Source organism: Diadema antillarum, unplaced genomic scaffold, assembly GCF_040938485.1.
Source record: "Diadema antillarum isolate AM-2024a unplaced genomic scaffold, OU_Dant_1.0 seq00000250_RagTag, whole genome shotgun sequence".
NCBI lineage: Eukaryota > Metazoa > Echinodermata > Echinoidea > Diadematoida > Diadematidae > Diadema > Diadema antillarum.
Genome location: NW_027271294.1, coordinates 68,136 through 196,620, shown reverse-complemented (window position 1 = coordinate 196,620; position 128,485 = coordinate 68,136). Strand labels below are relative to the sequence as shown.

General features: G+C 38.6%; 2 protein-coding genes across 2 annotated transcripts; one reads left to right on the top strand and one right to left on the bottom strand.

Moving 5' to 3' along the window:
• Positions 1-12,856: 12,856 nt before the first annotated feature.
• On the bottom strand, positions 12,857-48,796 carry LOC139729708 (ras-related protein Rab-35-like). Its single transcript, XM_071640638.1, has 6 exons — positions 48,648-48,796; positions 24,591-24,641; positions 22,596-22,719; positions 20,277-20,401; positions 17,601-17,725; positions 12,857-14,523 (listed from the first exon to the last, which is right to left on the bottom strand). The coding sequence occupies exons 1-6, from the start codon at positions 48,697-48,699 to the stop codon at positions 14,386-14,388; spliced, it is 615 nt and encodes a 204-aa protein (XP_071496739.1). The 5' UTR covers positions 48,700-48,796; the 3' UTR covers positions 12,857-14,385.
• A 12,298-nt stretch (positions 48,797-61,094) lies between these two features.
• Positions 61,095-71,165, top strand: LOC139729695 (sn-1-specific diacylglycerol lipase ABHD11-like). The gene is given in 6 exon segments (XM_071640625.1): positions 61,095-61,228; positions 63,941-64,091; positions 65,071-65,247; positions 66,315-66,503; positions 67,307-67,491; positions 71,024-71,165. Coding segments are annotated over 6 exon segments (978 nt in total).
• Positions 71,166-128,485: the final 57,320 nt, after the last annotated feature.

Sequence of the window (128,485 nt, the reverse complement as noted above, 5' to 3'; positions counted from 1 at the left end):
TTTAAAGCTGTACGAGACTGCAGGATATATTAATTGGAAGATGAAGATGTTGAGAACTTGCCTGCATAAGGCTACGTAAGTTGCAGGGGGGTGGGGGTAGAGGAGTGATGTAGTCTCTTCTCTACGACTTACTTATAAAATCAAGATTCACTTTCAAACAGGTAAGTTCTCATTTAATCTTCCTATTTTATTAAGTAAGTCTCCGATTGAGACTACATATCTGATAGGGTGTAAAATGAGATTTCAAAGCCCTGTCTCCTATCCAGAGGGTGTGCATTTAGTGTTACTTTGAATCCTGTATTCCCAGACTTGTTTTGTCTCAGTGTATTCTCAAAAGAAATCTCAACAGATGATTTTTTCCACCTCATCCTGTCCAGGTGGATAACATGAAGAGACTGCACCCTTTGTGCAGAAACAAGTGCTATCAGCATAGTCGATTTCTGAGTAAGTTGCTTCAGATTAAGTGCCTTGGCTGGAGATAGCTTTCTGACGTAGTCCGAGACCACTTTAACATCCCAGATAGAAGAGTAACAAGGGGCAGGCGGCTTTAAGTGAAAAACTCCTTTCATAAACCTATTTAGAAGTGGATGTGACCCAAGAGGCTGTCATACATCATCAACTATGAGAAATGTGGAAAGGGCACTCCTGGCTGTATTCAGCCTACTGTATCCAACTTTTGCTTTGTCCAACATATTTTGTAAGGAATGCAAGGACATCACAAACTTGGGCTTGCAAATAATTGATGTCTCTCTGCGCAAAATCGTTTCCATTTTCCAATGTACACCTGGTACTGTGCTTTAGTGGATCCTTTACATGAAGCCGCTTTGATGTCTGTTGTTCTTCGTGTGAGGCCTTGCTCTACCTAAAGTCCCTTCCAAGCCTGCGACATAATAGTGATAGGTGATTATTCAAAGGATGTTGGGTGCCTGAAACTGGTTGACATAATAATGTCTTACTCTTTCGAATTAACGGTCCTGTCTACCTTTGGGAGCAGTGATTTTAAAAAATGTTCGAGATATCACATTTGATGCATATGTGTAGGTCAGTTGTAACGCAAAACATCATATCATGTAAGAATTTTGCATTAGAACCTAAAATATAAGGAGATATCGCTATGTTTCTCGTTAAACCATAACTGTAGATGGTTTAGTCTGGAAACATTTTTATTATAACTGTTGTTCACATTTTGTATATTTAACACTACTTAACATCAGTTATACTGGTTCAGATCTTTATATTGGTTGTTTCTATCCTAACTCACATTTTAGAACTATTTTGAAGCTCTAGTGCTGGGATTTTGTTTCATCTGCAAATGGTAAATTATGCCTTTAAGATGGGTTCCTCCAGCAGCATACTGCTAAGAATAGGGTACCAAACCTGTATTGGCCAACTGGGCACCACAAAAATCCCACATGCCTATCCGTTTGAATTTTCTGCAAGCACATTGGCACTTGATTGAATGGGGGAAAGGCATGAAAATCCCATTGGCTCCAATCAACTGTGAAGGCATCTACTGCCCAGGCCTCCAGTTCAGGCCTCCAAGAAATATATCGGTCTACCTGCTTATTTAGGCGGGAGGCAAACATGTCAATTTCAGGCACACCGAATCTCCTGATTATTCGTGCCATGTCATAATCTGCACTAGAAGTTGAAGCAGAGGCTGAATCACTTCGACTGCGATCAAGATGTCGGTCTGGCTGTGCATGTCCCATGCCTGCCTGCCTGCCACCCCATCCCTTTTACTGGGAAGGGCCTCCATGAATTGACAGAGCAAGCCTTTGATTCTATCAAGCCGACTGTTACTGTCCCAAAGTTTTCATTTTTCAACTTTGATGAGCTGAATTTTGTAGTAATCCGAGGCCACCGAGTGGTCGGCAGCCTCCAGCATCGCCGGTACTCCCCGGCCACGATCCATGTTGGCAGCCATCCCTGTCGCTGCCGTTGCGCAGTCAGCTTCGCTAACTCTCACCGCCTGATGTGACTTCGTTGTTTTTTTTTCGCCCGAAGATTCTGCTGCCACATGGTCAGTTTCTTCTCTTTATTCTCCTTTTCCGCAGCCACACCAGCAGATCATCTATCCTTCTGTTCTTTCATAATTATGATATACACTTGTAAGTCTGAAAGGAAGAATTTCCATGAAATTCTTGAAAGTATCGGAGGTTGTGAAAATCCTTTTCACACTCAACACAATACACTGCTATGAATTGCCATGCACGTGACCAGCGGGATCTCATTTTACACCCTATCAGACATGCAGTCTCGATCGGAGACTTACGTAATGAAAAGTGCAAAAAATGAACTTTATAACAGTGTTCTTTAAAATGTTTGATGGCCTTACAAGAAGGAGGATGGTATTGGTCATCCAGCCTTGTAAGAAACTGGGTATTATATCCATGGTGTTATTTATGTACAAATCATTTTCTCTCGCGTATTAAATGTAAACCCTGTACGTGCAATCACTAAGATTGTGTATGTCCTAGGCCAGGTGAACATGTAAATGATTTGAGAGAGAAGTCATGGCACTGCAACGTTGCAGAGAATTTGTTTGATATGCTATGGAAAGGTGGTAAATAGCAGTAATGGAAGTCCTGTTATATTCCTAGTTTATGACATGTATACCACAAACATTCACAGTGGCACACAAGTGAGCTTTTGTCATGTGAAATTACGCTGTACAATCATGAAATTTTTCTGTTTGCATGCTCATGTTAAAACGTAGATACAAGTACCTCTGCTTACACACTGAATATTGCAACAGATGTCATACACGTGTCAACATCTTTTGTTGATGTTTGCCTGGTAGGGCAAAATACTTTAATGATCAGCAAATTTATTATTCCGAGCAAATCGTTTTTAATCCTTCTTAATCATTTTTAATAGTTCTTAATAGACCTTATAATGGTCCAAACTCAGGGAGCAAGCCAATAGGTAATGTAGATTGTTTGCTTTCTTGTCGCCAAATTCTGAAGTGTAGCATATCACACTAACTCATGTACAGTATGTCCCCCCAAAAAATTACAACGGGACCCTTCGCAATGATATCTTTAAAAATAGTGTATCAATCTAATTACAAATTTAGGGTATGAAATGAATGGGGTTTTCTGCAAAATACAGCGAAGATGTTATATTCTAGGACCCTGAAGTCGCACTTAGACAGGTCGATCATATTGGGTGTTATCAGTTCGAAAATCTGATTGTAATTTTGGGGGACATACTGCAGTATGTCCTTCAAAAAATTACAATCAGATTTTCGCATTGATAACACCCAATTTGATTAAATTTTTTGAATGCTACTTCAGGGTCTTAAAATGTAACATTTTAGCTCTATTTTGCAGAAATCCCCATTAGATTTGGTTAAGCAGTCACAGAGAAATGTGGATTGTTGCAAAGCATGTCATGAGTCTGGTTCTTCCAAGGTTAGCACTTCGATGATCTTGTGTGTGAATAATAGACAGAACTTGGAGGGAAGAGATTCCCGACATCCTTTACAAAATTCCTCATTTCTCTTTGACCACCAAAGCAAATTGAATGGGGTTTTCTGTAAGATGTGGGCAATGAGTTATAGTTTCATACCCTCAATTTGTATTTAGATTGACGCTATATTTTTAAAGATATCACTGCGGAGGGCCCCGTTGTAATTTTTTTTTGGACATACGGTAATGTAGTTGAATATACTTCAAAGAAGAGGGATTCTCAAGTAAATTGTACAGCATAGTATTGAAATAATTGAAAAGGACATTTCTGATAGCCTTATGTTAATAGAGCACTGATTTTGTTGTACATTTTGAGCCAACTTCAACTGTCTGTGACAGTTTTGACATTCCTCGGTTTCCAATATAAAGTGACTATGTACTGTGCATTGTAAATGTTTACCAGATACTTTGTATATGGATTTTCTAGTAAAACCAAGAGCGCACCTTGTCACAATTCTTAAACACTAGTGCATTTAGCAATCTTGTATTTCATAAACATGTATGTGTGAGTGATAAATGATGAATTTGTACTGATTAGAATGACTACTGGGTTGTTCAGAATTTGTGATATGCTGATACATAAAACAAAGTCCAGAGTGATTTTGTCTGTATGTATATTCAGAAGGCTTATAAATGTTGCATCATCATTCAATGTGCAGATTTGTAAGTTTGTGGAGAGTAAGTACTGGGTAATTTAAATGTACATCAATTGAAACTGTGTGGCAATAAAATAACTCTACATTGCATTAACAGAAAATTCTTGTATAAATGTGGTCTATGTTGTCACATTCATATTCACTGCAGACATTTTACCAGTGGTGTATCCTTCACATGTGTAATTTCTTGGAATCCAATTTTTGTCCAGTATAAGTAGCAGCTCTCATGCACTGACTGACTGGCCAGCATGTTGCTATGTATGTACATGTATGTAAATGGAATCCTCTGTCTAAAACAAGAAGAAATCAACACAAGGTATTCACATTTTGGAAGTATTATTCATATTTATTTTCACAAGGCAAGTACAGTCGAAATGAACTACAATAACAGAGAGAAATATGACACTGTACACATGTTAACTTTGCACATAAGAATAATGAAATAGTATAATCTATTAGGCAAACCTCTCTACACCCAAGGCAAATTTCCAATTCATAGATTTGACACGAGATTGCTTTCATGTAATAAACCTTGGACAAGGTAACTTAAACTTGTAACACAGAGATTGTGGGGGTCACCATTCTGCTTACAACCACAGCATCTGCAGAATTAGATGGAACAGGAAAATGTTTGATGTCATGGACAGAATATAGATTAGTTTCAATTTGAATCACTCTGAAATGACAGAGTGAAGAGGAAACAGAATATCAATGTGGGTCCTTTTGAGTATCCAAATCAGTGGTAGTGATACCAATCAATGGACGATCCTATGCCGTAATTTAAGATTGCCACCCTGAGAACTTCTATGCATTGTGTGAATACAGGCCATTTGTGTACATCATCCTTGCCTTGTCTACCCACAATCAATGCAAGAAGCTCACAAGATTATTGCAACACATCCTAAACCATCCATGGCTGGTTTCATAACTCAGCTTCTGTTCTCAGTACTACCAAGACACAAGATGAAAATTAATTTATTAAATAAAAATGATGATAGCATTCCATTTCACTGCCTTGGTGACAGAAAAATAGTAAATTCTTCTATAAACATAGTATGTGTCAGCAATAGAATCTCCATGTCATATTTTCTGCCTTCATGCAAACAGAGGTATTTCCCTCTGAACTTTCAATGTCACTGCTGTGTTTTCATAAATAGAACAAAAAATGAAATATTAAAGAAAAAATAACATTCTATACTTTTTTTAAACACATCAATTTAACTTTTGTTGTCTTTTTTGTTGGACGCTAACAGCATATTCAAATCACATTCATCCTGCATTTCCCAAATCATAAAGTGCATTCTCAAAAAGGTATGACAATGCTCTTTCAATATATTGCAGGACATGTACAGTACATCTTCCTTCTGACATTGACAGTTCCTACCAACTTTCACTTTTACAATGTCACACAATCAAAAAGTATGCCCTGCATAAAACTGCCTTCTAGCAATGTTCCAATCAGTGATTTGTGAGGATCTTCACATGTATCACGAGAATCCTGTCTGCTTTCACGCTGAATGCATCACAGTAGCATTCATTCTATGTTTGGTGATATCAGTGGGCAGAAAAGACATCATGGGATTGTCGTACGTGGGTGATCACATTTTTACTCCACTTATTCACTGAAGTAGCTTTCCTTTCTCGACACGCTCTTCTAAAATTGTATTCTTCATCACCAAAATGTGAATACAATGTAAAGTGGAATTTTCATAGTCTTATCAGTGAGTTGGGAGAGTACCAATATACTTTATAGTTATCTCAGCTAATGGATGGATCAGAAAGAGATTGAAATGCACAAGAGCACAATTATTGATATTCCGAATCTTCCTTTATTAACATTCCTATGTAACTTGCACAAGTCATTCAAGAATTGTGACAAGACTTCAAATTAATGAATTCTTGCATCATTTTTCTTTTTTTTTAATGACAACTGACAGTCAAATTGTCCTACATTGTACATTGATGTAAATTATAATGGTGATGTACGGCAATTTGTCAATCAGTTGCAATAGCAGAAAGCTGGTTTTAGTAATATAATTTGCTAGAACTGCATTTCACTTTTCTGTCTTTGTACTTGCAGATCAAGCCCAAACCATTGTCTACATAAAAAACACCACTGTTCCCTCACAATACTGTACCTAGGAAATCAGAAATGAGTTAGTGGTAACTTCTGTCCGCACTTGTGATGGACAATGTAAATTCATAACACACAATGTCAATACATAACCTCAACGATTACATTCTTGCCACAAGTCTGAAAGCTCAAAAAATATTTTGAAAACATTGCCATATGCATAAGAACTAAAGGAAAACACTGTGAAAGTGAGTGACAAAAATACACCAAAGAGTATCTAAACTTTCCAAATCAATTGCAGTGAGGGTGAATTCATCGGGACTGTACAAAGTCACATACAGCAATTACAGTCTGTCAAAATGTTCACATCTAGTCCTATGATACAGTTGACCCTGCCCCGTCATTTTTTTATTTTCTGTACAGCATAAAAAATATGTCTACCATACCAAAGATGGCAATCACGATACACCATATTCTGTACATGGAACACACAGAAAAATCAAGTGGGAAATGAATGTGATATGCAGGTGTCTCAATACAAGGAAATATCTCGACTATAGATTACCAATTTACATGTGAATTTTACCACACTTTGTGTGTAAAGGAGTTGATTGAATGACAAAAATAAAACAAAAACAAAAAATTAGGAAGTAAATTGTTTCAAATTCCAGGCATCAGATAAATCATCACCACCACCATCAGTAATCCAGACAAGGCCAGAAATAGTTTGAACTGCAAGTTTACCAGTGATTTGTCACAAGAAAACTACTTGTGGACCAAGTACATGCTGATGAGGCTGACGAGTGTGGATGCAAACTGACAACTATCAGTGCAGGAGAGAGTTTGGAGTAAAATACAAAGAAAATTCTCCATTCTAATTCCAGTGCATCATATTTATCTGTTTGGAAATTGACAAAACAGATGATCATGTTATCTGTAATTTATTCAAACACTAGTGACGTTGGCTGGTCATCATGAATTCTGGAGACGAAAAATAGCATGCAATATTTAGATACAGAAATTCATTTCATGGGCACAATTGCCTCGTCAATGTCTGGTGGTACAGACTACAAGTCCTGGCGTGAGATCTTGTGCAGTGTTTTCTCAGAATTTTGTGCCAGGCCAGAGATGCAATGACATTGGGGATCATGTTCTCATTGAGAATGTCATAATGCAGATACATCATTCAGCCTCAGGTGGGAAATTACAGGTGGCCGTGGCTCACACTGTGTGGGCCTGTATGCAGCACAAATACACATAAAATGTCTGCATAATCTATTCTTTCAAAAACGAAACAAAGGTAGGCTATCTGCAAGTGATGTCAAGCAAGGATTTTTCATAGAACCTAAAAGACAGTGTGAAACATTCTGGCCTACAGTCTGCAGGTAAGACTACGTTGTAGGTGCTAGACTTGATTCAATGCTTTCCCACTTTCTGTGCAGCTGTCATACACCAAGTGTCGGTGTATAAATGAGTGATCTAGGCAGAGGCTACATCGTGAGGTGCGTACCCACTGATCTCTATAGGAAGTATCTGGATATCTCATTTGCCGATTTATGCTGTACAAACAACTGATGTTGCTGCGCCGCCATATTACTGATAATACTAAGCACACTATGTGGAGATGCACACATTTTCCAGCAGAGACTGTCACTATAGGATCTTGTGATATCGTGAGCTACATGCACACACACAAAAGTGCAACATGTATGGTCAATATGTCGGTGGTAAGATGGCAGCACAGTGGCTTCAAAGTGATTGGTCAATGAGATATCTAGATACATCCTATAGAGATCATTGGGTGGTACCATGTCTGGATACATTCAACATCTTTTTGTGACAGACCAACTTCGGCAAACTAAATCTATAATCTCTTTCTAAACAAAAACGGGGGCTGATGTCTCAAGCTATATAAATGCATTTTAGTATAAAATGATGAATCAAACATTGTTCTTTCTCAACTTCCAACATAATATATATCATACACTTGTAATATATATATAAACACTTATTGTACATTTACAAAGTATCAAATGGCATCTATTGTGCATTGTACAAATTCAGAATTACTTGCAAAATACTCTCTTTATTATTTTTGTTTAGTTTTCCACTCCTGTCTCAAAACATGATTATCACAGTGACATTCCATTCACAAGCAGACTTGTTGTTCCAATGATAAATCTTACAAAATATCTTGTCAGATAATACACACAGTAATCCTACATAATACATACATCATTACTACATACGAGATACATGTATACAGCAGATGTGATACCGTAAGAAGTTGAAACACACAGTGGGAAACTCAATAAGGGTCTACATACACTCAAACACACACATAAACTAAACAATCATCATGGTAATGAAGCACAAATATAATCTAACAAACATCTGGCTCCACAATGCTGTTGAACTACGAGCATGGCGTGAATCTGCATTAAACATTTCTCGTAGTATAGTCTTTGACCTGGTAGAATACAGATTTCAAGAGTTCCCATGGAAACAATGAACTTTAGATGGTGTGAATTTGACAATTCCCATTCAGAGCCTTCACATGCACAAGAACATCAAAGGCTAGGTCTTGTCATTTACAGTCTTCACACTTTGCATAAAAAACCCCCAAATTTTGTCATTCATTTTGAGGTCAAACTGCCATACCATCTGTGCAACTATAATTTCACTGCTTATTTTATGCGAAGCAACTCTTCAGTATATTAATCATTCAACTAATACAGACCTAGCCCTAACTTTATTAAAGTCCTAACCATACATTAGTGATTACTTATGTGTCAAGAATAAATCATAGCACAGCATAGCATAGGAAGCCCGCAATATAAAAACACACACACATACACAGAAAAAAAAATGCCAGAGAGCCAGCTGAAAACCACTGTGTCAGTTAACTAACACAGAAATCAATATGTGGGACAGCGAATTTCAAGAAATTATATTCTACATATAATATGTATTTAAATCATTCAGTGATTTGAGCAAAAGTAATGTTTAAAACAGTAGCCTTGACACAATTTATATTTGATGTCTCCTGTACGAACAACAAAAAGCAACTGGGAAATCTGAAGCATTTTGGTGTAATTTTGAATTCTTTGAAGTGGGCTCTTGCTCTCGGCTCCCAGAAAAATGTGCTAAAATTCAGGAAAAAGGCATTGCAAGTTCTTTATTGTAGTGGAACACTTTTTGCACATTTTAAAACCTCACAGAAAAAAAGACCTTGTCCTAAATGGTTGTGTTATCTCTAGTTTTTATTGATTTGCATATTTCTTTTGCTATCACGATAATCATGCCACCTTAATTGCTAATCCCTTCCTGTATTTTCACCTAAAACTTGATGTAAATGATTCTCTGTTCAGAGAAATATCAAACAATAATTTAATACCTTTGACTCAAAATCACTGCTGAAAGTTCACAATGTATGTTGAATACAACCACAGGATACATGACAGTATTCCATGACACATGTACCATTTAAATGTGCATACAAAAAGAGAAAAAAATGCAGATGGTGCATGATGACTATGTACTCTCTACAAGGGTCAAGCATAGGAACCAATTACTCGCGAGGCCAACACAAAATGGCCATGAAATAAATACCCAAGTTAAAACAAACATATACACATATGAGCCGCAATTAGTACTTACAATGTCATTGGAGAGCACTACAAACAAGCATGATAGACGAAGGGTTTGATGGCATGGGGGGGAGCAGAAGATCAGCTAAAAACATTTTCCAGGTTAATGGTATAAGGGAAAGGTTTTTATCTGCCGGATTCAGTCATCATTAGACTAATATAAAGATACTTCTGCAACATCCCTCTCTATCTTCACTGTCAAATAGCATTTAAGGACACTTCCTGTGATAAAAAATATGATGTGTAGTGTTTGCATCACCTCAAGAAGTCCATCACATCCACAATGTTGTGTGATGATATAAGATTATGAAAAATATTCCTGGATTAGTTTTCTGTGTCACAAAGCCTTCAATCAGACAAGCACAGCAAGTGATTCAATTCTGAATGATATCTAACACTAAGTCAATGTAATCACATTGGAATCTGACATAACATTGATAGTACATTCTATGTGATTACAAACATGCCACAAATCACATTGATGGCATAATAAGCAGTGGCTGGTAAGTGAAGAATTGCATAAAAACAGCAAAGAACAATTTATACAACCCTGTGGTTTGCCACTGCTTGGCAACACTTGCCCCACACGCCAGGTCATCCTTTATACATCTTGAAGTCTTGAATAAGTCAGGCAAAGCCTACAAAAAATTACACACTTGCTAGCCATTGTAGATGTAATGCAACTAGAGCTATTTGTTGTATTTCTCTGACCTGGACAAGACTTGAAATTCAAGACTGCATAATATAAAGGGAACAGGGGGAGCTGTGGCTAAATGAGCATGCAGAGGAATGATATCTTGTTGGTCCAAAAACTTACAGAACAGAATGTAGTATTGTTCACTGGCAACTAATCCAATGATTTGAGCATTTGTAGGAGGATTTTGCTTTTAATTCTCTCAAATTACATTGCAGTCCCCAGTCAAATATTACCAGCTTGATATTTGCTATCTGGTATCACATAATGATGAAAAGCACTTCTCAAAAAACTTTTTGATCTGATATTTTGTATTAATTTTATCCTTCCTTATGAATCACGTCATCATTTTGAAGAGGCAGTTGGCCTAAAATTGCTCTGTATATGAAGAGTGCATTTGGACATTCCTCAAATGGACCAATTTGTAAGACAATGGATGAAACATCTGTCGAGGGGAGTCTGTGAACTCTGACACTAGCGAAACACGTAACCAATTATACAAAGCCAGCCAACTATTAAGAATTGCTGGACACCTTTAATAGCAAAGGCTTGGTTTCTAAGCCCCACTATCTGTCTGATGCAAGAAGAACATGTGGGTCAAACCTCTCTACTGCTATGGAGCTTACCAAATGAATAGCAATGCTACATTGCATGTTTACTCCTACTGCAAATATTTGTTTAATAGCAGAAAACAGCAAATAAGACAAACTTTCCATCACAGTACTACAAGAAGGGCATTAGCAAATTAAACACCAATGTCATCAACAATCTTTCTGTTATAAAAAGATTCGTCGAGATTACACACTTGTATCATTTACAGTGACGCCTTTTTGCATGAAGTGCAATTATAGTTGACATGAATTCCCACTGTGTGTTTCTCGGAAATATATCTATATTACAAGATATACTGTACACTTTTACTGAGGTCATTGATGTTGATAATGCCACAGAAATTCCAACCATGTGCACTCTGTGATGACAAAAGAGGGTTTACCACAATCAAGAGCTTTCATAGAGTTCAGTTTCAATCCTTCACCTCAGGTCCAACTGGTCAATTTCAAACACAAGTCATCTCCTAGGTAGCATGGCACTAACTTTGTGGTCTTGCATTCACTCCCTCTTACTCTCACTATGGGTTACTTTTCTGAATCTCTTTCAATAATTGCAAGGCAAAGGGGTTTTGCAGACAGAATAGTAATTACCATATATACTATTAAAGGTGAAAATGGTAGTGACTTCATCCTACAATTGTAGCCCCCACCCCCCCCCCCCCTTCATTTGTAGCCTCAAGAAAGAAGTTATGAAACCATAACCCTGGGTCAGTAGGCCTACTTTGTCGCTCCCTGGTTATTGCGCATGTGATTGTAATAGAGAGACGCATGCTCACTTTTCATGGACACCAGAACAATATAAGTGCAAAGAACTGTGAATCCACTGCATTGTGATATGCCAGTGACAACAACAACAAAGAAAAGTCCCAAGATGTAATGTAAGTTATCAAACATATATAAAATCTGATTCCAAATGACCATAAAACTTGTTCTTCCTCTTAGATTAACACAGCTGATGTTCTTTGTTTTTGTCAAAGAAGAAGATTAGAGAGCACTATTATATTGGCACTGCCAGTCATGAACGCAATGATTGCAAGGGCAAAACATGTAAAATGGATTCGATTAATAAACAATGTACCTGAGCTCCCAAGTGTGACAAGATGATAGCCAATTTGTCAGAGAATAAGCTCAATGGAAATTTCATGTGACATTATCAACATCAGATCCACATCAAAGACTTAACACAGGAAGTGCTGAAACAGAGAGAGAAAGATACTGGTCAAGAAATATTGTAAACGCAGAAATTTTCGCGGTACATTAATTTTGTGGTATTACATTTGGCTAACGTGAACTCTAAAGCACGCAAAAATATCTTTCGACAATTTTGTCTGCACATTTTGAATAGGTTGACAATTGTGCAGCGTGAATTCAAGAACCCGCAAATATGTTTTTGAGCCGCTTATTAATCGTGCGAAAATATCAATGTTTACTGTAGATAGAGAGAGATGGACTGAGAGACCTAAGTGAGACAGGAAGAAAAAAAAAAGAAAACCTCTTCAACAATGGAACAGAACAAAAGAACAATGGAACATAATCTTCTCTTCACCTTGTTACTTTACTCTACTACCACTGTCATCTCACAGTGGATTGGATGAAAACATAAAAGGTTAGATCATTTACAGCAGGATTTTTTTTGCTTGCCTCCACCTTCTTTCTTAATCTTGAAACCCTCGCTGTCGTGCTGCGAGTTAATGCGGGCCACATTCGCTCGTTTCTGCTCCAGAACGTCTGCCGTGACAGCGTTGAACATCTGGTGCGGCAACGTTGGTGCAGCAGGGAAGATTGGGACGCAGAGCAGAAAGATTATTTTTGGTCTATCTATGTCTTCTACGGTACACATGAGGCTCTCACAATACTTATATCTGATCTGTACTTTGCTGCTATGTGGTGAAAACTTTGATAAGCAGGTATGCACCTTGCAGCATGCTTTATCCACAAATGTGTATTGTACCATTTTCTCACATGCATTCAAGTTTTGAACCAGATCTTCATAAAATCACTAGCAATCATTTCATGTCTTCAAAGGCATTGAAAACCAAGCCACTATATTCAAAATGTGAAATGTCCATGCAATAGAGGCTGTTGGATTCCCTTTGTAGCGATAAAAGAAACAGAAGTTCCTTTCATCAAGATCTAAATATTCAGCCAGAGCAACACCGCTCCTAACATTTCAAAATTACTGTACTACATGTATATCTCATTCACTTCAAATGCAAAGAAAATTGGAACATCACTTGAATGCATGGGATAACAAAGTGTTAATAGAAGCTTCTTTTTTTTTCGTTTTCTTTTGCATCAAGTTAAACTGAAATGATTTACATTGACAGAGTTGATGGAAATGTTACTGCAAAAGTGACTCATTTCATGTAAAACTGATATATCTGTTACTATGTAGATGGTAGTTAAAACTGTCTATGGCATGAATGAAGATCAGCTACATGAAGCATGGCAAAAAGTTATTGGTTACAAACGGTTAGTGTGTGTACATGTGCCATGGAGAGTATTTCCCACATTACAAAGATAGGTACCCTTCTACAGTCCCCGCACATTAACCAAGCTGCGATCGAAACAAAGTTATTAAATCTCAACACGGAAGCTAAGATATCCATGGCTGCAAGATCATAACAGAAAAACAAACAAAGACCACGCTTTTTGTGTCATCAGTGACTACAATCTGCCTTTTCCAATGGCAGCTATTAGGTGACAGAGCACAACTGTTTCTCATCACATTGTTGATAAGCACCAGTTCCAAACACTGGACAAATCCAATCTGTTTATTTCAACGCCCAGATGCCATTATTACTTCCTTGTCAGTAGCTGACCACTGCCGAGCATGTCACTCACTCCCAAGATACTAGAACGCTGTCTACACACTTTGGGCAGGACAGCCTTCCCTGCTGTGTTCTTCCTTCTTTTGCTCCCATCCTTGCGGCTAGCTCCAGCACTATACAATCAGCAGTCACATCATGAATGCTGCCCTCTGCAGGTGACAGACTTCCACGTTCGCGGTTTTTCTCCATGAATTGTTTGTGATTGCAACAAAAACAAAAACCGGTCATTCTGATTACTAGCGAAGTCTTTACATGCGGCCATTTTTAGTTCTCTTGACGTGGAGCATCTCATGGGCATGAAGGGACAACTCGATTGCATTCAAGCATTAAAAAAAAAAAGGAGAGAGAAAAAACGTAATCTGGATGACAGGGAAGATGAACTAGTCGGAGAGACAATCATTTACTGCAGCATTTTCCCTTCTTTCCCTTTCCTTTCTTTTCTAGATTGATCTTGCCGTTATCGTTGGGTGCGTTCAGCTTTGCTTGATTTTCGAGTTTTTGCTTTAGGACTAGTGCAGTGATCCCATTAAACATCTGGAGTATGGTGAGAAAGAGGAACGGGGGAGAAAAAATATGGGGTGGAGAAGTGGAGAGGAGGGAACAAATCCAGGATAAATGTCATAATTTCAATTAAAGTTTTCAAACATTTCTACAAGGCATTACTGGCAACAGGGAAACCCTTATTGGCAAACTTGATCTCCTTGACTTCATTCACTGCCTATAAATGTTTCTGTTGTTGCTTGAAGTTAAAAAACATGATAAACTCAAATCATACGATGCAAATGTGTTAGGAAAATTTAATGTTTTTTCAAGTTGAAACCTTTGGTTAAAGAGGCCAAGATATTTAATACCATATGTTTGTATGATATTGAGATTAATAATGATCAGTTTCTTGAATAAACATGAGCATGCAAATTAACAGATCCATAACAAGCATTTTGGATGAAAGTGATTTTACAAGATCCAGAAGCTATCAAAATAAAATGAAATGGTCATTGCCACATGGATTAACATTGCAATTTCAGCAGTAGCTGGAAGATGAAGAACACATAACACACTGTTATCAACAGTTGAGGATACATCTTTGCGTGTCACCATGAATAATTAAAATATCCCTCCGCAGATCACAACAAATAGACCATATTGCAGTGTATGGGACAAACACAGGCAAATTGATATAATCCCAAACATGTATTCGACTACAAACAAATCCTTTCTTCTTCTTATTTTGTGCACAGCACTGATGAAACTGAAAGTGCTGCAAAAGTAGGATATCCACCCAACAAGAACAAAAGTTAATAAAAACAAAAACAACCAAAAATAGCTCACCAGTTATTTCAAACTCTCTATACCTTCATCATTATATAGTCCTGTGTCATTGAGACTTGTTAATACTGAATAAATCACCCTGGCTGAAAGCAAAACTACGCAGAACACTACACCTGGATGACAAATGATCATCCTTTGAATACTTCAATATCACTAATGCTACCTTCTCTATATACTTGCTCCAGTAAAAGCCATAAATGTTCCGGCAATCTACATGAAACTATAAAAGGGATAATGATTTGTGAACCCTCCCTTATACAGTATAATAAACCGGAGACTATTCACAGACCCCACTATGGCACAATGCTATGGAATTCAGTAAGTGGTAACTTGCTATGCCTTGGTTTTGTATTTTCAGTTGTAAATACCAATAACCAAACAACATAAAAAGGTAAGAGCACTTCAGGATATACCATCACTTGCTTATTGGAAATTCTGCTTTATGATTATACACATCTAATGAGCCTGATATATACAACGGAAATTGTGTTTGTAAACTAATGGCACTGCACATAAGCAGGCTTATGTACATGAAACTGAAAACATACTTCTTCTATTATGCACCCAGTGTGTAAAGAAACAATTTTTTCCCTTTTCCCTTTCTTTTTACAGTATTCTTATCCTTCTCTGAGTGAAGATGAGGAATAATATGACAGGAACAAAAGCGACCTGATGTCTGCAAAAGAAACTGATGTCAGTGAATTTATACAAACATGTAAACAAACCCTCAAGCATCCCACACTCTGCAATATGGCCTACTTGGACTATCATACATGGACAGTGAAACCCACAGTAAGAAAATGGCAAACTACCTTGTATAAATTGATTGCTTCACAAAGAATACATCCCACCACATGACAAAGAAAGAGAGCACTAATAACCATTCAACATGTTTATATATGTTTGTAGCAAGCTAAATTGTACAGCACACAAATGGTATATATAATATTTTGAATCAACACTTTCTTTGAATGAAATTCATTTGATACTACATAATTTTCCCCTCCCAAAATTTGAAACTCAAGCTTTTCCTTCTTTGTTTTTCATTTTTCTCCCCCCAAAGTTAAAGCAAGTGATGCACGCTAAAGCTCAAACAAGTTTTATTTGAAATTTAAGGAAAAATGGAGCATGAAGTCACTGAGTATACAGCAGTCAATCTAAACAATTAAAGCATGTCCCTGAGAATTATGCTACTCAGTTGACGATGAACAGATTCTTCACTTGCTTTAGATCAATATGGGCCCTGATATACTGTATAAGCCGAATATTTCGCGAGGTTTTTATTATCGCGAATTTCGCGAGTCAGGTGCTATTCACAAAATTAAAGACATGCGAAAATATTGACTCTAATCAAGCTATGAATCAAAGACGCTTAACCGAAAAGACAGGAAAGTGCGTGCTAATCCTGTACAAAACAAATGGACAGCGTGCGGTCCTCAAGCGTATTACGCACATCACTTGAGATGCGCTGTCTTTGAAGTTGTTGTTTATCAAGTGTCTATGATTGTTTTTAGATCGTGTTGTTGCCAAATTTTTACCTCTGTGAAATAATCCTTATTACTTTAAAATCTCGTTCTTCAAAATAATCCCCTAAATCGAAAAAAAGCTCAGACTATAATTTCTAAATCTTTTTAAGATAATAGAAATACGACTACCTTTGGAAATGAATGATGTGTCTAGGCGTACTGAGTTTGTACTTAGCTCTCTTTTGTATCGTCATGTAGGGTAGCCATTTTGTTTTGTTTCCATTTTTATCACGCGCCTTCCTATCTTGTTAACTCTACTATCTTTGCTATGAATGTGACGTACGCGAAAACATTTCTCCATTCAGTACAGGACTCCACGATCACGAATTTAACCACTCGCGAAATCGTCGGGAAGTTCCGATTTGCGAAAATTTAGGCTCGCGAAATATATGGTGTATACAGTATCTACAGACATGGCATCCTGCCTTCCTATAGCAGTTCCATCCACTACCTTCATTTCTTTCAAAGTCAATTCCTTCCTTAGCACACATACCTGCTAGCAGGCTCTAGAGCATGCCTTGATAATGTTACGCCCTCTGGTATTATAAGTGTATAAATATATGTTCAAATGCCTACCATGAATAAAAAAAAAAAAAATCACCTTTACATTTCCCCTTTGTCTTCACAACAAAAGCAGTGCATCAACCATTCAAAGTAATACTAATCCCATACCTATACTACATAACTGTTTGAAATTGTGAATGTAAATACTCCCAAGGGTAAAAGACACAGAGTACAATGCAGTAGGATACTTACCTCTTCTACATTTATATTTTCTTTCGCGCTTGTCTCGTAGAGTTGAATACCCATTTGTTCTGCAAACTTTTGTGCATCATCTGTCTCCACCACCTTCCTCTCCGGTGAGTCGTTCTTGTTTCCCACTACACAAAGAAGCGAAGGGCAATCATGGTGAGTCTTTACAGAGACAAACAATGCCGTTTCATACAGGTGGAGTTTAATCTGTTCCTAGCAGATACCACTAGAATGAGGATTGGGGATGATCACAGCAGCTGATGAAAAAAAAAAGTGTTAAGTTGCACCTGTAGGACTACCACTAGATGATGAGGTATTGCATAGATGCATGTACTAGCAAAAGGGGAACAAAATGCATCCTAGATACATGTGTTCACAACCTTGCTGAACAATGATACTCTCCAAGATCTGAGGAAACAAATGTGAATATTTGGGGAAAATTATCATGAGAAAAAGGTTTGTGGTGTGTGTGTGTCTGACACAAAATTGTTTCATTGAACTATAGGGATTTAGGGATCTCTTTTCAACTACTTGTCAAATACAATCATATGAAACACATCTCGACATTATATAATGGGGTGCCGTTTTAAACGTTGTACAAGGGCATTTGGCTCAAACATGTTAAAGTACAAGCTGGCTGAGAACCAATTCTTCTTTGTGTGAACTGTGCCAAGAGCCATACTGCACATTTTGTATACTCATAGAAGTTGATAATATGCAATGAACACATCTTTAATTAGAATTTCCTGAACATTTTATTCAAAGCAAGCAGGCTCAACAAGTCATTGAGGACATAGTCTTTCAGGTAAAATCATCATAATGAATGCACGAGAAAGCTGTATGAGATGTTTCGCAGTACACACTGCCACCAAAAAGACAATTACTATTATACCAAGTATCACATTTCACGATAGAAAGTAAAAGTGAAATATTACTGGTAGAGCATGGCATGTGACTCTTAGTGTGTGGTGGCTGATTGTTGACCATCCCATCTAGCACTGGTTGGGTAAGAACACTATCAAAATGAAGTATTGATATCATTCCGGCTACTGGATGTCATTCATGCATGTGTGCATGGTAATTAATTCCAACTGTGTCTCAAAAGGACCTATGTACTAGGATTCAGGATACAATATACCTGAAGATGGTGGACCACACAGTAAACATTCAGAGAAGGCAACATTCATTTGCATATTAACTTAATACTTCATCATCGTCGTGAATGAATCCTAGTCCTTCTTTTCTTTCACTCTGTTTGTTTTCTCTCACTGTCTTTCTCTTTCACAAGAGAGCTTACTTGTGTTTGTATAAGGGTAATTCCATGAAGTTGGGGCACAAAGTGTTACATTTTAGCATAACTCAATACTAATTATGCTATACATATATTCTTTATAGGCTTTACATTTGTATTGAGACCATACATTTTCCTGGAAATTTTGTTTCATTCAGACTCAATTTTGATGAAGTTATTTAAAAAAAAAGTAACGGTGTCCTGTAGCATCGTGACGTGTCCATGTAGCATCGTGATAGTTAAAATCTGGTTTTAAAAGACAAATTAATGCGATAAGCTTGACCAAAATTTGATATAATATGCATAATTACTAGATTAGTCAGATAGCTAAACATCTTAACTCTCCTTTCCACAGTTTTACTTTTACAAGAAAATTACACAATGTGTCACTATGCTACACGGTGTCCACCAAATGTAACAAAAAAGGACACTGCGTAGCATCGTGATACATTTTGTAATTTTCTTTTAAAATTAAAACTGTGTACAGGAAATTTGGGATATTTAGCTATCTGACTAATCTAGTAAATATGCATATTGCATCAAATTTTGGTCAAGCTAATTGCCATAATTTGTCTCTAAGGACCAAATTTTAAAATTTCACGATGCTACATGGACACGTCACGATGCTACAGGACACCGTTACATATTGTTTAATAACTTCATCAAAATTGAGCCTGAATGGCACAAAATTTCCAGGAAAATGTGTGGCCTCAATGCAAATGTAAAGCCTACAAACAATAAATGTATAGCATAATTAATATTGAGCTATGCTGAAATGTATTTTTCAAATATCACGATGCTACATGGACACTGCCCCAACTTCATGGAATTACCCATAAGTATGTATGTGTGTGTGTGTGCTTTTTGTTGTTGTTTTACATATATCTAAGCAACTTGCTTCCCTGATGTTATTTTGTCCACGAGGAGACAGCAAAATACATGTTTTTATTTTCGCACTAGTTTCCAGTTGAGAGAAAAGTGCAATAATTTCAACACTGGAAAAATGTCCACTTTTGCAATACTTTCATTTTCATGAGAACACAAGAAAAGCTAAGATTTTGCAATGGTGTATCATATCTGACAATTGTACTTCCCAGGGGAAATGCATCAATGTTTGTGCTATTTTTTTGTCAAGGAGAGCATATTGTTTCAATAGTCCTTTGATAGCTGAACAGCATGCATGTCACAGATGAAGTAATTTATTTTTTTTTTTTTTGGGGGGGGGGGGGGGGAGGGGGGGGGGCACAGACAAAAGGCAGCTAAAATTCGACAAAGTATGACGAACATAACCAAACTGGTATACCACATGAGAAAGTTATTGTCAGATGTTGCATATGGGACCATTACGTACGAGGATAGAAACCTGGAAAGCTCTCTAGACTACTCACCTAATATCCTACTGACCACCTCACAGTTCTGTTCAATTTCATGCAGCCATCTCTTGACATTTACAAATGATTCTGCGCTTGTGACGTCATACACCACTATGACACCGTGCGTCCCTCTGTAATACCTGGACAGGAGCATAAAAACAAAACACAATCACTGTATTGTGGGATTATGCACTGCATTTGTACAAACTGGATTTTATCACAAGAACCCTGCAGACAAGAGACATATCAAGCACAGGAGAAATTTAGTGTAATGAAGATATTGTGGAAAGTTTCAGACTGAGAGAAGAGAAATAGTGACAATGAATTTAGTTGAAAACTTCCCTAAACTGATTTTACAACAGACAGACAAGATGAATAACCATCATGGATTTTTAATTTTAAAAAAAAATGAAATATCAATATCTGACATACAAGTTCCTTCTAGTTTACCATCTTATCAATTTCCTTGACTTCCATCCATACCTTTGTTCAAGACAAAATTATATAATAAACAGAATACATGTACAGCTGTACTGCATAATCTACAGTACGTACAATTATACACCCGAATGTTGTATTACCAAGTACGGTGTATGATGATACAAATCACCATTAATTGGTGGAACTACATTGTATGGGAGCACCAATGTCCAACTTTATCTCTCCATACAGCGTGTATGTCTCAGAACTCCCTGAGTTAGCCTACAAGTGTAGCATTCAGCAAGATCCACTAGCATGCCATGGAACACTTTAGACTCCATGGCTCCTGTCTATTAGTGTGAGATTTCTTTTCCTACCATCACTTGGAGTGAGGCACATGGCCTCACAGGTTCTCAAACTGGACACAAAATGATTTCTTGCATCCAACAAGTATATGCTGATTTACTGCCGTATTCCATCATTGTTATTCATGAATAGATTTCCTCGAAGGACTACAAGACAAGCTATCGAATCCACCATTACAACATTAGTGAATTTCAACACATGGAATCAGGTTTGCCTGCATTAGTTGTTGCTTTGTTACGCAGGAACCGAACAGACTTTCTGGTTATCAGGAACAAACTTGTTATAAAGGTTTGATGCAAAAAATTTGAATATCTTGTAATATGGTCAGTCGCATTGCATACACGTAGGCACCAAGTCTTACACAGTGTGTGGCCTCTCCATATTATGTCTTGGGGTGCGTTCGAGTGCTCTCCTAACGCGAACTGTACCGTACTGTACCCGTGCCAGAGGAGCGCTCGAACCCTCCTAAAGTGTACCATACCGTACCGTACTGTATCGAGTCAAAAGTGGACCACTTCCCGATGTGCTCCAAAAGCGCACCAAAAGCGTACCCAAAGTTCGCTGTAAAGCATGCGCGCATTATGCGCATACATCGTAATGCAAAGACATCATTCTCTTTGTTCGGGACAGCTGTTAGTAGTTCAAGCGCCAGGTGGATGACATTCTTGCAACAATAATGCATGACCTTTTCTAAAAATAACTCGTGAGGTTCGCTTTCTTGACCGAGCACTCGAACGCTTCAAATCTGGCACAGTTCGGTATGGTACGCTTTGGTTCACTGTAGAGCGCTCGAACGCACCTAAAGTCAATTCTGTCTTACAATGACTTGCTTTGGTATGGAGCCTTTAACAGCCCAATCTCACATCATATATATGAATATTAAATGTTGTTCTAAACACAAAATGCTTGCAAATGTTTTCCTGACATAGCAGCAAATAATGGATGTTTACTGGATTCCAAGTTTGGAAATGTATTAAGTAGTTTCAACTGTTCATTACTGGGTCATAACAGAAAATACACAAGTTGAATAAATCACAAATCTGGCCTTTTACAACATTTATATGAAAATAGATATTACGGCATGGATATTGAAGTCACAAATCAAGTGTGCCAGATGCTATACAAAGACAACAGATAAATACACGCTAAGTCTGCCTACCAGTAATTCACCTGCAATTCAAAAGTCTATATTGATACTGATTTCACTGGCAAGCATAAAATTTGTTTAAACATTTGTGTGGTTGCAAGACTGAGTCTGCATCACCTCTTTACAAAATAAATCATCATCACAGCAACTTATATCAACATCAATTTGAACTTCTTTGGGTCCCCGAGTATCTAAATTCTATTATAAAATTTGAGACACACACAAAAAAAAACCCATCACTTCATGCCTTCAAAAAAAAAGACAACTAAAACTCAGCAAACTATTGATCAAAATGATATGGTTTTCCCTCTATGTGAATCCTAAAATTTCCCAGCATTGGAATCTACAATCTCCCATTCACTCTCGTCTGACATGATGAAAGTAAGAAACTCTACACTTACGTTGATGTGATTGTTCTAAACCTCTCCTGGCCTGCTGTATCCCAGATCTGGAGCTTGACCTTTTCACCTTTGACATCAATAGTCCTGATTTTGAAATCTACACCAATTGTGGTAATGTAAGATCCTACAAGGAAGAATGCAGAAAGAAGGGGGGTGTAAAAACATAGCAAAGAAACAAGGAATATGTCAAAGTATCCAGCAATTTCTGTATGAGAAAATGAAACAGAAACCAAGGTATACACATAGGATCTCCAGACATCTCCTTCATACATACATTGCACTATACCATTGCATAAATCATGCTCATTTCTATACCCACTTGTAACGTACAAGTACCTACACACAAGCACACACACCATATAGATTTACAGCAACATACATATATTACCTTACTGTAAATATCATTGCACACTTTAATCATGAAGGATTCTTACATGTACCATTAGTGTTATTGACTTTTTAAGTCCCATGTGGTTTGGTGTTACATCATTTTGAAATGATTTCTACATTATTCATTGTCAGTGCTTCATAGGGTAGAACAATAGATTCTTTTATTTAAGCCTTTTGCTTTCATACATTGTTTGATTCAGTTGTAGAAGTGTCAAAAGTCTTCTCATTTTAAATTTATAGCTTATTCTTAATTGGCAAGTCATTTTGAAGACTAAAATACCCGCTTCTCTTTCAAACTGGCATTTTTTTTTTCATTTCTTTCCTCATTCTGTGCAGATGTAATCAATTTGACAAGATTTGTCTAATCTTTCTGCAATATAGGAAACACAGCGAAAGAGTTGTCCACTTAATGACAAGACTTTTTTTTTTTTTTGCAGCAATATTACCTCAGGATGTTACAGGTTTTGCAGCTTACAACTAAAATCTAGCCATACAGTGATTTCGAATGGCATTTTTCACAAAGCAATCATAATCAGGACACGGAACAGGACACGGAACATGGCACAGAAATTAGTCAGGGCGAATTATTATACAGCAACGGACTGATTCTTTCCTCATAAAGTCATTTTCTTTTCTTTCTTTTCTTTACCAGCATTTTCAATGTATTCAGAAAGACATTGGCAAAAAATTAAATTTTAGGCTACACGTACCTGAAATGTTTATTTTGTTTGGGAAAATCACAAATTACAGTGTTTTTTAACTTCCTTCACTAAGAGTCCTCAATATCAAGTTTAAATGAAAAACAACAACAAATGAATTAATAATGACAACAGAACATACAGATTTAGTATTGACCATCACTAAAATGTGGCCATATGCTGAACATCTGGTAAATACGCTTGTTGTATACCACCATGGATCTGGTGCATAGAACACCACCTTTACCTACAAGCATTTTATACACCTCATAATGCTTCCTAATGTCCATCACTGACTCTGATGAAATTTCACTTCCTGGTAGGCTCATGAAATTATGCAGATTCACAACTCAGTTATATTATAGTAGGAAATTGCATGAGACTATTAAACTGTGCATCCATTGTCAGATAGAGCACGCTAAACAAACGCCAGCTTTAGATTTTCTATTGTACTTGATACTAGCTGAATTCATTAAGTTTCAGAGTCACAGTGAATGTTTCAAGATATTAAAACTTTGGCAAAGTTTAAAATTGTAGTTTACCAATGGCATTAACTTCACATCAATAAAATTTCTCCAAAATAAGGCTTCGATATTTAAGAAGAAGACTATAATAGTTAATTTGCCACATCAATTCACATCATGACAAATGTTTCAACATCAGGGTTTGGAATGTTCTTTGATGAGGTTGTAAGTTCCTCAATAGCATTTCAAACCCTTACCATAAATCATTCAGTACGTTCCCTCCGATACTAGTCATCATCTGTATAATGTGTCCACTTCTCCTGTCTCATAAGCATGCTTTTACAGAGTTGTAAATTAATACATACACTATGCATATCACCAAGTATTTTACTGCATGCTGTAACAATGTACTGATGCTGCTGCAAAGTCTGCTAGAGTCTTACCTGAGAAAGTGTTGTCTGCGAACCTCAATAGAAGGCTACTCTTTCCTACACCTGTACAAAGAAATGAGACAAAGGGAAAATGAAACATAAACAGGAAGTGAATAACACAAGTACCCCTCCTCAATTGATTCTGTGCCCAGTAAAAGTAATGCAGTACAATTAATGTACATGTACAGCTGCACTGACCAATTTGAAGTAGAAATGTCATTTATACAACTGGGCTAATGTATTGTCATATCAATAATAAAGGCAATGTGCATTTACAGACTGTACACGTAGATAGTACATGATAAGTAAGATTTCAAAGATTTTTCAAATTGCTAACTGTCGCAGTAACTCAGAGATCATGCCAGATAAAGCTATTTCATCTATTTTATTTTGAGTTTAACATAAAGTGCTAACACAAGCAAGGAGCCTAAAATATGATGTAACTGTGCATTCATATTTGTATTGTACACTGTATGTGTGGTGACAATCACAGCTGCACTGTGTAGTGTACCAAAGACCTTCTTTATACGCTAGCCTCTACAGTCAGGGGCGGATCCAGGAATTCCGCAAAGGGGAGGCACCTTTGCAAAATTAAAGGAGAGCGCACATACACTACCTCCCCCCCCCCCCCCCCCCATTTTTCTTTTCTTTTGTTTTAACCAAAAAAATAAAGAGGGGGCGCGCCCCAGTGTGCCCCCCTCCGGATCTACCACTGACAATCTAAAAATACACAAACCCCCTTTCCTATTGCAGTTACTCTTATGACAGTCTGTACACACATGTACAATGTATATCAAATGGGATGCATTTTACAGACAGTGTACATTGTATCATATTGTAATCTTTTGCAAAAGAAAGCAAAAGATCAATGAGCAAATCAGACACACATGCAAAGAAACAAATGTATGGAAAATGTAATGCAAGTGAGACAGTTGTCTGCCACTACACTTGTACTTCTGTAGGAACTACATCAGTCTTACCAAAACGCAATTACTGGCACAGTGTAGACTTTTAAAATAATGCCTCAGAGTTTTTAGTTTCTCAAGAGTTTTTCTTGAGACTTTTCATGAGATTAACAGCACAATGCATGATCATGTCTCTTGCCCATCGATACACAAGGAAGCTACATGTAACTCTCATGTACAGGTTGTATCATAGGCCCTATGACTATTCCTGGTAATCAAGTATCAGTACGTATACCTTTTGTACTTTGTGTGCAAAGTACATTGTAACAGAGTCCCATGCTGGAGGTGTCACAGTAATGTGAAACAATCACAATATCTATTGATGTGCCTCCAGAATTCTGTTCTGTGAAGCAATCACAATATCTACTGATGTGCCCTCAGAATTCTTTTTATTCAGCATAAAGGCAATTTCAAATAGGGAGAGGGTTATCTTCAAATGTTTAAGTTCGTGTTACTGCAGTGTGACTGCAGAATAACTCTACTTAAACACATCTGTCTCAGCTATGGCAGCCTGTTTTAACACTTTCTTACTGCAATGACAAATTTATAAAACCACTAAAAACAAGACATCAAGTATTTCCTTTTGAAAGGTATTCTTTGAACTCACATTAACAATTGTACAACCCCATACGAGAATGACTAAACTTGTGCTTTTCTCTTCCCAACACATATCATGACTACAATAACATCTCCACTGAGGTGTTTCAAATAAAAATAGCAAATTTATCAAATGTTATACATTGTAATATTCTGTGCAGCTATGCCACTATACATTGATATCCATGTCACAGTGAACATGAAGTGATCAATATCTTACAGGTTTAATAATCCACTTACTAGACCTATGATTATTTTATGTCTTTTGTGGAATTATAGTAAAATGCAGAGTGAGGTGCAACTGCCACTGAGATCACTGATGTCGTGTGTGTGATGAACGCTGATCTTATGCAGCACTGCTATATCATTATCCTTTTTGCAACAAACTGATGTTGTTGTTTTTTCATAGAGCACCTGAAATAACTTATTTTTGGGTAACCCAGGATACAGCACTGACCCCCAGGGTACCGAAAAAAAAAAACCCGCATCATATATGTACATACTACTGTAAGTGTAAAAGTGGAAATTTTCGTGCATTACGTGTAACCACAAGCTAGCGTGAAAATAAAAGCACACAAATATTTTTGCATGCCATATATTCCAGTACATCGTTAACGTCCTGATTCCACGGAATTAAAGACAAGCGAAATCCACCTTACTCAGCCGAGCGCGAAAAAATGTGCGCGAAAATATCCACTTTTACAGTATGTTTTAATTTCCAGAAGATCAGCAATGGGATATGGTAGCATTTGTATAATTTCTTCAACCACAGGCATGTACATATGTACACAACACTGTAGACTCCCTTCCTTGATGAAAGGGTAAAACTGATGCATTTCTAGACTAGCTGCATCATGATCATGAATGGAATTTGTGACATTTAGGATGGTATGCCAACATGAGAAATCCCTTGGGCAAACAATGTCATGGGTCTCTTCAACAACTCACAAATCTTGAACATGGAAGCTATTACTGACAACCTACTACCAATGCCCTGCCGGTGGCATACAATAGATACAAAAGCCTGCAGATATTTGACATTCTGTCAAAAAGTGCAATCAGCTTAAACCAACATCCTCTATAAAAGATGACAGATGATGTAAAATTGAAGGAGCTATCATCAGTACATTATGCACTCTGTATTTAACTATTAAAATGTGATCTCAAAGGAAAATTCAACTAAATTAATTGACAGATGCAAAAGTGAGAGTCCCAATAGAGTCAGACATTGAAGGAAATGTACTGCACAGGCATTCCCAAAACAGTGATCGGATCACACTCAATTGATAAGCAAATAAAGATAATTGATGATGTCACTTTCGCTCTAGTCTGAGCTCTTCCCCTTGCTTGCATTGTAGTATGTACAACATGTAGGCCTATACAGAAATAGCATTAACAAGTTTCATATTACTCACCATTACTATGAAAACTCGTAATTGCTACCCATTGCAACTGGAGAAGAATTTGATGCTAAGAATATAAACAGTACCCTTTCTCAAAGTAATGTCTTCAAAAAGAAAATTTGGTTACGATTAATGTGAAACTAAAAATGAATGGGAGCAATGGGTAGCCATGATATCATCACCAAAACTACTGTACATGTACAATGTTGTACTTCAATACAACACATCCATGTCATGTGACTGTGACAGATGGCATTTTGTCAAAACATGAGAAAACATACAGTTCTCAAACTTCAAATGAGTTTATTTTCAGTTTGACTTCACTGAAAGTCTCGCAGTTCATTTGCTTGAACATGGATTTTGTTTTCAATCTGTAAGTGCACTGTGCACATGTGTACATGTGTACACTGTACAGGTCAATCAAATTCCTACATTTGTATAATGTGTAAATGGTACTCTCACGTTGCCTTCCCTCCTCTGGATGCCTACAACTTTAAACTGTACAAGACAAATCATTATATAATAATATATTGTTTAGTATCTGATTTTACAACTGTATCAGTGTGCATTAAAGACATACATTGTACACACTACACTTTAGTAAAATTGTAGTCTTCACACATAAAATTACAAGGTTTATATTCTGACAATGAGTACACACATATCACAGAGAAGTCCAATTCACACTACAATGTAGATCTACTGTACAAGTACATGTACATTGTAGGTTGTTTTCACACATACTGAAAGTGTGTAATTCGAGTTGCGATTCTAGTGATGCATCACTAGAATCCAATTCAAATGATGCATTCTAGCCATGTGTATGCAAACTGGAATTGTGGTGGGTAATTCAAACTGAGATTCATAATGTATTATGATGGTCCAGACGTGTTTTCCAGTGATGATTCTCCAGAATTACGAAACAAAACAGTCATGTGTAGCGACCTCTAAATTGTGTCGTTTTTGTTTGTTTGTTTGTTTGTTGTTGTTGTTTTTTTTTTTGGGGGGGGCGAAACTTATAGTGACCTTTTACCCACTTTCACAGAAAAACTGCACTCCTTGTTGCTCAAGGGTGATTGATGAGAACTCAGAAAGAAGCCACACCTTCTCTCCTCGCTCTGACATTCAAAACCACAAAATCTGTGCATCCTTCCTCAGTCGTGTGTGCAGATGATAATTCGAATTGTACCATATTTGTAAATTTGTAATTCAGCATTACAGTTACATTGTACGTTTCCTGACCCGTGTGAAAATGGTCTTAGACTCTGCCAGAATATATTGCCTACATTGAAAGGGGCTGAATGGTTGAGGGGGAAAAAAAAATCATTAAATTCAAATCAAACACAACAGCGAAGAGCCAGCTCATATGTGGCAATTTCCTTTCCAATCTGGCAACAGACAGAGTATATTTATTACAGTGGTAAGCAATATGTACTCTGTTAGCAGAGCTCAAAACTCACTGCTGCTCATACAATTCCAAACTTGTGAAAGTTATTGGGCTGCTTTCTCTGGGGTCCTACAGCGTATAAACCTCACTAGTATTCTTTTTATACCCATCTATGGCCACTTCACACACATTGTCCCAAACTTTTGTATACAATTGCTTGGCATACAGAAACGTTCATCTGTCAGTTGTACAATGTATACACTCATATCTATTTTGTACATTGTACATAATGGGGGTGGGCACCTAATCTACAAGACGTTAGAGCATTATTTTTGCACTGGGTCAAACACCACTTTTGTGTGTGTTGTTGTTGCTGTTGTTTTTAGATCAAGATATTGTCATCATTAGTAGAAATCACTTCAAAAATGTACACATTTTTCTAAGTTATTTCATACTGAAAGCCAAAGTATTGCAGTTCATCTGTATCCTTGACGTATTTGTTTCATTGATTGTGCATTTCGTTCAGGGAAAAATTAACAAGTTGGAAATGAACTCAATGCAACTCAACAACTTTATACTACAATGTATAAAAACACTAACAAAGGGGGGTGAACCTTTTAATGATTGGATTTAAAAACTACTGAAGAGAGAATTGACCAATATCTCACATACTCTTCTTCCACTTTAAAAAAAAATGGTTGCCTTGACAAATATATAATTTTATTAATGTACAATTGTAGATCCCTGTACAGTGCATTGTTGAATGTTTGGGGTCTGCCAACATTATACTGTAGGCCCTAACTGTGAGTGAATGAAAAAATGTCAGTGAAAAAGATAAAGTCGCTCATATGAGCTACTATGAGAGTGTGTCTTATGAGCGAAAAGTCTCTAATAAGACTTTCATGAAACAGATCCCAGATGTGAAAATTTGGCTAAAGATAATTTCTAATGGTACCAGTACCCAAACAGTGGGAAATTTGCTACTTTACTATTAAAACACTAAAATGATTTCTAAGCTCAAATGTTTCAAGCCAGTTTCCAGCAAGGCAAAATCTGCTTTCTCTATTCCTTTTTATTTGGAGCAACTTATCCCTTCTGGGCACTTTCTACTACCATTCCAGATATCAATCTTACACGAGAGGAGTTACTGTACGGGAGGGGTACCATCAACAGATCACACTTTATTCCATCATTCAGGCATACCAGAAGTAACCTATAAATTATGATGTGGTTGGAGGAATTTTGACTAGTCTGATGTCCCAGGTCACCTTTTTTAAAAAGAGATAAATGTATTTCTTTCAGTCAGTTATTGTTTACGTATCAGGCTATCTATATGTAACATTATCTAGTGTATTTGTATTTGTACACACATTTGGTGAAACTCAGGTAAAATGTCCGTTATTGACACAGAACAAAACAGAAATGTAATGGGATGGGAAGGGAATATCCTTATTTTCACAATGTAGCTTTAGGTGGATGATGTATGGATGAAAAAAAAAAAAATGAGCAGAATTCATGCTCCCTGGTCTCCAAAATCTCTTAAAGGACAAGTTCACCTTCATAAACATAAGGATTGAGAGAATGTACAATGTAGCAGTATTAGTAGAACACATCATTGAAAGTTTGAGGAAAATCGGACAATCCGTTCAAAATTTATGAATTTTTGAAGTTTTTGTGCAGTAACCGCTGGATGAGAAGACTATTGCAGTGTGTGAATAACTTAGATGTCACATGCGTACAACAATATAAGGAAAATATAAAGAGAATTTCACAAAATTTCATCTCTTTAAAAAAGTACACATTCCCCCGACTCGTTACCTACAAATGTTATGGCTAATATTATTCCCCCTGCCTTTAGAAAGAGGCAAGTCAAGTGCTCTATTATTATGCGAAAAAAAGTGAAAATATGTTGAATTTTCTTTACATTTTCTTTATACTGTTGTACGCATATGACTCACAAGCTGTAGTAGTCTCCTCATCCAGCGGTTCCAACACAAAAATTTTAAAAATTCATAACTTTTGCATCGATTGTCCAATTTTCCTCAAACTTTCACTGATGTGTTTTACTAATATTGTTGCATTCTCTCAATCCTTATGTTTATGAAGGTGAACTTGTCCTTTAAAGTGCACCAATACCCTGGAAGTCCAATGTGTGTACAGCTAGAATACACAAAAACAACTATAATTCACTTGTGACAGCTCTGCCTCTGGTACATTATATGTATTTCGATAAATCAGATCATACAAAATTTTGTATATCTTAAAACAATTTGGCACTTGGGCTCTGCGGGTTTAACTTCTGCTCCGTAAGCGCCGGTACTGATATGTGCCCATACTAGCTATAATGGTATACGCATATGTTTTTATGAAATAATATCAAGATTCCATGTCAATTGGTTTAGTTGGAAGCGGGTACGCATTGCATATTACCATCGTTCAAGACGTACAATGTATTTGGGGGGAAAAAATATTCATAGCCTGATCGTTTGATCCAAAGAATCAGATGATCGACCAGTCTATTTCATGTTGTATTTTGTTTTTACTCTTTGATAAAATTTACATCTAAATCCAAATAAATAAAATCAGAGTGACAACAAATTCTAGTATTTTGCAGAGGGCAAATCTCAAGTACAATGTAGGCCTATACTCTACAAATATAGCAAACATAAACGTAATATTGAGGGTATTGGGACACTATAAGGCTTGGGCAATGCATACTTGTATACACAAAATCTCCATTCTAGATCTCTGTCATATCTATCATCACAGAAGTGAAAATAGTACTGCATAGTAGACAAGTCTAGCACAGGACAATATAAAGTGACTGGCGGCACTGGAGCAGGGAGGGTTGGCATTCATCGCATAACACACAGCCTACAATTTTTACTCTACGCCAAATGTCTCTGGGAGTTCGCTGGAGTGTGGGATAGTACTGGACAAACAAAATGTAGTAGCACTATTAGCAGCAAGTGCACAGGCCACAACCAGATGACTAATGATGAATAGCCTTCTCAATGACATACCGGTAGCCTACTCTGTGTACACGCCAACACACAGACACAACAGTCAGTCACTATGTTATGTGTCATGCAAACTAAACAGTACCGACACAAGTTGAGTTTGGTATCATCATTGACAACTTTTCTTGGTGCATTCCTGTATGCATTGGACTTTGACAACTGACATTACTAGTCAATTAATATTTTCACTGAAGCATACAAACGTGTACAACTTGTACAATTTGTACGCTTTATACAGGTACATTGATATCACAGCTCCGACCTACAGTTTACAAGCTGTAGTATAATGTATCATTCAGGCACACAGAAGGCAGTCATACTTAATAGACGTTAGAATTATAGACTTGCATTGTACAGAGTACCAGTGTACAATATCTCTAATTTCACTCATATCAAATAAAATCATGATGTCCTCTCCTTTTCAAGATGGCAAAATATCAAGTACTCTCTTCAAAGTACTATCAGCCTGCAATGAAATTTGTCATGTTTGACAACATCTGTGCCAAACCCCTTGCCAATACATTAGAGCACATTAGAGATACACATGGGTGTACATGTACTTGTACACATGTACAGTACAACATGTAGGCTACATAGTAGCCACCAAAATAACCACAGAAGTGCAACCACTATTTAACTATCCATTCCATAATGGCATGAAGATATTACTTGGCAAAGATTTTTGTGTTGTAATTTGGAATAAAACAGAAATTTTAGGAGTGGTACACCATTTATATTGCAAGGAGAAAATACCTTCAATCCTACATATTGTTATCACATCATAGCAGTTAGAAACAGCTTGAAAAACATCCTGGATTGGAAGTGTACAACAATTGCCATGATTGCATAATGGCACAAAGTATAATAAAATCTGACACAATTTTGTCCTAACTTCCATCGCAAATCATACCCTGCATCTCCCAAAATAATTTACATGTAATCATGAGCACTTGTGAACAATACGCATTTTGTGCACTTCTACATAACTATGCACAACCACACAAACATACATGTACAGCTGTAAGTCCCTCATCTCCAGTTTACAGTGTACGATACGCAGGCCTATTACTCTAAACTTCTCGGAAATGTGATGTGACAGTGTCACAAGCAACATGCTGTTTTTCCTCACTCCCAGAAGTCAACCAATTTGTTGAACCCACTCCACAGGGAGTACAGTGAGCCCTTTCAGACTGTCAAATGATCTGGATCTAAACTTCTAAAATGCAGTTTTAAACGTACAGTATGTATTTGGAAGTAGGACCTATGTATGTAATGAATACAAAATGTACAAGTTCAGACATATTTTTGTCTCCTCACTGTCTGCCCACTAAAAGCAGACAACATTCCATATGAAAGCTGTGTCAAAAACTACATTAACTGTCAAACACAAACTTTGTGCAAAACGCTCACTAATCACATGCAAATGTACGTACAGTTGTATGTAGTGGGGTAAACAAAATATGCGTGCCATACAATACTACAGTTGTTGTATTGTGGGAGTGAATAGGTCAAGCAGAGTGTCAATCCCTAACTGTGTTTGAGCAATCTATTCAGATACAATGTTTGTTACTATTCAGATACAGTACATGTATGTTTTGAGTAGCAAACATAAACACCAAAAACTAAGCAAGACTTTAAAGTAATCACTGCAGAATCTCGTCTGACCAAACTACAATTGAGAAGCTTATTTGGGGTTTCTAAACATGATTTGCCAGGTAAATTTGTGTGAAAATTTACTTGATACATGTAGCATGAAATGTGTTTCTACATATTAAGTGTGTTCACAAATGAGTTCTTTCGTAAGTGGGTAACTCCTCAGGTCGTGCCAGGAATCTCCCTCATTTCTGGCCCAGAGCGATACTCAATTAGGAGTAATCAGGAAATCACTGATAACACAGTGCTCAGGACCTCTTTCTTGCCTCCTCCTCCTCTGTAAGCTACAAAATACCATGAGTAACATAACCTTACAGAAATATATCCATCACTGTAATGAGACCATTTGGAGCTGTTTCAACAAGAAAAGGAAATGTAATTTACTTGTACAGACAAGTACAGTATGACAGAATGGTAACATGCACGTTTCACTTTGTAGCACTGATTTAATAACCAAGCATACAGCTCATGTTTAGTACAAATAATGCACAGGTGAGAGTGCAATAGTGGAAATGCAGCCCACTCGAGGGTTACCGTAAAGTTCTGTGTATAAGACGCACCCGTGTATAAGACGCACCCCTACTTTTGGACCTAAAATAAAAAATTAAAAAAAAACACGAAAATTTCCACACAAATATTGCGTGTGTCATACATATTATTTCAGCTCAAAATTTCCCTAGAATGCAGCATGTATTTGCTCTATTTTTCGTTTCCTTTTATGCTTTCTTTTAACGGTATTCATCGGACATCGGCAAAATATGGAAGACGCAAAATGCAAGACTTGTCTCGGTACTCACTTGCTATTGTTTCACCTTTCAATCGTGGTACCAGTACGTGTATCATATCGTACTCGAGTGTACAGTACGATCTTTGCTACAGCTGTAGCGGAGGGCGTCTCGCATATTGACGCATGTCAGACTGGAAGGTTCATTACGAAAAATAAGAAAAACATCAACAAGTGAAGCAGAGGGATCCTACGGCGAGACGTACGGTGTGTACGGTAATTACACTCACTGTCGTTTCGCCCGGAGGGATTACCAGTAACATGTGTGTCTCTTGTACCATGATTGTATGCACAGTGCTAGCCTTTTGCAAAAGGCAGCTCCCTATAATTTCAGCTCACGCACACAGAGAGCAATGGACTTGCACACACAGCGCGCAACGGGCAAGCGCGCTCCGATCCGATCGCTGTGTGCACGACGTGAGTCCATTGCAAGAGCCTCTCTGCAGCTGCTGCCTTTGCACAAGGCTTGCTAGCTAGCTAGCTAGCTAGCTACAGTGTAGCTATGCTATCCTACCTGGCCTCGTGAAGAGCATGCAAACGAATGCCATGGATATGCATGCATGCTTCACACATCGTTCATATTACGGTGACAATAGTGTCGATTCTACTCCGTATTTTACAGCTTTTGTCTATGGCCATATTGATACTAGTAATTGATAAGTTTTACGGTATCGGTAATTTAAATTGGGTGTACATGACAGATTTTTTTTCTGTGATTCGACTGTACCCGTGTATACGACGCACCCCCGATTTTCAATGTTTTCTGACGAAAAAATAGTGCGTCTTATACACGGAACTTTACGGTACTTAACCGGTGAAACATGCACGAGGCGCAGCGGAGTGCATGTTCCACGACACTGAATACAATGTACCTGTGTGTGAGCTGCATCTCCACTAATGTCACAAAATTAAACCAGTGCATTATTTGTTTAATACAAAGTGGGTCTCAGGGTGGTTGCATAAACTTTTTTTTCATTTACCTTTTGGAGATAATACCAGTCAGCTACATGTAGAACTTGCTCAAAAGCCAAGATGCTCAAAGAAAAGTTCTAATCATCTGTTACTACATGTACATGTACACCTGTACATGCTGCAACTGAAGACAGGCTTACATTGTACATACATGTACACGTACTATACATGTACAAAGTGTACAATTGTACTTCAAAATAAAATACACCTGTAAGTGGCTGTATGCAGCTACTGTACTAACATACATTGTATGTTGTAGTACTTGTTAAATTATACACACTGCCCATCAGAAACCTGTGATCTGATTTCATATACATTGTAAAGCAGGTCGGACGAACTGAGGACTTCAATGGATTCAATAATTAATGTCATGGAAACTCTCAGGGTCTGGCACTAACAACTACCCTCATCTATCATAACCACGACCAGGTGATAATCTGGACATGCGGTATCAACGAATGTGTACTTTAGCATACCTCACACGAAGTATCAATAAACTCTGGATATCTTGGGCATACCTTACATAACTCCTATCATTGCACATGCTGTAACCAAAGCTGTACAGTATAATACTATCAATCAGCTACTGGGACTCCGTATAAAGTGAGAAGGTTACTGATGTACAGCATGCCATCACCATATCCCATGCATTTTATTAGAAGAAGTAACACTTCATGATACTGGTACACACATGTAGGACCTAAATGTACATTGTACATCTGTGTATTTTATGAGCATCCCTACTACAAGGCTTCACTGTGTAATATCTGGACTCATAGACCCCGTTTACAGTGCGGGGCTGGGCCGAGCCGCGGCCGAGCCCAGCCTCAATTGCGGGGCCAAGCCCCGCAATTTTGTCCGTTTACACTGCCGGGTTCGGCCGCGCTTTTAATTCAAACCTTTCAATATTTTGTAGTAGTGGCGCTCTGCATGTAAACAAACACAATTTCGTATAGTCTGGTTTTCAGACCCTTTGTAAACTGGATTCCGTAGTGACGAAGTCGCCGTTTGGGTAAAGGCCTTTGCCGCAGGAAAAATCCCTTTGCAGGACAAAACCACCTTAAACTATCCTAGCTTTCGACGTTGAGGGGGTTAAAGAGACTGCACAGTACTGGTTGAGGTAGGGATTCATGTTTTGAACATTCCTAAGTGAGATAATGAAAAGCCTCTTATGAAATATGAAAGAGCATGTAATTTTAAGAAGGATTCAACGTTTATTTGATGAAAATTGGTTTTCAAATGGCTGAGAAATCAAAAAAAGTGCTAATAATAAAAGGCGACATGCCCCAACTTTATCAGTATCTCTTTGTTTCACCTTGTTTTTGGATATCTCAGCCATTTTTAAAACCGATTTTCATTGAATAAACTTTTGATACCCCTTAGAACTGCATGCTCTTTGACATCTCATAGAGTGGTTCCTGAATATCTCACAAAACGTTTCATAGCTAAATCTTCACCTCAACCAGAACTGTACACACCCTTTAATATCCTGAATAGCGAAATAGTACGGGCAGAGGGTTTGGAAGCCAGACTAAAACTGGCCGCGCATTTCGTCCAGTTTGCATTTACACTGAGAAAAGGCCGGGCTCGGCCGTGGCCAAGACCACCTCCAGAGCGAGGCCAAAAGCGAGGCCAATTTTGGCCCCGCATTTGGCCTTTTGCGTGTTTACACTGAAGCGGGGCTGGGCCGCGCCTCGCACTGTAAACGGGGTCTAACATTGTACGTAGTTGGACATCCGTTTCATTCTACGGTACTTGTGAATTATGAAAACTGCTGAGTGTCATCAGAGTTCAAGTTTGCACATGTGTACAGTACATGTTGCATCTCTGATGTACGTTTGTAGTGTACAGGTAATAGTGTACAGCTACTGTACACAAGGTGCATTTTCATATGGTACATGCTTGTACAGCTACAATTTTGTACCCTTGATAGTGGCTTGTATGAGGTGCACTACACATTGTACATGTACAAAATTGTATGTGCTGCTAACCAGCAAGGAGATACAATTAGTAATTACAATAGATACCTGCAAATGTATACTACATTGTACTATACAATGTACATACAATGCTAACAAGTTACAGTACATTTTATGTCATCAAACACAGCTACATTAGGGCCCCAGTGACATAAGAAAACTAGAGCACTCGCACAGAGGAGACCTGTTCGAGTACATGTGCATCCCCAAAACCCGTCTCCCATACCCCATCTGGATTACTTTTTAGGCCAGAATGTTGTATAATAATGCAACTGTCGCAGGATACAATAAAATCCAATGAGAAATGAGGCTTGTGTATAACAAGGAATATGACATGTCGTCCTATAAAAGTTTGAACACTGAGAGCGCTGGCAATGAAAACTTTTGTTACCTATTTAACTCCCTCCATAAACCTCAATAGCAAGTTCGAATAAAATATCCAACAAGAAATGTGGCTGATAGAGCATGCACAAGAAATGTGACTGGCATCCACGTTGGAGCACTGAGGGCACCACCATCACAAACTGTTGTGTCCTACAGTATACATGTACATACATTGTAATACTGTATACGCCGTTATTTTCGCGAGGGTTTAATTTTCGTGAATTTCGCGAATTGCAGTTGGATTGCGAATTTAACAACACGCGAAATTGTCTCCATGCGCTTTGTTGATAGAGCATTAACGTAAGCGTCGGCGTCAATTCGCGAAAACAACACCTCGCGAAAATGTCTATGACCTCGTCATTCGCGAAAATATCTGTACGCGAAAATAACGGCATATACAGTATGCAGAATGACCATCTATTCATCTATCCTTAGCAAGTCTGAATAAAATCCCATAAGAAATGAGGTTACATGTACTATACTTGTAGTACATACAAGAAATATGACATGGCATCCCTCAAAGTCGGAACAATGAGGGCGCTGTTAATGAAAAATTTTTGTTTCCTAGAATAACCCTCCACAAACCTCCATAGCAAGTTTGAATAAAATCCGACAAGAAATGTGGCTTATATTGTAGCAAGAAATGTGACATGCCCTCCAAGTCGGAACACTGAGGGCGCCGTCACCACAAAATGCTGTGTCCTTCATATAGAATGACCACCCATACACCTCCTTAGCAAGTCTGTGAATAAAATCCGTTGAGTAACAATCAAGTTATTGCATAAATAATCACTTTTGCAAATTTTGACATGATCAGGGTGACCTTTGACCCTGTAAAAGGTGGAACAATGAGGGCAGCATTATCAATAAGTATACGTGTATAGATTTGACAACGATACACATTTACAGTCTGTACATACCAAATTTGAAAAAAAAAAATTGGTCAAGAAACAAGGCCAGCGTTGCACACACAAGCATGAGGCAGACCCTGTTAAATTTACCTTTTCATGTATAAAGACGGAACGAGCGAGGGCGCCATCACTAAAAACAATAGGCGTCTTCGTTTTACCATAATACACCTTCATGCCAAATTTGAAGATGATCTAAGAAGAACTGCAGCCAGTAGAGCGCTCACAAGAAAATATCTGCGGCGGACGCAGCGGCAGCGCAACGAGGCCAAATCCACAGTATCCTCCGAACTCTGTTCGGGGGATGCAATAAATTAGAACATGCCTGTATAATATGTTTTTTTTTTTTTAAATCATTCCATCAATCAATCTTTCAAACTGTCATGTCAGCCAAAAGTTGATGTACAAATCAAATGAAAGAGTATTGACCAGTGATCACATGACCATGCTGCCTTTGGGGGATCCATAGGATGCCCCATTACCAGGTCGACAACGTTCAAACAGTTTTGGAATGTTTACTATTGTACTTCTTCAGTAGTACGTACTGTACACTGTACATTGTAGGCCCTACAGTATTGTTACTTATTATATTGTACAACTGTGTATCTGTTACTATTTACAGTGTATTTGTTCTTTAATGTCTTCTTTAAAAGAGCTTCATCAGCCTATTCTCCTCTTACCAGCAGATTGGCAGGATTGTACATTATGCCCGGAAATGTGGGCTTGGATGTGGTCATGACCTTTGTTCTACCCAGGTGACTCATTCATTGTGGTCTCGCCCACCCACTGTCTCTTTACACTGACTGTGGGGTCGCTATTGATTACTATTTACTAATGGCAGTATACCGTCTGTGACTACCGACACAGCTATTATAACAGAAAGTGGCGTGGAAATTACATGTACCGGTACTAAGAGTGTGTTACAGTGTGTGTACACGATGCATCTGCAGGTGCACCTAAGCTAAGCCCATATAATCACGAACAAATCTTGACAAAATCCCTACTGAATTCAAACCATCATGGTCATGTGCATTGTACAAGTACGTAAATCATTACACATCCTACAGTCCTACTGAACAATTTGTATATATCAGATACATGTATGGAGAACAGGGGGCACTTTCAATATCAGGTAACGTCAGTCAATTTCATTTACCATCGTACAAATTGTAGTTATATTTCTTTCCTCAAAAAGGCAAAATTGGTATTGCAGTATCTACACGTAGATACACTAAATACAAACAAAACTGAAGCTTGATGCTGAGAGGTCAGCCTTAAGGTAAATTATCCTTATTTTAATAGTCTTTTTACTTTTGTGATAACAGCCATATTTGATACTGTAAACCACTCTTTGCAAAGATAAAAGATGTTATAAAGGATAGCAGCTCTTGCTAGAATACAGACTGTAGCAACTTCCCGTAGCAACAACCAATCAGGAAGCTGGATTTTTGTTGTTACATTGACAATTGCCATTCCAGCAAGAGTTGCCATCATAGCAACTTTTTGAAGAAATGGGGCCCAGGTCATGCCCATTGTATACAAGTTGTATGCATGGACAGATTACAACTGTAGAAATACGCGTACAGTTATGCACATACAGTACATGCATGTACACTGAAGGTATACATTGTACTATGATCACTTGAGAAAAAACACATACACGCATACAGTACATTCAAGGTGCTACATTTACAGGCGCTTGCCTGATTGCCCAAGGCAAGTGCAACTAAAAGTCAGGCAAGTGTTTTGGAACAATGAGAAAAATGCTTGCCAAAATTGAGCAAGCACTCCCCTCCCCCCCCCCCCCCCCCCCCCCCCCCTTCAAATCCACAAAGTCAACCATACTTACACATTAGCCCAAAGATGATGACTGTTAAAATGATGAAATGCACTTTGATTTTATTCCAGTACCGGTAACTTTCCAACACATACAGTATGTGAAGAAACCCCAATGCAATGTAACACCAACACTTGATTGAACCAATTTTGTTACTCAAATGTGTTTACGCATGTGAATCAACGCATGCTGTCTATGCAAATTATTGTGTTTTATCAAGCACTATACTATACAACTGATTTTCTGTATCATTTTCTTATATTTTGGGACTTTCTTTTAGGGCAAGTAAACTTCATATTCGGTCAAGAGTTCTGCAACCACTTGAAAATCTGCTTGCCCTACCAGGCAAGTGGTAGAAAAAAAAAAAATTACGTACATGTACACTGTACAATGTACCATGATGACATTGTACATCATGTACAATGTATGTTTATCATGTCCATAAAATTCTATTTACGTAATGTACAATTGTACATGTACATACAAGTACAAATTGTATGTACATGTGTACAGTGTAGCGATATACAGTGTGTGTACTGTTAATCAAACTACTTACTGTACTGTACAGACTGTACTGTACAAGTACATGTACACTGTACAACATATGCATGCCTTTTTAATAGAAGTTTGAATACCGATACCAAGGCTCAATGGGTTACATAGTAGGAATAAAGGCAGCATGTTCATCACTAGTGCTCGCACACAGTACATTGTATTTCACCATGGACTAGCCCGACCAGACGCTGTAAGTACGCTGTGCGAATACAGCGTCTGACAGGCGAGGCATGCAGCTTCAAAGTGAGGAACCTCAACACAACTAAAAAACTTATGAAAATTTATACTTTTCACCTACCAACAGAATACGTTACTCACGCTAAATGCATGCTTGTATTACAGAAGAATTTTTCACCGTACCGGGTCCATAGAGAGCCCTTGCGATAAGTCCGTGGAACAAAAAAATGACAATTTCTGGCGCAATTCCTGACCGTCCAGAGTTTATCGTTGCAGAATTCAAAGTGGCGCCTTCCTCTCAGCGAATTATGCGCATGTAAAGCGAGCGCGGTGTATGCGTTGAGAACGTACTGTATTACAGAACCTACAGTACATCGTATTGCGTATGGCCTACTGCCTAACGTCGTCTGCTGCGGAGAGATCTTGTGCGTGTGTGTGGTGCGTGCTTGAGTGTAGCAGCACGGTCCATAGCATACAGCTCTATGGGGCATTCACGTCACGTACATATACATTATGTGTACATTCAAATTGGCCTGGCGTGAAAGACAATGTACCGTTTTGACATGCTGGATATAATCATAAATTTCAGTAAGTTTCATAACGTAAATTTGAATGCTGATATAGAGTCTTATTATTGAAGATTGTATTAGATGAGTTTGAGGTGACAAAAATGGTCTTAAATATCAAAATTCACAGCGATCGGAATCCGATTGCAGAGCTCTCTTCGTGATTGGTGGTCCCGCCTGTACAGCCCTGTCGTGACGTACCTATGTACAAGTGTACAGCGACTGGGCTGTGTATAGTTAACCATGGACATACAGTGCACACAAATCATTTCAGATTTCACAGGTGTACAGGATGAGTCAATTTCAGAAAATGAAACTGTGCCAAAAATGCAATACAACTTACAAACCCTTTATACTCCTCAATGTGTGCATATTGCTGTATCAAAGCCACGTACAACGTGCATTCGTACCAGTTACACAATATGAATCAGAAAAGAAATCATTTTCCATGCTTTCAAGGGGATGCTTCTGAATAACAAATCACCTACTGATAGTCCTACATTCGTAATCCAGAAACCACTACTAATAATGAGAACAGTCCACAGATTACACATACTGTACAATAACATGTTGGTTTGGGTATTTATACAAAGGTAGCAATGAGATTTTTGGCTTGAATAAATGTACAGTATTGAATAGCACCCTGGCTTCTACTCTGAAATGACTCTAGTGCAATCTATTGTACATGTACAGTTGTAGGTACAGCTGTACATGTACAGTAGGGCAAGTCCAAGATAACACGCACGTTACGTATTTGCATAATCATTTGCATAATCCCTAAATTTTTATACCAAGTTAAACTATTTGATGAACTTCTCATGTCCACATATTAATCAAATATCATTTGCTTTCCTTTGAATAGATATGAATTTTTATAAATGTCCCATACATACAATTGTACATAACGCTGTGTTTTACATTTATGCAAATGAAGCCCTTGAAATTTGCATAAATGTACATAATATCATTTTTTTCCTCCATGGAAATCAAAACTTCGACTCATAAGCTTCAAAATGATACCAAATATGTCAATATTGAGCAACGATGAAATTTTGCCTTCTGAGGGGACCTTATCTTGGACTTGCCCAGTAGTACATTGTAATAGTTGAACCTGTCTAAGCGGCCACCCGTCTACAGCAGGCCTTGAAATAGGATTTTGGAGGGGCAAGGCCATCTAGAAAAGGGCACTTTTTCTAAGAGGCCAGCCATTAAAGGGCACTTAGGTCAGTCAGAGGGGCACCAAGGCCACATTGGAAAGGGCATGTTGGGTGTTTATACGTGATGTGAATGCCCCATATCGACCGTGCTGCTACACTCCAGCAGCGCACGCACGCATTTACAAGATCTCTCTGCAGCAGACGACGTTAGGCAGTAGGCCATACGCAATACGATGTAGGTTCTGTAATACAGTACGTTCTCAACGCATACGCCGCGCTCGCTTTGGAGCACTTCCGGCGCCATTTTGCTTTGAGCATGTGGGCATGAATGCAGAGTGAGAGAGATAGCAATGCTCGCAGCTGTCCGACAGGCCTGGCATTTTTTAGCATGGCTTGCGACCACTTGCTCCGGCCCGCCGCTGCCTAGCTAGTAACTCTATAGCCACTGCGCTGCGGAGGCATTCGGGACGGTAAAAGCCGGTCGGGCGTACATGTACGTACACGTCGTCTCGTATCTCGGAAAGATACTTTGAGTTTGAATCAGATATATTGGGACGCGAGTGAACTGAAGGTATGATATTTGAGATCAGGAAAGTTGTTTAAGCTTACTAGTATTAAAGTGTAGACTTTGAGAAAGGGCGTATTATACGTCATAAATAATAACTTTTATTCTAAAAGGGCACCACGGCCACAAGAAAAAGGGCACAGTTTTTTTGGCCGTAACTTTGATCAAGGAAAAAAAGGCATTGCGGCCAACGAGAGGGGCACCACCGGCCATGGCTGTCGGTGGCCGTCGGTTAATTCAAGGCCTGCTACAGTGACCACCTGCTTATAGTGGCCACCTGCATGAAATTGCTGTATTATAGACCCTTTTATAATATATAGCGGCCAGCGGCCACTCATTTTGTACCCCATGGTGAATATCAAACTGCTTATAAATGGCGGCCACAAAAATTTAGCTCAATCGTTAAATCAGCCATGAATATGTTAGCTTTTACGTTCATTGCGTAAATTCTACCAAGTCCTATGAAAAGGACAGAAGTAGGCTAAAAGAAATGTAAAATAAGGTAAATTGTAAAAAAGAAAAAAAAATCCCCATATCAGAGCTGCTCACACAAACTGATTTGTTTGGGGGTTTTTTTAAGAATATCATGCAGTATTTTATGCTACATGTATCATACAATGCAAGTGTTGAAATTCAAAATGGCCACTGACCTGTCTATAGTGGTCACTTTTTCATTTCCCTAGGGTGGCCACTGTTGTATACTGTCAAGTTCATACATTGTGTAAACTGTCCTTAAACTGTATTCATCTACAATGTACATGTACATTGTACTGTATATTATCACTCAAATCAAAATTTAAGTAATGTTTGCGTACGTCTTTTCACAAACATTCAAACTACAATGAGCATTGTACTGTACACAATGTACATTGTACTCTACATTATAGCACTTTTCAGAAGTATATATATCAATTCAAGTCATGCATACAAATGTAGTACAAACTCACTATATCACGTCATTTATCTTAAATTCAACAAAAAACCCTGACAAATGCTGAATGAAAACTAATTCCAGAATATCAAATCATAACCCTACTGCACGCCTTAAAAAAAATAAATAAAAAATAAAAAATCCAAGGATCATGCTTTAGAAGACTCCCTGGTGGATTGGGAGGGGGGGGGGGGGGAGGGATGCTGCTGAATGTAAGAAATGTGTGTGTTAGGAGATAACAAAACTTATGAAAAAAGTGTTTAAACACAACAAAGTAGTAGCTCAAGCTGGTCATCTCTCTTCTCCCTTGTAATTTACTTTTGTACAATATTGTGAGTCAAATTACCCAATAATTTAAAAATCTTGGCATATAATGTAGAAAACCAAGTACAGTTCGACCTCGATTATCCGGCCTCCTTTTATCCGGATATCTCTATTATCCGGACACGTTCACGCAGTGAAGGACTTTTTTTTTCATCCAAAAATTGAGAAAAAACAGTGACTTTAAACTCAATTAAAATTTCTACAAAACTCACACGATTTACCTACAATATTCCCGACAGAACTAACATAAATTCACACCACATTATCATCGTAAAAGTAAGCAGTCATTACCACCGTTGCGGGGTACGCTACCTGCCTACAATTGTAGCTGCCAGTGCACTGGGACGGCAGCTTGGACGGCAGCTATACATTAACATTGTGTCTCCCATATCCGGCCAATTCGCTTATCCGGATGAGCGCCGGTCACGACATGGCCGGATAATCGAGGTCGAACTGTACAAAAAGGAAGAGCCACAAAACTGGTACCTGGTCTAAGATCTTCACCTTTGCCTTTTATGAACAGAGATTGATACACCTTGGACTCCAGCTTTGCTTTAATGCTGGTTGAGGGGTGATATCCTTGAAGCTTTCCTGCTCTTTCACAGATATCATCAAAATAAATGTACATGTACATGTAGTGTCTGACCTACATTGTAGGCCTGACAGATGAATACACACACATGAAGAAATGGTAAAAAAACAAATAACTTCACACTAATTACACTGGTCTATCAAGAGTAAAACCACCAGTTTTCTGACACTTAAGCTTTTCTGCAATATTTGTTGAACTCAAATATACAAAATCATATCTACCCCAATGTATGTTAAATATACCAAACTACTTTTTCTCAATGTTGTTTTTGTTAAACACATCAGAAAATTTCACAAAATCCCCAAATATTATCACCTTGATAATCCCCCAGAATCTGTCCAGCCTCTCCAGAATTTGGACGCACGCTTTGCGCGCTTAATGTCAATGTGTGTACAAGGCCGCTGAAAAATGCGCTGCGCCATACCTTGTTTGCACAAGGTTGCTTCTTCTTCTTCTTGGTTATTCTTCCTCCGGTATTCGGAGATCAGCGGTTACCCATGTCAAGCAGTGAGGTAGTGTCCAGGCGTACAAGGTGAATTTTAAGAATGTATCGGAGGCAGTGGGTCGTAATGTTGGTAAAATTGAAATTGAAATTGAAATTGATCAGGTTTATTGCCATCCAAAAAACACACAGACGGATGAAAAGTCCGAAGACTTATAATTCCCGTTTACAAAACAAATTATACATAAATACGTGAAGATATCTTATACAATGTACAATGCAAAGAATATTATTATCACTAAACAAAGATTAAAATAGTAAACAATGGGCAGTGGGTCGTAATGTTGGTAAAATTGAAATTGAAATTGAAATTGATCAGGTTTATTGCCATCCAAAAAACACACAGACGGATGAAAAGTCCGAAGACTTAAAATTCCCGTTTACAAAACAAATTATACATAAATACGTGAAGATATCTTATACAATGTACAATGCAAAGAATATTATTATCACTAAACAAAGATTAAAATAGTAAACAATCGTTACCAAAAATCTACGAACAAATAAATAGACACCCCAACGACCTCATACATTGTAGATTGCACTGTATAATACTCTTTATATGCATATATCTCCATCTATTTTTCCTTTGTTTATATTTCACATCAAAATCAGCCTCTCCTTTTAGTCAAATCCAAGGGGAATGGATAACATTCGGCGATTTACGTGTTGAAGCTTGTAGTTGAAGCTGGAGGTGCCAGAGAGGAGAGGGAGTAAATTGAGCTTGGCAAGGAGCTGCTTACAGTAAGGGATGGAGGGGGTGTTGTTTGCCAGTGCATGAAGGAGGATCATGTGTTCGAATCTGTCTGAGGGCAGTGTAACTGTGTAGTTGTCCTAAGGAGAGGATTTAACAAAGGAGATCAGCTTAATGGGAGAGAGGAAGGATGTCTGTCAAAAGGAAGACAGCTTCATTCACAGCACTTTTTGGGAGGCCAAGGAGTTTCTTGAAAGAAAGAGCCTGTGCAGAGTCAAGCTTTTCCTGCGATCATTTGCTGAGCTTCACTACTGCAATCCCATACAACATCCTGGGGATACATACAGTATGCGGACCACAGCTTTGCAATGACGGGAGGCCAAAAGTTGTTCCATGAGGCTGAACCGCCAATGAGGGAAAATAGGGTGTTATATCCCTTTGTGATGATGTTAGGAATCGGGTCTTGACGTTGCGTTGATTTGGTGATGCCTAGGTAAGGGTGTTGGTTAACTTCCTGAATTTGTTAATCGTTCAGATGCTACATACATATGTAGGTGCGTGTATTGTTGCATTTGTGGCAGAAGACTAAGATGGCACTCTTCGTTAGGTTGATCCTGTATTTCCAGGTAGTAGCATACATGTAGGTGTGGGTGATGCTGAGCATCCTTTGCAGCTCCTACATTGATGAAGCAATCGGGGCAACATCATCTGCCAAGACAATTACTCCAGCATACAGATTATGAAAGTGGCAGCCCAGGTCTTCAGCTCTCAGTATCTTTATAAGCCCATCTATGAAGATGTTGTAGAAGAGAGGGGAGAGGATTCCTCCTTGCCGAACTCCTTTCTGTAGTGGGAAAGTGGAGCTGACATCACCTTTCCACAAGACTCGACTAGCTGCTCCTTTGTAAATTTCCGCGAGAGTGCTTTGAGCTTCAGACGGGATTGGCGTGGTGGAGAGCTTCTACAGTGTAGGACATTGCGGCGCCCGTTGGTGTCCAAATTCTGGCTAGTTGGCACTTGCATTCAACCCCTCAAAGTCACTGCATCTGCACGTACAGAGATTGTTTTTCTTTTGTGTTTTTGAGGATACCATCACACTCTGAGCTTGTGATAAGCGAAACATCTCGCAGAAAATCTGTGTACTTCTCAATTTTTAGCGCTTTTTCGGCGACCCCGATTCTTAACACAAGACTTAATTCACGTATGCCGTACATCGTACGCTTTGGAAAAGTTGCGCCGATTCTGCATTTTTGACGGCGAAATTTGGGATTTTAGATGGATTTTTGGAGGTGACTAAGGAACTTTCCTGTTGTGAACAATAGTGCCAGTGCAGTGTGTGTGTGTGTATGATATGTATGTGTTGATGGTCTATACCGTATACAGTATTTCTTGAGCACTCACCACTAGAATCTAAAGTTAGATCTTCTTCTTCCATGAGAGTGACCGCAATCAACTTGCTGATTATTCTGTCACTTTCGGGGAGGTCTAAGTTATGCAAGTCTTCAAAGAGTTCAAGGGTCAAAGTAGTTGCAGTAAGTTATAATCATCATCCAAATGAATATAAGAATTTATAAATAAATAACCAATAAACTGACAAGTACATCAATAACAGTAATAATAACATCAATAATGATGAAAAATGAGTGCTAAGCAACTACTACTGGGCCGAGGCTCGTCACACAAATGTGTCGATGCCGATGGTATTGGCCTCGACCACCTACGGGGTCTGGGGTAATCTGTTCCAGTCAAGATCTACACCCACCCGGCACCCTTTTTATTTAGCTTTGGCCTTGCACCCTTTTGAATTTGAACAATAACATATTACATAAAATTACAATGTGCAACTTGTAGGTATGATTCTTTTTATGTATCATTTTAGTTGAACAAATATTGCAGAATAGCTCAAGTGTCCGAAAACTGGTGGTTTTACTCAGAATGAATGATCACGGCAACTATCCATCTCTATTTTATATCGGATCATGGATTTGATTACTAACACAATTTGTAACACCTGGGACTACAAGATGCCGGCCTACGCCTAGCTAACACACGATGACAGCCGTATTAATCTCACTCCGCTACTCATGATCATTTATCGTTCGTGTTTCACAACTTACCACTATCCCCTATGATTAGGAGTTTGAATAAGTGGTCATACTCCCTGGCCATTGTGTGGTTTATCCGTTTTATCCTTCCAAACTGTAATAAATTCGTGTATTTAGACCGTCCTGTCAACAAACTTGGTTCGACTCCGGAAACACGAACACACGAAATGATATGGAAAATCGCCCCTCCTAAAGCTATGACGTCACACGAATAACATGCCTAATCGTACGAATGCACACTTTTCATATGGGACGTGCGATGCGGGATTTGTGTGTGTGACATTCATAATATGTATGCATGTGTGGTGCACCAGGGAGGTTGTCTCACCTCCCTGGGTGCACGTACGGCGTGTGTGTGTGTGTGAGTGTGTTGTGTGTGTATGTGCGTTCACGTCTGTGACTTTGCATGCTCGGAGAGTTGGCGCAGCGCGCTAGCGCGGGTGGGTTTTCGATGGAGAAATGGGGAGAGACATTGCATAATGCATTTTCTACGTACAATAAGTACTTAACAGCGCGAGCGGAGCACTAGGCAGCGATGGTGGGATGGCTGCCGGTGCAGCTAGCTAGCAGTGGGCGCTGGCGAGACGTGCGTGGTAGTACGGTAGTAGGGCAGCACTTTAGTACGTTTATACAACTTACAAGCACAGCTAAGTTCAAAACGGAAGGTAGGTAAGCAAGCCTCACTATTTGTCAGCAAAATTCAATGTGTGTGGGTTGTGAGGGACTGATAGGGGATATTTTACCATTATTTTCATGATCACAAACGTCAAATCGAAATTCCTACAAAGTATATTCGTAGGCCTACTACTACTAGAATCTAGCTACTACTAGTAATGCCAAATGCCAAATCATTTTTGAAATGGCAATGCCAACTACATGTTACATGTAGTTCTAGGTGTCTAGACTATGCAACAATAAGTGCCACAATGGCAATAATAGCGACAGGGTAGAGCTGAGCTGTGTATGTACAACAATGTGTACCTACTGTATTAATTAGTCTAGGTCTATACTTATTTTCTTATAAGTTATCTGTTGTCATGTTTGAACATTTCTATCTTTTCAATTTTTTGAAGCGCCATGAGCACCACAAAGTGGACCTGTGCACTTTAGGGTAGCCACTAACTTATTGTTGTTATTAAAATATTATTATTGTTGTCATTAAAATATTACCATTATCATTATTATTGTCTCTATCTTCACAAGATATCTCTTGGAGATCAATATCGCGTCAAGTTCCATCCTGGAACCTTACACTTCTAGTACTTTTCTCAGGATTCGCGCCGTCCCCAGTAATACTGCTTTTGGAGCGTTTGCACTCAATCGGACACACCCACATCGTCCAAGTGCCGTCACAGCTGCTTTAGCGTTGTTCCGAGTGCTCCAACGAAAACAGGGATCACCTTCATTTTCATTATTATTATTATTATTATTATTATTATTATCTCTATCTTCACAAGATATCTCTTGGAGATCAATATCACGTCAAGTTCCATCCTGGAACCTTAGACTTCCCGTAAATTTACTTTTCTCAGGATTCACACTGTCCCCAGCAATGCTGCTTTTTGGAGCGTTTGCACTCAATTGGGCACACCTACATCGTCCAAGTGCTGATGCAGCTGCATTGGCGTTGTTCAAAGTGCTCCAACGACAATAGAGATCACCTTCGTTCTCATAGGAATTCCACAGGCGGCGAAGTTCTCTGGCAAGGTCTTGGTACTTTTCTATCTTTTTCTTCTCCTTCTCGGTCACCCTGCTATCTCCAGGAATCTCCTGGTACCATGACATCGACAATCGTGCACATCTGTCGAGCCCTTTCTACGACAATGATATCCAGACGCCTGTGCTGGATGACATTGTCAGTTTGAACATCAAAATCCCACAGGATTTTAACTTGGTCATTTTCAGAAACTTTCTGTGGTTTGTGCATATACCATTTGCTCTCAGTCTCACATGGTAGTTTATGTTTTCCACAAAGCTCCCAGTGAACGACTTGTGCCAGTTTGTCATGTCGTCTTTTGTACTCTTTTTGCGCCAGTTTACTACAGCCACATACGATATGTTGCACTGTCTCGTCTCTTTCTCGGCATATCCTGCATGCGGCATCCACATCTCTCTTCTGTACCTTGGCTTTTAGAGCATTCGTTGACAGTGCTTGCTCTTGGGCAGCGATGATCAGTCCTTCTGTCTCCTTCTTCAGTTCTCCTTTCTTCAGCCATAACCATGTGTTATTACTGCTGGTGTTCTCCATCTCTCTGCAGAACTGCCTGTGTAGCTGCTTTTCTCTCCACTTTGCGGATCTTTCTGATCGTTTCTGGCTTTTGAAAGTAAGTGGATCAATGGTGTTTACATTATTTCCACTTTCAACCAGAACGGCTCAAAGGAGTTTTTCCTCACTGCTGTTTATTGTTGTTGAGGCTGATTTGCTCCATTTCGACGCAATCTGATGCACTCACGAGCCCTCGGCCTCCTTCTTTCCTTGGCAGGTACAACCTGTCGACGTCTAGTTTGCAGGCACAAACCCTTGTTGGTCGTAAAGGAGTCTGCGCCAAGACTACTACATGCACCACTTTGGCACTGTCCCATAGGCCCTGTGTTGAAGCTTCTCCCAACAAGGGAGAGGCTGCAGTGTAGTGGTGCGTGTATTAGTCTTGGCGCATGCAGACTCCTATACGACCAACAAGCGTTTGTGCCTGCAAACTAGTCGATGTCAGCACTCATCTGGTGGGTTTTATTATTATTATTATTATTGTCTCTATCTTCACAAGATATCCCTTTGAGATCAATATCAGATCAAGTTCCATCCTGCAACCTTAGACTTCTAGTACCGGTACTTTTCTCAGGATTTGCGCCGTCCCCAGCAATGCTGCTTTTTGGAGCGTTTGCACTCTATCAGGCACACCAACATCGTCCAAGTGCCGTCGCAGCTGCTTTGGCATTGTTCCGATTGCTCCAACGACAATAAGCTAGTTCGAAGTTAGCTCATGGGCGCATTGGTACAAATGACCTTTCTCTTTTCTCAGTCGGTTAGGGGCACTTAACTCGTTTTAGAGCGACATAATGCATAAGCTTTACATAACAATTTATGGGATTCACAATCCTTTCAAACAAAGAATAGAGTTGCGTAGACCAGATGAGCAGAACGATCCGTCAATTTACACTTGGGAAAGCATCCATTTCATTATTTTGCATTGAATGTATTGACAATCTCTTTCTGTTGATATTGCCAAATACCACTTTTGCTGTCAGGTGGATGTGCTGGCAAGCAGCATTTATAAGTATCTCATGAATAATCATTACATTACAGATGCTTATCCCAGTGAATTTAAAAACCATTATGCCTGTTGATCTGAATGACCTTGTTTCTGCTCATGCGCAAAGTGGAACTACATTGTACGAACTGGCTTATAGGGATCACCTTCGTTTTCATATTCCACAGGTGGCGAAGTTCTCTGGCAAGGTCCTGGTACTTTTCTATCTTTTCCTTCTCCTTCTCAGCTACTCTGCTGTCTTATCATTATTATTGTTATTATTGTTATTATTATTATTATTATTATTATTATTATTATTATTATTATTCAGTACTTACAATTTAGGTGGCTTTAGGGTTTATGGTTAGCGTACGCAGGGTTAGTGTTAAAGATGTTAGGGGTAGGGTAACATTGATCACGGAGTCCAAGGGGGGGGGGGGGTGCAAGTCACAAGGAACTCTTTCCACTGGACCTACTGCTCAGCCACCACGTTTTGATTAATGTTACGACCAAAATCACTCTGAGAATGATCGCACAAAAGAAACAATCAACTGATGTTCAGGCGGTTTATTAACAGTGATATTGTGGGTACAGACTGGTAATCGGTTTCACATCAGTACAATATTAAATGATCAATAGAAATAAATATAAGTCAGTAATGGGATCACTTACGTACGCATTACACGCAATATCCCTGGAAATGTCCAAATACGATGCTCGATGCACAAACGAATGATCCGCGATGCACCGATGAATGATTCCTCTGACGTAACTCCAGAGGCACAGTTTACGATAGTCCACGGTATAAATCCGGGGTAAAATCCACGATATACATCCACGGCGAAACGTTCAGAGTCCAAATGTTGTGACGACCACGTCCAGTTGATGCGTTGAATGATGATTCACTTAATATTGTCCAGCTAGGAATCCAGCCCGTCACAGCTTTTCCGTAGCAATGTCCATTGACATAAAGATGGTGTCTATCCCCAATGAAGGCAAATTAATTATCTGCAGGCAAAATGTCTCCCAGGCCTTATCTCCACAAACATAACAGGTCAGCAGGTAACACAGGACTGACTATAACAAGTCACTTCAGAGCCAGAAGTGACGTAACTCTCAGAGCAGAGGTGTTGGGTACTCTGCCTACTGCAGAATTTCTCTGGCTTATATACTATCCATTCACCCCCTTCTAGCACATTCTATAACTCTCTCCAACCTACTAGCCAGTCTAAGTTCCAGGAAACTTGGATGACTCACTGCCTAACTATGTACAAAACATCATTGCCAAGAATAACTACCAATCACATTGGGCTACAGGGACAGTGCCTCACTCAGCCAAATATGTTAGCACTTCCCAGAACTTTCTGGAATGGGTGAAATCATTCTAGATTGAGTGAGCTATAATGTATTTCCTGCTACATGCATGTACTGTATAGCTACATTGTATACCACCTAGAAAATTCTCCACTTATCTGGTCAGCCTGTATGTACTATATCTATACCACATAGAATGTTCTCCATTAATCTGGTCAACCTGTGTACATACACATTAAAACAACCATGCATACAGTACATCATACATGTACATAACTACTAGTGTGTACATTTGTGACACCATCCCCCATGGGAAAAAGAAAGCCTTGCCGTAGCAAGGGTTTCTTTTACCTTCACAATTTCTCATTATTATTTACAATGAATGTGAGGTAAAATCCAAGTCAAGCTACAATAATCACATACTATCACATGTCTTTTGGATAGCTGTATTCATTCCATGTTCTCTTTTCATGGATACCATTTACAATGATATTGCTTGGATTCTTGGAGCTTATACAATCATATCAAACTGTTTTGCACACATTAATGAATATGCTTAACACATACACTGGAAATGATATGCGGTGAAAACTTTTCACCTTTAAATTCTCTTCATGTTACACTCTTGACAGAGCGTCGGCAATTACATTGTTTTTGCCTGCCACATGTTTGATTTTGAGTGCATATGGCTGCGTCATCATGCTCCATCTGAACAACCTGTTGTTCTTCATTTTGAACCGGTCTAAAAAGACCAAGGGGTTGTGGTCAGTATAGACCGTGATCTCCCCTTTGCTATTTGTCAAGTACACTTCGTATTGCTGGAGGGCAAGGATGAGACTGAGAGCCTCCTTCTCAATTGTGGAGTACTTCTTCTGGTATGCGTTCAATTTTTTTGAGAAGTAGCTAACTGGTCGTTCAGTGCCTTCTTCATCTTCTTGGAGCAAAACCGCTCCCACTCCTACATCGCTAGCATCTATTGCCACCTTGAATGGCTTTGCGAAGTCAGGAGCTGCCAAAACAGGCTCATTAGCAAGGACTGCCTTTAGTTTCTCGAAGGCTCTTTGACACTCATCAGTCCACGTGTACTTCGCCTTGCCCTTCAGCAGGTTTGTTAGGGGGGTGACTACAGTGCTGAAATTCGGTACAAATTTCCTGTAGAAACCAGCCATGCCCAGAAATCTGAGCAACTCCTTCTTGGATTGGGGAATGGGAAAGCCTAGTATAGCCTCTACCTTGGCTTCTCTTGGCAATACTTGTCCCTGACCGACTACATGCCCGAAATACACCACTTTGGCCTTTGCAAATTCACTCTTTGCCAGATTAATCACCAATCCGGCCTCCTTGAGTCGATCAAAAAGTTGCCGCAAGTGTGTAATGTGCTCCTCCCACGTGTCACTGTACACTAGGATGTCATCAATGTATACTACACAGTTGTCAAGTCCGGCAATGATTTGGTTTGTCAGCCGTTGGAAGGTGGCTGGAGCATTTTTCATGCCGAATGGCATTACTTTGCATTGGAACAAGCCATCTGGTGTAGCAAAGGCAGAAATCTCTCTGGCTTTGTCGGTCAAGGGCACTTGCCAGTATCCCTTTAGAAGGTCTATTTTACTGACATATGCAGAATTTCCGACCCTGTCAATGCAATCTTCTAGTCTTGGAATGGGGAAAGAGTCTGTTTTCGTCACGGCATTCACCTTTCTGTAATCTATACAGAATCTTTGAGACCCATCCGGTTTGGGCACCATGACGATTGGGGAGCTCCAACTGCTTTTACTCGGTTCTATTATGTCATTGTCTAGCATGTATTGAACCTCTTCCCTTACTTTTTGCAGTTTGCTCGGGTTTAGTCTGTAAGGGTTTTGCTTGATAGGGTCAGCATCTCCTACATCAACATCATGTACAGCCAGAGGGGTGCAGCCTGGTTTGTCTTTACACAATTCCTTGTACTCATGTAACAGACTAGTCACATCTTTCCTCTGATTTTCAGGTAGGTAGTTCAGTGCCTCATCTACTTTCCCTAACATCTCTGAGTTAGACAACCTGGCACTAGAGGGCTCACTTCCATGCTCATCTTGAGCTTCTCCCTCTTCATCTACTTCTTCTTCTACCACCTGGGTTACACCTACCGGCTGACTAGCCTTTCTCTCATAGTACTCTTTCAGCATGTTTACGTGACACACCCTCTGATCTTTTCGTCTGTCTGGCGTACTGATCACATAGTTCACATCATTGAGTTTCTTTTTGACATAGTACGGGCCACTGAACTTGGCTTTCAGTGGTTCACCTTGTATGGGCAGCAGTACAAGAACTTTGTCACCTGGGTTGAAAGTTCGGGCTTTGGCATTTTTGTCTGCCTTTCTCTTCATAGAGTCTTGTGACACTTTCAAGTGTTCCCTAGCTACCTCACAAGCCTTTGAAAGCCTTTCACGAAACTTTGACACATAGTCAAGTAGGTGGACCTCATCATCCTCAGTCATGAATTTCTCTTTGATGAGCTTCAGTGGGCCCCTAACTTCATGACCGTACACCAACTCAAATGGGCTGAAACCCGTCGACTCATTTGGGGAGTCCCTCGTTGCGAACAGTAGGAAAGGGATGCCCTTATCCCAATCCTCGGGATACTCCTCACAGAACGCCCTAATCATTGTCTTTAGGGTCTGGTGGTAGCGCTCCAACGCACCTTGGGACTGGGGATGATAAGCTGACGACTTCAGCTGCTTCACACCCAAACGATACATCACCTCTTGAAATATGCCTGACATGAAATTTGACCCTTGGTCAGACTGCACTTCCTTGGGCAACCCATACCTAGTGAAAAACTGCACTAGAGCATCTACCACAGTCTTAGCAGTGATATTTCGCAATGGGATAGCCTCTGGAAACCGTGTAGACATATCCATGATTGTCAAGAGGTACTTATGACCTGACCTAGTCCTAGGCAAAGGTCCAACACAGTCAACTAGAACCCGACTGAATGGTTCTTCAAACGCAGGTATCGGAATCAATGGCGCCGGCTTCACCGAATGCTGTGGTTTACCAGCCACCTGACATGTGTGACAAGTCTTGCAAAACTCAGCCACATCCGCATTCAACCCCGGCCAATAGAAATGCCTCATGATCCGATCCTTTGTCTTTCTGACGCCTAAATGGCCGCCAACAGGTAACTCGTGAGCAATCCTCAAGATCTCACCGCGGTAACAGGGAGGGACAACAACTTGACGGACCACCGTCCAATCCTCATCAGCTGGCCTATGGGGAGGTCTCCACTTCCTCATCAAAATGCCATCTTTGACATAATAGCACTCAGGGACATTTTCAGCCTCAGCCTCAGAACACGCCGTCTGAGACAAACCATTCAACTTAGAGTCTGCCTGCTGTGCTTCAACCAAGGAAGACTTGCTAAACAGCCCATCACTGTTAGCCTTGGAGCCTAATACAGCAACCCCATCATTCAAATCCTTGAAAAAGGTTTCAGCCAACCAAACACCGGAATTCTCCTCCACATCAACAGAATCCGCATCATCTTGAACAGCTCTACGAGCCTGAGACCTAGTCACAACACAATCTGGGAAAATCCCAGGAAATTCCTCCTGCAACTGCTCAGTTTCAGCAACCACCACTGGTTTCTCCGAAACAACTGGAGACGCAACCACCTTGTCCCCAGCCAAGTCATTCCCCAACAAGAAGTCAATGCCTGCCATGGGCAACTCAGGAACAACTCCAACAGTGACAGGACCAGAAACTAGGTCACACTTCAAATCCACTCTATACAGTGGCACTGACATATAACTGCCATCAACAGTCTGACGATCAAGACTTTTGCATTCACTGCACTATCTGGTGGAAAAGTCATACCACCATCCACCATCAACGACTGAGAGGCCCCCGTATCCCGTAGGATGACTACTGGCTTACCTGCCTCACCAGAAGTACATGGGGTCACCTCACCATCAAACAAAAAGCTACGATAGCTCTCATCCACCTGCTTCAGCCTATCTTTGAATTTGGGAGATTGACTTTCAATGGCCTGTGTTTCACTGAACGGGACACTGTTTTCAGGTAGGACACTTTTTGACATGACAAATCCCAAGTCCTTCTTTGTTTTGTTTTGCAACTTCCAACACTGTGACTTTACATGCCCTGTCTTGTTACAGTGAAAACATTTGATGACATTTGCACTTGTACTGGACCCTTTGTCAGATTGAGGCTTTGGTGCCAATGAAGTTTCAGAACTCGTGCCTTTTTCAGAACCAACATTCTTTGGACTGCTCGACTGAATTTTGTCTCTCTTATTTCCAGAGAAATTCCTGAAAGGTGGTCTGTTGTCATTTCTGTGGGTCAGCTCATACTCATCAGCCATCAAGGCTGCTTTATGCAAATTTGTCACTTTGTGATCATCCAAATGTGACCTCACACTGAAAGCAACACTCTTTTTGAATTCTTCCAAGAGAACAACCTCACGTAGGTTATCAAAATCCTGATCCACTTTCAGGGACCTGTACCACCTATCAAACATCATTTCTTTTTCACGAGCAAACTCAACATGTGTCTGGCCTGGTCTGCGGTACGAATTTCTGAACTTGTGTCTATATGCCTCTGGCACCAACTCATAAGCATTCAACACTGCTTTCTTGACTGTAGCATAGTCACGTGATTGCTCTTCAGAGAGAGATGAGTACACATCAGCTGCTTTGCCGACAAACACACTTTGAAGGAGCATGGGCCAAAATTCCTGTGGCCATTTCAAACTGTTAGCCACCTTCTCAAATGACACAAAGTATGCATCAACTCTGTTTTCTTCAAACTTTGGCACCAATCGAATGTTCTTGGCCAAATCAAATTCAGGGGGAGCCCTTTCACGATTTCCAACAGTCTGTGCATGAGTCAATTCCATCTTACGCAACTTCATTTGCTGCTCCATTTCGAATTTCCTCATTTCCATTTCTCTTTGTTCTCTTTCCCTCTCTCTTTCTATTTCTAATCTCATCTTCTCTTTCTTCATTTCCATTTCCATTTTAGCGAGCTCAAGCCTTGTTTGATCAGACATTTGAGCTTGATCTGAAGTGTGAATTTCTTCTTTGAGCTCCATGTGACCAGCTACTAAGTCAAGAATATCTGCCTTTCTTACACCTTGTGGAACATCTATATTCAAATGCTGTGCAACAGCGGTCAAATCACATTTGCGTAACCTTTGCAAATCTCTGAGGGACAAATCTGTCCTCTGAACAAATGCCTGAACATCCATTGTACTGATTGACATTGTCACAATGTATTACACACAATATACACTTATACAACCAACTCAACCGGTATTTTGTCTGTACCAATATTCTGGATTCCGGAACGTTCCAAATTCTAAGTTTTGGCTTAAATTCAGTTCTCGGACACAAGCCCCCAATTTTGTTACGACCAAAATCACTCTGAGAATGATCGCACAAAAGAAACAATCAACTGATGTTCAGGCGGTTTATTAACAGTGATATTGTGGGTACAGACTGGTAATCGGTTTCACATCAGTACAATAATGATCAATAGAAATAAATATAAGTCAGTAATGGGATCACTTACGTACGCATTACACGCAATATCCCTGGAAATGTCCAAATACGATGCTCGATGCACAAACGAATGATCCGCGATGCACCGATGAATGATTCCTCTGACGTAACTCCAGAGGCACAGTTTACGATAGTCCACGGTATAAATCCGGGGTAAAATCCACGATATACATCCACGGCGAAACGTTCAGAGTCCAAATGTTGTGACGACCACGTCCAGTTGATGCGTTGAATGATGATTCACTTAATATTGTCCAGCTAGGAATCCAGCCCGTCACAGCTTTTCCGTAGCAATGTCCATTGACATAAAGATGGTGTCTATCCCCAATGAAGGCAAATTAATTATCTGCAGGCAAAATGTCTCCCAGGCCTTATCTCCACAAACATAACAGGTCAGCAGGTAACACAGGACTGACTATAACAAGTCACTTCAGAGCCAGAAGTGACGTAACTCTCAGAGCAGAGGTGTTGGGTACTCTGCCTACTGCAGAATTTCTCTGGCTTATATACTATCCATTCACCCCCTTCTAGCACATTCTATAACTCTCTCCAACCTACTAGCCAGTCTAAGTTCCAGGAAACTTGGATGACTCACTGCCTAACTATGTACAAAACATCATTGCCAAGAATAACTACCAATCACATTGGGCTACAGGGACAGTGCCTCACTCAGCCAAATATGTTAGCACTTCCCAGAACTTTCTGGAATGGGTGAAATCATTCTAGATTGAGTGAGCTATAATGTATTTCCTGCTACATGCATGTACTGTATAGCTACATTGTATACCACCTAGAAAATTCTCCACTTATCTGGTCAGCCTGTATGTACTATATCTATACCACATAGAATGTTCTCCATTAATCTGGTCAACCTGTGTACATACACATTAAAACAACCATGCATACAGTACATCATACATGTACATAACTACTAGTGTGTACATTTGTGACAATTAAATACAGTATATCTTAGAAAATATCCCTCAGTTTCACCATAGTAAATTTCATTTCCCCAAGGCAGATAATCCCGCAATTCATATCGCGGGCTCAGATTGGTGACATGCATCTTACGTGCTGAAGTCATGGTGACAAACGCAGGGGACATTTTTTACTGTGCGGCGGTGCATGCCCAAAACCGACCGCCTCTTCTCCGTGCTGATAAAGCATGTAAATCTAGTGAATGACAAAGACCTGTTAAACATCAATTTTCTTTATAAACTAATGAGGATTATCTTAATAGTTTTTCTTCCTGTTTTCTCCTGTTTAATATTTTCCTAGTACCTGTACCCTCATTTCTTGATTTTATATATATGTTCAAATATTCCAGCCTATTGCGCCGTTCCATGCCTACTTTCTATTTTACCCTGAAGAAAGCTATTTGGCAATATGATCAGTCTGCAAATATATAGGTGGTCCATGAGTAGTAGACTTACCATACTACTTAAACAATTAAGGTTCAGTCGGAAAGTGCTATATTATTTTTTATTTATTCCGCTTTCAGTCACAAATATCAAAATTACAGTATTCAAAATCAAAACACACAATGGAGAGTTATTGGTGCACCAGGTTGGGCAGCCCGGGTCTGGTAAGAGCCAACTAAATGACTTGGGCCCTCAGGCCATCCTCCCCAACCCACCTGGTGCACCCAAAACAGTACCAATACATTAATATCACAGTTTACAATATAAAAGGTGCAATTTTCATTAAGAGGCATAAATTTGAAGAAAAAAAATCTAAAATCTAAACAACTGTTTCTTTGTCAGTGTCAAATAAAGATATGTATAACTTCCAATCTTTCCAACTCTATTCAAATATCAGATGTCATTTTCTACATAAGAATTCATTCATTCATTCATTCATTCATTTATTAATGGTTTAAAAGACAACTACCATGGCAGCCCACAGGCCTGATTGAAATATGGGAAATGTCCAGATTTCTTCCTGAATATTTACAATTCATTGTCCTGATGCCTGTGGAAAATGTGATGACTGTTTGTGTTGGTAACAAGCATTTCATTTCAAGAGGAAATGGTTATAGTGTTATAGTGTTAATTGTGCTAATCTGTGGGTATATCAATATCCTGGCTGTACTTGATACTGCAGTCCAGCATAATTATTTAGTCTGAATGTATCAAACATTGTAAATGGCCCTCCTCCCATACCAGTACTTTGGAAATCTATCAAATGGAATGTATTACCCCAATCCCCATTTACTTGTAAATGTTGGAGCTGAAAGACTAGGTATTCCATTGCCTCCTTGTTCTACAGACAGACTGTCAGGCCCCTTCAATTGGCTCCAATCTTCACACCACTTCATCAGCTGATTACAGTAACTCGTCATGAGTGCCGTGCTCGTGAGGCAGCTGAATCAAGTTCTTCAGCCAATACAAGTCGGGAGCTGCCAGTGCCCATGCCATCATACCAGGCATTCTACACTGGCATTGCAGAGTCACAGACGCCTCTCTTTATCAAGGTTGGACCACTGTCTTATAATAATTTGAGCATTGATGTACAAAGAAACTAGAAATGTCGCTATGGCAACTGGTATGCCTCCGCCAGAATGCATGCTTCTCCTAATAGGTCTATAGTACATGTGGACAATGTGTGATGACGTATTGACAGTTTCACATAATTGGCAGAATATCAAAATAAGATGTTTGTCACAAATGTGTTGAATGTTCACCTTCCTTGACCTAGGTTTAATTGGATGAATGGGAGAACATGTATTTGGGGGTTTGAAGAATTTTACTTGGCTTTGACTCTTTTTAAGTTCATGCATTGAGTAATTTTCAAGGTATGGAGAAAAAGTGCATTTTCTGTATGGAATAGTAAATTGTTACCATTTTCACCTGGCCCTTGACCCTTGACCTTTGACCCTATGTCCCTAAAATTCATAAGAGAATCACTGTCGGGCAGAACATGCATAAATATGTACTAAGTTTCAAGATAACTTGAGCCACTTCCAAGATATGGATGAAGAAGTAAAGTTCAGCACTTTCACTTGATCTTTGACCTTTTTGGCAAAAAAAAAAAAAAAAATGCCCTAGATAGTCACTGCCAGTCAGTACATGCCTATAATTGATACACATGTACTATGTTCCATGAAGATACCTTGAAGTATTTCCAAGATATGGAGAAAAAAGTGAAATTTTAACATTTTCATTTGACCTTTGACCTCATGACCCGAAGCTCTCACCAGAGATTAATTGGGTAGTACTGTACATGTATACACTAAGTTTCAAGAAAATATCTTCAAGCATTGCATAGATATGGGGGAAATAGTGAAAATTTTGAGCATATGACCTTGACCTTTTGATCTTTGACCTTGAGCATGTGCACCCAATAGTTGATAGGCAAAACTTCATCCCCTCACACACAATACAAGTTTCATTACGATACCTCAAAAGGTTTTTTAGATACGCTCTCCACAAAATTGATTACGGACGGACGGCAGGACGGACAACCCGAAAACATAATGCCTCCAGCACCACTTTGTGGCGGAGGCATTAAAAAATACTGAATATATGTACTTTTTACTTCACATCTAAATAGCTTAGAGTGTTCTTCTTTTCTAATTTTAAGTTGGATTTTTTTAATGTTTAAAGTTTTACATACCATTGTTCCAGAAAATAAAAGAAATTACAAAGACGTCAATGCCATACTGTAATCTGACCTTTAGTATCTCTTTAACATGATCAGTCCTCTCCTATATACTGGAGTAATGGATTGTCATTCTTACGCATCATGCACCTTTAATTATACCCCCGCAACACATAGTGTGAAAGGGGTATATAGGAATCACCATGATGTTGGTCGGGCGGGTGGTTGGGCGGTCGGGCGGGCGGGCGGTCGGTCGGTCGGTCGGTCGGTCTGTTGCAAAATCTTGCGTCGCGAACTCCTCCTACAGTTTTGAAGCAATTTAAATGAAACTTAGGGTAAATGATGATATTGAGGTATAGATGTGCAAGACATGTTTTTTGTGTTTGTCGGACAATGTGTTGCCATGGTAACCATAATTTTACCAAAACCTTGTGGATTGAATAACTTCCATAGTATTTAAGCAATCAATTTCAAAATTGGTATCTATGATGATCTATAGGTGTAGTTATGCAAGACACTCTTTGTGTTTGTACTTGACAAAGCGTTGCCATGGTAACCGCATGTTTTTTTTGAAATCTTATGGAGTGAAGAACTTCCACAGTTTTGAAGCAATTGAAATCAAATTTGGTAGGCATTATGGCCTTGAGGCATAGATGTGGAACACATAATTTTTGTGTTTGTCGGACAAAGCATTGCCATGGTAACCATAATTTTACCAAAACCTTGTGGATGGAATAACTTCCACATCATTCAAGCAATTAAGGTCAAATTTAGTAGGTATGATGATCGGGAGGTGTAGTTATGCAAGACACCAATGTGTTAATATTAGAAAAATGTGTTGCCATGGTAACCACTCATTTTTGTATCAAATTGAACCATTTAATCTATGAAGGTGAAATTTGGTGTGTATGATGCTCTTTAAGTGTAGTGTTGCAAAATGTCCTTTGTATTTGTATTGGACAGTGCGTTGCCATGGTAACCACATGTTGCTGTTTTTTTTAATCCTGTGGAGTGAACTTCTTCCACAGTTTTCAAGCAATTGAAACCAAATTTGGTAGGCATTATGGTCCTGAGGTATAGATGTGGAACACATAATTTTTGTGTTTGTCACACAAACCATTGCCATGGTAACCACAATTTTACCAAAACCTTGCAGATCGAATAACTTTTCCATCATTCAAGCAATTAAAGTCAAATTCAGTATGTATCATGATCTAGAAGTGTAGTTTTGCAAGACACCAATGTGTTAGTTTAAGGAAAATGTGTTGCCATGGTAACCACTCATTTTTGTATCAAAATAAACCATTTAAGCTATGAAGGTCAAATTTGGTGTGTATGATGGTCTTTAAGTGTAGTGATGCTGGGGGAAAGCATGTTTCCATTTGCTGTAAGTTTTATACTCAGTGTCAACTCTGTAATTGTACAGTAAACTAAAATTATTCTGTTTCCAATTCTACAAATGCACAAACTTGGTATTAACGTCATTTCCCTCATGACATCACATGCTATAAAGCAACACTAGGGGCGGGGGTATTAATCACCTTCAGTGATAATTCTAGTTCATCCTGTTCTTCTTTTCCCTTAGGACCAGTGTGAGGTTATCATATGACGTCTTTGAATCTAAGCAGCTGAATGAGGGTGCAGCTCTTCCCATTGTTATTCTCCATGGCGTTCTTGGATCCAAGAAGAACTGGGAGTCTTTGGCAAAAAGAATGGCAACAGAGTTATCCAGAAGGGTATGGTTTGGATACACTGAATGCCTAGATTGTAACATAGTTTTGAATACGTTGTCAGGGGTACCAGGTATTTTGGTTGCATGTTATGTTCTATTGCTTGATGGATGTGCTAGTTTGTATTACAAAAGTTATTCCAGTTATAACACTAATACATCCATTGGTAAACATTGGGCAGGTTGTTAGTGTCTTTCATTCATCTATCTCAAGTTAGTTGATAAATCAAAAGAGAGAGGTAGAGATAAGTCCCAAATCTGATGCCATTTTTAATGTACACCACTACATGAAGATGGGTACAGGTATATGCTCAAAGTAAATATACATTTAATTTATTTCTTTTTGTGGAAGAGAATGTGAACAACAGTAATTATGATACATCTCAAATGATTTTTACTCCCAAATATTGTTTTCCTCTTCTTTTCAAAACTTGACAAGACTGTAAAACTTTATCACTAGTGTGTCTGTCAGTGTTAACTTTAAGATATTTTTTTATTGAAATTGATATTAGTGTTTACAAGTAAATACATGTATGTAGAACTGTACATGACAAGTGTGTAAATTGCACATTATTCTTTAGCTTACCCAACCAGCCATTTGTTCATGTAGTGGATTGTTGAATGGAAGGCATGCCATCTACTTTAAGTTAACAGTACCCCTGCTGCAGTGGATTCTTAGCATGAGGGGAGTTACGTAGGTACGTTGGGAACTTGAGTATGAGTATTTAGCACAGGAACAAAACACTTGGCCAAGTGGTGGATAGCATATTCAGTCCTAATATAATCAGTCTAATGCGTTAAGTGAACAGCCATTTGACTTCCATAACAGAAATACCTAAATGCAGTTGATGTATAATTAAACAGAACATTTTATCCTGTTGTGCCTGAGATGATGTAATTCCTCATCGGGAAGGGTTGAAGCATGACAAGCCCCATTCCCATGCGGAATTTCTGAAGTTTGCAAATGTTATCGTATGTTTGTGCAGGTTGTGACTGTGGATGCCCGTAACCATGGTCAGAGTGAACACTCTCCCGTTATGAGCTACGAGGCCATGGCAGATGACGTTGACCAGCTCCTGAGGTGTCAACTTGGGACTGACCGGTGTGATCTGCTTGGGCACAGCATGGGTGGTCGAACAGGAATTAGTCTGGCACTGTCACGGGTGTGTTCCCTGCCTACACTTCAAATATAATATTCATCAAAGCTGCCATCAACTATGTGACACCTGCATATTTTTTCTCTCTCTTAAATTGGAAACAGTTGCATCATTGACTTGTTTAATTTTATTGTGTTTGTTGAAATACTCTAAAGATTATGTTGATTATAGATTGCCAATTTTGTTATGCACATTTTTGTTCAAATGTATGTTTTGCTAGTTAATGTATGCTTTTCGTGGAAAAATTGCAGAAGTGAAATCAAATTGGACTGAAACTCTCCTACATGCTTGAACATTGGGTGGCATTTTACTGTATTGACAAATACAGTGGAGGTGTCGTGGCTGAGTGGATAAGAGCGCTCGTCTGTGAATGACATGAGCGTGGTATGATGGGTTCGAGCCCATGCCAAGCCCGACACGTTTGCTCTTCAGCAAGGCACTTTATCCACATTGCTGCTCTCCACCCAGGAGTATAAATGGGTACCCGGTAGGATGAGAAAGCTTATGTTGGTTGATCAGCATGTGCGCGCCTGTAAAATGGCTGCGACTGGCTGGAATGCTCCCCAGGGAGTGGAGAATGAGCACTGTTTAGTGCTGGTTGGAAATCATGTATCCAGTGACCAGGGTAATAATAGTCTGTAAAGCGCATTGAGACACTTAAGTGTGAAATGCGCTATATAAAAACCAGCTATTATTATTTATTATTATATAAAAAGTCACTTTACAGTGTGCATAGATGTTTTTAAATAGATTGGTTTACCATATTTAATAGATACCTGGTACTGTGCCTATACCGTTATACGCTGTGCGAAGTTTATTGATGCATATCACATAGCTCACCTGAGGTTTACCTCAGTCATGGCTGACATGAAAATAGCCAATAATTGTGCAAAATATTGCAATAATGGAATGTAATTTAGATCAAAGGATGTCCCTTGACAGGTAAGTGAGAAATATCCATGCATGAGTGAATAGGCCTGCCCATCATTATGGCATTACTTACACAATATAACTAAGAAGCAGTCGTTTATTCTTGAAGGTAATCATAAGCAGCAATTCTGTATACTTTACAGCCAAATCTAATCAACAAGCTCATTGTGGTCGATGTTACTCACAATGCCCCACCTCAGTCCGTCAGTGATACGTCCCAAACGATGGAATTTATCCAGCTGATGAAGGACGTGCCACTTGGCCATCTTGGTTCGCAGACACTCTCAAAAGCCAAGAGGGAGGTGGGCAAGCAGATGGCCGAGGCAGTTCCGGTATGTTTAAGCTTTGTGTCCATACTTCCAATATGGGTTCTTGGGGTGGGAGATTGTTATCTTCACATGATCTTCTGTGTGCCTGCATACAATGCAGTCGACCTGACGTACACAGTCTACACAATGTGGCTTATTGGATCTCTGGGTGCAGTATTATGAGGGTGATGTCAAAGCATGCCATAGGGAAATATGGTGTTGTGAGGAAAAGGAAATGTTAATATTTAATATATTATGTTAATTAAATGTTGCTACTTGTACTCAGAGCTTACTGTAGGTGTTCTCACCCTACTTTTTATAGATTTTCTTCATGTTATTCATGGTTTATCATCTTTGAGTGATCACCCTTTCAGGAAGCATATTGCCAAATTTTCTTGTTTTTTCCCCCAAATATACAGTATACAAGTGATGCACAGGACAGAGTGGATCAGTGAGAATTGGATGCATGAGTTTAACTTTGGAACAGTTTAAACCCAAGACGGCAGCGAGTGGGTTTTATCCAATTCTCAGTGATTCACGAAACAGGCCTGTGCATCATTCGTTTTATAGGATGGGCCCGTAAATTCGTGAAGTTCAACCTTTTTTCCCTATCATGCATCCAGTACATCTACAACACCGTACAAGGCTTGAGCCATGTGTTTGGATTTTACCAGATGCATGGCTTAGTGGGGATCAGTAAGAATCAGTGCATGATAGTTGACCAATTAGATTGCAGAGGTTCTAAAGCCCATTTTGTAATACTAGTAACTACAATAAGTTGACACCTCTTGTTCATACAATGTATGTCTTCCACTGTCAATCGTCAGGATGACATGCTTCGTGCATTCTTCCTGACCAACCTGACCAAGGAGGATGGGGAGGTCAAGTGGAGGGTCAACCTGGATGCCCTCATGGCTAACTGGACTCACCTGACACATCTGCAGGTTCCACTGGGAGCTCAGTTTACTGGGGAAACACTCTTTGTCAGCGGTGAAAACTCCAACTATGTGAGGTGAGTGCTCACATGAACACAACTCAATTGTATAGATGTGACTGTGCATCACAAAACCAACAAAAAGTTGCATGCCCTGATTTACGTGAGGACTCATAAGATGTAAATGGGTCAACCTACTTAATCTGTGGTTTTTCATATTTTCTGAAAGAGCAATTCTTCTTCTACTTATTATACCCCCGCCAAACAAAGTTTGAAGGGGGTATATAGGAATCAGCGGACGGTCGGGCGGTCGGTCGGGCGGTCGGGCGGTCGGGCGGGCGGTCGGGCGGTCGGTCGGGCGGTCGAGCGGTCGGGTGATCGGTCCGTTGCAAATCTTGCATTGCGAACTACTTCCTCAGTTTTCAACCGATTCCCATAAAACTTGGCACAGATGTGTGCCTTGGGTTGTAGATGTGCAAGACGTATTTTTTGACAGTACCCAAAAGTACGTTGCCATGGTAACGGCATATTATGGGCAAAAATGGGTACAAATCTTGCGTCGCGAACTCCTCCCACAGTTTTTGATCAATTTTTATGAAATTAGGTACAGATGTTCATCTGAATATGTTAATGTGCAAGACACATATTTCCGCAGTGGCAAAAAGTGCGTTGCCATGGTAACGGCATGTTATTGGTAAAATATAGGGCAAAATGCTTCATGGCAAAACTGCTTCATCAGTGTTCTTCCAATTCTCATGGAATTCATATTGAATGTTTGTCTTAGGATATAGGTCAGCATGACACATTTCTTGACAGTGACAAAAAGTATGTTGCCATGGTAACAGCTCACATATTATGAGCCAAAATGATGGAAAATTTTGTGTTGCAAACTACTTCCTCAGTTTTTGCCCAATTTCCATGAAACTTGGTACAGATGTGTGCCTTTGGTTGTAGATGTGCAAGACGCATTTTTTGACAGTACCCGAAAGTACGTTGCCATGGTAACGGCATATTAATGGCAGAAGATCAAGGAAAGATCTTGCGGATTTTTAAACTACTTCCTCAGTTTTTTGACTAAAGCTTATGAAATGTGGCACACACCTTGATCTTGGTGGGAAGATGTGGAAGACATATTTTTCGGACGTGTCGGAAGCTGCGTTGCCATGGTAACGGCATATAAATGGCAGAAGATCAAGGAAAGATCTTGCGGATTGAACTACTTCCTCTATATTCGACTGAAGCTCATGAAATGTGGCACACACATTGGTCTTGGTGGGAAGATGTGCAAGACATATTTTTTGGACGTGTCGGAAGCTGCGTTGCCATGGTAGCGGCATATTAATGGCGGAAGATCAAGGAAAGATCTTGTGGATTGAACTACTTCCTCAGTTTTTGACAAAAGCTTATGAAATGTGGCACACACAATAGTCTTGGTGGGAAGATGTGCAAGACATATTTTTCGGACGTGTCGGAAGCTGCGTTGCCATGGTAACGGCATTTAAATGGCAGAAGATCAAGGAAAGATCATTCCTTGGGTAAGACTGTCGTCACGGGGCGGGGGTATTAATCACCTTAAGTGATATTTCTAGTTTCTAAAGTTTGAGATCATAAAATGAAAGAAAAAATGTGTTTTGTAACAGTTTTTCTAGAACACTTTTTTAAGGAATTGAGTGATTAGGTATCTTAGAGGCCCCCTTTCATTATTAAAATCCTGTTACGCACTTTTACTCTAATAAGTTTTGTAAGGATGATGCCACTGCTTTGAAAGTTGGTACGAGCAATGTATAGAATTTTTTGCTTAAGCATGGTCAATTGGGCCGAATGCATAAACGCTAGCAATTGCTTGTGCTAGCCTTTTACTCGAATCTGTATGTATAAAAACAAGCAATTGCTTGCGAGCAGAAGCTTTTGCTAGCAAGCACAAGCAATTGCTTGCTGCCCGCAAGCAATTGCTTAGAGACCAAGCATTTGCTTAAAAACATATGCATAAAACATACCATTTGCTAGTTCTTGCTAGCAATTGCTTTCGATTTTCCAAGCTCTGTAAAATGAGCTTGAGCTTTTGCTTAACCGGAACGTTCCCTTTCAAGTATCATTTTCGTATTTATGAAAGAAAGACCACACTTGTGAAGGAGTGGTATAAATCTACAAGAAATTACTCATGAGTAGTGTAAGAAACTTTTTCATTTCAACAACGGGAATGTCCAGTGGTTAGCACGCAAAATGTGATGAAAAACAGGTAGGATGTCTGACTTCGGTGGAGAGCGAGGAGACCTCTCTCCACGTGCGATCTGGCAGATCCGGGCTGCTGTAAGCTGCAGTGATGGGAATCAGCCAGTAATACGTGTGTGTGTGTATAGATATGTGTGTATGTGTCTGTGTGTGCATTTCATAGCTCTTCTGCTATGTCAGGAAATGTTTCCACACACACATGCCCTTTCAAATACATGCTGCCACAAGCTGCCACACTCGCCTTTGTTCTTGTGTTCGCACAGGCGTGACGTCCCTTTTATTGAAAACGCAAGCAATTGCTTGTCCGGGACAAGCAAAAGGTATTGGCATAAGCAAAAGATTATGCATATGGATTTAAGCAATTGCTTGAGCTAGACCTTTTGCTAGACGAGCTTGTGCATTTGCTTGAAGCAATTGCTTACAAGCAATTGCTTGTTTTATGCATTCGGCCCAATGTCAGCTTAGTCTGATAATCCCTTCATTGTTACTGCTAGGGTGCTAAACATCCTGTTTGTTTTTGTTTTATTTTCTTTCTTTTTTTGTCCCATTTATTGCACAGCTAGCATGGCATGGTATTATCATTATACAGTAAGTGCTTGAATAGACCCTATACTTCAGGGCCTCATTTCTCGAGACACACTTTTCTCAAGTCTGTGCTTTCTTTCCAATATTTAGATAGGTTAGGAGAGTCCACTTGAATTGAGTTATATATAATTTTAAAGCTTAAAGGTAGGGAATCCCATTTGCATGCCTTAAATGAAGAGTTGTGTAAATACAGTGGTAAGTTGAAGAGAGTATCATTTTAGAAACTCCCATAAAGTATTGAAAGTGGAAGGTAACATTTAGTACACTTTTTTGACCGTTAGATTTTGAATTGAATTTTTTTCGGGGCTCACCGTAAATTCCAGTACATTACTAGGCTACCTTTGCAGACCCATGCACTGCATGCGTGTCCATCATGTATATTTTGTGGAGAAAGTTCATCAAAAACTTACAAACATTTCAGTATACATTCTTGCCACACACTCTATATGTTATTACATCAGCTCTTATACTTTTAGATTTGTGTTTATAGATACAAAATACAGAAGACTGCAAGAAAAATGCTTAAGTGTGGCTGACACACAGAACTACTGAGTAGTTGAGTTTTGTGCATTATTCAAATTGTAGATAACTGTTGACTTCCAAATTTCTCAGCAGTGGCCTAAACAAGTCCCCTGAGGCTCATATCTAATGTTATGCTGCATTTTGGGAGGTCTGTAAAAGGTATCCCCTACCTTTAAAGTCTATTCTTTTAGAATTGCCAGTGCATTTATTTACATACAACACTTTTCACCTAGCTCACCTATCTGTTTTTCCTTTTCTCTCCCCACCACAGATCAGAAGACCACCCTGGGATTCGGGCTATTTTTCCAAATGTCTCATTTTCAGTCATAGAGGGCGCCGGACACTGGGTGCATTCGGAGAAACCGGCAGAGTTCTTATGAGTAGTGTTGCAGTTTCTTGCCAAAACGTCATGACATCATCATGGCTCGACAGCATAATGTCCAACATTGTGTCTAGGCTAAACATTGACCTCAATATTATTATGTCTCATATATATGGTAATAATTATAGGGAGCAGGTAGAAGGTTTTGTATTGACTTTGGCATCCTATTAGTTATATACATGTTTTATGCAATATGGTGAATGGCACAAAGTATATTTGATAGATATCTCATAGTTTATGACGCAGCTGAAAAGCAATAGGACTTCTCAAGGTGTTGCTAGGCAAAGTTGTGAAGAAAACAGCTACATGTACATGTAAATCGCTGTTGGCATGGCTGGTGGAACCGTTGGGGCTGTTGGGGGTCGGACCCCCACACTTTTTGTGCACCATACAAAGGAATGCATAAGGTGTCATCACTTTGGGCCCCCCTTACTTTTTGTCTCGCCCACCGGAGGTGAAGGCGAGACTAAGGGATCCAAATGGCGTCTGTCCGTCGTCCGTCCGTCGTCCGTCGTCCGTCCGTCGTCCGTCACAAATGTTAAAGTTTACCTGCAAGACTCTCTTATGATGCATAACTTGGCAACTGTTACAGCAATGGCAGCCACACTTGGGTGATAGAAGCACTAGGGGTATCTTCATGTTATGGTGTTGTCAGAGGTCATGTGATGAGGTCAAAGGTCATTTGAGGTCATATATTAAAGGGTATGTGCAAGACCCTCTTTTCTATGTTAAAGTTTACCTGCAAGACTCTCTTTTGACAAATAACTTCACATAAGTTGCTTGGATTACAACCTAACTTGGGTCATAGATGCACTGGGGGTACCTTCATGTTATGGTGCCGTTGGAGGTCACAGGATAGGGTCAAAGGTCATTTGAGGTCATACGTTAAAGTTTACTTGCAAGACTCTCTTATCACTCGTAACTCAACACATGTTGCTACAATAGCAATCAAACTTGGGTGATGGATGCACTGGGGTACCTTCATGCTATGGTGCCGTAAGAGGTCACATGATAAGGTCAAAGGTCATTTGAGGTCATACGTTAAAGTTTACTTGCAAGACTCTCTTATCACACATAACTCAGCACATGTTGCTACAATGGCAATCAAACTTGGGTGATGGTAGATATCTCTTGGGAAGTTGAAGGTAACCACAAGGTCAAAGGTTACAGACAGGGGTCAAAGAACTTTTAGGGCCCAATGTTAAGTTTTTAGGGTGCATTTCGTTTATGGCTCATAACTTTTGATCCCTTTGTCCGTTTGTGACCAAACTTGGATGGAACATGTCCCTTGGGGAGGTGAAGGTCGTCACAAGGTCAAAGGTCACAGACAGGGGTCAACAAACTTTTAGGGCCCAATGTTATGTTTTTAGGGCGCATTTTGATTGTGGCTCATAACTTTTGATCCCTATGTCCGTTTGTGACCAAACTTGGATGGTAGATGTCCCTTGGGGAGTTAAAGGTCATCACAAGGTCAAAGGTCACAGAAAGGGGTCAACAAATTTTTAGGGCCCAATGTTAAGTTTTTATGGCGCGTTTCGATTATGGCTCATTACTTTTGATCCCTTTGTCCGTTTGTGACCAAACTTGGATGGTACATGTCCCTTAGGGTATTGAAGGTCACCACAAGGTCAAAGGTCACAGAAAGGGGTCAACAAATTTTTAGGGCCCAATGTTAAGTTTTTATGGCGCGTTTCGATTATGGCTCATTACTTTTGATCCCTTTGTCCGTTTGTGACCAAACTTGGATGGTAAATGTCCCTTAGGGTATTGAAGGTCACCACAAGGTCAAAGGTCATAAGCAGGTCAATTAACTTCTGGGAGTTATAAAAAATATTAATTCCTTGTACGCGAATGGGCGAGACACAATTTGGCGATTGCCTTGTTTTAACCCGGAAGTTTGTGAGTGGCACTTAATAGAAATAGATAGAGATCTTGAAGTGTGAGTGCGGTAAGGTTATGTTTTTCCACTGAAGACTTTGCTTGTCAGCTGAAAAACCCTGGAAATGGAAGGGGAGAGATGAGCTGAGGACCTTTTTTTTTTTTTGCTAGTTAGCTCATGAAACCCGGAAGTGCCCCCCCCCCCCCCCCCCACTTTTGAAAACGCTCTGGTTCGGGCAACAAAACCTTGTATCTCAAAAATGTCAAATGTTCAGGAGACCAAAAAACAACAACAACAACATAGCTGTCAAAGCACTGTAACAAATGGGAATGCCTTTCTTTTGACATGCCATGACAGCTTCATTTTTAAGGTAAGACAACGAGGATGTGGATATGACATCACTTAAGACTGTAGTGATTACCTGACAATTAATCCAAATGAGTTGTTTTCACCAAAATTTTAGGTACTATGTTTTGTCACCCCAGCGATAATATCCTTTCATTCTTCACAGTCATTCAATGTGTATATGTAATGATATGTTTTTGCAGCACCAGAACAAGCGCGCCGGAACACTTGGTTTTTGGGGGGCAAAATCTTGACGGGGGCACATTATATGATGGTGTAAAATCCTTGGCGAGGGAGCAAAGCGACCGAGCGGGGATACCACGGTAAGGACTTTTTGTTAAAACAGAGTACAAAAGTCGCATTCATAGAGCATTTAAAAGCAAATTTCTAGGAAATTACACATTTGGGAAAACATTTAGTGTGAAGGACTATGATCATAACTTATGGGGGGTATATTTATGTGACGGTGTAAGATCCTTGGCGAGGGAGCGAAGCGACCGAGCAGGGGAGGGTGTTGGAGGGGGATACCCCCTCCCACGGTAGGGACTTTTTGCAAAAACAGCAGGGGCGGATCTAGCTTTTTTCCAAGGAGGGGGTTTAAGGGTTGAGCTGGGTATTGCAAAGTGAGTGAGAGCAAAGCGAGGGGGGGGGGGGGAGGGTGTGGGAGGGGGGTATCCCCCCTCCCACAGTGCCAGCTTGCAATTTTAAGCATATTAATTACTTTGCATGCTCTATTTTCTCTCTCTCTTTATTTGCCAAACATATATACAATGTATATATTTTTTTTTTTTGGGGGGGGGGGGGGTTGGTGCAGCCCCACCCGCTCCCCAAGCGCGGTGGAACATGTCTGGTTGGGGGGGGGGGGGCAAAATTTCGACGGGGATTGGCACATTGACGTGATGGTTTGAGATTCTCGGCGAGGGAGCGAAGCGACCGAGCGGGGGGAGGGGGAGTACAAAAGTCGCGTTTATGGAGCATTTAAAAGCAAATTTCTAGGAAATTAAAAAGTGGATAGAATCATTTGCAAATGACTATGATTATACGGGGGTATAACATTATTTCATGAGACGGTTTGAGATCCGCGGCGAGAGCGAAGCGACAGAGCGGGGGAGGGTGTGGGAGGGGGATATACCTCTTCCCATGTCCCACGCATAGGGACTTTTTGTAAAAACAGAGTATAAAAGTCGCGTTTCTAGGGCATTTAAATCAAATTCCTAGGGAACTAAACACAGTTAAAAAAAGTCCCCGCGAAGGACTATGATCATAAATTATGCAAACTATTCATTCTATTATAAGTATGGACAGAGCGAGCGAGCCACTCTCACTTTGCCATTCGTCTGAAATGTATTCATTAAAAGCTAAAACGTAATCGCATTGTTTGAGCAATAAAAATTATTCTTGTATTACAAGAAAGCATAGAAGAAAAGAAAAAAAAGTAGGCTTTACTAAAGGTATGTTCCACGGGGCACACTCGAGGACCCGAGGCTATACCATCTATACACTAAATTGACTCATAAAGTAAATTTTGCATATTCAGTTTTAAAATTGACAGCTTTTACGCAAGAAAAGTGCCTTTATTGTTGATTTTGGTCTTCAAATAATTGACTAATTAGTTGTTGTTTGTTTGTATGTTCTTATTTTTTTTTTTACTTGGCAGCCCAAGAGGGGGGTTTAAACCCCCTAAACCCCCCCTGTAGATCCGCCACTGAACAGAGTACAAAAGTCGTGTTTATAGAGCTTTTAAAAGCAAATTTCTAGGAAATTACACATAGTGAAAAACAATTTAGTGCGAAGGACTGTGATTATAACATACGGGGGTACATTTTTATCTGACGATGTGAGATCCTCGGCGAGGGAGCGAAGCGACCGAGCAGGGGGAGGGTGTGGGAGGGGGGGATACCCCCTCCCACAGTAGGGACTTGTTGTAAAAACAGAGTACAAAAGTCGCGTTTATAGAGCATTTAAAAGCAAATTTCTAGGGAATTAAATATGGCAAAAGAAAGATAGTGTAAAGGACGATACGATTATAAAATAAGAGGGTACATTGTGTGACAGTGTGAGATCCTCCGCGAGGGAGTGAAGCGACCGAGCGGTGGAGGGTTTGGGAGGGGGTATCACGGTAGGGACTTTTTGTATAAACAGAGTGTAAAAGTCACATTTACAGAACATTTTAATTCAATTTTTTAGGGAATTAAAAGTAGTAAAACAAAGATTACTGTGAACCACTATGACCATATCTTATTAAAACTGTTCATTTTACTACATGTGTACGGGTAGAGCGAGCGAGCCACTTTCACTTTGCCATTCTTCTGAAATGTATTCATTAAAACATGATCGCATTGTTCGAGCAAAATAAATTTTTCTTATATTGCTCAAAAGCATAGAAGAAAGGGAAAATGTAAGGTTTACTAAAAGTACTGTATGTTTCAGGGGGCACACTCGAGGACGCGAGGCTACCATCTATACACTCAATTTACTCATAAGTAAATATTAGTGTACAGATATTGTAATGCATAATAATGAATTATGATTTTGCATTATCAGTTATGAAATTGACAACTTTTAGAGAAGAAAAGTGCCTTTATTGCTCATTTTGGTCTTTAGATAATTGATTAATTATTTGTTACATGGGGCACTTTGGGGGGGGGGGGGGGGGGGGGGGGGCAAAAACTCATTTTGCCCCCTGCCCCAAACACACCCCCGCTTCCAGCGCCCTTGCACCAGAAAATCGCTTTACGACCAAGATCGTATTCCTGATATTCTTATCTCGTTCTCTCTTTCCTCTTTCTTTTTTACTTTAGCAGACAGTGTATTTCCATGTTTCTCGTATCCCTGTATTGGGACATTCATGTATACTTGGTTCTCAGCGTGTTTTAGGGGGGTTTTTTATTTGTTTTTATTTTTGTGGACATTAATGATATAGAATGCATGGAACTCTTGAATAATCAGCCATTCAAAATGTGATTAATCCTGTTTGTCTGTATATTAAATGTCATTGCAAATGATGAACTAGATTTTGAGAGGTATTTTTTGTTACTGAACTCAGATTACCATAAAAGTTTAAATGAGCTATAATTTGAGTGTTGACAAAGTACTTCTTTTAGGAATTAATTACAACTCGACTCTATTCTAAGACAGTGATGGCGAGTGCTTATTATTTACAAAAAAACTTTTATGAGTACTGCTTATACTGTTTATGATACATATGTTTGTAGATGAACAAGTAAAATAGCAATAAGTGCAACATTTCTACCTCCATCTCCTCTTCAAGGCTCTTATCCCTATTATGAAATGATTATGAGGGGCTCAAGAAGAAGTGTGTGTTAATAATCGCAGCTTGTGGAGTATGCATACGCAACTTATCCAGTAGATTTACACAAAGTACAAGTGTATTAAAGTCAATTCCATTAACCTTGAAGATACAGTTGTTAATGAAGTTGATTCACGTCCATCTAGGAATGCCATTGTAAGTGGAATATAAAAGTGCTTCATTCTCACTTCATAAAATGTGAAAAATATGGCCATTCTTGACACAGGAATTAACAGAAAATATTGTACATGTGTTTGTAATGTCACATATTGATTTTGCCTCCACCACAGAGTGTTGCTGGTGGCATTATGTTTTCTGGTAGTCTGTTGGTCTGTCTCTTCATCCGTCCATAGGTAATTGATTTTATGGACAGTGTAACTTATGAACCCTCTGAGGTATCCCAGTGAATCTTGGCATGTATTACAGTGGATGAACTTGTGCCTTTACATTTCTGAGTGCACGCACTCTGGTTCAAAGGTCAAGGTCAAATCCTTAAATTTCACCTCCCCCCCCCCCCCCCCCCCCTCCCCAATATCTCTGCAATGCCTGAAGGTACAATGTACGGTATTTTCATGAAAGTTAGCATATATGTGTCTTACAATGAAGAGATTCTCTAGGGAAAGTTTTGGACCATAGGATCTACACGTAGGATCAAAAGTCAAGTGAAAATGCTAGAATTTCACTTTTTTCTCCATATCTTGGAAATGGCTCATGCTATCCTCATGAAATTTATATATGTACTATGCATTTACTGCCAAATAATGATTCTCTTGAGAAATTTTGGGTTATGGGGGTCAAAGGTGGTCAGGTAAAAATCCAAAAATCTACCATTTGATGCTTAAATATCGTTATTTTCCCCATACCTTGAAAATTACTCAATACATTTACACTGCAAACTAGGTACACTGTATATTCATGTATTACTACACATTTATTCTGCAAGGAAAGATTTGGCCGTGGGGTCAAAGGCTGAATGATGATGTGAAAATGTCACTATTGTTTCCTATATTTTGAAAATAGCCCATAGTATCGCCATTATATTGCTGTTAATGATTATATGAGGAAAGATATGGGCCATGGTGTCAAGGCCCAGGGTCACATGTCAAGTGAAAATGCTCAAATTCCCAAATACTTGATCTGTTGAACAATACAATCCATCCAAATGAAATCTGGTTCAAGGAATGTGTAAACACTGAACTTTTTGGGTATTGTGCCTTCAAACTTTCAAGCATGTCATGTCAGGTTTTTACCAATCATGTGAAACTTGTTTCACACTGTCAAGATGTACAACAGACATATATATGGGAGAATGATATGATATGGCAGAGGCATACCCAGGCACCATAATGGTATTTCTAATTATAGCATCATATATGGACTTCCTGATACTAAAATGATTATTAACCCATGCTAGTAGTGACCACATCATGTAAACTTTGCATGAAATGCACTGGCTGTCTATACAATACTGGATTACTTTGAAGATTCTTTTCGTAGTCTGTTGACAAGGATTTGGCCAAAGATATCTCAGAAAATTCATCCAAAATATCAACCAGTTAGAAATTGACTTTCCAAGTCAAATCTCTGTTGTTTCATCCCATTTACCACCACTAAATTGTAAAGGGCAGGAGATTTTGCAGTGACAACTGCAAAACTATGGAGTGATAACATCAAATGTGTGAAGACAATCAATTTTTTAAAAACAATGCTAAAACATGTTTCTTTCTACAATGAAATGTTCCATCCTTGATTACCTCTGTAGATCTCAGTCTATAAGAACTTTGGATGATGCTTTTCCATAATATGCCCTTTGTTTGATTCTTCTTTTACTTTGTGTTTTCATTCTTGAAGTGCATAGACTTCTTTCAGAATGTCATAAAGGTTATATAAGAAAAATTGATTATCTTTTATTTATTATGATGTATTACCAATATTGATACTATAAAGTCTTTGAGTTAATGGGTACTGGCAGTGCTGTAAGCATTTAGAGGACACAAGAGGCAATTCAAGTAATTTTGATGAACGTACTGACATCTACAGCTGAGACTTCCATGTCATATTCCTCAGTAGATACTTTCTAAATGGCATTGGCAAACTGACTGTGCATCAATGTGACAAGATTATGATGGTCCAGGGAGGGTATAGGGTATAATCAGGCATTTAATTTATACATGTATTTCATTCGTTTGTTTGACAGGGTGCTGAAATCAAGTCAGGCATAAAGAGTAATGATCTTCATACTGATGGCTTCCATTTTCAAGAGAGTGACAGAGAGAAGAAAAAATACAGTGTATGATGGGCTAGGACTCATTTTCCATTTCATTCTCCAATTATGTATTTTCCTTGCACATGATGCTAAAGTGCATTGAACCTGCAGACTGCTTGGCTGATTTAATTTCACCAAATTTGAGCAGCATACAGTAGCTTGTAAAGTTTGTGATGGCTGTATAATCTACACATGTATTTTGTCTTCCTTTATGCACAGAAATTTACAACATGAATGTTGTTATTTTCAGGCTTGTTATGTGCATTTCAATATAAATATGTTCAGTACATGTATTTCAAATCTAGACTTTTTAATGTCTTTTTTTTCTTCAAAATTCTGAAACTTAAGTTTCTTCTGGGGTATATGTTTTTAAATTGTCTTTTAATTGTAAGGTATCATGAGGGATAAACAGGCACCAATGGTCTAGATCTGGCTGAGACAGATATTGAACAGACATACTGAGCACAATGACTGTGATATAAATCCTACAAACATATTAATGCCAAGTAAAAAGCGTGGAATTACATGCAGGCCTGATAAGCCCAACTCTAACTCTAGTCAGATCCATTTTTCTTTACCTAATCCTGTCATTGGTTAACATTGAAAAATGTGGAAGTTTACTGGTAGGTTTGCGTTGTTTGTGGGTATAAACTCGACAGAAATCATCAACATTGAGGAGGGGATTAATTGTAGTTTGTACAAAATAAATAGTGGTGGCGTCCCAAGGGTAGCCCTTAGGGCAGGGCAACAAATAGGTAATTTTTTATGGTTTTAATATTGTATTTTCACCTTCTTGAAAACCAGAAACTGAATTTGACCAAACTTGGCAGGAATCATCAATGCGAGAAAGGAATCATAGTAATGAATACAAATGGTGGTGGTGTCCCATAGGGTGGTCCCTAGGCCTGGGCTCAAATACCCATAATTCAAAGGGTGTTTCCCAAGGGGCCTTAAGCAAATCCCTTTGGTGAAGTGCATGATGTAGGCGAATTTCGCTACTCAGGTGACTGCTGTCTGCCCATAGGTGTTTTACTTTAAGAGGCTAATGTGGATTCCATATTTATTAATATTGTATCACCCACGGCTATCCTGTTTAAACAGGCTGATAAAGATTTCATGTTTATTGAAATGTCAAATGACACAAATATTTCGGGGTCCTACTTTTGTAAATTAGATTTATGCAAGAAAGTAACATCATACAGAGTGTTGCAGGATATGGTTGTTTGTTTGTTTGGTGTGTTTTTTTCCTCGATTCACAAATTCATACAAATATTTTTTTTTTTTTTGTATTTTCCTGGCCGAATATGCTTTGTTTTCGCACCCTGTCTGTTTCCATTATTATGGTAAAGATCGTATGATGCGTAGACCATTTCCCGTCATTCTAACATTGATGTGTGATTTTAGACACCAATACAACACTGCTTCATGCTTCTCACCATGGAGGTAGAAAAGTTCTCTTTTCTACCTCCATGTTCTCACTGAGTACATGCACTGTATATTGTCCAGGGCCGGCGCAGTGTTTTCAAAAGTGTGGGGGCCCACTTCCGGGTTTCATGAGCTAACAAGCAAAAAAAAAAAAAAAAAAAAAAAAACTCCTCAGCTTATCTCTCCCCGTCCACTTCCGGGTTTCTTCAGCTGACAAGCAAAAAAAAAAAAAAGGTCCTCAGCTCATTCTCTCCCCTCCCATTTCCGGGTGTTATATAAAAAAAGGGTCTTCAGAGAAAACGCATAACCTTACAGCCGCCATACTTCAAGATCTCTATCTATTTCTATTTTTGTGCCCCTTACGTACTTCCGGGTTGAAAAAAGTGTGGGGGCCCAAAGTGATGACACCTTATGTATTCCTTTGTATGGTGCACAAAAAGTGTGGGGACCCGAGCCCCCACGGCTGCGCCGGCCCTGTTGTCAAGGCACCATGCTTACCAGAGCTAAGTCTAGCTACCTCTAGTAAGCCATTTTAGTCCTTTGTCGTACACGTATTCAATTGTTGGAATTTACGCATTCTGTATTTGATAAATTTGGTCAAAATTGAATACTAGTTTTGTGTTTTATTCGCCATTATTGTGTGTCTTGCACATGTATAAAGTCTACCACCATACATTATACATGTATGTCTGTATCTCTTCATATGAATATTACGATACATTTATATACATGTATTTTATATATGCAGGCAAACACCGTTATAATGGGATGCTATCACAGAAGCAATGAAATCTCGTTAGAATAGATACACACATGAAAGACGAGAGACGCAGTTGCGAAAGCCCTACTTACACGCTACAGTCAACTTGTTTAGCTTGTTCGCATGTGTTTGTGTTAAATACAGAGTATTGTGGGAAGTGGAAAGTATATTTTGTGAATGTGTACATAATGTCATCTCAGTGAAACCACTCGTACTAACAAAATCTTAAAGGACAAGTCCACCTTCATATACGTACATTTGGTTTGAGTGAATGCAACAATAGTTGAACACATCAGTGAAAATTTGGGGAAAATTGCACTATCCGTTCAAAAGTTATGAATGTTTAAAGTATCTGTGAAGTCACTGCTGGATGAGAAGACTATTTAGTATTACATTGTATGATGTCACATGCGTACAATTTAAGGAAAATAAAAAGAGAATTTCACAAAACTTTGCTTTTTGAATAAAGTGCACATTTCTTTGACTTGCTACTGATGTATGTTAAGGGTAATATTATTGGGTGCACGTCACGAGACCGACACCCACGAGTCATACAGCCCACAAGTCATACAGCTCACAAGTCATACAGCCCAGGAGTCATACAGCTCACAAGTCTTACAGCCCATGAGTTCGACACTAAGCCAACAAGGCCCACGAGACCGACACATTACGCGCCGTGTTGTATCTGTCGAACTCGTGGGCTGTTTTTACCTAGTGTCGAACTCGTGGGCTTCATTTGCCTAGTGTCGAACTCATGGGCTGTATGACTCGTGAGCTGTCTGACTCATGGACCTGTTTTCAATGTCGAACTTGTGGGCTGTATGACTCGGTGGGTGTCGATCTAGTGGGATGACCCCAAATTATTCCCCCTGTTTTCTGAAAGAGAGAAGTTGAGTACATATATTCTTTTGTAATGCAATTAAAGTGAAAATATGTTGAATTTTCCTTATTCTTTCTTTATATCGTTGTACACATGTGACATCACAAGCTATAGTAGTCTTCTCATCCAGCCATGACTGAGCAGGAACTTAAAAAGTTCATAACTTTTGAACGGATTGTCGATTTTCCTCAAATTCTCACTGATGTGTTCTACTAATATTGCTGCATTAATTCTCTCAACCCACATGTCTATGAAGGTAAACTTGTCCAACTCTTGATAGGCCAAGAACAAAGCGTAAACTGGGACATTTCTGGTAACAGGCTATTTTTTTTTCAGGATAGGTCCAGAAACATGTCTGGACTAACATACTGAAAGTCCTCATAAATCCACAGTGGGCATTTTCTGCAATCCAAGATGGCGTCCAAATGACCGCCATTTCCTGTTTTTCTCTTAACTTTGCAAGTAGATAACCCTTTGCAAATGTATACACTTTAAATGTATAAACATGTATTATGATACACGGGGAACACAATAAAATTCTTCAAGATTCAGAGATTTTTAAACACACCTGAACCAATCAAAACTGAGCTCTTTTAGAAATCCATAATGGCTGCCATTTTCGGCTGAGTCATAGATCACCTTTTCAAATAGGTAACCTTAAAGCTCGCTTTAAATACCTAAATATATCCACCTATAAATGAAACACAAGGAACCCAAATGAATACATGTACTTAACAAGAAAATTTATAATATCACAAATATGAACCGTTAAACCACCAAGTCTCTGAAAATGGCCGTCCTTCGTTATTAACACAACTGTTTACAAAAAAGTCAGTAATGCAAAGCAAATTTAAGCCTGTTTCAAGATACAAAGAAATTAAAAACATAGCAAAGTTAGATATTTATATAGGCCTACTCAGAAGTTCCAGCTGAATCATACCTTAAAAGAAAACCTCCGGATGATTTTCAGACTTTTATGTTAATTCCTGAAAAAAACTATAAATCAGTTATACTGAGTACAGAGTTGCAGAATTTATAGTGATTTGGATAAGGAATAAGAATGTTTTCAAAATGTGTAACAAATTGCAATGAACAAGGATAATGACATTGGGTCATGGCAACCTCACCATTATGAAAGAATGCACGAGTTGGGGCTCAAAGAAGCAGAACAAAAGAAGAAGGCATGCATAGATTCTACACAGTAAACTAGCTAAGCGAGCGCTATTGTGATGGAATTATACTGCTACATACTATATCTTGGAATATAATTTATGAGGCTCCTGTGTCATCAACACTGTTCAGTTTGACAATTTTTTTTTTTTTTTTAGTGTTTGTTTCTCTGTTCAAGGACCACAATAAATTTCACAAGCATAGAGCTGTCAATTTGTATGTACTACATGGTGTGAAATTATGAAAATCGTCTGGAATGCCCCTTTAAACGTTAAATAAATCCCAATCAAGTATACTATGGATCGGGACTACGGATATCAAACCAAAAAGTATAGTTGTACTTCATATATAAGTAATGCTTGAAAATGGAAATGAAACCAGTGGCGTATCTAGGCAAAACGGCGCCCGGGGCGAGCGCGAAAATTGCGCCCCTAATTTCTGAAAAAGTGTTCAACCCCAACCACATCCCGGTAGGGACTTAAAACAAAGTACACATGATATGCTTTTTCAAGCACTTAAAAGGGGGTCTTTTGAGGGTGATATAAATGTAATGAATTTTGATAAATTATGGCGAGCGAGCGCAGCGAGCGAGCCTAAAATTTTATGTTTCAGCTTACAAAACATGGAATTCTCGTCATTTTTTTGCTCATCAAATCTTACAATTCTAATCAATAGTGACGGCCTTATAGATAAATTTTTACCAACAAACTGAGGACTTAAAAAAATACTCTAAATTAGTATGCGCGAGTGAGCCGAAATTTGTATATTTCCGCGTCATCATCACGTTTTGTTCTTATCTTCTTTTTTTGATAAATTTTGGCGAGCGAGCACAGCGAGCGAGCCGAAATTTTTTGTATTTCAGCTTACAAAACATGGAATTCTTGTCATTTTTTTGCTTATTAAATCTTACAATTCCAATCAAGATATAGTGACGACCTTATAGATAACGATTTATACCAACAAACTGAGCACTTATAATACTCTAAATTAGTACGAGCGAGTGAGCCGAAACTTGTATATTTCCGCATCATCATTACGTTTTGTTCTTATCTTTTTTGATTTTTTTTTTGCGCCCCCCCCCCCCCCACGTATGTTCGAATCCGTTGGCGTCCTCTTTTGATCCAATCGGCGATCGCTTCAGAACGAATGAAATCGCAGCCGCTGCTCCGTGTAACAATTTTCCTGCTGAATATAAAATGACATGTGTGGACACAATAGACATTGTCATTTTGTCCGCGTCATCGTCACGTTTTGTTCTTATCTTCTTCTCTTTCTTTTTTTGGATAAATTTTGGCGAGTGTTTGGCGAGCGAGCGCAGCGAGCGAGCCGAAAATTTTTGTACTTCAGCTTACAAAACATGGAATTCTTGTCATTTTTTGCTTATTAAATCTCACAATTCTAATCAAGATATAGTGACGGCCTTATAGATAACGATTTATACCAACAAACTGTAGACTTAAAAAAAAATACTCTAAATTGTACGAGCGAGTGAGCCGAAATTTGTATATTTCCGCGTCATCATTACGTTTTGTTCTTATCTTGCTTGATTTTTTTTCTGCCCCCCCCCCATGTTCGAAACCGTTGGCGCCTTCTTTTGATCCAATTGGCGATAGCTTCAAAACGAAAGAAATTGCAGCCGCTGCTCCGTGAAACATATTGCCTGCAAGATATAAAATGACATGTGTGAACACAATAGACATTGTCATTTTACAGCGTCATAATCACGTTTTGTTCTTACCTTCTTTTTTTATATAAAGTTTGGCGAGCGAGCGCAGCGAGCGAGCCGAAAATTTTTTATTTCAGCTGACAGAACATGGAATTCTTGTGTGAACACAATAAACATTGTCATTATGTCCGTGTGATCATCATGTTTTGTTTTTATCTTGTTTGATTTGGTTTTCTGCCCCCCCCCCCCCCCCCCGGCGAGTTGTTTTTTTTTTTCTTTTTTCTTTTTTTCTTTTTTTCTTCTTCTTCTTCTTCGTTTTTTTTTTTTCGTTTTTTGCGCCCCCAAGGAGTGGCGCCCGGGGCACGTGCCCCCCTTGCCCCCCCCCCCCCCTAGATACGCCACTGAATGAAACTCACCTTATATAGTAGCATCATATCAACCGATGGTGGTTTAAAAAAAAAACGTAAAGAAAATAGACGATGGTGAAAAGTTTCCCTGATAATTTAATTGATGTACTTACTTTATGACCTTCACGCTCAAATGTTTTTATGTACTTGATCATGCGTTAGAGCAAGAACTAGTTTTGATTTTTAATTAAAACTTGGTGAATATCGCACGGATGAAAAGTTCGCATGTCAATTAATTATCTGATGCGCAATTAAGTTGTAAGATGAAATTGGATATGGCGGCCATTGCGGTGTCCTGGTATAGCTCGAACGGTTTTATTGCTAGTCGTGTGCTTCAAAATCACTTTATAATGATATGTTTTTTGATTGAGTTTCGTATGCTTTGAAACATATATATTTAGACATTAAAACATTGTGTTGGGGTTATACCTTCCTGCAAAGATGGGGAAAACAGGAAATGGCTGCCATTTTGGCTGCCATTTCGGATTTCAGGAAGAACCTGAGTGTTTTTATTGGTACTTATGTGTTTCAAAATCTCTAAATGATTTTTTTTTTTTTTTTGGAGGGGGGGGGGGGTTCCTTGTCTTGTCTCTCAAAATATAGGTATGTAGTATATCCACAATAACAATGAGTAAACCTGAATGGGGATACCTACTTGCAAAGTGATGTGAAAACAAAAAATGGCAGCCATTTTGGACCTAAGTTTGGATTTTGGAAAAAGCTCGAGTGTTTTACTGGATATCCAGGGTCCCATCCAGGACTGTATATTAATCTATCACAACTCTTGATACGTATTTTATTTTAATTGGGCTCCTTGTGTCTCAAAACATTAAGATATCTAAAGTGTGTATTGGGGTTACCTACACGTAGATTTATAGTTTAAAAAGAAAACCGGAAATGGTGGCCATTTGGGAGCCATATATTTTGGATTTCTAAAAAGAGTTCAAGCGGTTTCATTAGTTGTGTGTTTCGACATACATGTATCTTGATACGTATTCTTTTGTGTTTATGTGCTTCAAAACGTGCATATTATTCAGGTTGCATTTGGGTTACCTAATCTCAAAGTTATGGGAAAAACATAACATGGCGACCATTTTGGACTTCAGGAAGAGCACAAGTGTTTCATTGGCAGGTTTGTCTTTCAAAATCTCGAAGTTACTATTTGTGTGCGTTTGAGTGTGTGTGTGTGTGTGTGTGTGTGTGTGTGTGTGTGTGTGTGTGTGTGTGTTCCTCGTCTTTCGAGACATATTTTAAAAAGGCGATATATACTTACTTGCAAAGCTATGTGAAAAACAGGAAATTGCGGCTATTTTAGACGCCATCATGGATTTCTGATATATGAGGACTTTCGGTATGTTGATCTAGACACATCGATTTTTTAGACCTATCCTGAAGACAAAAAAAAAAAAAGAATCAGCTTGCTCTCAAAACAATGTTTCAGCCAAGTTTAACCTTATACATGCTCTTTGCTCTATCCATAACGGTGTTTGGCTGTAGCCATACGTGTGCTCACACATTCACTGTTCTGGGAGTTCGTTTGTTTCGAGGTCGTAGAAACAACCAACATAGCAAATGTCATTCTTTAGATTTTTATTTTTTCCCGTTTGATTTGATTTGATTTGATTTGATTTGATTTATTGGTTCCTGCATTATCATTACACATGCGGATACATACACTTGTATGTATAGATTGTCGGTGCCATTCATAATATACGTATAGTTGTTAACAAAGTAAGTTTCTTCAATGTCTTTACAATGTACAGCAAAACATCATACAATGAATAAGGGCTACAGCTTAAGCCTATATATAGCTTGATGTGCATGCAACCCTCGTATAGGAAAAATAGGAGGAATGACTTGCATAGAAGAAAGGAGAAAGAAAGGGAGAGATCTCTCTGCTTTCGCTAAAGGTTAAAATTAAATGTACTTTCAAGGGAGGCGTTTTATACAAATCCATCACCAGTAATCACGATCATCAAATTGTCCTCCAGTCAATCCACGTGCGGACTTCGAACAGAGGATTGAATACCCAAAATACCGAGTTAGCCGACAATAATTATATACCACATCAATATAAGACGTGTATTTAGACTGAAACGGGGAACTTTCGGTGTTCATTGGAAGCTACGTTCAAGGACTTCCTGGCTTTAGCCTGGTTATATCACTCTTGGTCATAGAATTATCATCCTCATAGAGTCATATTCACATTTTCTTTATCATTTCTAGAGATGAAGTTATCACATTAAACATAGAATGAAACGCCAGCTCGCTTCTAAATCAAGCAAGCAGAACGACAGAAGTTTTATTGAAATCTGATCGAAAACAAGAGCTTTGTGGAAATAATTTCCTCGCAATATCTTGTAAATTGGATATTGATTCGTAATCACAAGAAATGAATCTGAGGGCGAATTTATGTCCGATGTTAATGAGACTTCTACAGTTCTATTTGTTTAAATTTATGTAATAATAACTTAGATTATGTATGAAAGGTTTATTTTGTATTCACAAGACAATACCACTTAAGATTGAATCATTACTATAACTTGCCTATAAAACTGTGCATTCATTTAGAATATCATGTCTACTACAAGAGAGTTATGTGTACCTTACCAGCCAACACATCATTGTAGGCATAGATCTTATTGCCAAGATTACACTGAAGGAAACCACAATTCAAAGAGCAATGTGAATTGAGTAAAAGCAGCATTATTAGTAGAACACAACAGTGAAAGTTTGAGGAAAATTGGACAATAATCGATGCAAAAGTTATGATTTTTTTTTACAGTTTTGATGTTGGAACCATGCACTGGATCAGGAGACTACTAGACAGCTAGAGTATGGCGTAATTTGTAGACAACAATATAATTTAAGAAAAAAGAGATGAAGAGAATTCCACAAAAATTCATTTTTCATGAAAATTACACATTCGATCAACTTGATACTATATGTTAAGGGTAGTAATAATTATGCCTGCTTCCTTAAAGCGGTTAGTTAAGTGCTCTTTCATTACGCTAGAAAAGTGAAAGCATGTTGAATTTTCTTTAGATTTTCTTTATATTGTTGTCCACGCATGACATTATGAACTCTAGTAGTGTCCTGATCCAGTGGTTCCAACACCAAAACTATAAAAATTTACAACTTTTGCATCGATTGTCCGATTTTCCTCTAACTTTCACTGATGCGTCCTACTAGTGTTGCTACTTTCACTTACATAAAATTGCTCTTTGGGTTATGGTTTCCTTTACGTGTATGAAACAATGCCAAATAACTTATATGTACAGTTATCAAATATGGTAGTCAAGTACTTCGGTTCTCCATCTTTTTTTTTCACAGACGACAATCATAATATATACACTGTATACATAAGGAAAATGTTGTCAAGAGCATTCTTGAACAGGGAGTTCTTTAACATTTTACTACACCTCTAATATATTAGTTCCGGAACTAAATTTTAGTGAATTATAAACAATACATCGTTGTCACTTTCTTGATGTAGGGCGTTTAAAAGTTAATTGTATTCCTTTTTATTTTTGTGGTATTTGAAATTATGTTCCATCAAGGAAAGTGAAGTAATCCACTGATGCAACTGCCAGGCTGATTCCCACACAAAATTATTGGACTATTCACATACTTTCACCTATTTGTATGGTTTTCACGATCATCAGGTTCAGGGTTGACCAGTTTACAATACTGAGGGATACTTAAGATCAAGTTTCAATGAGTGTTTCTCATAAATAGAGACTTGTAGGCTTCGTAGGCAATCAGCGCAGAATGCAAACCATATATTGTCGTGAATGGTTTCAGGAGAACATGTATCACATGGCCGTATGTCTCGTTAAAGTATCTGTTGACCAAGGATATCGAGGAAGTGTCTATCAGTTCCGCCACCCACTGGGATCCCGCTAGTGTCATGGCGTAAAGTAGGCAAGTGGAAGACCACTTCCTCTCACGATCACCGACAACTGCCTGTCGCTGAATTATGATCAGGAAGAGCGTCATCAGTCCGACGTTGGCCATCGCCACAACAGACCTTACGATGTAGAGGGAGTAGAGAATAGTGTGCCCCTTTGATACCATGAGGCCGATGGCGGAGCAGATTTCAAAGATATTACGGGCAAACATCCCAAACGTGCAGACTAACAACATGACATCGTGTCCTCCCATAAACCCGTGGACATGCATCGCGGCTTTTCGGGGAGTAAACCATAGCAAAGTTTTCGTGATCGAGAAATGACCAATACAGAGAATGACTAAGGGCAAAGTAAAAATGATGTCGCAGCAACACCTAAGATACTCCGGCGCTGTCTCCGGTAACCTGGATACAATATCGTGTGAGTCCAGGACTTTGTTCACGACGACGTATGTTGCTGCCGAGAGGCCTAAGAATGTTATTACAAGCCTAGTGCTGCACCCACGATCTCCGTTTGTCGGGATTTGGAGTGACGTATCCCGATCATAACTACATGGTTCATTCTGTGCGATGTTACACCCAAAGAGGCGCTTTGCTCTGTGGAGCACAGAAAAGTGACTGGAAGATTCTATCCACTCAAATGTAATGTCACCTTGTGGCGGCGATTGTAGAGAGTAGAGACCAACTGATGACCAAGTCTCACACATTATTACCATTCCAGTGATAAACAGTTCCACCAAAATAGGATATGTCTCTCTCCTAACAGTATGAAAACTTGCGAAACGGGAATTATGTATGTACGTAGAGTTGAAGCACTGATGTAGCATAACCTCATTGTCTGTGACAAGGGTGCCAATCTGAAAAACGAAGTGACGAATAGATGCCCAACAAAATGCTGCGGACATAAATGCGAGGGCGTAAAAGAAGGACGATTTAGTGATAAATACAATGTCATAGTTATTTGCAACAACACAAAGCATTAAGGCAAACAGAATCAAACAGCTAATGTCTGAGAATATTATGGGCATAAGTCCTGCAATTGACCCAATGTTATCCAGCGCACATGAAGTCAAGAACAAGATTTCCGAAATGCGACCAATGAACTCCACCATGCTCGAGATTTGATACAACCTGAGCATCGATTTGTGTCGATGAAAAACAGGAGCCGAAACTTTTTTACACCGACCAGATATTGGTACGTTCGTACAGTTAACAGATGTGCTTGATAATACTTCATGTGTTGAACCTGCAGTTGATTCGACTGTCCTTGTCGAAGGTGATATTTCATGGGATGGGATCTGTGGATCACAAGAGTCAATATGCGCACTAGTAGGAACAGGTTCAAATGGCATATGTTCTGAAGACTTATTTACATCTTCCCCTGATGATGCGACAGGAGATAGTGAACCGACTGAGTGACCATGGTGAGGCGAGATCAGTGGTTGAGTTAGTGGGTCTCTTTTGGAGCCACAAGGAGTTGCGATGCCACAAGTTGGTCCAGGAGTGACGGCGGGCTCTTCTTCACTTCCGGTGCTGATGCCAGATGAAGGGTGCAAAACTCGGGCGCAGTGTCGACACAATGTTGGCCAGAATATAGTGTGTGTCCTATGAAGCTTCGATTTATAACACAGAAAAATCAATGCAAGAAAACTGGCGATCATCATACACACGCCGTAGATGGCACACGAGATGGGATATAGGATTTCTTTCCCAAACTGCGGTATGTCTGTCTTCAGTGGAAAAAATGGTAAGAAACTCACGCACACGCCAATGCTAAGAATGAAGATGAAAAGTTGTGCACTACCATATTTAGACAAACACGATTAGCTGGACAATGCATTCATCATGACGTTTGTTTCTGCAGCTCTGATAGACGTCGAAGGATAAGATCAGCGCAGACACAGAAAAAGTCGTGTCTATTTTTTCACATGAAGGAAGATGTTCTCGCTGTGCCGTTGTAATGATCGTTAGATGATGGTAAGCTAGTGATATAGAAGCAGTGCAGTGTAAAGTAACGCCGTAAGCGCGAGTAAATAACAACACTATAGCAGAGTGATATCATGTGACTTGGGTTCAATTAATAACTCTGACGAAATCTTTCCCAGTTCCCCTATTCGATCACGCAGTTCCATCACCATAATGAGGTTTCTCATCGCCTATATACAAGAATAGCTAATTGCAGCTGAGGAGTGAACGTCTGTTTCTTAGTCAGGCCGGCAGAAAAAGTGAATGGGGAATTCGGAAGGGGTTGAGACCCCTTCCTCCCCCCGAAAATCCAATTTGCAAAATTTCGTCTTTTAAGTCTTTTCACCGTTCTCACAATCCAGAGATTATGCTTCCCTCCGTGAAATTAAGTAATTGACCCCCATGGGTCATAGTAAAAACGTGTATTTTCTTTCTGTGTTCAACAGTGTCAAGGAAAGACACCTTTTTCTTCTGTCATCACTGCCTAGCAGTGTTGAAGCAGTGCACTTGAGATCGTTGAATAGGCCTACAGACGACGTATGAACCTCAAAAGACGAGTGATGTCTTGATCGGGGTCCAAAGAAAGCTTTATAGACCCACAGGGGGATGGGGTTATATTCATGTACATTCGGCACATTTCATCAACCAACAGCCAGACTAAATGACCTTTAGGTTAGATGTGGTTTCATTTTCGCAAATCCGGGAGTAACGCAGTGCCATAAGCAAAGGGCCCGGATTCATTCATTTTTTAAGTATGACAGAAAATCATCACCGCAAATTGGACTCAGTTTTCAGCTTGCATCTTCAATCATCTCCGCAGCTCATAAAGCAAGTCTTTTTGTATTATTATGATTATTATTTTAATCATCATCATCATCATCGTCATCATCACCATCAGTACTTATTCACTGAAAGCACGAGAAAGTACTTACTGTTACGTGGATCTCAAACATTTCCCCTCAAATTATATCAAGGGTTTGTATGTTTTACTTGTAATCATTAGGTTGTGCACATCTATACTGAAAGTTTTAGTCAGTGTGTGATTGAGTCAAAATATGTACATGTGTGTTTCTCTCGTTTTCCTCGACATGGTCAGTTGGTCAACTGTCTCTCACTATTCTCAAGCCTGCAGCCAAAACTGACGTGGTGGTAATTCATGTTTTCTCCATCTCTATCCTTCCCAGCAAGAGTGAAATTAATGGTTTGTATTGAGCAATTCATGAGAAGAAAAACCAATGGAGGGATTCGATTGTATACTGGTAGTCAAGATCGGAATGTTATACAAATGTCGCACCATCATTTGTTCGAAAGTTCGTTATTCCAAAACAAACAAATTCCGTTTAATCCTTATTATAGATGTTCGTTAATCTAAAATAGAAATAAACTCCTTTAATCCGAACATTTTGTGGTGTTATTCCGAAAGTTTGTTAATTCGAAAATGAAAACAAGGTGCATATTAACGAACGTACGGAATTATAAAGAACCTTATTTAATTTTCGTACTATTGAACCTTATAGGAATAAGGAACCTTATTTCATTTTAGGATCTGAATAGCAAACTGAAATTTGATGATACAGTTCTTAATGAGGTTGCTGAGACTATCAGGAATCTATTTGTCAACTTAATTCACATCTAACTGTGATTGCCTTTGTAAATGAAATCAATAAAAGAGCTTCATTCTCTCTCCATCAATTTTAGACAATAATTTATATGTCAATTCCTACGACTCAGGCATTCACGGAAAGACTTGAACATGCGCATATACATTTATAAATGGCTTATATAGATTTTGTGTATACATGTATATTGAAATGTCAAATGGTTCAAATTGGTGGGGTTCTGTATATTTATGTAAGTTGATACAAGAAAGTAACGTGAAACAGAGCCTTACAGAATGTGATTTTTGCATAGATTAATGAAGTTGGGCATTTTTCTCGAGACAAATTGTGCTGTTTTTCACAACCTACTGTCTTTTTCATAATGTGCTCCAGATCGTGTATAAGTTGACAAATATTTCCCTAAATTTGATATTTATGCTTGACTTAACCACAAATACTATACTGCTACATGCCTCACACTGGTTCTCCGCTGTCAAGGCACCATCTTTATTGAATTGAAGCTAGCCGTAAAGCCTGTTTACTACTCTTTTCTAGTGATAGGTCCTTATTGTCATTGTTGGATTTTACAAGATTTTGTGCTTGATAAATTTGGCAAAAATTGAATACCCTTTTAGTGTTTTATTCTCCATTATTTTATGTCTAAATTGTCTTGACTCTTGAGTGTACCACCCTGCATTTTACAGTATTATGTCTGTATCTTCTAATGAATATAACATGATTCATATGAAATCAAGCCTTGTTATAACAAGGTACTTGGTACCGCGAGAATGTAACAGTTCTCATTGTGAAATCTTAACAGAGATGCACACATGAAGAAAACGGTCGCGACAATATTAAAGCCCCAATTGCAGGTGAGAATCACTTTGTTCGCATAAGAGTATGTTTATTTGTGTCAAAAACAAAGTATTTTGGAAAGTATATCTGCAAACGTATAATGACAATACTCGCTGGGTAGTGACAAAATCCCATCATGAGTTTTCGAAATGAACTCCGGTATACCGGCATGATCGAGTGGGGAAATCTCTTGATAATGAACTCTCGGTGTATCCGAATTCACCCAAACGGTGTTCGGCTGTTGTATAAGTATGTGCACACATTGTGTCATGGAGTTTTTGGGTTATAGAAATGCCGAACATAGCCTACGAGTCACAGTCTTTATATTCATATATATTTTTTCTGTTTAATGGACAAAGAGTGAGGTTACCAACCCATTATCATAGCAATCATAATCACCAAATTCCAAACCCTCGAGGCAGTCCAGCAGACTTCGAACAGAGGCTTGGATACTTACAATCCGCGCGAGTTAGCAAATATTTTGTGTGTGTGTGTGTGTGTGTGTGTTTTTTTTTTTTATTGAATTAACAAAATCATAAACATAAACAAAAGCTTATCAAAGACGGTCAATCAAGTAAGAACAAAACACACACACACAAACACAAGTGCTGTAGGTTTACACAATTATCCTATACAAGGTAATACGTGACAATTATAGAAATGTAGTGATACCTAATGCAACCAGAGTGTGGTACAATCTACAATCTGTGTTATCTAATGTGTTGGCAGTAATCCTATATTCTATTATACCTCCAAACTTAACAAAATACAACATAATTATACGGGCAGTAAAAATACCAGTAGAGTTAGCCGACAACTTGTCACATTCGTGTAAAAGTCGTGCATGTATCTAGACTGAGACGACAAATTTTCGGTGTTCCATTTTCAAGGACTTCCCGGTTTAGGATGTGGAACGTTATTGTGCTTCCTTTCAGGGCTATCAAATGAAGAGTGAACCCCAAGTACGCTTCAGGATAGAATTTTGGTTAAAATCACATTAATAAAAAAAATGAATTTGATAGAATATATATATTTTTTCCATGGTGTCTTGAAACGATGATATTGGACCTGAGGACAATTTATACGCGATGCTAACAAGATTTCTACAAATCTCTTTCATTTCATTTCATTTCATTTCATTTATTTTCACAGTAAAAACAACAATCATTACAGTTTGAAGTATACTTTAAGCATATTCAGGTTTGAGTTTCTTCAGTTTGTCTCCCTCTACAAATGAAAATTTGTTAAGATCGCAACTGCTGATCTGGAAAGCAGTAGATGACAGGTTCGAGTCCCTGGTTCCTTCTTTCCGACATGTTTGTTAATTTACAGATCAGCAGCTGCGATCTTAACAAATTTTCACTTGTAGAGGGAAACAAACTGAGGAAACTCAAACCTGAGCCTTCACCCCTCTGAATAATATCTTTCTTTCATTTATCCTATGCCTTGTCCTCTTTGGACTACTTAACATAGCAATGTCGGAATCTCGGCACTCGGAGCTTGGGTATTTGTTCTATGTTCATCGTGTCACTGCCGGCAACCAGGGACAGCCTGGTGGTAGTGTCGCTGCCCGGAAAGCAGTAGATGACAGGTTCGAGTTCCACTGGTTCCTTTTTCCCGACATGTTTGTTAATTTACAGATCAGCAGTTGCGAGGGAGACAAACTGAAGAAACTCAAACCTGAGCTTGTTGGCAATAGGCCCAAAAGTAAATATAAGACTTTCTCAACTTTAAAACTACGGGTACAAAATATATAGAACACAAACGTGTTAATGGTATACAATCAAAACAGGCTGAAGGCTGAAGGCTGAAGACTGATTTTTAAACTCACTTTGTCTAAATCAATTTAAATCATGTATGAAAGGTTTATTATGTATTTACAAGATAAAACTCTATTTACGATTGACTAATTATAATGACTCACCTATTACTATAAAATTGAGCAGTAATTTAAAATATCATGTCAACTCCCAAGAGTTGAGCTGAACAGACCATGCATGTTACTAGATAGATAACAATGATGTCTGTTCACTCTGTATGGTATGATGATGTGAATGATTCCAGTAGTACATTTTATTTGTATACATATCCCTATTTTTATAACTATGTAACTATAACTATAACTATAACTATAACTATAACTATATAATATATAATATATGATGAGAGAGATAGAGAGGGAGAGAGCGAGAGAGACTAACATATGTTTACGCATATATAGGTATTGACAAATAGAAAATGCGACAGACACCCGAAGAAAAAAAAAACTGCAAGTAAATCAAAATACATTGTGTTTTAAACTCATTAGATTAGACACACCAGTCTTTGATATGTCGTCTACCATCTCTTCATACATGCATAAATACAGGGCTTACACTGCTAAATATGGGTATAAAACAAGACCAAATAACGACTATGTAAAATACTTCATTGACGACATGTATAACACCGTGTATACGGTATAATATAATCACTATGTGCAGCAGCATCGTTTAGAAACATTAGGGGTGTAAGAATTACTACATTCATGGGTTAACATGCAAGGCTGTATAACCGAGTAATAGACAAACCTGATATATGTATGCATATATATGTGTATATATATATATATATATATATATATATATATATTGCAAATAAAGAATGAGCTTATTCGACTCAAATTTTCAGCGGCCTCCGCCTTCTTCAGGAGTCTCGCTTATTGGCGAAAAATGTATTACCAGTTTATTTCTTCATTTCTTCGTGGAGCCAATACGCAAATTCTCAACATGTTTGGACATATATATACATGTATGTATATATATATATGTGTGTGTGTGTGCGTGTTGACATTTCACGTATTGGCTCCACGAAGAAATGACGAAACAGAAATAAAGAATGTATTACCAGTTTGTTATATATATGTATATATTTCATGCATTACTCCTCATATAAAAGCAAGGAGTTTTAAATTTGTAGCTGCATAATCATAGCATTATGTATAGCATTATGTCTAGCCGTTGGGACATATCAAATTTCGCACACCCTGATCGTTGGATATGATATGGTATGTCTTAATTAATATGATATAGCTTATAATAATCATTGATAATAATAATTAACGGTCCTTATATATGGCGCATAACAATAATGCATAATATGTACCTATGCTCTCAAAAACTGGAAAGATTATACAAAAACATACAATTCCGATTAGAATCAAAACAAAAACATACGCCACTATCTTCATAGAAGCCATCATTTAAATAGTTCATAAAAGTTATTTCTTATTCCTTTTGATTTCTGTGGTATATGACATTCAAAATGTGTTCCACCAAAGAGACAACCTGATACTTGAAGTGAGGTAATCAACTGATGCAATTCACAGGCTGATTCCCAATTCACCTATCTTTTTGTATTTCCATGGTCCTCACGATAATCAGTTCCATGGTTAACCTGGTCCCTGTTTCATAAAGCTGTTCGCAAAGTTACGAACAACTTGAACTGGTGATTAGATGTGATGTGCTATACTTATCATAATTTCAATAATTCAGCACAAGAAGTGATCACCAGTCGCTCGTAAGTTGTTTGTAACTTTAGGAACAGCTTGATGAAACACCCCCAGTTTACAAAACTGCGAGATACCTAAGATGAAGTGTTAATGAGTGTTTCTCATAAATAGAGATTTGTAGGCTTCGTAGGCAATCAGCGCAGAATGCAATCCATATATCGTTGTGAATGGTTCCAGGAGAACATGTATCACATGACCGTATGTCTTGTTAAAGTATCTGTTGACCAAGGAAATCGAGGAGGTATCTATCAATTCCGCCACCCACTGGGATCCCGCTAGTGTCATGGCGTAAAGTAGGCAAGTCGAAGACCACTTCCTCTCACGATCACCGACAACTGCCTGTCGCTGAATTATGATCAGGAAGAGCGTCATCAGTCCGACGTTGGCCATCGCCACAACAGACCTTACGATGTAGAGGGAGTAGAGAATAGTGTGCCCCTTTGATACCATGAGGCCGATGGCGGAGCAGATTTCAAAGATATTACTGGCAAACATCCCAAACGTGCAGACTAACAACATGACATCGTGTCCTCCCATAAACCCGTGGGCATGCATCGCGGCTTTTCGGGGAGTGAACCATAGCAAAGTTTTCGTGATCGAGAAATGACCAATACAGAGAATGACTAAGGGCAAAGTAAAAATGATGTCGCAGCAACACCTAAGATACTCCGGCGTTGTCTCCGGTAGCCTGGATACGATGTCGTGTGAGTCCAGGACTTTGTTCACGATGACGTACGTTGCTGCCGAGAGGCCTAAGAATGTTACTACAAGCCTAATGCTGCACCCACGATCTCCGTTTGTCGGGATTTGGAGTGACGTATCCCGATTATAACTACACGAGTCATTTTGCACGATGTCACATCCAAAGAGGCGCTTTGCTCTGTGGAGCACAGAAAAGTGACTTGAAGATTCCATCCACTCAAATGTAATGTCACCTTGTGGCGGCGATTGTAGAGAGTAGAGACCAACTGACGACCAAGTCTCACACATTATTACCATTCCTGTGATAAGCAGTTCCACCAAAATAGGATATGTCTCTCTCCTAACAGTATGAAAACTTGAGAAATGCGACTCATGTATGTACGTAGAGTTGAAGCACGGATGGAGATCATTGTCTGTGACAAGTCTGCCAATCGGAAAAACGAACTGACGAACAGATGCCCAACAAAATGTTGCGGACATAAATGCGAGGGCGTAAAAGGAGGACGATTTACCCATAAATACAACGTCATAGTTATTTGTAACAACACAAAACATTAAGACAAACAGAATCAGACAGCAAATATCTGAGAATAGAATGGGCATAAGTCCTGCAATTGACCCAATGTTATCCAGCGCGCATGAAGTCAAGAACGAGATTTCCGAAATGCGACCAATGAACTCCACCATGCTCGAGATTTGATACAACCTGAGCATCGATTTGTGTCGATGAAAAGCAAGAGCCGAAACTTTTTCACACCGACCAGATATTTTCACGTTCGTACAGTTAACAGATGTGCTTGACAATACTTCATGTGTTGAACCTGTAGTTGACTCGACTGTCCTTGTCGAGGGTGATATTTCATGGGATGGGATCTGTGGATCACAAGAGTCAATATGCGCGCTAGTAGGAACAGGTTCAAATGGCATATGTCCTGAAGAATTATTTACATCTTCCCCTGATGATGCGACAGGAGAGAGTGAACCGACCGAATGACCATGGTGAGGCGAGATCAGTGGTTGAGTCAGTGGGTCTCTTTTGGAGCCACGAGGAGTTGCGACGCCACAAGTTGGTCCAGGGGTGACGGCGGGCTCTTCTTCACTTCCGGTGCTGATGTCAGATGAAGAGTGCAAAACTCGCGCGCAGTGTCGACACGATGTTGGCCAGAATATAGTGTGCGTCCTATGGAACTTCGATTTGCAACACAGAAAAACCAATGCAAAAAAACTGGCGACCAACATACACACGCCGTAAATGGCACACGAGATGGGAAATAGGATTTCTCTCCAAAATTGCGGTATGTCTGTCTTCAGTGGAAAAAATGGCAAGAAACTCACGCACATGCCAATGCTAAGGATGAAGCTGAAAAGTTGTGTACTGCCATACATAGACAGACACGATTCGCTGGGCAATGTATTCATCATGACGTTTGTTTCTGTAGCTCTGATAGACGTTGAACGATAAGCCCCGTGCAGACACAGAAAACGTTGCGTCTATTTTATCACATGAGAGAAGATGTTCTTGCTGTGCCGTTGTAATGATCGTTAGACGATGGCAAACCGACACATTGTGAGCTAGTAATATAGACGGAAGCAGTGCTCGTCTAGTGTTAATAGACGTATACGGTAACGCCGTAAGTGCGAGTGAATGACAGCAGTAGCAGAGTGATATCATGTGACTTGGAGTTCAATTAATCACTCTGACTGAATCTTTCGATCACGAAGTCCATCCCTATGATGTGGTTTCTCATCGCCTATACAAGAATAGTTAATTGCAGCTGAAGAGTGAACTTTCTGTTTCCCTAATCTAGGACGGGCGAACAAAAATATAGTGGAATTCGGAAGGGGTTGGGACCAACCCCCCCCCCCCCTCCCCCCCCAAGACCAACTTGCAAAATGCCGTCTTTTAAATCATTTTTTTTTTTTAGACAGAGGTGATCAATAAACCACCCTCGTACAGTCGAGTGATTGGATGATGCTTCCCTATGTGAAATAACACCCCCCCCCCATCTTAATAACGTGTATTTTCTGTCTGTTTTCAACAGTGTCAAGGAAAATATTAAAGGCACTTTTTCTTCTGTCATCACTGTAAGCAGTGTAGAAGCAGTGCACTTAATTTCGTTGAATACAATAGACGACGTATATGAACCTCGAAAATGAGTGATGTCTTGATCAAGGTCCACAGACAGCTTTATAGACCGACAGGGGGACGGGGTTTTTATTCATGCATATCCGACACATTTCATCAGCCAATAGCCAGGCTAAATGACTTTTAGTTTAGATATGGTTTAATTTTCAGAAATCCGGAAGTAACATAGTGCAATTAGCAAAAGGCCTGGTTTCATTCATTTTTTAAGCATGACATTAATCATCACCGCAAATGCTAGGACTCAATTTTCAGATTGCATCGTCAATCATCTCCGCTGCTCATAAAACAAATCTTTCATTATCATTGTGATTATTATAATTATCATTAACGTCATCGTCATCATCAGCAGCAGCACACTGAAAGCACGAGAAAGTAATTATTGTGGTTCTCAACTCAAACATTTCTCCTCAAATTATATCGTTTTTGTCTGCTTTACTTGTAATCATTATGTTGTGCACAGTTCTATTGAAAGAACTATAGTCCATGTGTGAGTGAGTCAAATGTACATGTGCGTTTCTCTCATGCTCCTGGACAGGTCATGGTCTGCTGGTCAGCTGGTCAGCTGTCTCTCACTATTCTCAAGCCTGAGGCCCAAACTGACGTGGTGGTAATTCATGTCTTCTTCATTTCTATCATTTCCAACAAGAGTAAAGTTGATGGTTTGTTTCGAACATTCCATGATCGGAAAAGCCACTCTATGGAGTGATTCGATTGTAGTCAAGATCGGAACTTGTTGTACCTATGTTGCATCACCATTTTTTTCAAAGGTCGGAATAGCAAACTGAACTTTGATGATACAGTTGGTAATGAGGTTGCTGAGACTACCAGAAATGTATGTATCAACTTGATTCACATCTAACTATGATTGCCTTTGTAAATGAAATCACTCTCTCTCCATCAATTTTAGAGAATACAATGTATGTCCATTCCTTTGACTCAGGTTTTCACGGAAAGACTTACTAGGTGTTACAAAAAACATTTCCCATTTTTGATCCTTAATAGTTCAAAAACTGTATATCAGATAACGTTGATAGTGATATGAGCAATAGCTGAATAGTGTACAATTTTGTTGGAGGTAATTCAAAAATGATGGAGTACATCACTTTCATTAAATTGAAGATTTATTTTTAAGTTAGGTTTCAGATTTTGATCTGTTTTCAACCCTCGGTACAAGATTTTAATTTTGCACAGGGGTCAATTGGTGTGTATGGGAGCGTGTGGCTAACACCCTGACAATGGTCCTGAATAATGGCCCGGATTGGAATGCTCTATTACATATTCATGAGAAATTCCACTATCACAACTTGTCTTTATTCATCCTGAAATGTAGTGTATGCAAGCACATTCATGAAAACACGTGCTTATCTTTTTCGTGTGCATGCATTTTACCCTTTACCATGAATTCAGACTAGCAGTGCCCAGGGTAATTCACATGAATCATTAACAAGGCATTCATGTGCCCTGAAGCAAGAGTCCAGAAGCCTATGTCAGCAGAGGTCTGAAAAGGTAGTATTCGTGGTATTCATGTCCATTCTTCAGGATCATTGTAAACACACATTCACATACACATCATTGGTTCTTGTGTAAAGTTCAGTTTTGTACAGAGGCTTCAAATTTGACCAAAATCTGGAACTCAACTTTAAAATTAATCATGGATTAAACGAAACTGATTCATGCCCTCATATTCAAATCACCTTCAATTAAATTGTACACTATTCAGCTAGTACTCATATCAATGACAGTGTTATCTGATATATAGTTTTTGAACTATTAAGGATCGAAAGTTAGAAATGTTTTTTTGTGTAACCTAGCATATTGAAATGTGAAATGGCTCAAATTTGTGGGGTTCTATGTATAAGTTATGTAGATTGATACAAGAAAGTACCGTGAAACAGATCCTTACAGAATGTAATTTTTCTAGATTAATAAAGTTAGGCAATTTCTTTTTTCGTGGCAAATTGTGCTGTTTTTCACGACCTATTATCTTCTTTATAATGTGATCCAGCAGGTCGTATATAAATGGACAGTTTCCCTACATTTAATATTTATGCTTGATTTTAACAACAAATACTACCCTGCTTCGTGCCTCACAGTGATTCTCCGTTATCAAGGCACCATCCTTTTTAAATTGAATCTATAGCTATAAAGTCTCTTTACCTCTCTATTCTACCGATAGGCCCTTATTGTCCTTGTGGGATTTTACATGATTTCGTTCTTGATAAACTTGGCCAAAATTGAATATCCGTTTCGTGTTTTATTCTCTATCATTTTGTGTCTTGTTGTTAGTGTACCACTCTGCATTATACATTAATGTGCCTGTATCTTTTCATATGAATATGTGATTCATGTACATGTGATTTATATTCAAGCCTTGTTATAACAAGCTACTTGGGACCGCCAGAATGTTCTCATTGTGAAAGCTTAACAGAGATGCACGCATGAAAGAAACGGTCGCGACAATTAACCTCCCAGTTACACGTGAGAATCACTTTGTTTGCATAAGAGTATGTTTCTTTTGTGTCAAAAACAAAGTATTTTGGAAAGTATATATATTTGTAAACGTATAATGGTCAGGATTGGTCTATTTCATGCTATACGATCTGTCAAGATCTGGTCACCCGTTCAAATACGATCCGATAGGATTGTCCCGATTGAGTCCATGATTGGTTCCGATCTACCACGATCATTACGATCGGGATCCCCGATTTGGTGGGTGCAGTTACTTTCTGACTCGTTCGAATACGAATACCGCGAACCAATGCGGGCTGTCGAGATAAGATAAGATATCTTTCACGATCGGGATCAAAAGCGACCCCCATTTAAGGTGCGATTGGACCCGAATGGGAAATTATAGTCCGACTGACAATGGATTTCATCATTTCCTTAACTTCTGCAGAGTGATTAGGCCTACTATCCACAATCATTGATGATGGCAAGGGTTGACAGGTTGAGAATGATGACAACGTGACCTTTGCAGTATTGCAAATGACAATTATGTTATCATCAGAGAGAAAGCATCACCTAGGCCAGCCACAACCTGAGATAGTCCCTACTCTATCAACCTAAAAAAATAAATTATTTAATCGACCTGCTCACCCTTCCCTTCCCCCTCCCCCACCAAAAAAAAAAAACAAACAAACGAAAACAAAAAACCCCGAATACACAAGATCAGATCATTGCCCCCTCTTCCCTAGAAAAAATAAAGATCAAGACAAAATGTTTTCACCTTCTTTTGATACAATCATGAAGAAAATATGATATAACATACTCTAAATATAAGAAAGTTGACCGAAATGATAGTATTACTTGTGTGTTTGATTTCATATTCGCATAGTATGTATCATATACATTTCTTTTTCAAAATGTCGTTATCTCATGGGGTATTGAAAGTTTGGTCGGTTTGGCTTGATTTACTGTTTTATTTAACAGTGTTTAACAAAACCGATATACACACACAACAGTAAGGTATTTACTCCCCTGAAATAATGTCACTTCAACAACAACAAAATCAAGCAAAATCATTTCGCAGGGGTGTTGCTAGACTTATTGACTAACTTCTATGTGAGAAATAATGACAGTGATCTATATAGTATTGTACGAGTGGCCTAACATCCACGACAATTGTCACTTTTCAAAAGTCACAAAAGTTACTTTGTGGGGTATGTGAAACATTGGCGCCAATCGTGATAGTGGGAACCCCGCTTTAATAATGAACTCTCGGTGTGTCCGAATTCACCCAAACGGTGTTCGGCTGTTGTATACGTGTGTGCACATATTGTGCCATGGAGTTTTGGGGTTATAGAAAAGCAGATCATAGCCTACGAGTCACAGTCTTTAGATTTATATATTTTTTTTTCTGTTTAATGGACAAAGAATGAGGTTAAAAACCAATTACCAGCAATCATAATCACCAAATTTGATATTTATGCTTGATTTTAACTACAAATACTAGACTGCTTCATGCCTCACACTGATTCTCCGCCGTCAAGGCACCATCCTTATTGAATTGAAGCTAGCTGTAAAGCCTCTTTACTATACTCTATTCTATAGCAATAGGCCCTTACTGTCATTGTTGGATTTCACAAGATTTTGTGCTTGATAAATTTGGCCAAAATTGAATATCCGTTTAGTGTTTTATTCTCCATTATTTTGTGTCTTAATTGTCTTGGGTGTACCACTCTGCATTACACAGTATAATTTCTGTATCTTTTCATGAATATATGATTCACGTATATGTGATTCATAATCATGTAATCAAGCGTTGTTGTAACAAGGTACTTGGGACCGTGAGAATGTAACAGTTCTCATTGTGAAATCTTAACAGAGATGCACACATGAAGGAAACGGTCTCGACGATATTAAAGCCCCAATTCCAGGAGCCCGTTGCATAAAAGTTACTATTATGGTAACTTTGCAATCCAATGGTAACTACCATGGCAACAATACTCAACAGCCAATCAAAATCAAGAATTCCATGGAAGTTACCATTGGATGGCAAAGTTACCATAATAATAACTTTTATGCAACGGGCCCCAGGTGAGAATCACTTTGTTCGCATAAGAGTATGTTTCTTTGTGTCAAAAACAAAGTATTTTGGAAAGTATGTCTGTAAACGTATCATGGGACTACTCACTGGGTAGTGACAAAATCCCATCGTGAGTTTTCGAAATGAACTCCGGTATACCGGCATGATCGAGTGGGGAAATCTCTTAATAATGCACTCTCGGTGTATTCGAATTCACTCAAACGGTGTTCGGCTGTTGTATAAGTGTGTGCACACATTGTGTTTTGGAGTTTTGGGGTTATAGAAAAAGCAGAACATAGCCTACGAGTCTTTAGATTCATATCTTTCCTATTCAGTGAAAAAAGAGTGAGGTTACAAACCAATTACCAGTAATCATAATCATAAAATTCCAAACTCTCGAGGCAGTCCAGCAGACTTCGAACAGAGGCTTGGATACTCACAATCCACGCGAGTAAGCTAACTTTTTGTTTGTGTATGTTTTATTGAATTAACAAAATCATGAACATAAACAAAAGATTATTAATGATTGTAAAAATTACAAATATAATCAAGCAAGAATGAAAAAAGTGCGGTAGGCGTACACAATTATCCAATACTGAATGTCTCAGAAAAACAAATTACAACGGGACCCTCCACACCAATAACTTTAAAGATAGTGAATCAATCCAAATATACTTTCAGGGTGTGAAACTATAACTTATTACCCACATTTAACTAAAAACCCCATTCGATTTGCTTCAGTGGTCAAAGAGAAATGAGGATTTTTCTAAAGTATGTCAGGAATCCCTTCCCTCCAAGTTCTGTCCATTGTGTTCACACATTCACCTGCAGTTCTAAGAGCATCCAAGTGCTAAACTTGGAAGAATCGGACCCATGACCTGCTTTACAACGATCCACATTTCTCTGTGACAACTTAACGAAATTGAATGGGGTTTTCTGCAAAATGTAGCGAAGATTTTATATTTTAAGACCCTGTAACAGCATGCAGATAGTTTAATCATATCGGAAGTTATCAATGCGAAAATCCGATTGTAATTTTGGTGGGACATACTGTACAAGGTACATGACAATGTAGAAAATGCATGTATATCTCATGCAACCAGAGTGTGGTACAATCTACATTATTACAATCTAAGTTATCTAGTGTGTTCGCAGTTATCCTATATTCTTATATACCTCCAAACTTAACAAAATACAACGTAATTATAAGGGGCAGTAAAAATAACAGTAGAGTTAGCCGACAACTCGTCACATTCATGTGAAAGTCGTGCATGTACTAATATTTAGAATGAGACGACAAATTTTCGGTGTTCACTGGACGCCATGTTCGAAGACTTCTTGCTTTTGGATGTGGAACTCTTGTTCATCCAATTACCGTCTTTACAGTGCTTCTATATGGGGTTACCAAATTAAGAATGAAACACCAAGTACGCTACGGGATAGAAGGACAGAATTTTGATTAAAATCAAATAAAAAAGAATGAATTTGATGGAGAGCACAGATTTTTCCATGGTGTCTTGAAACGACGATATTGGACCCGAGGACGATTTGTTTGCGATGCTAACGAGATTTCTACAATCTTTTTTTGTTTCATTTTTAAACTCAGTTTGTCTAAATCAATTCAAATTATTTATGAAACGTTTATTCTGTATCTACAAGATAAAATGATATTTACGAGTGAATAATTGATGACTCACTTTTTGCTATAAAATTAAGCAGTTATCTAAAATATCATGTCGACTACCAAGATTTGAGCTGAACAGACCATGCATGCCACTAGACATAAATAACACTGATGTCTGTTCACTCTTTATGGTACGGTGATGTGAATGATTCCAGTAGTATATGTTATTTGTATACATAATGATCCCAATTTTTATAACTATATAACTATAACTATATATATATATATATATATATATATAGAGAGAGAGAGAGAGAGAGAGAGAGAGAGGGAGAGAGAGAGAGAGAGACTAACATACGTTTACGCATATGTGGGTATTTACAAACAGAAATGCGACAGACGCCCGAAGAAAAAACTGCAGGTAAATCAAGTTACACTGTGTGTTTTAAGTTCATTACCATGCATCACGATAAGAGGGACAATTTTTTTGTAATCCTTCATGTTACTTTCTTTTGCTAACTTTTCGAAATTTAATTCAATCATTGTTGACTGAAAGCACTGCAGTCTACATTTTACTATACCTGCTGCGATTAGACACATCAGTCTTTGATATGCACTTTATATCATCTCTTCATGCAGGCATAAATACAGAGCCCACACTGCTAAATATGGGTATAAAACAAGGCCAAATAACGCCTACATAAAATATTCCATTACGTGATTTTCTCGACCTGTTTTTTTTTTCATTAACAACATGTATAACACCGTGTATACCGTATATAATCACTATGTGCAGCATCATCGTTTAGAAACATTAAGAGTGTAAGAATTATTACATTAATGGCTTAACATATAAGGCTGTATAACCGAGTAATAGACAAACCTGATATCATATATATGTTGAAATTTCACGTATCATGGTGCCACGAAGAAATGAAGAGATGACGAAAAAAGGAAATAAAGAATGCATTACCAGTTTGTTTATATGTATATAACATATATATATATATATATATATATATTATATTTCATGCATTACTCATATAAAAAGAAGGTATTTTAAATATGTAACTGCATAATCATAGCATTTTGTATAGCATTATGTATATTCCTATATATAGCATTATGTCCAGCTGTTGGTACATATAAAATTTCGCACACACAGATCGTCGGATATGATATGGTATGTCTTAATTATATGATATAGCTTATATAATGATTAATAATGATAATTAACAGTCCTTAATATGGCGTATAACAATAGTGCATATGTCCCTATGCGCTCAAAAACTGGAAAGATTATAAAAAAACATACAATTCCAGTTAGACTGATGGTACCGAACTTCATGTTTGCTTACACTATTAAAAAAAATGCGATTAGATCATTCCATCTTGTTTAGATTTTGAGAAACTGATCATGAAACAACTTACCTGCCTAACAACTGGATCGTTTCCCTAAACATGTTTTCAAGAGCACATGGAGGATTCAGTGGGCTTAAACAATTTTGCTAGACCTTATGTATATGAGTGTTTATGTGCTCTCAAAACAAAAACTTACGCCGGTGTCTTCATATAAGCCATTTAAATAGTTCATAAAAGTTGTTTGTTATTCCTGTTGATTTCTGTTGTATATGATAATCAAAATGTGTTCCACCAAAGAGACAACCTGATACTTGAAGTGAAGTAATGATGCAACTCGCAGGCTGATTCCTAATTCACCTATCTTTTTGTATATTTCTATGGTCCTCATGATTATCAGATTCATGGTTAACCAGTTTACAAAACTGCGGGATACTTAAGATGAAGTGTTAAAGAGTGTTTCTCATAAATAGAGACTTGTAGGCTTCGTAGGCAATCAGCGCAGAATGCAATCCATATATCGTCGTGAATGGTTCCAGGAGAACATGTATCACATGGCCGTATGTCTTGTTAAAGTATCTGTTGATCAAGGATATCGAGGAGGTATTTATCAGTTCCGCCACCCACTGGGATCCCGCTAGTGTCATGGCGTAAAGTAGGCACGTCGAAGACCACTTCCTCTCACGACCACCGACAACTGCCTGTCGCTGGATTATGATCAGGAAGAGCGTCATCAGTCCGACGTTGGCCATCGCCACAACAGACCTTATGATGTAGAGGGAGTAGAGAATAGTGTGCTCCTCGGATACCATAAGACCGATAGCGGAGCAGATTTCAAAGATATTTCTGGCAAACATCCCAAACGTGCAGACTAACAACATGACATCGTGTCCTCCCATAAACCCGCGGGCATGCATCGCGGCTTTTCGGGGAGTGAACCATAGCAAAGTTTTCGTGATCGAGAAATGACCAATACAGAGAATGACTAAGGGTAAAGTAAAAAAGATATCGCAGCAACACCTAAGATACTCCGGCGTTGTCTCCGGTAGCCTGGATACGATGTCGTGTGAGTCTAGGACTTTGTTCACGGCGACGTACGTTACTGCCGAGAGGCCTAAGAATGTGACTACAAGCCTAGTGCTGCACCCACGATCTCCCTTTGTCGGGATTTGGAGTGACGTATCCCGATTATAACTACACGGGTCATTTTGCACGATGTCACAGCCAAAGAGGCTCTTTGCTCTGTGGAGCACAGAAAAGTGACTTGAAGATTCCATCCACTCAAATGTAATGTCACCTTGTGGCGGCGATTGGAGAGAGTAGAGACCAACTGACGACCAAGTCTCACACATTATTACCATTCCAGTGATAAGCAGTTCCACCAAAATAGGAAATGTCTCCTTCCTAACTGTGAAAAAACTTGAGAAATGCGACTCCTGTATGTACGTAGAGTTGAAGCACTGATGTAGCATAGCATCACTGTCTGTGACAAGGCTGCCAATCGGAAAAACGAACTGACGAATAGTTGCCAAACAAAATGTTGCGGACATAAATGTGAGGGCGTAAAAGGAGGACGATTTAGTGATAAATACAACGTCATAGTTATTTGTAACAACACAAAGCATTAAGGCAAACAGAATCAAACAGCTAATGTCTGAGAATATTATGGGCATAAGTCCTGCAATTGACCCAATGTTATCCAGCGCTCATGAAGTCAAGAACAAGATTTCCGAAATGCAACCAATGAACTCCACCATGCTGGAGATTTGATACAACCTGAGCATCGATTTGTGTCGATGAAAAGCAGGAGCCGAAACTTTTTTACACCGACCAGATATTTTCACGTTCGTACAGTTAACAGATGTGCTTGACAATACTTCATGTGTTGAACCTGCAGTTGACTCGACTGTCCTCGTCGAGGGTGATATTTCATGGGATGGGATCTGTGGATCGCACGAGTCAATACGCCCGCTAGTAGGAACAGGTTCAAATGGCATATGTCCTGAAGAATTATTTACATCTTCCCCTGATGATGCGACAGGAGAGAGTGAACCGACTGGATGACCATGGTGAGGCAAGACCAGTGGTTGAGTCAGTGGGTCTCTTTTGGAGCCACAAGGAATTGCGATGCCACAAGTTGGTCCAGGAGTGACGGCGGGCTCTTCTTCACTTCCGGTGCTGATGCCAGATGAAGAGTGCAAAACTCGCGCGCAGTGGCGACACACTGTTGGCCAGAATATAGTGTGTGTCCTATGAAGCTTCGATTTATAACACAGAAAAATCAATGCAAGAAAACTGGCGATCATCATACACACGCCGTAAATGGCACACGAGATGGGATATAGGATTTCTTTCCCAAACTGCGGTATGTCTGTCTTCAGTGGAAAAAATGGTAAGAAACTCACGCACACGCCAATGGCAAGGATGAAGATGAAAAGTTGTGCACTACCATTCATAGACACACACGATTCGCTGGGCAATGTATTCATCATGACGTCTGTTTCTGCAGCTCTGATAGACGTCGAAGGATAAGATCAGCGCATAAAGTTGTGTCTATTCTTTCACATGAGACAAGATGTTCTCGCTGTGCCGTTGTAATGATCGTTAGATGATGGTAAACCGACACATTGTAAGCTAGTAATATAGACGGAAGCAGTGCTCGTCTGGTGTTAATGGAAGTATACAGTAACGCCGTAAGCGCTTGTGAAAAACAGCAGTATAGCAGAGTGATATCATGTGACTTGGGTTCAATTAATAACTCTGACGAAATCTTTCCCACTTCCCCTTCGATCACGCCGTTCCATCACCATAATGTGGTTTCTCATCGCCTGTACAAGAATAGTTAATTGCAGCTGAAGAGTGAACGTTTGTTTCTTATTCTAGGCCGGCAGAAAAAGTAAATGGGGAATTCGCCCCCCCCCCCCCCGATAATCTAACTTACAAAATGCCGTCTTTTAAGTCTTTTCACCATTCTCACAATCCAGTGATCAGATGATGCTTCCCTCTGAGAAATTAAGCAATTAACTCCCCCCCCCCCCCCTTCCCTCAGGTGGGTCATAACAAAAACGTGTATTTTCTTTCTGTGTACAACTGTTTAAAGGAAAGAAATTTTTTTCTCTGTCATCACGATAAGCAGTGTAGAAGCAGTGCCCTTTATATGTCGCTGAACACAATAGAAGCCATGAACCCCGAAGATTAGAGATGTCTTGATCAAGGTCCGCAGAAAGTTTTGTAGACTGACAGGGGGACGGTTTTTTTTTTCATGCATATCCGGTACCTTTCATCAACCAACAGCCTAGGATGAATGACTTTTAGTTTAGATGTGGTTTCTTTTTCATAAATCCGGAAGTACCACAGTGCAATAAGCAAAGGGCCCGGATTCATTCATTTTTGAAGTGTGACGTAATTTAATCACCACCGCAAATGGGACTCAGTTTTAAAATTGCATCTTCAATCATCTCCGCAGCTCATAAAGCAAGTCTTTTATTATTATTATTATTATTATTATTATTATTATTATTATTATCATTATTATCATCATCATCATTATCATTATTATCATTATTATTATTATTTATTGTTTATTATTATTATTATTATTATTATTATTATTATTATCATTATCATTACAATAATAATAATCATCATCATAATCATCATCAGTACTTATACACTGAAAGCACGAGAAAGTATTTACTGTGGTTCTCAAACATTCCCCCTCAAATTATATCAAGGGTTTGTCTGTTTTACTTGTAATCATAATGTTGTGCACATCTATACTGAAAGTTTTAGTCTGTGTGTGATTGAGTCAAAATGTGTACATGTGTGTTTCTCTCGTTTTCCTCGACATGGTCAGCTGGTCAGCTGTCTCTCACTATTCTCAAGCCTGTAGCCAAAACTGAAGTGGTGGTAATTCATGTTTTCTTCATCTCTATCCTTCCCAGCAAGAGTGAAATTAATGGTTTGTATCGAGCAATTCATGAGAAGAAAAGCCAATGGGGGGATTCGATTGTACTGTTAGTCAAGATCGGAATGTTATACAAATGTTACACTACCATTTTTTTCGAAGGTTCGTTAATCCGTACGAAAAATGAAACAAGGTTCGAATGTTCGTTATTCCGAAACGAACAAATTCCGTTTAATCCTTATTATAGATGTTCGTTAATCTGAAAAAGAAATAGACTCCTTTATTCCGCACATTTTGAGGTGTTATTCTGAAAGTTCGTTAATCCAAAAATGAAAACAAGGTGCATATTAATGAACCTTCGGAATTATAAAGAACGCTATTTCATTTTCGGACTATTGAACCTTCGGAATAATCAAACTTATTTCATTTTAGGATCGGAATAGCAAACTGAACTTTGATGAGTTGTTAATGAGGTTTCTGAGACTATCAAGAATCTATTTGTCAACTTAATTCACATCTAACTATGGTTGCCTTTGTAAATGAAATCAGTAAAATAGCTTCATTCTCTTTCCATCAATATTAGACAACATGTCAATTCCTATGACGCAGGTATTCAAAGAAAGACTTGTACGTGCGCATATGTAAATTGCTTATATAGATTTTGTGTATGTTGAAATGTCAAATGCCTCAATGTGGGGTTATTATATTTATGAAGATTGATACAAGAAAATAACGTGCAACAGAGCCTTACAGGATGTGATTTTTACATAGATTAACAAAGTTAGGCATTTTTTCACATCTAACTATAGTTGTCTTTGTAAATGAAATCAATAAAAGAGCCTCATTCTCTCTCCGTCAATTTTAGACAACATGTCAATTCCTATGACTCAGGCATTCACGGAAAGACTTAAACATGCGCATATATAAATGGCTTATATGTATATTGAAATGTCAAATGGTTCAAATTGGTGGGGTTCTGTATATTCTTGTAGATTGATACAAGAAAGTAACGCGAAACAGAGGCTTACAGAATGTAATTTTTCTAGATCGATAAAGTTAGGCTTTTTTTCGTGGCAAATTGTGCTATTTTCACAACCTATTTTCCTTTTCATAATGTGCTCCAGATACCCTTGACAGTTTCCCTAAATTTAATATTCATGATTAATTTTAACCACAGATACTACACTGCTACATGCCTCACACTGATTCTCCGTTGTCAAGACACCATCCTCATTGAATTGAAGCTAGCTGCAAAGTCTCTTTACTACTCTATTCTAGTGATAGGCCCTTATTGTTGTTGTTGGATTTTACAAGATTTTGTGCTAGATAAATTTGGCCAAAATTGAATACCAGTTTAGTGTTTTATTTTCCATTGTTTTGTGTCTTAATTGTCTTCGGTGTACCACTCTGCATTAGGCCTATACAGTATAATGTCTGTATCTTTTCATGAATATATGATTCATGTATATATAATTCATAATTATGTAATCAAGCCTTGTTGTAACAAGGTACTTCGGACCGCGAGAATGTCCTCATTGTGCAATCTTAACAGAGATGCACACATGAAGGAAACGGTCGCTACAAATTGCAGGCGAGAATCACTTTGTTCGCATAAGAGTATGATTCTTTGTGTCAAAAACAAAGTATTACGGAAAGTTATTATTTGTAAACGTATAAGGGCACTACTCAGTGGGTAATAACAAAATCCCATTATGAGTTTTCGAAATGAACTCCGGTATACCGGCATGATCGAGTGGGGAAATCTCTTAATAATGAACTCTCGATGTATCCACATTCACCCAAACGGTGTTCGGCTGTTGTATGTGTGTGTGCACACATTGTGTCATTGAGTTTTGGGGTTGTAGAAATGCCGAACACAGCATACAAATCACAGTCTTTAGATTCTTATTAATTTATTTTTTTCTGTTTAATGAACAAAGAGTAGGGTTACAAACCCATTACCAGTAATCATAATTCTCAAATTCCAAACCCTCGAGGCAGTCCAGCAGACTTTGAACAGAGGCTAATTGGATACTTACAATCCGCGCGAGTTAGCAACCTTTTTTTTTTGGGGGGGGGGGGGGGAAGGGTGTATTATGGTACGCCATCAGGGAAACAATACAAAATTCATTTCACTCCAGCCAATATTCATTTTACTTTTAACAAATACATTTCACTCACCAACATTTATTTTACTAGATGATCAGAGACTTTTCTTCATGGCTGATACATGTGTCAAACCGAACTATTAAAGGTGAAGAATTGATTGTTTTTACGTTTGAAAATATACCCCTCCCATCAGAGTGAGACCCTATCCCGCTTGGTTGCTTAACTCCCTCAGAAAGGTCCACTATTTCCAATTTGAACCCCCCCTAAAAATCCTATAGTTACGGGCCTGCGTTTGTTCTATTTCAAATTAGCCTTGATCTACCGGTAAAGGCGGCAGGCAGTTTACTGCTAAGAGACTTATGCTTGCAGGAGTGGGCGGTCAGCATAGGCATGGTAGGCCTACCAAGTATCGTTAACTAGACCTAACGCCCTAAAATAGGCCTACGGTCATGACGCCGGTATTCTGTGACTGTCTATCTAGTATCTATCATGTCTATTCTTAGCTATGTTTTCTCACTCGCATTTGTGCGAGGAGTGTACCACACTTAGAGGTGCTCTCACAATGTTCTCATAGGTTTCCCTATAGAAGTTGTAGTGTGATATCTCCTCTACACGATCCATTCACTTTCATGAAAAAATAAGTGGTTTCAGGTGTTCAAAAATCATATTTTCTGAAGTAAGGTCATACACCGCCATCTTCATGTACAAAGCCTATGGGGTTATATCGTGGGAAGGGGGGGGGGTGAGTAGAGCGGTCCGCTATGAACTAGAGAAAATGTTCTCATAGGTTTCCCTATAGAAGTTGTAGTGTGATATCTCCTCTACACGATCCATTCACTTTCATGAAAAAATAAGTGGTTTCAGGTGTTCAAAAATCATATTTTCTGAAGTAATGTCATACGCCGCCATCTTCAAGTACAAAGCCTATGGGGTTATATCGTGGGAAGGGGGGGGGTGAGTAGAGCGGTGATAAATGATAAAAATCGACAGGTTTTATGAGTTTTCGTGACAGAACACTGATTTCCTCAGGAAATGTTCACAAATCACTAGATTGTGCCCATTTTGACATGGAACTAAAAAGATGGGCGTGACTTCGTAGCGGTAACGGACGTTGTACATTTGGGCGAGACATGAAGAAAGGGGGTATCAGAAGCCGCATGACTGGCCTTCTCGCATTGCAGAGTTTTTACGCGAAACGTCGCGATTACATCACGTAAATGTACGGTACGCATTTTAGGTCAACTTGTCAAGCATTTTGTGTTCCTTTGATAATGCCATGTAGTATATACAGTTGAAACCATTCCAAAATAGTGTGTATTTATAATCTAATTACTTGCTCACTTTTTGGTATCATGTGGCCACTGTAGAAAATGTACACAAAATGTATGTGCAAGTTATACATTCTTCAAAGGCAGACAACGCATTGTCACAGTATCACACTTGATTAGTTTGTGACATTTCATCCGATTCAGAGAGGACAAGTGAAGGTGAAAAGTAGCAAGCATTTTTTTTTTCATAGTGGTGAAATAATGCATTTAAAAATGCCAGGACGTGCAGTAAAAATTATTGCATTTTGTTTATAGTACCAGTTTACGTACTGCTTTACTTTCAAAAGTTAATAGCCGAGGCTGTAAGGTCTTGTTGTTGACACTGTTTCCTTTGTACAGTATATCCACATCATGTCTATTCTTAGCTATGTTTTTTCACTCGCACTTGTGCGAGGAGTGTACCACACTTAGAGGTGCTCTCACACTAGAGCTAGCGCTACGGCCGACCTACGGCTAAGACGGTAGAAGTCGGTCACATGACCATGATGACCGTCCTGGAAATTGACAGTCCGGTGTTTGTAACGCTAACGGTCTGTTATGGTTACGGTTACATTCGTTTGATCTATGTACTTCATGTTAAAATGATTCTTCCAGGGGATTTCTCACTCGTGAGCACCTTTTGTGGCTAAAACAGGGGATACACGTATGTGGGACTGGGCTTCATTTTCACTCTCAAATTTTGCAAACTGTTGAAAAAAATTGGTAACATAGTAACCTATAGACTCTACAAAGCACCAGATCAATACATTTAGATCTTTTGAAACACTTTGAAATGAGAAATTGAATATTTAACAAATTTAAGTTGTCTTTACACAGGCAAATATTTTCCAAAAATTGGTGAGAAACGAAACCCAGTTCAGATAAATCAAAAAATAAAATAACGTCTTATCCATCATCTAGCCCCGGAGACTGCGTGCGGCGGCTGTCGCAGTTATCCATCTTCCATCATACAACTTTATAATTTGGGCATAGTGACACTTATTGAGTATGTAATATCTATGTTCTCATGCAATTCATACAATTTTGTCCCACTTTGATGAAAAACTTTTTACATTTTTACCCAGTCCCATGCATATAATACCTTACCCCAAATTTTGTATACAAAGGTGTCATGAGGCTCTGGCAGCAGTTCACTGCTAAGAGACTCATGCTTGCAGGAGTGGGGATTTCTACGGGTTTTCTAAGTGATTTGAGGCCACTGTATAGAGGGAATATTGTTTTAAAAAGAAAGCAGCTCGCACTATTCGCAAATATTTCACTGCATGCCTTACGGATTTATAATTTAAACCAAGAAAGAAGCAAAAAATACTGTGTTTCATGGTAATTACCTGGAAAATTGTGAATATTCATTGTCTTTTAGATTATATACAAAAAGGAAAAGAGAGAAAAAGGGAAAACCTAGGGGAAAAAAAGAAGAACGGAAAGAAAGACGATAAGGGAAAACGTAAAGGAAAGTAAGAGGAAGAAAAAATAAAGAATGGGGGAAATGAAGGATTGGGGAAAGGGGGAAAAGGGAAAAAGAGAAGGAAAAAGGGGAAAATGTGTGTTCTTCTTTAAACCGCTTGCCAAAATGGAATTGAAATCGTTCACATACCACTGTGCCGGCCCGACCTACACTGAAAACCAAGTTAATTCATGCATAACTAACTCACTAACTACATAAATAGATCTAAATTGATTGAAAGAAAAGTGTATTTTCCCTCCTTAACTATTTTCATTCGCTTGCTCGCAAGAGTGAAAGGGTCATTCCATGCCAGTTCACCCCAAGAATTTGCAATTTTAAACCCTACCTTCTTGGATTTTGTTAATTTTTGGTACACAGAAAATTTCACCTTTTCCAAGCCAATATTGTGAATTTCAGTGCGATTGGCCCAGCCGTTGTCTTGCTACTCACCCTTTTTGTCATGTTTTGGCAAAAATGGGCGTGGCCACCAGTTTTCAAACACCCATTGCGTAGGCACTGGTTGACCAATTTTCATGAAATTGGTGTCATTTATAGAAAGGAAATTGTGAAAGGAATCCAAAACATGCATTTAAAAGTATATTTAGGCATGATAAATAACCATAACCTTTTGAACTTGAATTTGACCCCCGGGCGAACATTAATCGAACTTGATTTTCAAGTATGTTAATCAGGGGCGGATCCAGGAATTCTGTAAAGGGGGGGGGGGCGTGACTAATATTTCTGTTGCCACTTCCGGGCTTCATTTAATTTTTTTCCTTTTTATTTCTTTTGTTTTTAACGAAAAATAAAGGGGGGCGTGCGCCGGTTGCGCCCCCCTCTGGATCCGCCACTGTTAATCGTCAATTGTTAATCGTTAAACTTAGGTTTAAAAAAAATTAGTGCGAAGGACTATAATTATAAGATACGGGGGGGACATTTTGAAGAGACGGTGTGAGATCCTCGGCGAGGGAGCGAAGCGACCGACCAGGGGGAGGATGTGGGAGGGGGAATACCCCCCCCCCCCCACGCTAGGGACTTTTTGTAAAAACAGAGTACAAAAGTCGCGCTTATAGAGCATTTAAAAGGAAATTTCTAGGAAATTAAACATAAAGAAAAAAATAGTGCGAAGGACTATGATAATAACATACGGGGGTACATTTATGTAAATGTGTGAGATCCTCGGCGAGGGTGTGGGAAAGGGGGTATCCCCCTCCCACGGTAGGGACTTTTTGTAAAAACAGAGTACAAAAGTCGCGTTTAAGAGCATTTAAAAGCAAATTTCAAGGGAATTAAACATGGCGGAAAAATAGTGTGAAGGACTACGATTATAACATAAGGGGGTACATTATGTGACGGTGTGAGATCCTTGGCGAGGATGTTGGAGGGGGGTAAAACAAACATCACTGCGAAGGACTATCATCATAACTTATGAAAACTGTTAATTTTACTATATCATGTACGGGCAGAGCGAGCGAGCCACTTTCACTTTGCCCTTCGTCTGAAATGTGTTCATTAAAAGCTTAAACGTGATCGCATTGTTCAAGCAATAACAATCATTCTTATATTGCTAAAAAGCATAGAAGAAAGGGAAAATGTAAGGTTTACTAAAGGTATGTTTCAGGGGGCACACTCGAGGATGCGAGGCTACCATCCATACACTAAATTTACCCATAAGTAAATATTAGTGTATAGGTATTATAGTGTATATTAATAATGAATTATGATTTTCGTCCCGTTAGGGGCGAAAATTTTGCATTTTCAGTTATGAAATTGACACTTTTAGACAAGAAAAGTGCCTTTATTGTTCATATTGGTCTTTAAATAATTGATTAATTATTTGTTACAGGGAGCACTTTTTTTTTTTGGGGGGGGGGCAAGTGCCACCCCTGCAACACCTCCCCCTCCCCCGCTTCCGGCGCCCTTGATCTTATACTATCTATCTATTCTTATATTATCTATACCAAGTTCAGCATCATCCTTCTTGGATTTGTGTTGCTGAAGATATCAACCACCTCTTCCAGGTTGATCACTTTGTGGTAGTGAATATGGAGAAGCGCAAGAGACGTTAGTTGAGTTTGGGTCATGCTGGCATTTTGTGTTTGTTTTTGTTTTATTTTGATTGTTGTTGTTGTTGTTGTTTTATCTTTAAAAATCATTCTTCTGTCGTATTTGGAGCTTTGGGAAGAAGTTTTCACTTTTTGGGGCGCTAAGTCTATAGGTACTGCATAGCCAGCCGGCCGGCCGGCCGGCCACTCACCTCAGCTCAGTGCTAACAAAGTGCCATGGCACTGTGACTCCTCTCAGACTGGCGCCACCTTTTGGCCGGGAAAAAAGAGGAACGTATTTTTTTTTTTTTTTTTTTTTTTGATCAGAGTGAAATGGTTTTAGTGCAGTGAAATGGTTTCGTCAGAGTGATATGGTACGCCAAAGTGAAATGATTTTTTTTAACGGAAAAATGAAATTATTTATTTTATTTCTGGAAAAGTGAAATGAATTTTTGTGAAAAATCAAATGTTTTTGGTTAAAAAGTGAAATGAATTTTTATTTAAAAGTGAAATGTATTTTTGTGAAAAGTGAAATGAATTTTTATTTAAAAGTGAAATGTTTTTTGTGAAAAGTGAAATGAATTTTTATGTAAAAGTGAAATGTATTTTTGTAAAAAGTAAAATAAATGTTGATGAGTGAAATGTATTTGTTAAAAGTGAAATGAATATTGGCTGGAGTGAAATGAATTTTGTATTGTTTCCCTAATGGCTTTCCATAGTGTATGTTTTATTGAATTAACAAAATCATAAACATAAACAAAAGATTATCAAAGACGGTCAATCAAGCAAGAATAAACACACACGCACACGCACACACACACACACACACACACACACACAAGTGCTGTAGGTTTACACAATTATCCTATACAAGGTATATGACAATGTAGAAATGTATATACCTCATGCAACCAGAGTGTGGTACAATCTACAATCTGTTATCTAGTGTGTTGGCAGTCATCCTATATTCTATTGTACCTCCAAACGTAACAAAATACAACATAATTAAACGGGCAGTAAAAATACCAGTAGAGTTCGCCGACAATTCGTCACATTTATGTAAAAGTCGTGCATGTATTTAGACTGAGGCGACAAATTTTCGATGTTCACTGGACGCCATGTTCGAGGACTTCCCGGTTTAGGACGTGGAACTTTTGGTCATCCAATAACCGTCTTTATAGTGCTTCTTTTCAGGGCTATCAAATTAAGAGTGAAACACTAAATATATACATTTCAGAATAGAACGACAGAATTTTCATTAAAATCACATTAAAAACAATGAATTTGATGGAAAACATATATTTCCGTGGTGTCTTGAAACGACAGTACTGGACCTGAGGACGATTTATATGCGATGCTAACAAGATTTCAACAAATCTCTTTCATTTCATTTCATTTCATTTATTTACACAGTAAAAACAATAGTCATTACAGTTTCAAGTCATTAAACACATTCATTGTGGGGGACCAATTAAAGCCTTTCAGGCTTGTTGGCAATAGGCCCAAAGTAAATACAAGACTTTCTCAACTTCAAAAATACGGGTACAAAATATATAGAACACAAATGGTATTCAATCAAAACAGGCTGAAGGTTGAAGGCTGATTTTTAAACTCAATTTGTCCGAATCAATTATGTATGAAAGGTTTATTCTGTATTCACAAGATAAGACTATATTTACGATTGAATAATTAGAATGACTCACCTATTACTATGAAGCTGAGCAGTAATCTAAAATTTTATGTCAACTCCCAAAAGTTGAGCTGAACAGACCATGTACAGTATGCCACTAAATAGATAACAATGTCTGTTCACTCTGTATGGTACGATGATGTGAATGATTCCAGTAGTACCTTTTATTTGTATACATATCCCTATTCTTATAACTATATAACTATAACTATATACATGTATGTATATATATATATAGAGAGAGAGAGAGAGAGAGACAGACAGACAGACAGAGACTAACATACCTTTGCGCATATATAGGTAATTATACAAGCAGAAATGCGACAGACACCAGTCACGTCAGTAGGAAAACAATGCATGTAAATAAGAAAAGAAAAACACTGTGTGTTTTAAGCTCATTATCATGCATCACAATAAGAGGGACAAATTTCTTTAAAAAATCCATCACGGTTACTTTCTTTTGCAAACTTTTCGAAATGTAAGTTAAGTATCGTTGACTAAAGTCACTGCAGTCTACATTTTACTATACCTGCTGCAATTAGACAAACCAGTCGTAATGATGTGTACTCTACCATCTCTATATACACACATAAATAAAGAGCTTAACACTGCTTATATGGGTATAAAACGAGGCCAAATGACGACTATGTAAAATACTTCATTGACGACATGTATAACACCATGTATATACGGTATAATAATTATAATCACTATGTGCAGCATCATCATTTAGAAACATTAGGAGTGTAAGAATTACTACATTCATGGGTTAACATACAAGGATGTATGACCGAGTAATAGACAAACCTGGTATATGTATATGTATGTATATATATATATATATATATATATATATATATATACATATATATGTGACGCTTTGACGTTATTATTCCTCTTACTGTTCCTCCTTTTCGGAAAAGCGTGTGCAAGAGTTGAAAATTGGTCTTCGCCGGGAATATAAATATATATATATATATAAGAATGACTTTATTCGAAAGACTCCTGAAGAAGACAGAGGCCGCTAGAAATTTGAGTCGAATAAACTCATTCTCTATTGGCAAAAAAAAAAAATGCATTACCACTTTATATCTTCATTTCTTCGTTGAGCCATTACGTGAATTCTCAACATATCTGGACATACAGTGTGTGTGTGTATATATATATACATATATATATATATATATATATGTATATTATCTATATACATATGTGTGTGTGTGTGTGTATTGAAATTTCACGTATTGGCTCCACCAAGAAATGACAAAACAAAAAAATAAAGAATGTATTACAAGTTTGTTTATAATATATATATACACTCAGCAAAAAAAGAAAGTAAACACTTTTTCGAGTTCATAATTTTAATAGACGATTTTGATGAAAATCAATGTATCATATACCATATTAAAGGTCAATTTTAATTGGCTATCAAATTCGCAGGTCAATATAAAGGGAAACTTTACGCATGAGTGAACACATTCGTTTTTGCCCTTCAAGGCACAAAAGTAAAAATTGCAAATTTTGACAAATTGCAAATGCCTTTTAAAATAGCAATGATAACAAAAGACCACTTTAACACAATGAGAGACATGATTGAAATAGCCAAAATTAGTTTTTGTTCTCTTTGTCTCTTTATTACCTCAAGCAATATCAAAGTGGGAAACTTAAGTAGGGAAAAATGAAAATTTTCTCTCAACTAAAATTTCAAATGACATAGGGAGTAAGGGCATAAAGATGATTAAGTGAACAAATTATTTTAATTTCATTCATTCAATTAAGTAATTTAAGAATTCAAGTGACAAATTCAAGAACCAAATACAATCTACAGTTTTCCTAATTTGAGAATTCAATGCAAAATCCTACCATTTTTTTATGTTGCTTTTTTTTCTCATTTCATTTGAATTTGGATTGACAGAAAATTCTTAATTTTTTTCCGTCATCTTTGGCTTTTATTGATCTTTTGGGCTTCTAAGAAATTATGGAGATCATAGGTATGTTTTTGCAACCAAATACATGTTTTTTATAGTCTTAAATTTGTCTTTTGTTCTTTTTGTTACATGAAAGAGCATTTACGCATGAATAACAACTTATTTATTTTTGCAATTTTTACTTTTGTGCCTTGGGAGAGAAAAGAAAAGGTGTTCACTCATGCATAAAGTTTCACTTTTTATTGACTTAATCAGTTAATAGCCAATTAAATTATCTTTCATATGGTATATAGTACATTAACATTTAGCCGAAAATTATATGAGAAAAATAAACTTGAAAAAGTGTTTACTTTCTTTCTTTTCTTTTTTTTTTTTTTTGCTGAGTGTATATACCTCATATAAAAGGAAGGAGTTTTAAATTTGTAGCTACATAATCATAGCATTAGGTATATGTTAGAAATGATATGGTATGTCTTAATTGATATGATATAGCTTATAATAATCATTAATGATAATTAACAGTCCTTATATATGGCGCATAACAGCAGTGCATAATATGTCCCTATGCTCTCATAAACTGGAAAGATTATACAAAAACATACAATTCCTATTAGAATGATCGAGCTTCATGTTTGCTTACATTATTAAAAAATGCGATTTGATTAATCCATCTTGTTTACATTTTGAGAAACTGATCATGTAACAACTTACCCGCCTAACAACTGGATCGTTTCCCCTAAACATGTTTTCAAGAACACATGGAGGATTCAGTGGGCTTAAACAATTTTGCAAGACCTTCAATGTATATAAGTATATTATGTGCTTTCAAAACAAAAACATGCCAGTATCTTCATATGAGCCATTTACATAGTTCATAATAGTTATTCTTTATTCCTTTTGATTTCTGCGGTATATATGACATTCAAAATGTGTTCCACCAAGAAGACAACCTGATACTTGAAGTGAGGTAATCAACTGATGCATCAGGATTTATATCATGGGAGATTTGAACATCGATCTTCTGAAATTTAATACACATTCAAACATTCAAGATTTTATGTAATCCCTGTCAAGCAATTGTTGTTTACCTTTGATATCTAGGCCAACGCGCATTACTGGGACTTCTGCAAGTTTACTCGACAATATTTTCACCAATCAATTTAATTTACCTATTGAGAGTGGTATTTTATACTCTGATACAACTGATCATTTACCAGTTTTTCAGATAACATCTCTCAAATGCAAATCTAATAAAAGCAGCAAAGATTTGTACTCTAGATGTATTACAAAAGATAGAATAATTTCATTCAGAAATGCCCTACGTGATGCGTGTTGGGATGATATTAATTGAAACTGATGACACCAATATAGCTTATAATACGTTTGAATTAAGACTACGTGGTTTATATGATACTCATTTCCCTTTCCAACGTATATCTTCTAAAAAGAGACGATTGAAACCATGGATGACTGATAGTTTATTGAAATTTGTACGATACAAAAATAAATTATATAAGATTTTTTTTACACAAAGGTACTTCCGTTAGCGAGACTAAGTATAAAAGTGTTCGCAATAAATTGAATTTTTTATTACGGGAGGCTAAGAAGAAGTTTTATGTTAACAAATTTATTCAGTATAAATCTGATATTAAAAATCCATAGAATGTTATTAATTCATTGTTACAATTCAAACAGGGCAAGGATGCTGATATTAGATTGAAAATTGATGGTCAACTTGTTGATAGTTGTGAAGATGTCGCTGAAAGTTTCAACTCTTTTTTTTACTGGCATCGGGCCAAATCTTGACAGATTATTACCTGAAAATCATGGGAACTTCCGGCAATATCTTCACACACCTGTACAAGCAACTATGTTTTCATAGCCACTAACTGAAAATGAAATCTGTGATATTGCAAAATTGTTTCAGAATGGTAAATCATCTGGTGTTGATGACTTTAAACCTTGGGTTATTAAATCTGTTATATCATTATTAAGTGAACCACTTTCTCATATCTTTAATATGTCTTTGAGTAAAGGTGTTTTCCCTGACAAATTGAAGATTGGGAAAATAACCCCCGTATTTAAAAGTGGAGATGAAACTGAAATAAGTAATTATAGACCTATATCTGTTCTCTCATGTTTTTATAAAATACTTGAAAAAATTGTATTTACACGAGCTATGAAATTTATTGATAAAAATAAAGTATCAAGTAATAGTCAATATGGTTTTCGACAAAAATTTTCTACATCTTTGGCCTTAATTGATTTAACGAATAAGATTGTTGATGCTTTTGAACATGAGATGTACACTTTGGGAGTGTTCATTGACTTATCAAAGGCTTTTGATACTCTTAACCACGATATTTTGCTTTCTAAGTTACATCATTATGGTTTTCGAGGTACTGCCCATAGTTGGTTCTCTAGTTACTTAAAAGATCGTTATCAGTGTACTAAATATAATTCTGTAGTTTCACAGCTCAGTAAAGTTCAGTGTGGTGTTCCTCAGGGTTCATTACTTGGCCCCCTTCTTTTTATACTATATATAAATGATATAGACACTGTTTCTGATAAGCTTTCTTTTATATTATACGTTGATGATACAAATATTTTCTCATGTGGTAAAAACTTGGATGTCCTGTGTAATGAAGTTAATAGTGAACTTTAAAAGGTATGTGTTTGGTTTCAAGGTAATAGGTTATCTTTGAATAGTAAGAAATGTAATTATATTCTTTTTAATAATCGGAAAAAAGATGATGGTAAAAATGTTGATATTTATTTAAACAATGATGTAATCCCTAAAGTTGATAAAACAAAGTTTCTAGGTGTATTCATTGACTCCAAGTTATCTTGGAAATTTCATATTGCAGAAGCTGAGCGAAAAGTGTCTAAAGATATTGGTATTATTCGTAAATTTGCATATTTTTTGCCTGTAAATATACAACGTATGCTTTATTGCACACTTATTCTACCTAACCTGACATATTGCAACATTGTTTGGGGAAATACATTTGAATCAAATTTGAAAAGATTACAGGTTTATCAAAATCGTATTATTAGATATTTGTGTAATGTACGAAACATAGGTCCTGGTGGTGTTCGAACAGATACATTGTTTAACGAGTTAAAGTTGTTGCGTTTAAAAGATATCAATACATTCCAATTGGGTTTATTCATGTATAAGTGTACAAACAATCTCCTCCCTGATCATTTATGTCACTTATTTGAAGAAAACTCAGAATACCATGAGTATGAAACTAGATCATCTTCATTAATTCACATTCCAAAACATAAAAAAGTTTTATTCCAACACACAGTGCGTTTTTCTGGTCCCAAGGTCTGGAATAATCTCCCAGCCCATTTAAAATCTGTACCTTCTTTGAGTCTATTTAAATGCCATTATAAATCGTCTTTCTTTTGGGAAAATAGAATTTTTTGTTGATATTGTCAAGTTTCTGGGTGTTTCTTCTCTCGGGGCCTGGTGACGAGTTATTTTAGTAACCTGTACATTATAATAGCACTTTAATGATTGGAATCCACTTTGCATACTCTAATTGTTGCTGTGTCGGACAGGCCTCGTGCGAGCTCTCAGGTTGCCAGGAACTACTTTTGTTAAAATGACATGCAAAAGATTTGAATATATCGGTAAAGGGGTCTATTCAGGATTCGGTTGCAGTTGGAAACAGTGCATTTCATTCTTTGTCTTGCTTACATCTGTGCAGAGGTTTCACATTGCTAGCACCTATAAATATGTAACGTTTAACTTTGATATATGTAAATCTTCTAAGGCTGTAACTCGTCACATATTTTCACACTTACTGTAGCCCCTCTGTTAGAATGCAATATTTCTCTTCGAGGAATATCTCATCTTCATATTGCCATGGGAACTACTATCATATTGTGTTTTTGTTGTTTCTTGTGTTTGTGATGTAGTGTGTTTTTGTTAGGCAGCTTACCACAAGCTCTGCTTTTTGAGGTTCTGCCTTCCTTGTACAACTTTATGTATGTGATTTACAACATGAAAAAGATGGAAAATAAATATTTACAAACTTGACTTGATCTCGCAGGCTGATTCCCAATTCACCTATCTTTTGTATTTTTATGATCCTCACGATAATCAGTTTCATGGTTAACCTGGTCCCTGTTTCATAAAGCTGTTCGTAAAGTTACGAACAACTTGTGATCAGATGTGAGGTGCTATACTTATCATAATTTCAATAATTCAGCACAAGAAGTGATCACCAGTCGCTCGTAAATTGTTCGTAACTTTACGAACAGCTTTATGAAACAGCCCCCTCCCCGTTTACAAAACTGCGAGATGCCTAAGATGAAGTGTTAATGAGTGTTTCTCATAAATAGAGACTTGTAGGCTTCGTAGGCAATCAGCGCAGAATGCAATCCATATATCGTCGTGAATGGTTCCAAGAGAATATGTATTACGCGGCCGTATGTCTTGTTAAAGTATCTGTTGACCAAGGATATCGAGGAAGTGTCTATAAGTTCCGCCACCCATTGGGATCCCGCTAGTGTCATGGCGTAAAGTAGGCAAGTCGAAGACCACTTCCTCTCACGACCACCGACAACTGCCTGTCGCTGGATTATGATCAGGAAGAGCGTCATCAGTCCGACGTTGGCCATCGCCACAACAGACCTTACAATGTAGAGGGAGTAGAGAATAGTGTGCCCCTTTGATGCCATGAGGCCGATAGCGGAGCAGATTTCAAAGATATTACTGGCAAACATCCCAAACGTGCAGACTAACAACATGACATCGTGTCCTCCCATAAACCCGTGGGCATGCATCGCGGCTTTTCGGGGAGTGAACCATAGCAAAGTTTTCGTGATCGAGAAATGACCAATACAGAGAATGACTAAGGGCAAAGTAAAAAAGATGTCGCAGCAACACCTAAGATACTCCGGCGTTGTCTCCGGTAGCCTGGATACGATGTCGTGTGAGTCCAGGACTTTGTTCACGGCGACGTATGTTACTGCCGAGAGGCACAAGAATGTTACCACAAGCCTAGTGCTGCACCCACGATCTCCGTTTGTCGGGATTTGGAGTGACGTATCCCGATTATAACTACACGGGTCATTTTGCACGATGTCACATCCAAAGAGGCGCTTTGCTCTGTGGAGCACAGAAAAGTGACTTGAAGATTCCATCCACTCAAATGTAATGTCACCTTGTGGCGGCGATTGGAGAGAGTAGAGACCAACTGACGACCAAGTCTCACACATTATTACCATTCCTGTGATAAGCAGTTCCACCAAAATAGGAAATGTCTCATTCCTAACAGTGAAAAAACTTGCGAAATGCGACTCATGTATGTACGTAGAGTTGAAGCACTGATGTAGCATAGCATCACTGTCTGTGACAAGGCTGCCAATCGGATAAACGAACTGACGAACAGATGCCCAACAAAATGTTGCGGACATAAATGCGAGGGCGTAAAAGGAGGACGATTTACCAATAAATACAACGTCATAGTTATTTGTAACAACACAAAACATCAAGACAAACAGAATCAGACAGCTGGTATCTGAGAATAGAATGGGCATAAGTCCCGCAATTGATCCGATGTTATCCAGGGCGCATGAAGTCAAGAACATGATTTCCGAAATGCGACCAATGAACTCCACCATGCTCGAGATTTGATACAATCTGAGCATGGATTTGTGTCGATGAAAAGCAGAAGCCGAAACTTCTTCACACCGATCGAATATTGGCACGTTCGTACAGTTAACTGATGTGCTTGACAATACTTCATGTGTTGAACCTGCAGTTGACTCGACTGTCCTCGTCGAGGGTGATATTTCATGGGATGGGATCTGTGGATCACACGAGTCAATATGCGCGCTAGTAGGAACAGGTTCAAATGGCATATGTCCTGAAGAATTATTTACATCTTCCCCTGATGATGCGACAGGAGAGAGTGAACCGACTGGATGACCATGGTGAGGCGAGATCAGTGGTTGAGTCAGTGGGTCTCTTATGGAGCCGCGAGGAGTTGCGACGCCACAAGTTGGTCCGGGAATGACGACTTGCTCTTCTTCACTTCCGGTGCTGTTGTCAGCTGAAGAGTGCAAAACTCGCGCGCAGTGTCGACACGATGTTGGCCAGAATATAGTGTGCGTCCTATGAAACTTCGATTTGCAACACAGAAAAACCAATGCAAGAAAACTGGCGACCAACATACACACGCCGTAAATGGCACACGAGATGGGAAATAGGATTTCTCTCCAAAATTGCGGTATGTCTGTCTTCAGTGGAAAAAATGGCAAGAAACTCACGCACATGCCAATGCTAAGGATGAAACTGAAAAGTTGTGTACTGCCATACATAGACAGACACGATTCGCTGGGCAATGTATTCATCATGAAGTTTGTTTCTGCAGCTCCGATAGACGTTGAACGATAAGACCCGTGCAGAGACAGAAAAGGTTGCGTCTATTTCATCACATTAGAGAAGATGTTCTCGCTGTGCCGTTTTAATGTTCGTTAGATGATGGTAAACCGACACATTGTGAGCTAGTAATATAGACGGAAGCAGTGCTCGTCTGG

Excerpts from the sequence above, each read along its gene's own strand:
- LOC139729708 (XM_071640638.1), bottom strand. The coding sequence starts at position 48,699 with ATGGCCAGGGAGTATGACCACTTATTCAAACTCCTAATCATAGGGGAT. Across the intron at positions 24,642-48,647 it reads CCTAATCATAGGGGATAGTG|GTGTAGGAAAGAGTAGCCTT; the intron begins GTAAGTTGTGAA and ends TTCTTTGTACAG. Across the intron at positions 17,726-20,276 it reads GGTGGTCAGTAGGATATTAG|TGGGAAACAAGAACGACTCA; the intron begins GTGAGTAGTCTA and ends TTCTTTGTGTAG.